This window comes from Cololabis saira, chromosome 8 (genome assembly GCF_033807715.1).
Source record: "Cololabis saira isolate AMF1-May2022 chromosome 8, fColSai1.1, whole genome shotgun sequence".
Lineage (NCBI taxonomy): Eukaryota > Metazoa > Chordata > Actinopteri > Beloniformes > Belonidae > Cololabis > Cololabis saira.
In genome coordinates, this window is record NC_084594.1 from 22,044,353 (window position 1) to 22,185,943 (window position 141,591).

General features: G+C 39.9%; 12 protein-coding genes across 17 annotated transcripts in view; 5 read left to right on the plus strand and 7 right to left on the minus strand.

The window, feature by feature from the left end:
* Nucleotides 1-12,160: 12,160 nt before the first annotated feature.
* On the minus strand, nt 12,161-23,136 carry frs3 (fibroblast growth factor receptor substrate 3). The gene is made up of 6 exons (XM_061728515.1): nt 22,993-23,136; nt 22,787-22,875; nt 21,458-21,644; nt 21,107-21,268; nt 16,172-16,293; nt 12,161-16,097 (listed from the first exon to the last, which is right to left on the minus strand). Exons 2-6 carry the CDS (start codon nt 22,850-22,852, stop codon nt 14,799-14,801), a joined length of 1,836 nt encoding a protein of 611 aa, XP_061584499.1. The 5' UTR covers nt 22,853-22,875; nt 22,993-23,136; the 3' UTR covers nt 12,161-14,798.
* Nucleotides 23,137-34,572: 11,436 nt separating this feature from the next.
* tspo (translocator protein) lies at nt 34,573-38,950 on the plus strand. The gene is made up of 4 exons (XM_061727241.1): nt 34,573-34,751; nt 36,642-36,817; nt 36,890-37,028; nt 38,199-38,950. The coding sequence occupies exons 2-4, from the start codon at nt 36,645-36,647 to the stop codon at nt 38,388-38,390; spliced, it is 504 nt and encodes a 167-aa protein (XP_061583225.1). The 5' UTR covers nt 34,573-34,751; nt 36,642-36,644; the 3' UTR covers nt 38,391-38,950.
* On the minus strand, nt 38,942-40,969 carry LOC133448579 (ubiquinol-cytochrome-c reductase complex assembly factor 2). Its single transcript, XM_061727242.1, has 4 exons — nt 40,789-40,969; nt 39,790-39,864; nt 39,219-39,285; nt 38,942-39,126 (listed from the first exon to the last, which is right to left on the minus strand). Exons 1-4 carry the CDS (start codon nt 40,924-40,926, stop codon nt 39,014-39,016), a joined length of 393 nt encoding a protein of 130 aa, XP_061583226.1. The 5' UTR covers nt 40,927-40,969; the 3' UTR covers nt 38,942-39,013.
* tomm6 (translocase of outer mitochondrial membrane 6 homolog (yeast)) lies at nt 40,586-42,613 on the plus strand. The gene is made up of 3 exons (XM_061727243.1): nt 40,586-41,163; nt 42,148-42,271; nt 42,447-42,613. The coding sequence occupies exons 1-2, from the start codon at nt 41,066-41,068 to the stop codon at nt 42,242-42,244; spliced, it is 195 nt and encodes a 64-aa protein (XP_061583227.1). The 5' UTR covers nt 40,586-41,065; the 3' UTR covers nt 42,245-42,271; nt 42,447-42,613.
* On the minus strand, nt 42,552-52,821 carry sirt4 (sirtuin 4). The gene is made up of 4 exons (XM_061727239.1): nt 52,707-52,821; nt 47,417-47,904; nt 45,161-45,455; nt 42,552-45,085 (listed from the first exon to the last, which is right to left on the minus strand). Exons 2-4 carry the CDS (start codon nt 47,902-47,904, stop codon nt 44,933-44,935), a joined length of 936 nt encoding a protein of 311 aa, XP_061583223.1. The 5' UTR covers nt 52,707-52,821; the 3' UTR covers nt 42,552-44,932.
* c8h1orf74 (chromosome 8 C1orf74 homolog) lies at nt 42,694-43,515 on the plus strand. Its single transcript, XM_061727240.1, has one exon. It carries the CDS (start codon nt 42,704-42,706, stop codon nt 43,469-43,471), a length of 768 nt encoding a protein of 255 aa, XP_061583224.1. The 5' UTR covers nt 42,694-42,703; the 3' UTR covers nt 43,472-43,515.
* Nucleotides 52,822-53,776: 955 nt separating the features above from the next.
* Nucleotides 53,777-61,844, minus strand: sxph (saxiphilin). The gene is made up of 17 exons (XM_061727244.1): nt 61,706-61,844; nt 61,220-61,383; nt 60,663-60,762; nt 60,407-60,583; nt 60,143-60,305; nt 60,002-60,066; nt 58,548-58,705; nt 58,244-58,430; nt 58,012-58,160; nt 57,845-57,935; nt 56,386-56,433; nt 56,109-56,291; nt 55,766-55,913; nt 55,431-55,513; nt 55,136-55,320; nt 54,686-54,872; nt 53,777-54,588 (listed from the first exon to the last, which is right to left on the minus strand). The coding sequence occupies exons 1-17, from the start codon at nt 61,758-61,760 to the stop codon at nt 54,545-54,547; spliced, it is 2,187 nt and encodes a 728-aa protein (XP_061583228.1). The 5' UTR covers nt 61,761-61,844; the 3' UTR covers nt 53,777-54,544.
* Nucleotides 61,845-62,165: 321 nt separating this feature from the next.
* sfi1 (SFI1 centrin binding protein) lies at nt 62,166-72,101 on the minus strand. The gene is made up of 30 exons (XM_061728280.1): nt 71,944-72,101; nt 71,782-71,853; nt 71,534-71,644; nt 70,168-70,262; nt 69,976-70,093; nt 69,783-69,885; nt 69,499-69,655; nt 69,213-69,374; nt 69,025-69,095; nt 68,844-68,936; nt 68,652-68,749; nt 67,636-67,702; nt 67,241-67,371; nt 67,084-67,165; nt 66,820-66,998; nt 66,665-66,740; nt 66,251-66,346; nt 66,094-66,161; nt 65,873-65,975; nt 65,686-65,779; nt 65,365-65,513; nt 65,196-65,270; nt 64,884-64,958; nt 64,598-64,774; nt 64,311-64,516; nt 63,759-63,987; nt 63,575-63,671; nt 63,322-63,460; nt 63,135-63,237; nt 62,166-62,300 (listed from the first exon to the last, which is right to left on the minus strand). Exons 1-30 carry the CDS (start codon nt 72,099-72,101, stop codon nt 62,166-62,168), a joined length of 3,519 nt encoding a protein of 1,172 aa, XP_061584264.1.
* A 1,632-nt stretch (nt 72,102-73,733) lies between these two features.
* On the plus strand, nt 73,734-89,396 carry eif4enif1 (eukaryotic translation initiation factor 4E nuclear import factor 1). Of its 4 annotated transcripts, none has more exons than XM_061727245.1 (19): nt 73,734-74,225; nt 75,061-75,187; nt 75,273-75,346; nt 75,820-75,947; nt 76,209-76,483; nt 78,704-78,902; nt 79,028-79,191; nt 79,779-79,917; nt 80,172-80,348; nt 84,217-84,488; nt 85,113-85,178; nt 85,715-85,895; nt 86,094-86,173; nt 86,914-87,050; nt 87,171-87,246; nt 87,339-87,459; nt 87,547-87,861; nt 87,986-88,144; nt 88,274-89,396. In XM_061727245.1, exons 1-19 carry the CDS (start codon nt 74,188-74,190, stop codon nt 88,459-88,461), a joined length of 2,916 nt encoding a protein of 971 aa, XP_061583229.1. In that variant the 5' UTR covers nt 73,734-74,187; the 3' UTR covers nt 88,462-89,396. The 4 variants fall into 4 exon arrangements, with proteins under 4 accessions (XP_061583229.1, XP_061583230.1, XP_061583231.1 ...); XM_061727246.1 differs by having other exon boundaries at nt 85,116-85,178; XM_061727247.1 differs by having other exon boundaries at nt 84,217-84,443.
* Nucleotides 89,397-92,949: 3,553 nt separating this feature from the next.
* patz1 (POZ/BTB and AT hook containing zinc finger 1) lies at nt 92,950-109,136 on the plus strand. 3 transcript variants are annotated; one of them, XM_061727251.1, is made up of 6 exons: nt 92,950-94,296; nt 98,385-98,448; nt 99,141-99,312; nt 102,874-103,032; nt 105,514-105,726; nt 106,144-109,136. In XM_061727251.1, exons 1-6 carry the CDS (start codon nt 93,080-93,082, stop codon nt 106,620-106,622), a joined length of 2,304 nt encoding a protein of 767 aa, XP_061583235.1. In that variant the 5' UTR covers nt 92,950-93,079; the 3' UTR covers nt 106,623-109,136. The 3 variants fall into 3 exon arrangements, with proteins under 3 accessions (XP_061583235.1, XP_061583233.1, XP_061583234.1); XM_061727249.1 differs by lacking the exon at nt 105,514-105,726; XM_061727250.1 differs by lacking the exons at nt 102,874-103,032; nt 105,514-105,726.
* A 2,657-nt stretch (nt 109,137-111,793) lies between these two features.
* Nucleotides 111,794-119,323, minus strand: LOC133449373 (solute carrier family 2, facilitated glucose transporter member 11-like). The gene is made up of 12 exons (XM_061728517.1): nt 119,295-119,323; nt 117,661-117,759; nt 117,085-117,245; nt 115,456-115,580; nt 114,588-114,717; nt 113,452-113,600; nt 112,992-113,179; nt 112,773-112,883; nt 112,462-112,563; nt 112,306-112,381; nt 112,078-112,205; nt 111,794-111,982 (listed from the first exon to the last, which is right to left on the minus strand). Exons 1-12 carry the CDS (start codon nt 119,313-119,315, stop codon nt 111,794-111,796), a joined length of 1,479 nt encoding a protein of 492 aa, XP_061584501.1. The 5' UTR covers nt 119,316-119,323.
* Nucleotides 119,324-131,201: 11,878 nt separating this feature from the next.
* Nucleotides 131,202-141,591, minus strand: part of LOC133449372 (solute carrier family 2, facilitated glucose transporter member 11-like) — a 12,222-nt gene continuing 1,832 nt past the window's right edge. Inside the window, exons 5-12 of the mRNA XM_061728516.1 lie at nt 141,354-141,483; nt 141,093-141,241; nt 140,108-140,295; nt 139,154-139,264; nt 136,080-136,181; nt 135,608-135,683; nt 134,184-134,311; nt 131,202-133,005 (exon numbers count right to left, since the gene is read on the minus strand). Coding sequence (XP_061584500.1) covers nt 132,787-133,005; nt 134,184-134,311; nt 135,608-135,683; nt 136,080-136,181; nt 139,154-139,264; nt 140,108-140,295; nt 141,093-141,241; nt 141,354-141,483 — 1,103 coding nt within the window. The 3' untranslated portion in view covers nt 131,202-132,786. The remainder of the gene's footprint in view (nt 133,006-134,183; nt 134,312-135,607; nt 135,684-136,079; nt 136,182-139,153; nt 139,265-140,107; nt 140,296-141,092; nt 141,242-141,353; nt 141,484-141,591) is intronic.

Below are 141,591 nucleotides of genomic sequence, written 5' to 3' on the forward strand. Positions count from 1 at the left end.
ACAGGTGGATTGAAGCCCTACTCATGTGTCTAATTAGAAAAGCTAATACAACAATCCTCGAGGATTTTGGCTGTATAAGGGTTGTTACATACATATTTAAAAAAAATCATTGTATTTATTACGCACTTAATGGGGGACTTATTTTTTATCTCTTTTTTCTCTCGTATTTTATCTATGCTATGGTTTACAGCATCTAAGTCCAGCAGTATTTGTGATTGCCCAATGTATGTTGCTTTATATTGATTGTTTGGTTTGTTTCTGTACTGTCCTGTTGCATATGTTATCTGTACACACACTGATGCTGACGCTTTTACACAAATGAAGTTCCTAACGGATAAATAAAGTTATTTATTATATTTATTATTATTATTACATAGCAGTACAAAAATAGCTACCAGCAGTGGACATATACAACATCTTTCAGTTACTTAACCTTGCAATAACTAACAAAACTGGCTACAGTATAAAAAAAAAGTGCTAAAACAATCCGATTGTGTCCAATCAGCCTTATAAGCTTTCACAATTTCACCAAGATAGAATTAATTAATTTTTTTCTAAAATAAATCATAGGTAATACAATTAATGACTGTGGCATTCCTTCTTCTTTTTTTCTCAGATACATATGGGGATCAACAAAAATGATCCCTTATCCGACCCCTTGGTTGAGAACTTCTGACTTACAGTAAAGCAGTGAACTCAGATGATACAAAATATGCCTGGCCTCTATTATAATAAACAGAATAGAAAACCTTGAATGTCAAAACCAACATCAGGTTATTTTACCAGCATGTGACTTTCTTACATGAGGATTCAGAGATTCATGAAGCAACATCAGTCAATGTCTTTTGGGTCCTTATTGCTTACAGACTTGCCTGAAGGACTCCCAGGCAATGTGTTACTATGAAGGAGCATCTCTCCACCCTGGATATTGAGGTCTTGGCTGAGCTTCCATCCATGCTATCTACTCAGAGAGTTCCCCAGTGTTCCCTGATGTAATCAGTTCAGTTGTTGCCAAGCTACAAAAAAATAAACAACAATTGCATTCATATTGATCTTTGGACATTTTAACCACACCTCTGTTTCTGCTACACTTATGACTTGTTAAAGGGGACCTATTATGAAAAACACGTTTTTTCTTGTTTTAACATATATAAAGTGGTCTCCCCTCACCCTGCCAGCACAGAAAAGATGATATCCCATGAAAATCTGCAAGGTCTGCTCTCCCCCGCCCGACTGAATCCCCCAGTGTCATGTGGTTTCTACGGGCCGTTTCGATTTGTGCATTTTCTTTACGTAATCAAAATGCAAACCACGCCCTCGGTCTCCTCCGCTGCTGAAACCACGCCCACAACCAGCTCAGCCGGCTGGGGCGTCCGCCATTCTTCAGCAGCGGTGGCTGTTTTCCACCGGTTTGAACAGCGAGGGACAGAGGTTTTGCATCGACATTTACCCTCATAAAAGGATCAGTTCCCACAGCACGGACCCGGCAACTGCACACGAGTCAGCGGTAAGTTCCTTTTTTTTTGTAATGTTATTTGTATGATCTTTGCATGGGCTAAGTATTTAGCGGACCGGACCGTCGAGGAGCCCCGAGTTCGGAGCTCCGAGCCCGGAGATCCGAACCCGGAGATACGAACCCGGGGGCTCCGGGGGGCCAGCTCCGGGCTCGGGGGAGCCAGCGGCTCAGTACCGTAATACATTTTTCTTCTGTGGTTTCAGATCTTTCAAGCACCTGGAGCTGTTCACATTCAGAAGACGCGCGGTCCCTCCTTGAGCCAGCAATAGTGCATACATTTTATTTATATATTTTAACAATAAAGTTGCCATTTGTGAAAATTCAGTGTTGTGATTTCTTTACAATTAACATGATTCATTTGTCTTGTAACATAAGAAGTGAAATGATGAGGAATTGGAGTAAATAACCGTGGTGTACCTGTTTAGAATTAAATTCAATCTTCCTGTGTGAATTAGTGTGAAGACGAGGTGACTAAAGGCTGATTTATGGTTCCGCATTACAACAAGGCAGAGCCTACGGCGTAGGGTACGTGTCGATTTAACGCAGAACCGTGGACACGCTTTGCTACGCAGCCGGCTCTTCTCCCCAGAGCGAGGTTTTGTTCCCTCCCCTGCTACACGTCATTCAAGCAGCCAATCAGCGCAGAGCCTCATTATCATACCCCCCCTTCCCTTAGAATGGAGCACAGAAAAAGGGGTTAGAAGCGGTAAAACTATAGACACGGCCCACAGGCTGAATTTCTGATTTATGTAGAAAAAACAAGCTTTAGATTGTTTTTAAGACATTCAAGGCCTGTTTAAAATATACATTAAATAATAATTTATGTCCCCTTTAAAAGTTGACAAATTATTTTTTATTTTATGTTATTTTCCTTTATTCTCTTTTCCTCAACAATTTATACTGCAACAATTACATTTCCTTTTGTTTAGATTTTTTTGTTTTATAAAAAGCAAAGGAACATCCTCATCATGATCATTCAAATTTATTATCCAAAAAAGTCCTTGTAAAGGTCATTAACTTCCGTCTCCATCATAAACATGCTTTGTTACAAAATTTGCAAATAAACCCCCAGAGCCACAATGAAAAATCTTATAAAGATGCTGGCTGAGAATAGTGAGAGAGTATCATATCCAGGATAAAAGCCATCATACACCAACATAAGATAAAAGAGCTCAAAGTGAAAAGAAAACCAACATGCATTTTGGGATGAAGATTATATCTTTTTTAATGCATCCCCTGTAGTCTGATGAGACCAAGTCTTAACTGGTTATTGTTAGGTTTAGCTGACAAAGGATTTCAAGCCTCAGCACACAGTTCAGCTAGGGAGCACGGGGATGGCTGCATCCTGTTGTGGCACTGTTTGGGTTCACAAAATAGATAACATGCATACATCAGATTCACTGATGTGTAGTCCTTTCAGCATCTTTGTGTTGTATTTCAAAACTTTACATAACATTTCGACAATTCCTTTTCAACTCAATATTTCTTTGCAGTTTAAGGAGTCTGGTCAAGTTCTGTAATGTCACATCAGTAAGGGGTCCTCCCTTCATTCATTAACATCTGCTTATCCTTTTTTTCTTATCTTGTGATGTGTACATCTGTTGAGTGTAGAGATCTCTAAGATGTTATTAAAAACTGAGGAGTAGGCAATCCCAGGGTATGTAAGACAGCATTCCCCACGCCCTGGACACCCCAACCCCTCGGACCTAAGTGAATGTGTGGGTGAGTCATGTAGAGGAGCAGGAGGAGGAGAAGAGCACGAAGCCGGGAGGCAGGGCCCGCGATCCTGGCCCTGATAGGCACCCACGTTCTTCGCAGGCTACTCCAGGACGGGGGGGCCCCGGTCCACCAAGCCCGGGCAGGGCCACGCCGCACCCCCAGGAGCGGGCCCCCGCCGCTGTCAGAGCCCCCAGTGTGGAGCGGGACATGGCACAAACAGTCTTCCATTCAGACCCATGACAAAGAACATAAACCTGAGAATGAGTTAGATTAAGATTAAGTTAGATTAAGTAATTCCGTTACCTTAATGGGAAGTTGCAGATCCAGTTGGTTGAGTTCATATTTTTTACTTATTATGGACTTAAGTTGTTGGTATTCTAAAAATGTGTTACTGCTGTTACCGAGTGTCAAAATGTACAAAAGTTCCACTTATGATTATATGTTCTAAATACTTTATTCCTTGGTCTCTCCACTGAGTGAAGTTTACCGTCTTTTTATTATTTTTCATAATGTCTGGGTTTTCCAGATGGGTTTGCGATCACATGGAAAAAGTAAGATTTTGGTTATTTTAAGGAAGAAAAAAAAACAAAAAACCTCTCCTTATCCAAGGTCAGGTCGCAGGGCGGCAACCAGACCTCCTCCCCCCCAAACTGCTGCCTCCAGCTCTTCTGGGGAATTCTGCGGTGCGCCGAGGCCAGCCAAGACAAATAAGCCAAAGAATAAGGAATAACTGACAGAAGTTCTAAACTTGTTGACAGCTGCTGCCAGCTCATTAATTACTTGAAATCATGGCAGCCTCTGGTTTTAAAAAATGGTACCAACCCAAGGCATGGATGGGGGCTGGCTGCAAATGTGAGTTCATTTCCGTTGAAGTGAAAATAGCTAGTGTTTGATAATAGATGTAAGATGGGTGTGTTCCAACCAACTGCCAGACTCGTTAATTTTGGCATTTGTCCATTTTTGTATTAACTGGGTGTTAGGCAGAACCAGTTCCTGGCAAGTGGTGATAACAAGAGAACCACTCTTCAAAAATCTATAGGTGATGTCACAAAAAGGTTTATCCAGTTCTCGTTACACAGTCTGCAGTATGTGCCTGGGACTTTCACCCATAAGCACATGCAGGATATAATTCCTGAAGTGGGGGCGTAAATGCTGCACAATATTTACATTTGACTAATTATTGCGGCGGCTAATGCATAAATCAGTCAAACACATTCTCTCGTCCTCAACACCTATGTATGAAATCTTGAAACAAACCCTTTCATACAACTCCCCTCATAAGGAACTGTGCCAGTGCTTGTTGCACAGTGAGTCAGCTGAAATGTTAGATGGGGAAACAAAGGGTGGAAACCTGAAAATCCAGATGATTCAATTTCAACTTTTATAACAGTCAAACAAGAAATGTTACTATGAGCCTTATGAGCCAACGGACACGCATTAAGCAACTAGGAGCATTTGAAGAATAGAGTAGACTTCTGTTAATATGTTTTACATGTTGCAACAGACTGATACATCCTGTGGTCTTTACCAAGTCAAGTAAATAACTTCAGCTGAGCAATTTCACATGATATATTACACCATGTCATTATATATCAGGGAGAAAAAGCAAAATCATGCTTGTACAACCATGTAAAACCAGCAGACAACCTGAAGTAATAATTTACCGTGTGACATTATCAATCTCTCACATCACTGAGGAAGAATGTTGGGCCACTCTTCCATCAATTCATTAAACCTTAAAAATATTTGTTAATACATTGCTCTAGGTCCTGACACAGCTTTTTAATCTGGTTGAGGTTTGGAACACTTCTATTCAATTTTATTTTTTCAACCAGTCTTTAGTATATTTGCTGGTGTAGGATCATTGCTGTGTTGTCTGACCCAATTTTGGCAATGCTCAGACAGGAAACCTCATATTTGATACAAAGTAGTTTGGTATAAAGAGTTCATTATCAAATCATTTACTGCCAAGTGTCCAGGTATCCAAGCCTGGCAACCCATCTGAACAAGCCTTTTGCAGTGTTTTTCTAATTGTGCTGTGATTAACTTTACAATTAACTTGTTATATAAGTCCTATATTCTAGGATGCAGCTTTTTAGTTTTTAGCCTGACAGTGGGACGAACAAGCTGAAACGTCCACTCCCGGGAAGATTGGTACATGTCTCCAATATGTTCCAATTGTCACTACTGTTTTTCCTCTTAATCACTTTGTAAACACGCACCTGAATGCTCCAGACTAACCAACTGCTTTAATAGGTAGTACGGCCAAACCTGCTAACAATCAATTAGTCAATTGGCCACCTTAAATCTGTCTTGAATCCTAGTGTGCTTAAGTTTTTACATGCTGGTTCTGCATTTCGACTCAGTTTTTCTAAAAATAAATAAGAACATAGTGTTATATTTAATCTTAACCTGGAATTGGGTGTACTTTTTTTTCATTCTGCATCTGCATTTATGCTGCACTTTTCATACTATAATTCAGTTAGGCTACCATGAAACAAAACTGAAAGGAAAGCTATTGTTTAAAGCAAATATTTACACTAAGCTTTAAATCTCTTCAGCTAAAAAAGATCATGCTCTTTGTAAATCTGATTATTAAAACAAATAAGCAATAACACGGTGGCTAGCGGTTAGCACTATTGCCTGCCAGCAAGAAGGCTCCCGGTTCAACTGCCAGGCCCAGTGGGAGTCTCCCTGTGCTTGCATGGGTTTTCTCTGAGTACTCTGGCTTCCTCACACAATCCAAAAACATGTAAATGTAAATTGCCTGTGAGTGTGAGCTTGTACGGTTGTTTATTTATGTGTGTGGCCCTGTGATAGACCGTCGACCTGTCCATGATCTACCCCTGCCTTTTTCCTGTAATAATAGGCTCCAGCAGACCCCTGTCACCTTGCACAGGATTAAGCGGGTATAGAAAATGGATAGATCAACACACATGCAGACACTACATGTATGCACAAGAGAACAAACTCAGCATGAATAAAGTTTTTTTTTTCTCAACTGTCTGCATATATATTAGTGGTTAGTACCATGATTTCGTGAAAACCTTTACCCATGACATATTTTTGCATTTTAATCTTGCAGCAGATGTAAGTTTTCCTAAAGGGCATATATATATATATATATATATATATATATATATATATATATATATATATATATATATATATATATATATATATATATATATATATATATATAAAATATATATATAAATATACACACACATACATACAGTGGGGCCAAAAAGTATTTAGTCAGCCACCAATTGTGCAAATTCTCCCACTTAAAAAGATGAGAAAGGCCTGTAATTTTCATCATAGATACATTTCAACTATGGGAGACAGAATGGGGGGAAAGAATCCAAGAAATCATATTGTAGGATTTTTACTGAATTAATTGGTAAATTCCTGGGTATACGTATTTTTATTTTTTTTCAAAAAGTTTTTTTTTTTTGTTTTTTTTTCGTTTTTTCCCTTATAAATATCAACAGTCACGTTCCATTACAGACCTAAATGTGTACTAGTCTGTGCATATCAATAAATATATGTGCAATGATGCGCGTGTCTGTTGTTCAATACAACTGCGTCAGACCAAGCGCAGACACAAGCTGCTCTGATCCAGACGGGTGGAGTTGGAACAAACTGTCACACAATGTCGAGAGAACGAGACAGATTTAGGAAATTTCCATCAGGGGATGAAAAAAGAAAAAAACTAAAGAAAATGGAAGAGTTTAATGCCTCTCTGAAAGGCTCTTTTGATCAATTTGTTACAAAAATCACCGATCCAACCGGGTCTCAAGCAGCCGTGGGGCCCCGCGTCGAGGCAAGAGATGATGATGAGGCAGGGGAAGGTATCCAGTATTTTGCTAATTGGAGAGTTAAAGTTGCGCATATAGACACCCGATCCGACCCGAAAAACCCAAAAATTTTGCAAGGGCCCCCCCCGGCCATTTTGCACAGGGCCTCGCAAATCTCCCAGACGGCTCTGAGTACATGTCATGAATGGGGGCCATATGTCGTGAGAATTTGAGTGAAAAGTGAAAACCTCCTTCCATCAGCAAGGGCGTTGAAGATGAAACGTGGCTGGGTCTTTCAGCATGACAATGATCCCAAACACACCACCCGGGCAACGAAGGAGTGGCTTCATAATGTCTCCAGATCTCAACCCCATAGAAAGTTTTTGGAGGCAGTTGAAATTCCGTGTTGCCCAGCGACAGCCCCAAAACATCACTGCTCTAGAGGAGATCTGCATGGAGGGATGGGCCAAAATACCAGCAACAGTGTGTGAAAACCTTGTGAAGACTTACAGAAAAGGTTTGACCTCTGTCATTGACAACAAAGGGCATGTAACAAAGTATTGAGATTAACTTTTGTTATTGGCCAGATACTTATTTTCGGCTATAATTTGCAAATACATTCGTTAAAAACAATGTGATTTTCTGGATTTTTTATTCATTTTGTCTCTCATAGTTGAGATATACCTGTGATGAAAATTACAGGCCTCTATTATCTTGTTAAGTGGGAGAACTTGCACACTGGTGTCTGATTAAATACATTTTTGCCCCACTGTATGGGGGGGTTCTAGTGTCACAAATTAGTAGCATTCTTAAAGTTACATAAAAACAAGGCATGGACCTAAATTCTGGTAGATGTTGTAATATGATGCTGTTATGTTTCCTCTGAGGCTGACCCATACACATGTGAATTAAACCTCATTCACCAAAAGTAGAGCTGGTTTTATGAGAATGCACTAAAAAAAAGGGCAGATGTGCACACGTGAGCAACAAGTATTGCCTTGGCAGCAGACTGAGAAAATATCCTGTGGATGTCTGTCAATATATTGCCACACCTTGATTACTCACACAAGTAGAGGTATTTGGACAGTTTCAGACCAGTTATGATCTGAAACAGATATAGGAGCTATATATATATATATATATATATATATATATATATATATATATATATATATATATATATATATATATATATATATATATATATATATATATATATATATATACACACACACACACACTTAAATAACAAGAATATGTTGCAAATGCTGTAAAGTTAAAAACTTTTAAACGACACAAGATGCACATAATCCTGGAGGAGACTTTGCTTGCTCAAACATATTTCATTACTTTGGTGCTTGACTTGAAGAAAAAAAATGACAGTTTGGTTGACAGGATATTTTCATAGCTTCATTTTAATATTAGAATTACATTTAATTTTACATTTTGGACAAATTCACACTCTATACTTGATAAAATCCAGAGTAAAATTCACCAAATGCCAGGCTCACTGTGTTTTTAAGATGAAGCAGAGTTCAGATAACACACAACGCATCTCTGTTTGGAATGACTTCAGAATGAAAAGGACCCAAATGTGTATTTATATCGGTGTGTTTTCCTTCTTAGAGTCCAAGAAATCAAGTAAATCAGCTTTATAATATTCATGTCTAACAGCATGATAAAAACATCACTGACTGCATTTAAGCCATGAATGAACACAGAAAATACAACAAATATCTGAATAAACTTTTTTCAACGAAGACAAAAACGTAAGTATTTTTTCCGCTTTCTGCAAAAATATCGAACATGGTTAAATCTTCAGCTGTGCGTTCCGAGTCTACAACAGCAGTGAGTCACTTGAGCTTCACTTGATGAGTCAGGACCTGCAGCTCCTCTTATGTACCAAATTATATCATGGTCAGGCATTTTTGGCACTCATTCCATTCAAAAAGTCACATAATCGTCACAAACTTTTATTCCTGATCATGTGTAAATACATAAATCTGTCACAAAAATGTATAACTCAGACCCGTACATGTCCATCACTCTCTGGCGGCAATTACAGCCTTTATCAGGCAAAAAGAAATCAGATTTTTTTTTTTAAATAAAAAAAAAGAAGAAAGAAACTACACAGTTCTAACATGAGATATTACAGTTTTATAATTTCAGTATTCAACAGAGATTTATCTCACAGCATGGACAGAAAGTTGAGGTTTTACAATATGTAATTTAAATTACAATGTTCGGTTGGAGACACTTCTTTTTAGAAACTACTGATGGGATGTGATGAGAAAAAAAAAATCAACTGCTGGCCCCATCTTTCTGTTCTCACTGAGATCTCATAATCTGACATGCATGTGTATTTCCTGGCTTTAATTGACACATCAATTAGTTATGAATCAGACTAGTGCACAAGACAAGAAAACAAGGAAAGGGGGGAAAAAAAAGGAAAAATAGAACGAAACAACATTTGAAGAGTTTTCCTTCCACATTCATCATGAGAAAAAGTGTCAGCTGATGAGAAATCATATGACCACGGAGGTCAGCATGAGCACTTGACATTTTAACGTCAAGCACACTGAAGTACTCATAATCTACATACAGTATCAGTCATGATTCACACCTTTCGGAGTTTGGCTTTTTGACTGCTGAATGCCTCTTTAGGACCATGTTCTGCCTAATAAGTTCTTTTTAAGCTTTGATATGAATAATTTACACATTTTAGAAATACTTACTTGCCTTCTCATCAGGAGTTAGATCAGTGCAACAGCTCCACTCTCAGGTCTTTACAATAAATCTAAAACTACAACTCTCAGATTGTACATGAGGAAATAGAGACCAAATCGGGTGGAAACCGCTGGTGTTGGCTTTGTACAAGGCAAGTTAACATGGACCACCACCAAAGCTCAGTAACTTGAATTTTACATTAAAATGAAGAGAAATGTGTGTTATTTTATACACGCTTTCAGTGCAGTACCACTTACTCAGAGGTATGTGTTGAATGTCACACAATTCAAGTCCACTGCCCCACACCAGCCCAGTCATTAACACTGATAAATATATATACATATGTATATACACATATGTATATATACTTTCTGTTAAATTGTCATAAATCTAAGAATAGAATCAGCTAAAATACTACTACTTGAGTAGGTCTTGAAATAACACTGTCATTTCTTTGCTGACTGGCATTGTTCATCTCCTGCACGTTTAATTGATCCAGTTGGATCTCAACAACTGTAAGTGAAACAAATCGGTTTTATCAAAGAATCTGAACTGGATGGTGATGAGTAAGCCCTACACACAAACACTAGTTCACACAAGCAGGCCCGTGAGCGTTGCCAGTGTGTGTACACGGGCAGATAGGCATGTCTTTATCAGTGAGCTTAGAAGCGGGCTTTTTTTTTTTTTTCTCTCTCTCTCATTCATATATACCGTATATATATATATATATATATATATATATATATATATATATATATATATATATATATATATATATATATATATATATATATATATATATTTATTATACACACACACACACACACACACACACACATCATTTAATAATATTATTAGTATTATTATCATTGGGGAAATGCAACAGAAGCTGTTTCCACTGACTTTAGGTGTACACACTTGCATTTTTTCTTTTTCCAAGTGTAGAACCAAGACCCCCTGCAGGCTGGAACACATTGCCATTGACCGTGGGGAAAACTGTGAAACTAAATCACGCGCATATAACTTATGCTGCAAAAATAAAGAAAGAATGGTTCACTGATCCCAACATTTTGAATTTGATTTCACAAGAATTCAAAAATAGATTCTCTTTATATTATCATTTTTACATTTTGCAGTTCCTGAAAAGTGTATAACAGAAAAAGGTGTTAGTGCCTGAGCTCTGTGCAAAGCTGAGCTCATAGGACACAGACAGGAGAGTGGCATTGGTCTTCTAACTCTCAACGAGATAAGTATTTATTCCAAAGGGTTAAACCTTCCTTCAGCAGACATTTTAAAACACGCTATGGTGTAAAGCAGAAATTGGCACGTTTTCAAATTACAACACAACTTCAAGTGCAGTTTGAAGCGTAAAACCCATGAAAGCCACTTTCAGCCTTTCAAAACTTAAACAGGCACTGATTTTGTTTTTAAAACAACAGGCTGCCTTCATAAACAGCAGTGAAAATGCTTCTCTAGCTTGAATATGCAAGGCACAGTGAGAATTTTTTTCTAAAATGGACAAGATACACAGCCACGTTTGAACGGGAAATCACAGAGCAAGCCCTTGTTTTGTTTTTATCCCCCCTTTTTGTCCAACAACCGCTTCAGTAAATTCAGTTTGATAGAAGTTGATGAAAGGTGTCGTTATTTGGGCTTGTGGCTACTTGCCCTGCAGATTACGTCAGCAGAACTAATCATACTCATAATCGCCGCTTAACAAGCTCATCAAAACCTGTGTGAGAAATAAGCCTGGAGCATAAACACAGAAGGTAATGAAAAACCAAACGCTTGAGACGGCATCAACGCCAATCCAGTCAATGAGTACTGATGGGAGATCTGCACGTCATTTGAACTCAGGTGGAAGAAGATAACGTAACCACTAAGGACCCAAATGACCATTAAAACAAAAAACAAATAATACTGTATCTATTCTGATTTGAAGGAGTAACTGGAAATGATGCCATAACTACTGGTTTGGGTAGTTTGAGATCATCAACGTTTCATAAAGAATTTTCTTTTTTAAATGACCATAAAACAGTATGCAACAGTACTCGGAGATATTACATGAAGTACTTGCTGATTCCTGTATGATATATTACCACTGAAAGGTGAAATACAACAAAGTCTAACGTAAGCAACAGCAATGGTCACTTACTGTATGGCACTGTTAATGCAAGTTAACTGACCAAGAAAAAGGCTTTTTTTTTTGCTTTTTTTTGTCATAGTTAATTTTGCTCCATGAGGGGTGAAATATAAAAACACTGTATCTGAAATAATAACAGCGTTCAATTGCAGAGGAATGGGTGATTAAATATTTCAAAGCCCAGAGCTCTATAGACTACCATTTAAATTTCACACTTCAAATAATGGTCTTAGATCAACAAAACAATAATTATTGCAAAAATGTAAACATCCCTCCAAATGTTAGCTGCAGTTGGTATTTTTTTTTTTTCTTTAATTGTATGTCCTTCAAACTAATTATATAGATATCATCATTTTGGTTACTGGAGGCTTCTGTGGTGAGGATGTTTTATATATAAAACACACTTACTGGGTCACCTTATTAGACTTTATCAGGTAAACCTGGTATTCCTAATGTGGTGGGAGTGTATGGATATACATGTTATTATAAAAATGGCTGTGAACATGCTTGGCAGAGTGCCAAGTATTGACAAGTCCACAACCATTTATGGCCAAAGATGGGATTGGAAACCATGCTAATGTAACTTCATTGGGACCCATACGTGAGCGCTGCTTTAAAATGAATACATAAATACAAAAGTACAATATTCTATCCATAAAGTGGAGCAAATGAAATCCGGGGATTAAATGAAATAATAATATTCATGAAATAAAATTTGAAATCTTTACTCATTCTCTAATACTTCAAATCGTGTTACAGAAACTGCAAAGTTGAGAATTTTCATTTGCACCACATGAACTTTGACTTTAAGGACTTAATGGATATAAACACCACATAGGTGCCCAGTTAAAGGCTTCCCTGTGTATAAATGTTGACAGTCAGAACTTAGACACCTAATAGACCAAGATTCATGTAAGCAATCAATAAAAAGATTAGAAAGATGATGATGGCACCAGTGGGCCTGTGCTTTCAGGACAGGACAGCTCCTACCAGCCAGCAAGTTTAACAGAAAAAAAAAAACCTCAGTGGGGGGAAATGTTGACCAAATGAAACCTAATCAGAAATGGTACATGACTTTTCTGCCAGTCAGAAATAAAGACATACAAACACAACAATACTACTATTAACAATATGGTAAAAGATCTGACATCACATTGTTTTTCATTTTGACAAGTACTTGTAGCTTACATGGGCTACTGTTAGTATGTACATGTAGCAGCATAAAACCACCCGAAAAGTGATTATCAGTCTACATGATTACCATTCTCACACATTCCTCCAAAATGGCTCTCAATGTGGATGAGGTGGAATGTGCAGTTTTTATTATTTTAAGTTTGTATTACTCATAAAAAGCTGGATTTTTTCTTTCATTTTTACTTTTTATTTCCTGCCAGAGTTTGTCCACCCTCCTCTGTTCTCACATTATGCTTCTCTGTCCAATGGATTTCCAGAAATCCTGATGGCATGTTTGATTTTAATATTTGTACAGCTAGAAATTAAGTTTTGGCACTTAATATAAATACAGTCTTTTTTTTTTTTCTTCTTCTTTCCTTAAAACGTACTTAAGCACAGTAATAGCAGTAATACACCAGTGTCCAGTGATAATTTGAGGTGAAACTTTGGTCTCCTTGTTACCGACTGGACTACAAAAACGCTGGTCATCAAATGGCGCAAAACAGAACAATTTCTTAAAATAAAATTAAAAAAAAAAAATGCACACACATACACAAAAAAAGAATAAATAAACATGAAATAAATAAATAAATATTTAAGACAGTTGTTTAACAGCCTCAAACAGAATCCTCACTGCATAACTTTAAGACATCCTTGATTACCTTTCAAAATAAACTATTCACACCTGATAATTGTCGAATTACAGATTCAGCACATTTCACTGCAAGATTATAGCTTAAAGCTATTAATCGAAGTTATTGACATCTCCTACGAGGACATTTCAATAAACCCCCATCTACACTGCTGTCTAAGAGTGTCTTAGATGACTTATTTGGCCCCTGTTTTTTTGTTTTTGTCTGTTCTCCCCAGTAAAAGGACACACATTGTGGCTCCGGTAGTATAGGAGCAGTGATGAAGAGCATTTCAGTGGCCCAGTGTCAAAAAAGTGCAATGTGAAATTGTAAACCCCCGCCCCACCTGCAGGTCTGGGATGATACACAGGAGGTTTGATAAAAGATGATATGCTACTTTATCAGTGTCTGCAAGTTGACAGGACAGAGCCAAAGCTCAATTTAATCTGTGTGCTACTTTTACTATGATTCAGTTTAGTATAATTCTCCAAATATCTCAATCTAGTCTATTCATTAAATCCCAGTTTTTATCTTTGATTGGATGAAACAATTCCAAAAATATGATTTGATACAATTCCATAGGATTGTGTGCAAAATGCTATATAGGCATACAGTAACAAACAATGGTCTCTTCTACTAGCCACAACATTAGACTTAAGTGCTTATGATGAGGTATGAACATTGGCCAGTATCTGGGAGGAACCATTAACTTTCCTTCACGCCTATCAACTCTTCTTCTGTAATAGCATTGTGTCGATCATAGCATTTAAGTTGAAGAAAAAAAAACATGAATGTCATGTGAGTTAATTGTATGAGCAATAATATTTTGCGCATATATGAGACTTAATGTAATAAGGAGAACTTTGTACCGAATATCTGATAAATAAAAACAAAAATAACATGGAAAAATTCTCAACAGAGATTTCTCATTTCCTCTTATAAGCTTTCCATAAGTTTCTAATTAGTTACCTGTACTATGTAAGTCAGCCCGACAGTTGGATGGATGGATGACAGTGAAGGGTCCAGTGTGCTAAGATGAGGATAAGCCTTCATCTGTCTTCATCGTTCCTCTTCAGTTTGAACTCCATTTACAGAGGCAGGTCTGTGCTGTTGTGGCGAGTCTTTCTGGAAGTCCCATCATCCCTGGGCAGCGCTTTCTGCAGGTTGGACATGGCAGCGGTCTTCTTTAGGTCGATGACTGCGTAGCATTCGCTGCGCCGGGGTGCCTGTGGACCACATTTTTTGGGTGGTAGGCGCTGGTGCTGTGGCTGGGCACCCCCACTGCTGAGGGCTTGGCAGGGAGGTTCTCCCTCCAAGTCCACCTGGATGTAATTCAGCTGCCGCGATGGAGGCATGTGGCTGTGCTCGCAGCCTCCGACCCCTGAACGCGATCGTCTACGGAAATCAAAGTTAAATATTCGTGCCCCTTGGTCTGGCTGACATGGCCGTGGATGCGGGGGGCAGGCGTGTCGAAGCCGGGATGGCTGGACCTGCTCTGTGTTTACATAGTTCTGAAGGGCATCTCTGTGGATGCCCCGGCTGTCCTGGTGGTACCCGTTGGGTGTCCCCGGGCCTTCTGAGAACTCGTACTCGTCAAAGTCTTCCTCCTCCTCTTCATATTCCTCCTCATCCTGATCCTCGTCATCCTCTTCCTGCTCATCATCCCGCTGCAAAGCGCTGTATTCCCACACCGGTGGCAGAGAGGGCAGGTTCTCGTAGTTGAGAAGAGCTGTCCGGCGATACCCTCCGCCCATACCCCTCTCACAGGCGTAGCCCTGCAGAGGTAGAGACGATGGGCCGTGGGCATGTGGGTGCAGGAGGGAGTGCGAGTGACTGTCCCCGGTGCTGCTGCTGCTGCTCGAACCCACGGACTGTGACACGCTGCTGGGACTCAGTCGCTGCTTGCGGCCGTTCCGCAGGCCATTGATGTTTTCGTAGGTCAGCTCGCCACTCTGGCAACCGTCCGGGTGCTCGTGGCCAGGGTGCCGGTGTGTGTGGTGATGGAAATGGTGATAGGAGTGAGAGTTGCACAAGTGTATGGCAGGCTCATCTCCCTCCGTCTCTGAGCCCGTGGCACCCTCTGCTGGCTGAAGGTTGTGAGGATTGTGCCCATGCCTCTCCCTCTCCAGCAGATGGCGTTGCGCTGGAGTGGGGCCCAGCATAAATTTGGCCTCCTGTGAGGACGGCTGTAAGAATACCTGAGGATCTTTATGCTCCTCGAGGGGACAGCACCGCAGGTTGGACTGCGGATTCCCTTGGCCCCCAACAGGCATGGCTCCCCGTGCCGTTTCGGGGAAACTACTGGGCCGCACCTCGGGCAGAGAGTGCACGCAATGACGCATGGAGAGATCCCCCTCCATACTCACAGTATTCACATAAGTGTGGGTCTGTTAGGAAAAAACGAGAATGGTTGAAGTTGTGCACAGCTCATCAGCTAAAAAGAATGTGTGCAGGTTCTCACCTGATCTTCCAAACCCATGAGGCTGTGTCCGTGATTATCTGGGAGGGGGGGTTGGGAGGCATCACCTCGGATTGGATAACCAGGGTATCCATTTGGAAACGACTGAACGGGAAATGCTGGAGCTGCAAAAATAATGATATATAATCAAAGAGAGGTCAGGTGGAGGTCAATGTGCCATAATTCATAGAAAAGATTGACAAACAAACTTTTAAAGCCCCTTTAATAACCGTTAATATTGCTTTCTCAATCACCTAAAACCCCCCACAACTAAAAACTTATAGTAATATCCTTTTTCATTGGGTCACTCAACAAGTAAAGGTCTTAAATTGAGGTAAAGACAACGAACAATAATATTTGTCATATTACACTAATTGACTTATTGAATTAAATCATTGGGAAAAATTAAGAATTGAATTTAAAGGCTAAGTAGCAGTCAGGTGCTGGTAAATAAAAAAACAATTGATAAATGAAAGTCTAGTGTGATTATTAATTAATGTGACCACAATTTAAAGTTATTTTTTTATGTATATCGTGGATGATCAAGAATAAGTGGATGCAATGGATATAAACTAAATAACAGGATTAAATTCACAAAGTTATTACGATAGTCTGCACTTGTACCTCTTTATGTCCAATTTTGATTGTATGTCTCTATCATCTTTGCAAAGTGAAACATATTTGATATCTGCATTTACACTGCTAAATAGCTGGGGAAACGTACGAGGCACTACTTTCAATTAGATCATAGGTGAAAAATAGAACATGCAGTATCTGATGCTGTTTTCATTGGCACGCTTCCTCGCCGTTCAACAGTCGGTTCAGTGAAAGTTAATGTTAAAGACACAACAGAAGACATTACCCAAGACGTTGCATTAAGTCTGGAGGGGATTAGGCATATAAAGACATGAAAGGAGAAGGCCTGCGTTTACATCACCATTCAACATCGCATTTTCAAGCATCACGATCTTTCCACTGAAGAGAGCAGATGCAAATGCACATAGCAGATTCACAAATAACTTATTTAAACATTTAAAATGAGGCCTGCAACCAATGAAAAAAAACTTTTTATATAGGAGGGAAATAAAAGTACAAATACACAACTGGGTCAGTTAAACCCTGCAGTCAAGTGAACACGCTTAGTTTAGGTGTTTTACACTATTTAAAGGCAAAGAATATGTTACAAAATTAAACAGAAAAATATCACTAAATTAAAGTAAAAAAACAGGTAAACACACACACACACACACACACACACACACACACACACACACACACACACACACACACACACACACACACACACAAATATATATCTATCTCTATCTCAGTACAGACCAAAAGTTTGGACACATCTACTCTAGCCAAACAAATGGGGAAGTGGTTCAGAGTTCTCAGCAATTCAAATCATATTTGATACATGAATTTCTGAGAACTCTGAAGCAAATACAATACATTCAGCATTGTCAGCCTAATGATTAAATGCAGAAATGTGATAATTGTATCAAAAAGAATAAGACACACAAGACACACACACACATGTGCACAAACTAAAGCAACATCATCTAAGATAGAAATCAGCAAATTAATCAACCAACCAATCCAAAACAGGGGGCAGAGCTTCCATTTGTCAGCCTGGAGTGAGGGTCTGGCATCTCTGAGATTATTTTTCACCACTTGGGGGCAATGCAAACCCCACACAAGTTGAAATGCTGAACTTGTCCCAAAAAAAAAAAAAAAATGTTTACACAACACAATGACTGTTACACAGCAACTTTTCTTCTGGAGTAAGTCATGTGCCTCAAAACCCAATGAATCCATATCTAATCTGCTTTCTTTCAGGTGTGTTTATGTCTGCACTCTTATAACTAAAATAGCTTGAACTAAACTAAGACTTTTTTAATCCCAAAAGGGAAATTACAGCAGGCCTACATGTATATATTACTAAGAGGAAAAATAAGCAAATACCCGGTTGATAAGTAGTTTGAAAAGTAGCAGAAAGAACTGAAATCTCCAGATCACTCTTGAGCACTGCATTTATAGATAAATTGATACACTGTATATACACCTACCAGAACAACACAGGTGAGCATTCTTTCAGTCCAAATTTTGAAATGAAACTCATGTCTGGCATTTGAATAACCAGGAGACGGATGCATTCCTTCTCAGTGACATAACTAAGAGCACATAATTTACTGTTAACACGCACTTCTGTTTTACTCTTACCGCCCTGCTGGCAGTCTTTGCCTAGGCAGTCTGGAAACTGATGCATATTACCAAAACTAAACCTGTGGTTTACTTTGAGGCTTGGTTTTTGCAAAGACAAATAATAATGGCTATGTTTTATTTCAATCTACAACGGTAAACCTACCAACTGGATAAAAACAACCAGTACACCACCATGATCTCTTACAGCACAGGTGCAAGTGTCCCCTCTCATCACACTGCAATGAGTCAAAAGCCTCCAGATTCTAATTGTATCCATCTGTGACCTACAAGACTTGAGCTTACATACATGTCAGGCAGCATGCAAATTCTGGAGATGGTGGCCCTTCAAAGTTTGGGGTAGAAAATGTGCACAGAAACAGATGAGATACTGTCGATCTATTATCCATCATACCGAGCAATTTCAATACAAATTACTGTCTCAAAGACTCCACATCCTTATATGAGGAGTGAAAGGCTTGGTCTTTCTCTGGTTCAGTTAAGTGCATGCACTGGTGCAACACAGCTGTGAAAGAATTCTATAATGGTTTTGTACCAGACAGATGTTCTGTCCATATTCTAGCTCACTGGGGACTTCAAGTCCTGTCCTCGAGGTCATCTGTCCTGCATGTTTTAGATGCTTCTAACACTCCGGACTGAAAGGAATCGATCATCACCACCATCTGCTTGTCACCAGGATCTGCACCAGTTTGGTAATGACTAGGAATGGGCGATATTTTACCGTTCACGATATACCGTCAAGAAATTCCCCACGGTAAGAAATTGCCATCTCGCGGTAAAAACGATAAAGAAAGGAAGGAAGATGAAAGAAAGAAAGAAATGAGCCAGAAAGAAAGAAAGACAGAAAGAAATGAGCGAGAAAGAAAGAAAGAAAGAAATGAGCGAGAAAGAAAGAAATGAGCGAGAAAGAAAGAAAGACAGAAAGAAATGAGCGAGAAAGAAAGAAAGAAAGACAGAAAGAAATGAGCGAGAAAGAAAGAAAGAAAGAAAGAAATGAGCCAGAAAGAAAGAAAGAAAGAAAGAAAGAAAGAAAGAAATGAGCCAGAAAGAACGAAAGACAGAAAGAAATGAGCGAGAAAGAAAGAAAGAAAGAAAGAAAGACAGAAATGAGCGAGAAAGAAAGAAAGACAGAAAGAAATGAGCGAGCAAGAAAGAAAGAAAGAAAGACAGAAAGAAATGAGCGAGAAAGAAAGAAAGAAAGAAAGACATGAGCCAGAAAGAAAGAAAGAAAGAAATGAGCCAGAAAGAAAGAAAGAAAGAAAGAAAGAAATGAGCGAGAAAGAAAGAAAGACAGAAAGAAATGAGCGAGAAAGAAAGAAAGACAGAAAGAAAGAAAGAAAGAAAGAAAGAAAGAAAGAAAGAAAGAAAGAAAGAAAGAAAGAAATGAGCGAGAAAGAAAGAAAGACAGAAAGAAATGAGCGAGAAAGAAAGAAAGAAAGAAAGAAAGAAAGAAAGAAAGAAAGAAAGAAAGAAAGAAAGAAAGAAAGAAAGAAAGAAAGAAAGAAATGAGCCAGAAAGAAAGAAAGAAAGAAAGAAATGAGCCAGAAAGAAAGAAAGACAGAAAGAAATGAGCGAGAAAGAAAGAAAGAAAGAAAGAAAGAAAGAAAGAAAGAAAGAAAGAAAGAAAGAAATGAGCCAGAAAGAAAGAAAGAAAGAAAGAAAGAAAGAAAGAAAGAAAGAAAGAAAGAAAGAAAGAAAGAAAGAAAGAAAGAAATGAGCCAGAAAGAAAGAAAGACAGAAAGAAATGAGCGAGAAAGAAAGAAAGAAAGAAAGAAAGAAAGAAAGAAAGAAAGAAAGAAAGAAAGAAAGAAAGAAAGAAAGAAAGAAAGAAAGAAAGAAAGAAAGAAAGAAAGAAAGAAAGAAAGAAAGAAAGAAAGAAAGAAAGAAAGAAATTATGATGAGATAGGTTTATAGTTACAAAGGTGGAGTTGAATTAGTATTTTTTTTTTATCGTCATTTTTATTGTTATCGGGATAAATGCCAGAAATTATTGTGATACATTTTTTAGTCCATACCGCCCATCCCTAGTAATGACCAATCATTTGAATCAGGTATGTTAGAGCTGAGAAACAGATCAAAGATTGGACTTGTAGACTCCTGTTCCAGCTAGTCGAGATCCACGGGGAAATCACAGTTTATATGCAATAGTCTTTAGCTTCTCTAAACAATCTGCCATTTCATGGGGGGCATCTACAGTACACTGTCTTATATGGTTGTATGAGATTTAAATCATTTCAGCTTACACCTGTTTCAGCTGATTGTAGTCTGCAGACAGACCGCCTCTCCAGATCTCCACCCAGCATGCTGTTTTTCATGCTTATATTGATCCTTCTAGACTAATTAAATGTTTAACATGAGCTAGGTATCAGCAGGTATCACCTATATGCCCATCCTCTTTGTATTGACATGATTGTAAGTTGTACAGCTTGGGATATTTCTCAACCTCATCCATCATTCTACGCAGACAAGACGTATCAACAGGAAAGGATACGAAGAGACAACAACTCTGGGAGCAGAGCAACTGCTTAGAGGGTATGAGAGCTAGGATGATGTAGAAACTGTGAGAAAATAGGAAAAGTTGCGAGGCTGGAAATAGGACAGTGTGTTTTGGCCACAGAAGTAGTACGAGTCAGGCTTGTTTAACCACCGCTCTCAGCCTGTGATTAAACCTAATCATCTGCTTGTGTGTAAGTATGTGTGTGAGAGACTCACTGCTGGGAGTCTGTGGTGTGCGAGACATGTCCATCTCTGGTGTGTGGCCGCTGCGACTCATCATCATTGACTCCTCCACCACGTTGATGCTGTTACATTGCATCAGCTCCTGGAGCAAGTTGAAGATCTCTTCTGCCCGGGAACACTTGAACGCAAAGATTCCTAATCAAAAGAGCAAAACTGTAAAATGTCAATAACATTATAAATTTGTGTAGGAAGAAAAAAAATACCCTGGATCTCATCTCACATTGCTGAACTATATCCCTAACCTAACTGATCATGAAAGAAAAATCCTTTTATGACCTGATAGACATGCAAGAGAATCCCAGCATGAAAGGAAATGCTGCCTACCCTGCCCCGTCTGACAGCGGCGGCCACTCTCAAAAGAAAACAGGTTGGAATCGTAGCCGTAGCGACGCAGGCAGAGATACGGCCACCGGATGGCGTCTCTCTTCCGCGTGTGAAGGATGAGCTCAGTCTGGGTGAGCTCCATGATCCCAGACCCAAGTTCATTGCCCTCATCATCCACATTGATGACCTACACGAGGGAAAAAGAGAAAAATGACCTAAACAGAAAAGAGTCCACCTGGAGATAACTGGAATACAGACTAAAACACGTGAACCCAAGTTTCAACACATTAAATGTTGAAACCAGATTTTTTTTTTGGCTTTTTATTTAAATCATAGGCTGGTTTCTCATTCGTGGTGGACAGTATTTCAGCTTTTCATCAGTTTGTGGCTTCCTTTGTCAAAATGTTTACATCATTGGGCATTACATGTAACAAGGACAGCTCTGGACTGCAGACAGGACAGTTTGACTCCCAGGCCCTTACTACAGAGCCATGGTGATGCTTTACATGCAAAGACAATGTGTTGTCTTGCTGGAATAAGCAAAGCCTTTGCAGAAGTAGAGACTACATAAATTGCAACAAATGAAGCTCCAAAATCTGTACATAATCTACTAAACAAATGGAACCTTTGCAAATGTGCAAGTTACTTACTCGTGACAAACGCTGTAATGCACCCTGTTAACATCATGGAAGGAGAGGCTGGAGGATCCAGCAAGGGTGATTTCCAAAATGTTTTCCACTTTGCCTCAGACAACCTTAAATGAGCTCTGGGTGAGCAGACATGCTGGCGGTGTTCTGTATTTGTATATTTTTTCTTCTTTTTTGTTTTTCCATTGCATGGTAACCTTCATTGGCATTTATTGATGCAATAAATTACTGTGTTCGCCAACAATGATTCTCAGAAGTGTTCGTGAACTGTTGCAGTGATTTTCATTATAGTCATACCTGTTTTTAATTACTTGATGACAATTGCCATCCAATAGCGATTTGGAATTTGTTTATTTCATACAAAATGATTCTCTGAATCTTTTAATGATATGAGGCAGATGATACAGACTTTTCCATCCTTGGTGCAAAACCCAGACTTTGCTTCTTTTGGACCCAGTCACATTACTGAGCTGTTGAAAAGTAACCTGGCTATTTATACAACTTTTCCAGTCACCATTATTTATTCTTTTATTTTGTTTTACATTTCTATGGCTTCAAATTGAAAATTAACATCTATATTGAAGGAAATATTTAAGTTTCAATTTGTTGTTTTTAAAGAAAATATAGGGATTTTAGGTCTTGGTTTTGTTTTTTGAAAAATTAAGGAAAAAATATTCCAAACCTTAAATTTGGTGAGATGGTTGTCTCGGATGGGGTCTCTGTACAGACAGCTCCAGCAGCTCCCCATAGCTTCAGCAGGACAGCTGAAACCTACATGACGGGTCATGACAAAAATCGCTCCTTTACAGCTACACTTAGGCAAGCACTTTACACAGACCAAACTACAGGTAACGTGCACTACCAAACATTCACAATCAAACTTCTTACTCAGTCCAGGCCATTAGTGTAAAGGGGTTTCCTTCTCAATCCCAGGATCTTCTGCTGGGCAGCTGCATCCGGTAGGTTTGAGGGACTGACATCTTCAAGAGAAGATTAATGTTCTGCCCCCTGAAACCCCAGATAACAACAAACTATAAATGTTTAAACCAGATATGAATCATACAAATGATCAAATCATCAATAAAATAAATACCCCTTCCATACATTTCCTCCTATATACACATAAAAATAAGGGAAAAACAATAAGACAAAAATATTTTAATACAGTACCACAAAAAAGGTATCGTTTAGAATAATAAAGATTTTGATTATTAAAAGACAAGGTTTTGAAGACTCTTGGCTGCTTAAGTTGCACCCTGGTTGAATTGACTATTAGTAAATTAATAATAATGTAATAATCTTAATTAGGTGATGAAGACCATCAAAAGTAACAGCATAAATAACCCATAGGACCATAGGATTTAGTCACAATCTGGTTTATCTGTTATTTGTATCATATATTACGACTTTTTGTCCACTGTTAAAAGCTGTTATTTATGTTTAGTGTGTAGAAACAACTAATTCAACTGGGATATAGATCTTGAATGCGGTTTAAAAAAAATCTGAATCACTAACAAGGCTACTTAATACTGGAAGATGCCCCACAATCAGTACTCGAGTTGAGGGGGGATGAGAGGGGATGGCATCCCCCCTGAAATAAAAACGGCCAAAATCATCCCCCCTTTCCATCCCTTATGTCATTTCATCAATGAATGTGGTTTTACTGCTATTTCAACATTTAGAGTCATCACCAGAAAAATAACTTATTTGACAATTTTCACCTGTTTCAAGTAAATTTTTACTTGAAATAAGTAGGAAAAATCGGACAAGATTTATCTTCTAATTACAAGCAATAAAATCTTGTTCCACATGCAGATTTTTCTACTTATTTTAAGTAAAAATCTACTTGAAACAGGTGAAAATTAATGTTTTTTCCAGTGATGAGTCTTGTTTTAAGTGTAATGAGATTTTTTTACTAAAATGAGACATTTTAACTAGAAATAAGACAAATATTCTTGTTAAGATTTTGAGTTTTTGCAGTGATCCATTTTACTTATCCTGTGAAGGACAGAGTCATATTGATAAGTTCAGAAAAGTGTTTTTTATTGTTGTGTTTGGATGTATTTGATGTAAGCCCAGTGGATATTTAAAGCTTACAGAAGGCTGCATTTAACTGCTGTCATTCCTGCAGTATTTCTGCAGGTGTTTTGGTCACTGCTATTATTTGTAATATATTATATTATTTGTAATCAGCACAAATTATCTGTCCCCATATGATCAAATCCACCATCCCCCCTGATTTTTTTTTACAACTCAAGTACTGCCCACAATTAAAAGAATGTGGTACAAATCTGCAGAAGAAAGTAATCTGATATATAGACCCAATGCAACACATTATTACAGGGAAGATTATTCTGACTGAATTAAGTACAGTGAATCCTCCAGCTGTTCGTCTTCAGACCAAGAGTGGAAACAGTCGTATTAAAACACTGATCACTGCAGAGGCAACAATCCGCTGCTTTCCTGCGTTCACATGTGCATCGGTGTGATATCAGCGCGTGATTTCTGCCAGTCACACACAGTCAAACACTTTTCACGTCAACAGCACCGCAGTTTGGGCGCTCTAACCTGGGCCTCCACATCTGACTGGAGACACCGGGCTGAGCACACACACACATCCACACAGCTGTCCTGGATCACTACCACCGGGGCTACACAGCTAACGCTACAACACATTTATTATCACACCAGTCAATGACTGAATGGGATTTCCCTCTTAACAGCTGAAAAACCACAGCACCCCCCACCCCTTCCTCATATTTTTTTCTTGCTTAAATAAGCCGACCAGAAAGCGCACAGATTTGAGCTCAGCCATGCAACCACGAAACCAGCACACTGACACCAAACGCACCACGACACGGTTCAATGAGCGTCTGCTCTCGCTGCCGAGAGGCTACAGAAGCGAGAGTGAACGGGCAAGTGGAGAATGATAGCCATGGTTTTTGCTACTCACATTTCTGGCACGGATTAAAAAAAAAAAAAGAAAAAAAAAAAAAAAAAAAGGGAAGGAAAAAAATATATATATTAGCCCTAGAGCGAAGGAGCATTGAGACTGCGGCTGGTTATCGTTGGCGGCTCTGGCTGCTGCTGCTGCTGCTGCTGCTGCTGCTGACGGTAGCGGGATGTGGCACTTGCACGGCAGAGACGCGAATAAATGATGCAGTGAGAGCGTTAAAAAATTGTTATTTTTTCCCCTCCTATTACGCCCCCCCTACTGCAGCACGGGCCTCTCTGCCTGTATGACATTTTCCAGGCAGCTGGGGTGAGAGTTCACAGCCAGACAACGAGGCTGAGAGGAGCGACAAGAAGGTAAGAAACGCTGGAGGACCGGAGAGGAAAGGAAAGGTGTGTCTGCCTGCTGGACGGCGAGGAGGAGGAGGAGCGCAGCAGAAAACACTCACACTGGAATTGGACTTTCTGCGCTTATCTTTACTCAGGAGGCTGTCATTTCCCCACTTTCAAAAAAGTTGTATACAGTTTGATTATGAACTTAAATGATTGGGATTTGAATTAAAATCTCATCATAATTGCTGAGAAGACTTTTTTTATAGATATATTTATTGAGGGCAATAAGAAAAAAAAAAGATTTACAATAACAATATAGAAATATCAATGAGCTCATTGCAAAACATAAATGACCAATTCTAACTCTAATAATTACTTCTGGCATTATCATGATATATTGTTTCATATATTCAGTTCATATATTCAATATCAAGTTATGAAATCTCTTGGGATGTTAAACTATAGTATTATATTGTTATATATAATAGTATGGTGATATAATTTGGTTATATGTTATAATATTTTATACAAATTATGTTATATTAGGATATTACTATATTTATTATGCTATATTTATATGATATCATGCTACACCACTCTATATGATAATTACTTATTTGTTAACTTTCGAATCAATATTCTCAATTTATGTACCTATTTCATCACCTTATTTACACTCAAACACGGCACGCACACACACACACACACACGCACACACACATACTGATGCTGTCTTTTGTCATCGTTTGCACTGTATGTTAATAAATGAAATAAAAAAAAACAAACAATAGAAATATCAATATTTTCCCCTTTTTTAACTATTCTTCTTATTATTTCATTTATTTATTTTATTCTAATGATTATTATTTTACATTTCATATTATTTCATGTTCATATCATTTTATGGTAGATTTCATTTAAATCCAGTGGGAGGATGATGCTGGACCTCTGCGCCCTGCCTGTAGTGGAGGCCACTCCTGTTGACCGGTGGGGCGGCTGGGTTGGCGTCCTCTTCCCGATGCAGATGGCTCTATAAGGTGGTGTTTCCTCTCTGGCCCCTTTCTGGCATCCTTTTTTTTTCAACTCTACATTTTAAAGGGGACCTATTATGGCAACTAATACCTATTTTAAACAGGCATTGAATGTCTTAAAAACAAGCTTTTGATTGTTTTTGCTAAATAAATTAGAAATTCAGCCTCTGAGCCATGTCTTTATCTTCCCATTCTCTAACCTCATTATCTATTTATTCTGAGTGGGCGGGGCTATGATAATGAGGCACTGTGCTGATTGGCTGCCTGAATGACGAGATACACCGCTACAAAAACATGGCGGAAGCTCCGGCCGACGGAGTTAGTTGTGGGCGTGGTTTCGAATATTGGAGGCCAACCTATGTAAATCGCATTTTCGTTACATAACGATGGGAGCAGAATCTGAACGGCTCGTAGAAGCCACATCACACTGGATGGCTCATCCGGGCGGCTGTACAGACACTGCAGAATTTGGTTGCTTTTCTCCTTTTCTGAGTTGGCAGGCTGAGGGGAGACCACTTTATATATGTTAAAGCAAGAAAAAACGTGTTTTTCATAATAGGTCCCCTTTAAATATTATGATGTGTCTGTTGTGTGTAAAAATGATGGCATTTAGCTAAATTAAATAATTTAGATAATCTTGACTGACCCGAAACAGGAGATGTTTAGTCTGATTTAACTTCAAACAGTGAGACAAAAAATGTTGTGTCTTGTTACACAGTGTATGTAAACTTCTGGTTTCAACTGTATCTGGTTCCTTGGCCAGACTGTATTTTCTTTGTTTGTTTTTTTGTCTTTAAATAAATCTGCACTCTATTTTGATTAACATTTAACTGAATCAGAGTGTAATTCGACTGTACTGAAGTTGATTTCTATGTAAAGTGCATCAAGATGACTTTTGTTACAAATCAGTGCTATACAAATAAAGTGGAATTAAAGTGGAATTTAGATCTTAGATCTCTTGGCCCTCATCAACTCAGTTAGTCAGCCCACCCAGGTTTTCTGACTGGATATGTGCATACTAATGTAAAAAGTATCCGCTAACCAATTACTATAATGGATTTGGAGCTACACATGTCTAAGAATGGACAAACTGATCTTTCACCAACACAAGAATTGAATATGGTGATATTGTCTCGCCGTTCATAGGCTAGCATTTCAAGACCATCAGAAAGCACATGCCAAGTCACTCAAGGATGCACGGTCCCGTTCCTATTCAAATATCTTCAATAGCAGTCCTGGAAATTCCAAACAGCTTTTTTCTACAATAAATCATGTCATCAAACGTCAGTCTCAAACACACTCAGAAAACTCAGAGGAGCAGTGCAACAAACGTCTTACCTTCAAGGCCAAGATTGACACTATTCACTCTCATCAGTCCAGTTATTCATCTTCGGTTCCACTGTCATCTTGCTCACAGTCTACAGCCCTCCACCCCCTCCACCAGTTATCTGAGGTCTCACAGAGTGAAACAGAAGCCATTATCAGGAAAATGAAACCATCAACCTGCCTCCTGGACCCCCTGCCCAAAACAATGATTAAATCAAACCTCTCTGCCATAAGTTCTCTCATCACTACAATAATAAACCTCTCCCTACAGTCTGGCCATGTTCCATCCATCCGCACTCAAAGTAGCTGTCATCAAACCACTTCTAAAAAATGCCTCCCTTGATCCGTAAATCCTAGCCAACTACAGGTCAATATGCAACCTCCCTTTTGTTTTGAAGGTACTGGAAAAGGTTGTGGCTGGTCAGCTTCAGGATCAGCTTCATTTACATGGCATATATGAAAAGTTTCAATCAGGTTTCCGCTCTTCACACAGCACTGAAAAAGCTCTGATTCGTATCACTAATGACTTCCTCATGGCAGCTGATGCCAGCACTCGCTTCGTATCCTCCTCAACCTTACAGATGCTTTTGATACCGATGACCAAGCCATTCTCCTCAAACGCCTCCGTAATGAAATTGAACTTTCAAACACTGTTCTGGACAGAACATCCTACCTCTTTGGGAGGACACACTTTGTCACCATAGGAAATGCAAGTTCTCAAACACTCCCCGCCACCTGTGGTGTCCCTCAAGGGTCTGTCCTTGGCCCTCTGCTGTTCATCATATACATGCTCCTCCTTTTTTCACCACAAGAACATTGCCAGACTCCATTCCACCCTCACTGCATCGGATGCCGAGAAGCTCATCCACGCCTTTGTCTCCTTCAGGCTGGATTGCTATAATGCCCTCTTTGACGGCATTGCAAGGAAAACCATAAGCAAACTTCAACTCACCCAAAATAATGCTGCACGGATTCTGGTCAGGGCAAAAAGGCATGGACTCATCACCCAAATACTGTGCATGTTACACTGGCTTCCCATCTCTTCAAGAATAACTTACAAGTTTGCAGTCATCACATACATTACCTAACAGAACTCCTCAGTCAAGAAACGTCAACTTGATCCACGTGCTCTTCACACCAGAACCTCCTTCACCCCCCCAAACCAAGCGCTGCACCATGGGAGATCCCGGCATTCTGTGCTGCTGCGTCTCTGGAATTCCCTTCCCACCTACTTCCCCTCAGACAGTGGCCTCTTTTAAAGAGCACTTAAACACTTTTCTTTTTAAAGAGGCTTTTAAGCTTTCTTAAATTCCCAGGGTCCCTTTAAAGATTTCTTTTTATGATTTTAAGTGTGTATATTGTGCATTATCTCCTTTTACTTTTATTTTCTGTGGCACATTTGTTTAAATGAAAAGTGCATTACAAATAAAATGTATTACGGTATTATTAATTATTATTATTGTTAATAAATTACCATCATCATCATCATCATTAGTATTATTATTATTAGTAGTAGTAGTAGTAGTAGTAGTAGTAGTAGTAGTAGTAGTATAGCCTTAATATAGTTTCACTGGTTGCATATACAGCCAGTAGTCATGCAGGTCATACATATCTTAATTACTTCTCAAGTCAGGTGTACCCCAGATTGAGCAAACCATTGAACCTCAAGAATGAAAAATGTCTTAGACTCTGCCAAACTCTTAACAAACCATTCCAGTTGTAATAAAACTTTTTTTTATTTTTTTTATTTACCAATGATGAAACCAGAACCAGAGTGACAGGAAATAAAAGGCATGGAGAAAGCTTGAAATGGCTATTGACAGAAATCATAAGACATCTACCTATATTTTAATCCCAACCCCGAAAAATTTGTGATTTGCAAAGCTCGAAAACCCGTGTCTTATTCACAACAGACCATAAAAAAACATTACAAACACTGAAATAAATAAATAAAATAAATGTAAAAAAAAAAAAAAAAAAAAATTCAAGTGACCATACATTCCAAGTATTAAACTGCGTGGCCTAGGAAGGGTCAAGAAAAAAATATAGGTAATTTAGAATTTGATGACCGCAACACAACCCAAAATAAGAAAGTATCCCCTCTTCTTTTATTAACAATCCAAACAGGTCTGGGAATTGAGGCAATCAGTTGCCGGTGTTGTAGGAGATTAATGTTATTGTTCTCGAGGACCTGAATCGGAGACTGTTTTATCGTAAAATTTGACCCACAGAACAGTCTACAACCTTGAAGTAGTCTTTCTTTTACCACCTTTGAAGTTGTTGAGAAAACGATATTAAAGTTATTCTTTGGACCTCCTTACATTTGTCATTACTTTTCAGTGACACTTTTTTAAGTCACATAGGAAATCATTTTCATACATGTCATACATTTGCTGTGCCATTGTTTCTATAAATATATGCTATGTCCTAAGTTTTGCAGCCATACAGAGTTGCATTAATTTTTCACAGGAGAATTAAATGACTGTGTGAAGTCTTCACCAGCACATCCCGAATATTCTACTCTGTGGTGGCTGGTCCATGTGTGAAAGTGATATTTCAAGCATCCTGAACCACACTCTCAAAATTTGAGCCTAATGAATGCTGCCATTGTCAAAAAATATATATTGATGGAAAGGCCTGTCATTCAGTATATTCAGGTAGTCAGCTTACCTATTTTTTAGAGGGCTCTTAACATTGCTGAACCAAGACCTGACTATGATCTGAAGCCTCAGATCATGATACAGGACCAACAGACTTCCGTGGTGGGTGCTAGGCACAATGCTGAGAAATAAAGCACTACTGTAGATGAAGTGTATATATGTAATGAGAGAAGTATGAGTATGTTTCTGTGTTTAAAAAAAACAAACAAAAAACACTAACATTATAGAAGTGCAGGCCATTATGGGAGCTCCTCTGTTGACATTCTTCCATTCAGTTTCACCAAAATTTAAAGTTGTTTTTTTTTCCTGCAAAGTGATAGTTTCCCAATATCCTTCCAGGTTTTAATCACCAGCAGACTAATAATTTGACCCAATCTGAACTGATCAGAAACATCTTTTTCATGACCACTATGAGTCTTCTAACATGAGTGTTAGAAGACTCCTATTTGCATTATTTTAGAGTTTCATGACAGACGAGACACATCAATTTGAGTACTTTATTAACAGGGGGGCTTTTTACCTATTTGCTAAATTAAATTAAGGTGGTGTAATTCATTTTTTGTATCATCCACCCTCCATACCCCTCCTCTTCTGCTCCATCACGATTTATACCACAAAACCTAAAGATAATTATAAGGCATACGTTTGCCATTTTACACAGACACACTGACTTGAGTTGAAAAAAAAAATACAAACAATATATTTGATGATGAGCATTGTCCATTACATTATTCCAAAATTTCCCAGAGGTACTCAGGTTGAGATTTTCTAGTCAAAACTGTACAGTGATCCATTCTAAAGCAGAGCAATGTGTGTTGTCATAATGAGTTTATGACTATATGTCATATACTCATATATGGGATTTTAAAGGAGATTAATATTCATCAAATAGGGATATAAAGATCCCTTACATTTGATCTTACTTCAAGTTTGTTATTGGTGACCAGTGGTTATTACAAAAAAGTTACAATGTTAATAAAGGTTCTCTAATATTCTCCAATTATCTTCTAGAGTTAAAATGTTGAAATTTCAAGTATTTTATTGACTGCTCTTTTAAGAGTTAATACAGCCTTATTTAAAGTATTTGCATCCTTATTATATAATACTACATATGTAATAAATGCCACCCAGTGGACTGTATCTAGTCCAAGTGTTTTGTTAATGTTGTTGTTTTGTTATTTTTTCTCACAAAGTTAAGAGTTTGTTTTACGTTTAGAAATTAAAAAGACATATTCGCCCATCTTTTAGAGTGAGACAAGAAACAGTTCTGTAAATTAATAAACCATTTACACCAGAGTGCTGGAATTTGTCTTGAGCATTTGTTAAATCTTTGTTTTCATCAATCGTGATGCCTACGAGAATAAAATCTGACAGAACTTCTGTAATGTTTTACTTTTGGACTTCTGCGGTGTGATGACATTATTTAGCTGCCAGGCAGTTTTTTTAAAGGAACAACATAATTACGTTCTTTAATGTTTGGCTTTTGGTCTTCAGCCTTATTGGGTGACAGGATATGGCAAGCCGTTTTAATATTTAACAGCTAGACTGGATATGTGTTGCAGATATCGGCAATTCAATTCTTCCTAGTCAAAAAGAGCATTTCAGATATCTACAATTACATTTTTCCTATCCACAATTGTCATTTCAGATATCTACAACGTCATTCTGCCCAGGAGAAATGACGTCACTTTTGTACGGAGCCCCTAAAGGGATGAGTTTTAAGCGTGCGCGTGAAACCTTTACGCATGCGCGTAAAACCTTTAAGTGAGCACGTAAAGTTGTTTAAGTGAGCACGTAAAACGTTTATGCACTCACTAAAAAGTTTCACGCGCTCTCGCAAAACTTAGAAGTGAGCGCCTAAAAGTTATTCTACGTGAGTGCGTAAAAACGAGTAAATGGGAGTTTTGCTGGAACAGGAGACTAATCCAGTTGCTCCTGCTCTGTTTATGAATGGAAATGACATTACAGGATTTAGCTGAGCTATATTTTAACCGAGGACTTCATTATAAGGACATTACTACTTTGCTTGCAAGTAAACAACTTTACGTGCTCACTTAAAGGTTTTACGCACGCACGTAAAGGTTTCACGTGCGCGCGTACAACTCATTACATAAAAAAAAAAAAACCTGTGTCCCTTTAGGGGCTCCGTACTTTTGCCATTCATGTGTAAGGGGTTTCTAATTACAGATATCTACAATTCAGGTGCAGATACCCGCAATGTGAATTACAGATATCTGCAACTCAATTATGACTAGCTGTAATTCCAGTTTAATTCACATACTGGGGGTCCGTGGCAGACCCCCAGTAGCGGACAACCTGCGCCGCAGAATCGCACTTTGGCTTTCTTTTTTTAGCCTTTTTAGCAGGGCGAGCCATTACATTCGACGTGACTGCCCGACCGCGAGCCGGCGGTGAAGCCGGGAGCGGCGGGGGCCCTCCGATGTCAGGCCCCGGTTGTCAGTCGGCCTGGAGGAGCGGGGGGGGGTTACACTGGGACACTCTAAGCCGAGGACGACCCGTGGGAAGCGGACACGGGGGCTGGAGGCAGGCTGGAAGCAGAGTGCGCATTTGGGACAGAAGGGGGCGTGGGCGGGACTTAAAATGAAGGCATCTGATTGGTTCTTCCCCCCTGCCAATCCTCTGGTCCTCTGACCAATCCGTGCCATTCGGAGCACAAAAAACAGATTGGTCAGAGTTTTTACAGGATTAAAGCTGTCAGAGAGGTCGGATATTTTTCTTTCCTTTATCTGAACACATTATTCACTGGCTACTCTCAGGATGGAAGGACCATTTCACCCAGTATAACAATAAATGTTTTTGAATACGATCACAGACTATACCTTTAAATGTTAAAACGGCTTGCCATAGGCAGGACATTTATGTACCTATCAACAGTTTATATAATCTGCCTATTACCACCTGAAAAACATTGCTAGAATGAAGGGGTTTCCATCTGAACAAGACATGGAAAAACTTATTCATGCATTCATTTTCAGTAGGTTGGATTATTGCAATGGCATCTTTACAGGCCTGAACAAGAAATCAATCAGGCAGCTGCAGCTGATCCAGAACGCTGCCAGAGTCCTTACAAACACCAGGAAACTGGACCACATTACACTGGTCATGAAATTACTACACCGGCTTCCAGTGAGTCAAAGGATAGAGTTTAAAATCTTACTGCTGGTCTACAAAGCACTGAATGGTCTTGGAGCAAAATACATGCTTGATTTGTTAGTTCCCTATGAAGCTCCCAGACCCCTGAGGTTCATCTGGATCTGGTTTGTTGTGTGTCCCAAGAACCAGAACCAAGCAAGGTGAGGCAGCGTTCAGTTATTCTGCTCCTCACCGGTGGAACAAACTTTCTGTAGACCTGAGGTCTGCTCCAACTATCAGCTCCTTTAGATTTGCAAGCCAAACTGCTTTCATAAATACAATTGGCTGAAGGACTTTTTGGATTTATTTTCAATGGAAAAGGCAACCTCAAACCTTAAAGACAATGAAAATGGCCAATTTGGCCCATGGACTGTCATTAGAGAACACGTGAGAATAACGGAACAATAACATGACCTGTTGTGTTGGTCACATTCTTTTTATTTTATTTTACTTATTTTTCTTTTAGAGCTGGACCTGAACTGACGCTAGAGGCACCATCATCTCTAAAGTTTATCTGTACCAGCCCCCCCACCCCCATGCACAAAAGAGAAAAAAGGGAGGCCAGCACAAGAAACTACAGGAACGGTGGACAAAAACGATAGCTATGAGATATTTATAATAAATAAAAATGGAAATGGAGAAGAGAGGAAGGGAAGGGAGGGGTCATTGTAATGTTTCTTTTTTTGGTATGTGAAATGTGGTGTTTTTAACCTCTTTTTTTTGTCTTCATTTTGAAAAATAAAAATTATAAATAATAAAAAAAAAAAATACTTACCTGCTGTACTGTACTGCCCTTACTTTTTAACTTAACTATTTTACCTATTTTTTTTAACCATTTCATTTGTTATTTACTGTGTCTTTCTGCTTTTAATGTTGATGTAAAGCACTTTGAATTACCTTGTGTTGAATTGTGCTATACAAATAAACTTGCCTTGCCATAATCCTCTCGACCAATCGTTGGCGAACACGTCATGACGTTATGACGTCATGACGTTAGCCCGGGAGTGTCCTGTGTTTTTATTCCGTCCACGGGAGTGTCAGAGGACTGAGGCGTCCGATAAGACTGCCCAACCCATCCAGACGCTTATATCACAATATAGCAGCATGCCACAAGACCTGTCTGTTTAGCTTTGTGTTACATTAAGGGTCTTGTTTTGTACGTGCTGCCTGAGGCGCTGACGGCTGAGCCTGTGTAAGTAGATCAACTCCGATCCATGACCCACCCGAGTCATATTAAAGGTGACTTATAAACCTCAATTATGGTTCCGCGTTAAATCGACGCAGAGCCTACGCCGTAGGTACGGCGTAGGCTCTGCGTTGGTGTAACGCGGAACCATAAATCAACCTTTATAGTAGTGTCACGTCTGTTGAACTTTCAACCTTCACCTCACCTTTTGTTATAGGACGAACCTCCTTCAACTGAAGACAGAAAACACAAATATACATCAGCATGTTGTGTTAAAAACGGTAGCCTATATTGTGTGAAGTTTGAGCAAAATTTCACCAAAACATCCACTTTCGTTTTAGTGATTCTACTGGTTTGAGTTGTTATTTTTGTTAATAATATTATTTATCAATATTATTGTTGTTGTTAGCATTATTAATGTTATTAATGTCACGCATCCTCAAGGTATTTGAGTTCTTTTTAGGTTAGCATGAAAATTATCTTAAAGCAACAGTGTCCTTTTGCCATTTTAGTTATACATTTACAAGCAGCAGTTGTGACAAAGACGGGTGTAAAACTTCCCAGTTTATACTGGGCTGTTAAGGCAGATCTTCTATTACCGTGGTCTTCGAGTACTTGTATAGTATCACGGTGTGCTGAAGCAGCAGAGCAACTAAAACATGCAGAGATGGACCAGGGTTCAGGACCACTGCTCTATTAAAATAATGGGGTTCACTCACATGAACCCACAGCAAGTTATCAGCAGTAAACTGCTTAAAGCTCGTTGTTTTTTAGATCAGTCCCCCCAGTTTCTGAAAAAGTAATTTGCTGTATTTTCTATGAGTGATAGTGGTTTTGATCGGCTTGCACATTTCATTTGAAGTAATTGATTTTCCAATTAATCTGGAGGATTAGTTCTCAGTAGTGGTTGACTGACCGGTGTACCAGTCAGGAGTGAATCTAGCTGAGCAAAAGTGGACAGCAACAGAATATTATGATGAATACATATTATGATGAATACTCATCAAGGTTTTTTTTTTGTTTTGTTTTCAATTTAATTTGTTATGCTCTGTTGTAGTTTAAGATTCAAAAGGGAACAAAACGTTGCTTTATACCACATATTTCCCAAAGGCTGCAGTCCTCTCTTAATAGTTGGCGTTGGGCATTAACTGACCCAAACTGTCAACTGCTGATGGAGACCAAGATTAGGTTCGGCAGCCAGGTTTGAAAGTATGTGTTGATTAATCCCCATTCAAAAATAATATTTTGTTATTAAACACAATATAAATATGTTCCAGTGTAGTACTTGGGACAGTATGTTGACAGAAATGTATTGAATCACAAGAAAAATACTGTGTTTATATCGAAAGCATCTTTATTTTTATTTTTTTACCTCACCAAGTCCATTTTTGGTTTGGGGGATTAACCATAACAGCATTCTGCACACAGGATCTTTTCTGGAGGATTTTCATGATGGGAAACAAAAGTGACACATTTTCTGAGTCTGTGACCCTCTGATAAAACTTTTCAAAACCTTCCTTGAAACATCTTTGCCTGTAGAAAACTGAAACTATTTGTAAGCTTCTGCAACGTGAGTCGGGACACTGGTGTTATCTGACAGTTTTCAGAATAAAATACTTTACCCCTGCCTGGAAAAAAAACCTTTTAGATTCAGAATGTTTTTTTTTTTTTATTACCTATGGAAAAAAAGCATCACCCTGCAGAAAACCTTACCTTCCCTTTCCCAAAAGTGGAGAAAGTCCTTGTGTATGTGTGCCTGGACAGGTACAATCAGATAAGAAGGTTTTAGTTGAAAACTGGATACATAATCATTTAAATCAGGAGTCATCTGATAATTACTAATACCCAGCCTTTGCAGAGAATAAACTGTTGTAACATGAACTGCTCTTATCACAGACCATGTGGCTGCCTATGATTGGAATGACGGCCCTCCCACACTTAGGAGGGCTCTACGGCGGTTACGTCACACGGAAAGAGGTGAAGACCTGGTATACAACTATTAAGAAGCCCTCATGGCGTCCACCAAACGCTGCTTTCCCTGTTGTGTGGACGTGTTTGTACACAGGCATGGGGTAAGTGTTACTCTGACCGAGTCCTACCAACTCTGAAGCAGAAACCTTATTTTTTTTAATTCTGTCCCACAGTTATGGGTCTTACCTGGTTTGGAAAGAGCTTGGGGGTTTCAATAAGGATGCAATGGTTCCGTTGGGTCTTTATGGGCTACAGCTTGCTCTGAACTGGGCTTGGACTCCTATTTTCTTTGGTGCACACAAGCTGAAATGGGTAAGTTAAACACATAAATGCAACTGTTTAGAACCCAATTCTAAAAACCTGAGATGCTGTGGAAGATGTTAAGAAAACAGGGCACAATGCAATCATTTAAATTAGCCAATTAGCCCATGTTTTATTCACAGGAGAGGATTTAAAACTTAAAAGTTTGGAAGGGAGTCATTATATCTGATATACCATTACATCACATGAAAGACAGAGCCTCATATAGAACAACCACACGTGCTTACACTTGTGTGGGCAATTACGAATCACTAGTTAGCCTAAAATGCACATTTCTGGACTATGAGAGTACAACTTGCAATTATTTAGATTAATTAGCAAGGAGGACAGTGACATAATTGGGTATAAAAAGAGCATATTAGCAAGGTAGAATCTCTCAGATGAGCATAGGCAGAGGTTTACTGCTCTGTGCAAAAAAATAAAATTGCAAAACCATTTCAGAGGCTATAGTCCTTGTGCAGGTGTCCCATGGTTGACTCCAGGCCATTGGCCCTTTGCTTAATGTTCGGACCTTCTATCTGCACTCATTTCCTGTCAGGGCAGGTTCAATAAGCAACACTAGAGCCACAAAATCCTAATAAAATTAGAAATAAATTAAATATCAAGAATCTGGATAAGTCTCTGTGTTATTGGGACAAGGCTGAAATCACTCGAGGATGTCTGTGATCTTCAGGCCATCAGGGGGCAGTGCATTAAAACAGGCTTGATTCTGAAATGGAAATCACTTGATGGACTCAATAACCTGGAAATCACTGTCTACAGTTGGCCGTGTCATCCACACACAAATACAGGTTAAATCTCTGTCATACAGAGAAGAAGCCATGTAACCATGATCCAAAAATGCCTCCGTACAGCCTGGGCTAAACCTCATATGAAATGGACATAGGAGAAAGCACCGTGTGGCTGGTTATCACCGCTCACATCAAAAGCCTTTCCTGCACATCTGGCAGGGAAATGTCATTGTTGATAGGTACATACAGGTTTATGTTCCCATCCAGGCAGCTTCTTTTTTTTCATTTTCGGTGTAAATTAAATATGGGTTTGAGATTTGCAGATCACTGCATTATTTCATGTGCCAGCTTTATTTGAACTGGGGTTGTATTTAAATTTGACTGGTCAGAAGTCTACATCATCTCTTAAAATGCTCTCTGTCAATTTCAGGCTCTCATGGAGATCGTGCTTCTCACTGGGACTGTTGGAGCCACCATGGCGTCATGGTATTCCATCAGCACTACAGCCACTCTGCTCTTGGCGCCCTACCTTTCCTGGTTGTGCCTCGCCACATCTCTAAACTACTGCATATGGAGAGACAACCCTGAGGAGGAAGAGGGGGAAGAGGGGAAAGAGGAGTAGAGGACACGCTTCTGTGAAGAAATAACTCCGCTTCAGATTCATTGCATTAATTTCTTGCTTACAAATGCCAGTTCAGTTCCAGTTAAGTTTTTTGACCCAGCTGATACTCAAGTGTTCATATGTCCACCTTCCAGGGACCTGTCAGGGCTGCAGTTTCACCGCAGGAATCTTTTAGAACTTTTTGTTTTTGAGGTCCTTTCTTCGACCACTCCTTCACTATGTCTTTTTAGATGACCTGAAGCTGTTGGGGTGGCACTGACATCAAATTTAGCCTTTTAGCTTCCTGTAGGTCTGTACCATAACCAAGTCAGCGATGGACTGATGGGCTGATGGGCTGAGGAAAGTCCCCCTATTTTACCATGGACCCTAGTTCTTCTTTAAAAAAAGGTTTCTACGGTTGAAAAACAGCCCAGTGACTAAGTTCCAAATAGTTTTGCTTGAAATGTGCCTTTTTAAGTTAATTTCTGTTTTGATTTGACCGTTCTTGTTTTTGTAAAGCTACTATTAAAACTTGCAGCTAATATTAAATTAATAAAAATGACATCAATCCATAAAGATAACCATAAGCTTTATTTCTATACACAAAACAAAAGAAAGAAAAAAGAAAAGATGAAAAAAATAAGTTATTTTTCTGAAGTCTTCTCTGGAGCATCTTCTGGCGGCTTTGACGAAAATTTCTCCATCAGAGTCTTCCATAAGCCCTTTTTTTCATCATCCATGCTCTGTTGCATACTTCCTTTAGATAAAAATAAAAATTGTGTAAACCTTTATTTCAAAAGATCTCCTTTTAGTTAGTGAAGACTGAAGAAGATATTTGTGAGGCTGTACCTGACAAGAGCAGCCTACACTCTTCCACTGTGACTCCGGTAAAGCTGGTGTCTCTCACACGAGGAAACTGAACAAAACAAAGACATTTTCTCTCAATATTTTAACTTCTCTTCACGTTTCCAATAGCTTTTGCACAGGGATACTACTGTTGAGTCAATATATGCAATCATTAACGCATGATACATGAAGAAATTAATTTTTATGACAAATTTACAATCTTTATTCTAGGTTTTCCACACTTTGGACAAACACTGGTAACCAAGGTACACAAGCTATCCAGAAGGAGAACCGGCCATCTGCTGATGTCGGTCTCATCGAATGTTTGTGCTCTGTATTGTTCAAATTTGAAGGTGAACGATCTTTAAACATTAACCTGGTGTGCTTTACTAGCAGAATATGGTTGCTTTACATTTAACATGTTTTATTATCATCTGAGAAGACATGAACAGAACTGAGTTTATAACCGCAGATGGGATTTCTGTTTTCCATACAATCCAAAAATCAGTCGGACTAGCATATTGGTCACAAAGCACAAAAATAATAGACCCCAATCAGAAAAGCACCCACTTACTCGTTGTCTGTATATATTTCCATTGATGCGAGCCAAACTTTCGTACATCTGGTCACATTTTTCAGGATCTGCAATCTAGAAAAGGAAACGCATGCAGTTGTTAAAACCAATTAAATCTCTACATGATGGGTGTCAATTCTACCACATCTTCATCGCTCATTTGATTGAAAGTTTAGGACACATACGAAAATTAGTCAATCATTATATAAGATAGATATCTCCTTTTGAATAAATAATAACTCCACTAAATGAGATTGAAGCACCTTCATATTTGGTCTTGTTCAAAGACACATATGTGTATGTATGTGTGTGTATGTATATATATATATATATATATATATATATATATATATATATATACACACACACACACACACACACACACACACACACACACACACACACACACACACACACATGCATACATACATATATATATATATATACACACACACACACACACACACACACACACACACACACACACACACATGCATACATACATATATATATATATATACACACACACACACACACACACATACATATATACACATACATATATATATATATATATATATATATATATATATATATATATATATATATATATATATAGATAGATATAGATAGATATAGATATAGACACACACACACATATATATATTTTGTTTAAACAACAAAACTTTGTCAGACATGATCAAAGGTATAAATGTGCATTTATATCCAACTCCTGGACTGTTATTGGTTAAAGTGGCATCTTTGCAGGGGATGATTATCTGCTGCCTGGATCATTTAAGTTATATTATTGGGAAACAGAGGTTGATATAAACGAGACTTGCTCTCCGGTAGTATTGGCCTCCCCAGCGTAGCTTTCTTTACAAATAAATGAATAAAATCAGTGAGCAACACAAGGTCGAGAGTAGTTAGCCCTGCCACCCCGTCATCTCCCGGAGCAGCTGCAGCCTTGTGGCCGCCGGGAGACTCCTGCGTCCCTACCTGCGTGTTTTCACCCTCCCGGAACCCAGAGGCGACTCTTTGCCGGAGAAACGTCCCCAGATCTCGCCCTTTCTTGGTCTCGTCTCGGGGCCATTCCTCACACAACTTCAGGAACCGACGATACCTGGTCGCAGACATCTTTGGTCATGTAATTCAGATTTAGCAAACGCGAAGGACGTTTGGCGTTTTGTCCCTATCGCGCACCGTACTTGTGTAACATTGAAAGTCTTCCCCCTCCTCGCCGCCGCTTTGACTTACACCGCCGCATGTTAGCAAGATGAGTGGAGCAAACGTGAAAAAGGGCTCCTCCGCGGGAATGGTGGAGTGGATCAGCTCCGCCTGTCGCTTTGCTACGGACAGAAACGACTTTAGGAGGTGAGATGTTAAGGAAATTGGATTTTCTGCGCGGTCGTTAACAGTAAATCTGACGCCGTTGACTGGATTTGTCCTTGTGCTGTTCGCCATCACTCAGGTGATAAAGGTGTAAATACAGAGCTAAAAAGCCCCATAACAAACAGAGAATCTGGTAATTTTTTACAGAACCAGAACCGTTTCTATTGTGTATATATACTTAAGAGCTAAAGGTATATATTTATCACCAGCTCATTTGAGGGAAAAAAACCCATTTTAAGATACTGTATTGACATCACTTGAGACATTTCTCTAAAATGTCTTGCCAATTAAAGTAAATAAAAGTATAAACAATTTTGTAAAAGTATATCACAGAATAGAAACACGTATTAACAAACCTGCTATTTTTCTCAAATTTAATTTATTACGCGAAAGTCAATTTTGTGCTAGAGTATGTATTTGTATTAGATTAACAACAAAAGCACAAACTAGGAAAACCCTGTCACTTTATTTTCTAGTGGTTTAAGTTTAAAAATAGGTCTTCCAGTGAGCAATTCAGATTTGTAGGGGAGCATGACATCAGGAAACATTTATTCTGCCTCCCCATCATTCAATTCAATTCAGTTTATTTGAGAAGGGCCATAGTACAATAATATACATTTAGAATTAAAAATGCAAATGCACCCAATTTTAGCTACAGAGCTAGTTTCCATTGGCAGTCCCCCGGCTAAAAATATAAAAGAAAGACAAGTTAAACAACAAGTTAAAACAAATACAAATAAAACGTGCAAAAAGTTTCTGTTCTTGTTATTTTGCTTCTATTTAAGATAGAAGGAACAGGAGAACAACCTGACACATCAATCTTCATAATCATCACACTTCACATCCATGTACAGTTGCTAAACCTCTGTGGGTAGTACAAAAGCTCTGACCCCACAGAGGGCCCAGCTGTCCACCTTTTATGTTTTTTCTTGAAATAACACAGTTCTCTCGCTCTTTTTTTTGTAGGAACCTTCTTGTCAACTTGGGCTTGTTTGCTGCTGGTGTTTGGGTTGCAAGAAATCTCTCTGATTTTGACCTGATGTCTCCTCAGCCAGTGACATAACGCGGCCACATCAAAACCGGGATGATGGTGAGATCATCTTCATTGCTGGAGCCATTTAGAGGTTTAAATGTAACAGCAAAAAACAGACCTTAATTTTCATTGAGGCAAATTTTTGCTTAAAAATGAATCACAATGACTGTGTAATAAGTATTTGTTCTGATGTGATTTATTGGTGACAGTTGTGATGTTTCTGCTCCTTTAGGGATCTTGGACCAACAAAGAAGAAACAAGGGACGAGGATACTCCATGACGTTTTTATCACTGCTCATAGTTTAAAAACAAATTGTCTCCTTGACGTGAATCTTTATTTCTTTTTTTTTTCCATTTGTGTGAATGACCTGAAAATCAATAATTAAATTTAGATAATGTCTTGGAATCCCATATTTATTTTGTTAAAGCTCACCTTCAAAGGACTTTCCATGTGACTAATTTAATCCTGTAACCTAATCGTATTTAACCATGTCCGCTCAGGAGCTCTTTGTTGCTTCAGCTCGTAAGTGTCTGTGTGCAGGTAGAAAATCGCTCTCTGCTCTGCAGAGTCTGGACCTTGCTGCTCAAATCTCGGCCGTCGATCTGGGGTTGAAACCCGCTCTCCTGTACGACAGTAACGGTGCCTGCGCGGTACAAGTGCAGGAGTATTTGAACTCCCTGCAGTCCCTCGGACTCGTATCTGAATCACTTCTCACATTGGATTTAAATGGAAACAGTCTAGTTATTAATGCGGGTGCCGTCAGATCAAATCTAAAGCAGGTGCTTGGTGATGACAGTGTGGCTGTGATCGACGTCTGCCACTCGCTGGAGAAGCCCATAATCATCGATATACAAAGAAGAGAAGTGAAGAGCATGATACAAGATTTACAGAGTCTTCTGCAACTCGATAGTGCTGACAAACCTGTTTGCCTTGGGGAGAAATGCGAGGAGTGGAACCTTTGCACGGTGTTCGGTCTTTTACTTGGTTACCCTGTCACCTACTGGTTTGATCAGACTGAAAGCTTTGAAAACTGTCTGTCCATGACTCCCCTGCTGGTGATTGCAGCTTCAGCTACGTGTGCAGGCCACATATGTCATCTGTATTCCTTCAGCGTCCCAGCTGGTCTGCAGGAGGAGGCGAACTGCAAGCTGGAGAACTGGAAGCTTCGTTTACAAAAGAGATTTGAGCAGCAAAACGTCCTGAAGGATCTCTGCATTAGTCAGTCCACAGTCACTCTGCCTGCAGTCTGTTTGTGATGCTAGGAAAGGCTTGTGATTGAAATAAAATGGTCCAGAATATGTGGGCGGATTCATCTTATTACACGACATCAGAGTACCCACTCGCCTCATTATGTAGGCCGATATAATTTTTACAATGGAATATGGATCAATATTGGACGTCTGCGATTACTTGCATGTATGTTTTTCCTCTGTACTTGATTATTCTTAAGGATGGCGTTACACTGTTGTGGAAACATTTCAGTCACCCTCCTCACTTAAAGTTAAAATATAAACATGGTTCCAATGATCAAACGTCTGGATGAGAGAGGGTGCAGAACACGACAGGAACACCTTTAACAGCTGCGCACACGTGATCAGCTGTTTTGTGTGACTGAGTTATTGGTAAACTATATCTGGTATTATCGGCTCAAGATGAAAATAGGTTTTTAGCTTGTCAATCGTGATAAACACTTTGATATCCGCAATCATGAACCGAAAAATGTAATCTTTTAGAAATCGGGTCATCTTTTCCTCAACTGTTCATGGATTCGCCAAACGTAAGAGGATTTTGAATGATTGATGCTCAAAAACTTTCACCATCATTTTTACTTTATATAGAGACACAGAATTTCACTTCAAATGTGTAAATCTTGCCAATATATCAACTAAAACAATATCTCCTGAGAATAAATTGATGAAACAATCTTTTAATTGTCCAAAAAAACCCACCTGAATACATAATTTGTGCAATTTCCAGCACTGGAAGTACTGGAGACTTATCAGTCTTTCATGTTCCCCTTTTAATTTGATCCAAGTATTTTATGATTGCTTTTAAACCCAGTGTACACATTCACAATGTTTCAAAAGATTACTTCTGCAAAGCAGCTTTCTGACCTGCAACTATCTTGTACAGTTTAAACTTTTTTCTTAACTTAAAAGCAGTATCACGATGCGACTGAACAGTCTGGGAAGATGAAACCTTTCATCCTCAACGTCTTCGGATTTTAGCTCCACAAAGCTCAACGACAACAACCCTACCTTTGTTTGTCCTTCCAGATAAGTAAATATTTGCTGTCCAGAGTAGATGGATACAAACTTTTATCTTAATTTTTTAATGAAAGATAACCATCAGTTACGCAGTGAGTGTTGTATTTAGTCCTGCACTGATAACAGGAGCGAGTACGTCCGGAGCGCTGCTGGTTCTCACTCCTTTCACCTCAGCATCAAGACCGCTGCTCCACTGAGTCTGAGGTAGTTTTGGCAGTAGAGCGCAGATTATCTAAAACAAGGGTTTCCAATTCCGGTCCTCGGGACTCCCTGCATGTTTTAGATGTTGCCTTGCATCAACACACCCGATTCAAATGAATGGTCCTCATTAGCTTGTCATCAAGGTCTGTATATCTCTGTTGATGACAACTCCTTGTATCACGGTGTGCTGAAGCAGGGCAGCATCTAAAACATGCAGGGCAGCCCTGATCTCACACACCGTCCACAACGTCAGAGAGGCTGAATGAGAGACAGCACTTCCCCACAGCGGCCGATCACTTTCAGCTCAGCCAGGTGGTCTGCTCTGGTGGTCCCAATGTTCAGTATGGCGATGGGCATCTTCCTGTCTCTCGCTGCCAGTAAAAACCTGTACCCGGAGTACACCTGGGGAAAAAAAAAAAAAATAACAAAAGTGCAGAGAAACAGTCTTAATCGAGTATAATTAACATGTTTACCTACCTGTAACGACGACCCAGCAACCAGCACGGCATCTGACTCTGCCAGTCTTTCGTGCACAAACTGTACAGTCGCTTTGTTGACATTGTCTCCAAAAAACGTGACCTCTGGTTTCAGTACGCCACCACAGTTCTCGCAGGATGGGACTCTGAAATGTAGCACCTGCTCGTCCTCTAGAAAGACGTCGCCGTCTGGAGCCACAGCTCCTGCCTGAGCCTCCCATTTGGGGTTAAGTGTCACAAAGCGCCTCTGCAGATCCTCCCGTGCCGTGATGGCACCACAGTCCAGGCACATCACCCTGAGAACACAGATAAGTCGCTCTTAAAGTATTAATACTTTAAGAGCTATTCTTAAAAGTCAACTTGCGCTGTTTAAACAGACCATTCCTTGAGACTAGGACAAGTGTAATGCATTTGTGTCGATGATATATTCGACCAATCAGATGGAACTTTTGCTGCCAGCGGTGGAGATTTAGATACTAATTTATATGTGTGAGTGCAAGGACCAGTTTATTTATTTATTTTTCATACAACCGCGTTGCTTGAGTAGAAGTGATACCTATCTGGACAAGCAACACTAGCCAGCTGCACAAAAAGGCCCAGAGCAGGATGTACTTCCTGAGGAGGCTGAGATCGTTCAACATCTGCAAGAAGCTCCTGGGGATGTTTTATCAATGTGTGGTCGCCAGCGTCCTGTCCTACGCTGTGGTGCGCTGGGGAGGGAGCACTTCAAAGGCTGACCTATCCAGGTTGGAGAAGCTGATCAGGTGCGCCGGCTCCGTGGTTGGCACGAAGCTGGATCCTCTGGAGACAGTGGCAGAGAGGAGAACAGTGCACAAACTCCTGGCTATCCTGGACAACGCCAGCCACCCTCTGCACACTGTCATCAGCAGCCGGAGAAGCCGGTTCAGTGAGAGGCTGCTCCTCCCCAAGTGCAGGAGCAACAGACTGACGAACTCCTTCGTCTCCAGTGCCATCAAACTGTTCAAATCCTCACTGGGGGGAAGGACGGCCAAGAAGAACTGAAGAACAGAGGGACTGTGGGGGGTCAGTCAGTGTACAATAACTGTACAATAACCAGGACACTGCAATAACTTTGTGAAATATTACACAACGCTTTTCTATCCATATAATTATTTTTTATGGCACTGCACTTTTTGCACTTTTTATTTTTATTCTTGTTTTTACCTTTTATTTTTATCTTTATTTGCAATATATTTATCTTTTTAGCTTTATATGGGTGTTTGGCTTTTGGGGTGTTTGATTTGTAAATGACAGTGCTGTGTGTGTGAGATGGAGAACATCCCAAAGGGAATAATAAAGTCGTCTGAATCTGAATATCTTTCAGTGTATACATAAGCTACTAACTTTCAGGAGACAATATTAACTGCAGAGCAGGGAAACTTTGGCACTGAAATGTTGCTTAATTTAGACTCCAATAGGCCCCTGGGAAATAGTATACTTATACTATTACACTATACTTATATTATACTTATACTATAACTATACAAGAGTAACTCATTATCAACACGAAGGTCTGCAAGAACATCAGGCTATTCAAACGCTGCTATAAGCAGATTCTCATACTGAACTACCAACATTTGATGTTATAATGACCATGATTTTTTATTTTATTTTTTTCATTGTCTTTTTTTCTTCTGTGCATGATGCTTTTCTTTCTTTTTTAGCTACTTTTATTATGGTGATTGTTTTTGTTTTTTTCATTGACTTTTTCTTCTCTACTGTGCTTGATGCCTTTCGTTTTAGCTACTTTTATTATTGACTCACTTGTATATACTGTATATATGTATTATTGTTATTATTATTATTATTATTGTTGTTATTGCTATTATTATTATTCTTTTATATATCGGATATTCTTATATTGCAAGGAGGGGCCGGACTAGATAAGCATTTGCTTCTTCCTGTCCCTTCTTGAACAAAACTGGTTGTGCTTTATTATTGTTGTTGATGTATGGTGTGTTTTTTTGTTATTGTTTTGTTCAAGATGAATAAAGATCAAATCAAATCAAATCAAAAATTATGTGGGAGTGATGTCTAGGTCACAGTTAGTTTTTTTTGCACTTTACCAGACATTGTTTGTATTGCTTTTATGTTTTTATACTGTGCTTTTCATATTTATTTATTCCTCTTATTTTTGCTTCCTTTGCACTTTGGTGGGAACATCCCAACCAATCTCGTTGTAACCTGAGCACAATGACAATAAAGTCTATCATCTCCCTCCCAGGTGTTGTGTCACCTGTGTGTGCAGCCGTGCAGCTCCGTCATCCTCCTGCTGCCAGCCTTGGAGTGCAGCGCGTCCACGTTCTGCGTGAGCAGCCAGTGCAGATCTCCTCTCTCCTCCCAGCTCCGCAGCGCCCTGTGCGCCCGGTTCGGCTGGTGCCCAGAAAACTGCTGCCAGCCGACAAAGTTCCTGGCCCAGTACCGCTGGCGGGACTTTCCGCTGCGGACGAACTCTGCGTGCTGCATGGGCCGCCTGTCGGTGCGGGCGTACAAGCCGACCCCCTCCGAGCGGTAGTCGGGGATCCCCGACTCCGTGGACAGACCCGCCCCGGTCACCACGAACAGGCGCCGCGACCGGGACAGGAAGTCCTGCAGCAGCTCCACGGACCGGACATCAGCGCTGCTGCAGGGGGGCACGAAACCCAGCTGTCCCGCCGGGGCCGAGGAGGAGGCTCTCCTTAGGGGCGAGGATCGAGGTGTGACGACCCGCCATGGAAGTCTCATCTGCGGCAGAGCAAACAGAGACCACCAGTGTTCACATAGGCAGAGGTGGACAGAGTACTCGACCCCAGTACTTGAGTAAGAGTACAAATACTACTGGTCAAAATTTACTCCGTTACAAGTAAAAGTAGCTCAGTCAAAATATTACTCGAGTAAGAGTAGAAAAGTAGGATACTTGCTTTTAAAGGTACTTAAGTATCCAAAAGTAAATGCTTTTAAATTTACTTTAGGTAAAAGTAAGAGTAAGAGTAAGAGTAAATTTCTTATTTTCCACATCAGTAAATTACTATATTTTTTCTAAATTTTTAACTCTTGTTTCTGAGAATTAACTCTTTGAAACCAGCTGCACTGATGTGCTGCTTTTAGAACCACAATGTTATATAAAACCTGCAGAAACACCAAAAACAAATCAAATGAATGGGATCATAAGAGGACAGCAGATGATGCAGAGTTTATTAACAATCATGAACTGAAACCAAATGAACCTGCACCATCCAACTAAGTCTGGATCCCCCTCAAAGACCACTGCTTTACAAAAAACTACATCTCTGCTTTCAATAACTCAATGTTGAAGTCACTTAACTTTACAGGAAGGACATGTACCAGTACAATATAGCAATATAGAACATAAGAAACTGTCTCCCAATGTCTGTCTTGTCAGTCTCTGTGTCTGTCTCCCAATATCCGTCTAAAAATAGGATTTTAGGGAAGAAGAAAAAAGAGCAGACCTGAAAGTAACGAGTACTTTTCAGCCTTCCTAGAAATGTACTCGAGTAAAAGTAAAAATATTTGTCTTGGAAATGTATTCAAGTAAGAGTAATAAGTACCAAAGAAATCTAATACTCAAGTAAAGTACCAATCCTCTGGATATGTACTTAAGTACAGTACTCAAGTAAATTTACTCCGTTACTGTCCACCACTGGGTATAGGATCGCCCCTCTAGTTGGTAGAGACCAGGGGTGGAAAGTAACAAATTACATTTACTCACGTTACTGTAATTGAGTACTTTTTATGAGTAATTTGTAATTTTCTAAGTAGTTTTTGAAATATGTAATTTTTACTTTTACTCGAGTACATTTTGACCCAAGTATTTTACTTCGCTACATTTGAACCCCCTCACGTTACTGAGTACAAAATTTATGGTGAAAAAATTAAATGCGGGCAGAAACCAGCCACAAAAACCCTTGGCCAAACTTGCGTTCAAACACACAAAAGGCAACATTATAATGCAGTGTAAAATGTGCCTGCCCGGCAGAACGGAGCTTTCCGCATTCAAGACATCAACATCTAAAAAAATGTACTCGAACAAGTGTGGATGTGTACTTTAATATGCCTCGAAGTTGATTAAAACAACTTGCTGGATTTGATTCGTGACTCATCCTTTTTTTGCATTAAATAACTGAAAGTAACTTTTACTCAAATTACATTTTACATGAAGTAGTTTTGTACTTTTACTCAAGTAAATTTTTAGATGAGTACTTTTCTAAAGTATGTAAGCAAAGTAAAGATACTTTTACTCAATTACAATTTTTCAGTACTTTTTCCACCTCTGGTAGAGACACACTGAAGATTTTGGCAAGGGCACTCATTCAACCTCACTTTGATTATGGAGTTCATGTCTGGTACCGTGACGCCACTAAAGCCGCGTTTATACTTGCAGTTCAGAACGCGTACGCGAGACGCAGGATACGCGTGACGTCACGTCTCGCGTATCCTGCGTATCCTGCGTACATTTGACGCGTCGACGTGCACGTTCTCAAAAAGACACTGAACGCGTACGCGACCTGCAGTTCTCGCTCTGTCTGCTAGTATCGCTGTTCCCGGTCTGATCCCGGCTGGCACGATTATGCTGCTCTCCCCTGGAGAAAGTTCCCCGTGCATATATTTATGCAATATTTAACTTCCCCCCAGGGTTTCCGTTGTCCGGTAAAATATGCCGAAGTCCGGTATTTTATAATCTCTCCGGTCAAAATACTCACTGGTGCTGCGGGACTAGAGTCCCCGGGAGTACCGCGGATGGCGAGCCCCGGCCGCCGAGCCCCGGCGACCGAGCCCCGGCGACCGAGCCCCGGCGACCGACCCCCGGCGGAGGTACGCGCCGAGCCTCGGTGCCTCCCGGAGCCGGGAGGAAGCGGAGCCGGGAGCCAGGAGTCAATTGACGGGACTTATTTTATTTTAAATACTCTGTTTTTCAATAAAAATACTATTGAATGACTTGGAATCATATTAGGAACAATACATTTTTTGACCATGTTAATCTTTCTTATATATTGACATCTACTTCTCCATATGAACCTAAAATTAACTGGATTTATTGTTTCGTCATTCTTGTTGAGATGGGTGAGGAGAATGCTGGATAAATTAGTCTGGAAAGACTATCCACTTTTGATAATAAGCAATAATAATAAGATAAGATAAAATAGTCCTTTATTATTACTCCCTCAACGGGGAAACTCACGTAGCAGAAGTACACACACACACACACAGGGAAGGGGGTAAAACAGTAATATAAATAAGTAATACACATTAAAAAAAGAGTAATAATAATAATAATAATGTTATGGTTTTCTTTAGCTTCCTTCTAGGCACCCAGAGCTTTACAGAGATCATTATTCATTCACACACATTCTCCCCGGTGTTAGCTCCGTTTGTAGCCGCAGCTCAGCTGCCCTGCAGACTGACGGGAGCGTGGCTGCCATATCGCGCCAAACGGCCCCTCCGACCACCACAAACATTCATACACACTCATACACATTCACACGATGTTATAATCTCCTACATCATCCAATATTGTCCTGTAAAAGTGTTCGTTTTTCTAATCTGCTACCGCTGCTGCTGCTACTACTTCTGCTACTTAATATAAGTAGCTTTTCCAACTGTTGCTCTGCTTACTGCCCCCTATCGGTCACCATCGGTATGACAGGCTCTACTCGGGTGTTACGCGACGTACGCAGTGGAGCATGAACAGACACAAAGCAGGCTACGCAGGCTACGCAGGTTACGTGCGTAGAGTAAGGCTCTGAAAACCAAGCTCCAGACAGCTCAAAACAAACTGATAAGGCTTCTGCTCAATCTTCCATCTCGGGCTCACCTAACAACAAACCATATGCTCAGCGTGGCTCCTGGTAGCCGACAGAGTACAGTTTCTTGCATTGATTTTGGTGTACAAGATACATTACTCCTCCAAAATACCCTTGTACTTGTCTAAATACTTTCAAAATGTAAAAGATGTTCACCACCATAACACTAGAGGCAGCTCCACAAATCACTTTCAGCCCAGGGTTAACTCCAAGAAAGGTTCAAATTCGTTTGCATCCTATTCTACCAACATGTGGAATTCCTTACCGACAGCCATAAAAGAGAGCAAATCCCTATGTCCAAGTCTGCCCTAAAAAGCCACCTACAGGAGGCTGCTACTCGTAACTGGGAATAATCAAAGCCTCTACTGCACATCCCGCTGTTCCTTCTGATTATTGCTTCTTGTTTTTGTTTTGTTTTCTGCTTTTGTTTTGTATTACTTAGCTTATTCTATTTGTCTCATCACCTTTTTAGTCTCTCTCGGTGCAAAATAACAGTAAATTCCCCCCTTTTCTTTTTCTTTTTTTACAATCTTCCCTACAAAGTACTGCTTCTTACCTGTATGTCATTCAATGTTATATGAGTTAAAAAAGGTCTCCAATGTAAACAAGTGTAATGCTTTCTTGGAATAATGCCTTGTAGTTGACTTTGTATCAGCGAATCTGTACTGTCATGAAACTGTACCTGATCCTATGCAATTCTTCTAATAAATTCTTCAATCAATCAATCAGGTGTTCTGCCAATCCTTGCTACCTGCCGAGAAATGCTACTTTGTGGTTCTGCGCATGCGCACACTCGATTTTCAAAGTTTGATTGCCACGCCAATCATTTCTTGCACCATGTAAAATTGATACTATGGGATGTTGAGTATTTGATCCTTCAAAATACACTACCCATGACATGAATTGCATTACACTTTGTGAACATTATACGATAAAGAGGAAAAAAACAACAATTCTATTGCTTTATTTGATATTAATTCAGTCATTGGCCTTTATTTAGCCAGGCAGGTCATTAAGAACACGTTCTTATTTACAATGACGGCCTGGTAAGAGACAAGGACCACTTGGGGGAAAAGGAATTAGTTTAGGGAGTAAAACACAGTAAAATTGTAGCTCTGCAAAGGTAGAAAACCATTAGGGAGCATTTTTTGGCAAAGCAGCAGAAATCGGCAGAACACCGGTGTTCTGCCATTCCATGCTCCCTGCCAGAAAATGCTACTTTGTGGTTCTGCGCATGCGCACACTCGATTTTCAAAGTTTGATTGCCACGCAAATCATTTCTTGCACCATGTAGAATTGATAATATGGGATGTTGGAGTATTTGATCCTTCAAAATACACGACCCATGACATGAATTGCATTACACTTCTTGAACATTATACGATAAAGAGGAAAAAAACAACAATTCTATCGCTTTATTTGATATTCATATAGCCATTGGCCTTTATTTAGGTCATTAAGAACACGTTCTTATCTACAATGACGGCCTGGCAAGCGACAAGGACCACTTGGGGGAAAGGGAAGTGGTTTAGGGAGTAAAACACAGTGAAATTGTAGCTCTGCAAAGGTAGAAAACCATTAAGTAGCATTTTTTGGCAAAGCAGCAGAAATCGTCAGAACACCGGGTCAACAGCTGCGGACCAGCAGACACTCGTCCATTTCCAGTTTCTATGAAAGCCTGTGGACTTCATAGACGGCCTTACTTCAGTACTGGAGTTACTGTACCTTATTGTCCAGGGACGTGAAGTTTCAGCAGCACTACTAACTTCTGTCGGTCGGGAGCTACGAAGAGAGGTTGAATAACATAAACAGCGGATATAAGATCAGAACCATTTTCACAGACAGCAACAGGAAATACATGTTTTAATGTAACACTAAATAGGGCCGCAATGTAATCTGGGATATGTAGTCGCCCCATTTTTGCGTCGTTGACAAATCTCAAATTATCATTAATGTTGTCATATTACTTTTCACAACACAGTAATATATACTATTAAATAAAACGTTCACATAAGGCAGTTATACCACAGTGTAAAGTGCTGTTGTAAGAAAAGAAAATACCTAAGTGAAATGTAAAGGCTTCGTGCTCAAGTCCATCAAGTGTAATTGTAATTTTGTCAGCCATAGACATTTACATCGCAAAAGATTTTCTCTTGTTAATGTTCTTACATCAAAGAAGAAAATAATAGATGCCTGGCCAGGCCACTCACTGATGTCACTTAATGCTATAGCCTTAGTTTAGTTGCAATGGAGCTCATTGAAGTCCACTTTACAGTTGCATCTAACTTTTTTTTATGATTTAATCTGTTCACTTCTGTTTTAATTTGTATTTATTTTATTAACCCACTGATCATTTGGTTTGTAAAAATTCAGAAAAAAAGCGCTTTACAGTTGCTCTTAATAATTGCCAGTTTTGTCATAAATTAATTGGTAATTTTAGGCATCTTCTAGTAATTGTTTAATATTTTAACATAAGAAAACACATTTTAAGTAATTCACATATTTCTGTACATAAATCTTCATTACTTGAGAAATCAGTAGGGAGACTTGGGCCACTTGGCAAACTTATAATTGTGATATTTGTATCCATATGTAGTAGCCATATGTTAAAACTGGCTAATCAAGTGAAAGACTGAGATCTCAGCTTCAAAAACAAACAGTTCATGTCTCCAAATAGTTCCTATTTTGCAAAAAAATCTATTAAAATGTTTTTGTGCATTGGAGTGAACCTGCTGGGGCAGGTTGTATTTAAAATTCTGTAGTTACACAAAGAACAGTCAAGTGCAAATTCCTGAAACATTTTATTTGGATTACAACCAACATAATTAAAAATGAATTAATTCCGTGTCATTGTGCTTTTGAGTGGCATAAACCACCAGAAGCTATTCTCGCAATACCAACTAATCATACTCAACTATTTGAACTCCTTTAACAGTTTGTAAGATTTAGAAAAATATGCCTGTGTTCCCTCTCCATTACTTCAACACCATTTGTTTTCCATCTCCCCTTATTTATGACACTTCTAGAAATATATGAAGTGGGAAGAGCCTTTTTTCTTTCTATCTTTGACACTGAAAAATGTAAGTTATACTCACCAAAAGGGTCTATAAAGTCTATAAAAAAACCTGATCTAGAAGGAATATGGGAACATGACTGAACAACTTGCACACATTGCATATAATGCACAAGTTTCAGTGTCAAACATTTGAAAAAGCATACATTCAACTACAGGATCGAGGGCCTCTGTTTCAAGGTTAATTAAAATAGATCAGCAGTAGTGTAATATGTTAGTATCCTCATTTCTTACAGAGATTTGTATCTCTGAAACACAATTTTATGGTGCAACACATTACTTTGCCACATGGAGACGTCATGATGTTTCAAAAGTGAAAGCAGAAGCAAGGACTTCAGATCAGGACTTCAGTCCTGATTGTGATCATACCATTGAGTGTTTCAAGTCCTCAGCGATGGACAGAACAAATATTTGGATGAAAAATGGAATGATTGAGAAACGCAGGAAAAAGGTTGGTGCTGGGTTTTTTTTTGTTTTTTTTCCCCCTTCATTAGAATATGCTGCAGACATCCTGGTTACAAAACTCCAAGATATCTGTAGTGAGGAAAATAGACATACATGTTACAGTTATTGGGAGACAGCTAAGTTTGAATTCTGGCATGCACGTTCATGTGTTTGTTCATGGGCCTACCTGAGCGCGTACAGTTGAAGACTGTTTCCAAGTGAGTGTAAAACTCCTCTCCGAGGATGGAGCGGTAGTCCATGTGACTTGTTTGGGCAAAGCACTGTGTGGCATCTTTAAACAGCAGATCGCTTTCTCCATATTGATGAGATTCAAAGAGCTTGAACTCTGTGTTTGCATTGTTTGCCAAAGCTTCCTATGGCATTAAAAGAAATTAAAGTCTTCAGAAATGAAAGAAAACTTATAATATTTTTCATTAAATGTCCAAAAGTATCAAACACTTTCAACAACAATGACTAGAGACCTTCAGATCCACTGCTATGTGTTCAAGCTTTATAAAAGTTTGATTTGTTCTTTTTGGCTCACTGTGAACACAATAGTTTCTGGCATTTCAAGGCAATGAGTTTTTCTCTCTGTGGGATTAAAGAATATATAGATTTTGTTTTAAAAACAACTAACCTGTGACTTCATGAGGAAGTCATACACTCTTGCAGTGAGCACCGGCCGGGTCATGATGGTATTCGGTGGGACAGCTCCCAAATTACAACTTTTCCACTCCGATAAGGCAGCACGCCGTCCGTCGCCGCACAACAGCTCAAAATCAGACGATGCCCAACCTGTTGCCCAGCCGGTGGAATTCAAACCTGAAGTGCGACAAGATGATGAGAGCATACTGTAACGTAAACATTTCAGGACATATGTTGGTTAACTTCATTTTCTACTGTGTATATGTAGATTTTCTTAAATATCTTACTAAGGATGTTTTCGTTGAGGTTGTGGTGCTCAAGGAAGGCCACATCACCGTAACTCTTCCCAGTTGGATCCCCAACAAGACACCTTGATGTGGATTAAATGTGGAAGATTAAATAGGCAGTTTGGCAAAATAAATAATTGTTTTCTTTAAACAGTGCTTGGTTTATCAACATGGCAAATCAACCTGTTCGGCCATGTCTAAATACAGATTTTCAGAGGTATTGAGTTCTTTGGGGCTGACTGAAAATACCTCCTAAAAACAAGGGGGAAATAAACCCATGAATATACTCAACCTGGATTTATTTGAAACTGAGCTGAATTAGAAAATATCCACACCTCAAGGCGCCCATGTTTCCATAGTAACGCTCGTTGTGGTTGTCGGTGCAGCGTTTGGTTGCAGCCTCTCCCGTGCCTCCCAGACACACTTTGCACAAATCCCCTTGAGAGCCAGGAAGACAGCCTTTCCAAAACACCTCGTTGTACACTAAGAAAACACAAAGTGGTCAAATGCAGCTCATTGGAGGCTTAATGCAACATTGTACTGAGCTTCAAAGGACAAGCAGCCAAGGAAAGCAAACGTTTGAAAACAGAGATATGATATTAATGAATCAAATGTGAATGATTATCTGTGAAAAAGTTAAATAAAGCTGGACTTCATGTGAAGTTTTGGGCACAGTACCTTTGTTTGGATCACAGGGGGAGCTGCTGTTGCGGTCCAGGCTTAATCTGTGTCTGTATGGCAGCAACCAGCCGGCTGGGCTGTACATGTGGCCGTGACAGGAGCGACGGCCTTCCAGGTTCCCTATGAATACGCTTCTGCTGGAGTGCTTTGCTACTGCAACACCCACCACTGAGGGTAAGACTGAAGTGACAAAACAGGTGGTTTCCATGTAAACACAGAAGCAGCAACAGAAGGGTGTAAGTTCAGCACTTGGACATGTTTGTTTTTACCTTACCGTCTGTTTCTGAGTGTGCCAACCCTTCAGCATGAACACAGTTTTTCCCTGAAAGAAGCCACAACACCACAGCAGACACTAATCAATATATTTGAATGAATGAAGAGCACCCCAGCAGCTAAATTAGTGATGAATCTGACAGTAATAGTTGAGCAAAGTTAATTAAACCTCTAAAGATGATAGAAATCCTATTAAAACGCCTACAGAGACAATGAGACCTCAGTCTGATCAGGTGGTTAGATCCCGCTGACAGTGAATTATGTTCGGCTGGTAATTGGACTCAAATTATTTTGATGAACATGCTTAATGCATAGATAGCTAACTTTGTTACTGTGAGACCAATAACCGCTAAATGGAAAAATCCAATCAATATCACTGATTCAGAAAAAAAGGATTTTTTCAAGAAAAGGTACCAAAGATTCACATTTCACATTCCCTCTTAGAATGCATGGATTTTTTTTTGCCATTTAGTTAATTGTAGTGGCAATCCAGTCATAGCCCAGTTGTCGTTTTCAGTTCAGTAGAATAGCATCTATAAAATACAGATTTGTCAAAAGGAAGCTTAGCTAAGGAAATCAACGGATCACGCCGAATCTTCAGTTTGATTCAGCTGATGCATTAGGCTGCACAAATAAAAACCGAAGGACAAGGAATACCTGCTACAGGAAAGAGAGGTCGACTCGGGGTCACGCAAGCCTACTTCTGAAAACCCAAGAAGCCACAAGATAAACCTGCAGTCTGATTGAGTCGTTATAACCTGGAACAATGAGGTCTTTAAGATATGACAGAGTTTGGTCCTTAACTGAGTAAAACAGGAGGCCAATGAAGAAAAGTTAAAATTTAAGAAACTATAACATCTACCGTTTCTCATCACAATAATTACTGCAGTATTTTCAGATAGGATTGAAAGTTCTTTGCGTATCTTTGCCATAGTTCAATAACAAAGAATGACAATAGTTGGGGTGCTGCAGAGCTCAACTGACTGATCTGGTGCTGCATGTACAGAGGCTGGCCTGGATTCAAGTCTGCTTGTGGCCGTGTGCTTCGTGTCATTTCCCCATTTCTCTCTGTCTGGTACTCTGAGAATGGAACTTCCAAAGGCTGATATTTGGATATCTATGTTTTTGTAAGGTGAAACTGAAATGCAGCAAAATACATAGCTACAACACTCTTCAGAAAAAGGTAAAATACAAAATGCACTAAAGGTACCAGACGGAATGACAAGTTACAAAAAAAGTCATGTAATTGAAAACAGCCACATTTTCACTGTGCTTTGTCCAGTATATTCAAGTAGTTTTGTCTTTTAAAAAAAGAAGAAAAAACAAAAATCAACAGATTTACATAACAATGCTATATTAATAAAAGTTGGTCTCAGTAAATTAAATCTGCCTAAAATTTGTAAAAGAAATCCTGTGACATTCATTTTGGCTGCATGTCTGTGCATTTTTATCGACTTTACCATAATACTCTGTCACCACGGGGACGAGACCACATTTTCCTGCAATGTATGAGTGACTTGCATCCAGCGAGAGCGCGTCCACCTCATCCCTCTGTGGTAAAAGACATATGTCACTGCAGCGGTGATAGGCGTGATAAAACTCAGACTACGTAATGAAAATGACTTACCTTAATTTTCTCAATACAGTCTCGCATCGACACCCCTTTGACACACACCAGAGGGTCTGACTTTATGCTGAGGGCCCACTGCTCACACTTCTTCTGCTCAGCATGGCTTATGCAGCACCATCGTACGACACTGTCCTCCAGGGAGCTTCCTGCAAACACAAATGTTGCAGAGCTGCCTTAAAAGTCACATCATACCCGTTTTTGAAAAACAAAAGTTCAAGAGCATAAGCACCTTCATGACCAAGACCTTTGAGGAGCGCCACATAATCGAGCCCCAGAACCTGGCTGACGTCCATGTCATCTGGCAGAACAGCTAGTTTAGCTGTCCCATCTTTAAAGAGGAGGTCGCTCTCTCCAAAAACGGATGAGTCGAAGAGTTGGAAGCGTCGCCTCTCTCTTCCTTGTCGACCAAACAACAACTGAAAAATCCATAAAAAAAAAGAAAAGTCTACAGATGTCCCAGTGGCACAGCTCCGACTATTAATCACTAAGTGTGTCATATCTGATGGCAAAAGTGGGAAAGATAAATCATTTACCTGCGCAGTCATAAGAAACTTGCGAGCAACCTTGCGAAAATTGTGTCTGGTGACCATGCCCCCTCCTGGACCACGACCCAGATTACAGCTCCTGTACTTGCTGAGAGGAGCTTGTGTGCCATCAGCGCACAGTAACCTGAAATTGCCTCGCTCACTTCCTGGCAGACGAGACGGAAAACACATGCAGAAGGAGAAAATGTGTTTCTCTACTAGATAGTATAAATCTCATGGTTGTTGTTCAACTCAAAACTCATCTGATTCTAAGCTTCATGTCTTTTAAGATAAGATAAGATAAGATAAACCTTTAATAGTCCCACAGAGGGGAAATTTGCAGTTTACAGCAGCAAAGGGGATAGTGCAAAAACAAGAGGCATCAATAGAAAAGTAATAACACAGTAATAATAATAACACACTATAAACACTATAAACAGTAAACTGGTATACAATAATAATAATAAGAAAGATAAATAATAAGAAATACTAGTATATAAAAAGATAACAGACGGATATTCACATAATTGCACGTTGCAGTGAGTGAAAGATATTGCACATTATTTCCCTTATGTACATTTATTGTCCGATTGTATGTGGTCTACTGTGAGCAGTGCTGGTTGTGTAGTCTCACAGCTGCAGGGAGGAAAGACCTTCTGTAGCGTTCCTTCACACACCTAGGGTGAAGGAGCCTGTCGCTGAAGGAGCTCTCCAGCGCTCTGAAGGTGTCCTTCATGGGGTGGGAGTCCTTCTCCATCATGGATGACAGCTTAGCCATCATCCTCCTCTCTCCCACCACCTGCACTGTGTCCAGAGAGCAGCCCACGACAGAGCCGGCCCTTTTGATTGTTTTGTCCAGCCTCCTTCTGTCTGCAGCTGTGATGTTGCTGCCCCAGCAGACCACTCCGTAAAAAATGGCTGATGCCACCACAGTGTCGTATGTTTGTTTGGAGTTTTCAGGAGTTTTCAGGAGTTTCTCCTGCACACCAAAAGCCCTCAGTCTCCTGAGCAGATAGAGTCTGCTCTGGCCTTTTTTGTGGAGTGCAGAGGAATTAGTAATCCAGTCCAGTTTATTGTTGAGGTGAACACCCAGGTACTTATAAGATGTCACCATAAGTAATAATGTCATTTTAAAAGGTTATTATACAGTAGAGGCCCGGAACCTGTGAACACCACCACAGAACTTATAAAAATACTACAATATCATTGAACTGTACACATACCTTTGGAAAAAAAATTCAAAAAATACAATTTGCATATACGTTCGTTTATTTTTCAGCCAAGAACATGGCATTAGAGGAAGGTTTGGGAAATATGAGGGGTTATTAACAGAAAAGATCTTGATGCTATATATTGATATTTGTCTTAAAAAAAAAGGTATTTCTAATAAATCTAGTAAGGGTTGCAATTGCATTAGAATTTTTTAAAAAGTAAGTTAGTAACAATTAAACTGTACTGCTTACCTTCTATACTTTCCAGAGCTAAATGGTCCACAAATGCAACATCACCTGTCCCGCTCCGAAGACATCTGTGATGGACCAAAACAATAATACGTATGTATTGCGTGATATTCTGTTTGCCACCTATTGTTGTTAAAGGCTGACCTGAGGGCTCCCTGGTTGTTGTAGAAGGGCTCGCTGTGAGACGTCTCGCAGTGGTAATTATTCTGCTGAATGTAAGACTTCTGGCCTTGGCACAGAGTGCACAGAGAAGGTGCCAAGGCAGCAGCTCCAGGGACACAACTGGCGCTGTAAAAGGCACTGACATCTGCCCGAGAGGAGAAAACAAGGCAAGGGACTGAAATATCTGGCTGGAAATGAGACATGACACAGGGCAGAGGTATGCTGTGAGCTGACTGGAGTAAGTACCGTGACTTAAGGGGTGCTCTTTAGACCAGCTCAGGTAGTTCCTAGACAGCAAGAAGCCTAGAGGAAGGCTCCATCCAGCCGTCCACCGAACCCCGCTGTGACAGCTCCTGAGGCCCCGCAGGGATCGGATATCCAAGCTGCTGTTTGTCACAACAGCTACGGACAGAACACAGCCTCCTGCAGAGAAACACACACTGACCTCACATCTGATGGGAACTGGTGAGGTGTCTGATGAAGGAATATGATGCAAACCTACCGTCACTGTAAATCTCTTTAGCAATGGCAACAAGGTCAAACTGCTTCACTGCAGAGTAAACTTCTCCTGCATCTAAAGTCACTATATCAGCACGGTTAGCCTTAAAAAACAAAAGAATTTGAGACAATTATCTACCATAGATTTAATGAAATATGCAATTCCTTCATCCTCTTAAAACGGAAAAGATATCTGTTTTAACTGATTATATGTGAGCTTACAGCAAAGCATTTTCACATCAGTTCATATGTAGAAAAAGGGATCCATAACTCATTTCACTGATCCACTATAGTCTTTGAAAGGAAATCTTTAGGACATTAATATCCTGGTTTGTACATTTAGTCAATCCCTTCTCTCCTAGATGTCATTAGAAAGACCATATGTGAGGTCAAGTAGTGCCTAAACAACTAGTTGACTTCTGTTGACTGCTACATACCGCAAAGAAGTATTCAATTTCCTTTCTGCAATTATTTTTTTGGACTCCTCTTAGAAAAGACTTCATAGGCACACAATACTTCAGGTCACTACTTCCAAAAGCAGCCCTCGGGACCACAGCTCACCTTGATTCTGTTCATGCAGTCGGTTGTGCTGGACGCCCGTATGCATGAGAGTCTGGCAAAAGCTGCCACGGCCGCTGGTGGCAGAACCGCCACCAGAGCTTTAGCCAGCTCTGCACACTTCCTATGCTCAGGAGAGGACACGGTGCACCATCGTATCTTCTTGGCTGCCATGTAGGGAACAGTTTGATTGGCCTGATTCAAGGACAGCTGGCCATTTGCATAATTTACATATGGGTCTATTGGTTTCATAGATACTTTTGCTTTATGAGGACGCAGATTATAGTACATTTTTATACATTTGTGAACAAAATAAATACCTGAGGGTCAACTGAACTGAAAAGATACAATATTTTTGTATTGTTAAAAAACTTTTAATAATGTTATAAAACAAAAAAGCCCCAAAAGGTGAAAGCATGAACAGTTGAAAAAGTTTTCAAATAAAAATAGACAAAAATAAATTCAATAAAAATCAGCAACACCACTTACCCTCGAGGCAGCGAACAAAGATGACAAAGAGTAAAATAGGATAAAGTCCTCGCATTGTGACCTGCTGTGGACCAGAGCCTGCAAACAATATGTCCTATGCAGTCAGCAGAGAGCAGCAGACGACTGTCCTTTGTCCGCGTCTGAAATCTTTGATTCTACAAAGCTTCAGAGGCTCTGGTACAAACGAGGAAGCAGAAAACCTATTGCGCAAGGGCAGCTCCTCTGAAAAACACTAAAGTCCTTCTCTGCACACATGGAAAATATTATGCACCATCTGTGACAAGGATTACCCCAATCCAATATTTCAAAAAATAGTGTAAATGTTGAGGTGAAGGTAGCTTTAATGTTTTTTGATATTTAGACATTTTGAAGAAGGGCACCAGGTCAAGAGATCAGCTTGTGTGCGTGTTCTGACTTCTGTTGTTTCCTGTTATGTTGCAGGCACATAGTTCTTGGTTTCTTATGTTTTCACAAGAGAATAAATTCCTGAGGTGTGCAGAACCGACTGTAGATGTTGGATTCTGTCTACATGCAGCTGCATGGTTGGTTTCCTTTTTTCCAGCTCAGTGGAAAGCCTTTGGATGCGCTCTTCCAGCTGTCAACATCAAAAATGACAAAGTTTTATGAATATCAGCAGTAACGTACAGCGTCTGTCAGCATATGAAACACCCCCTCATCTCAGATCAGCTAACCTTTTAATGTGCAATATTTATAATAAAATCATTAATTAAAAAAATAAGATTTCTTTTCACACAAAACTACTTCAAAAAGGAGTGAAAACTAATAAATAAAAAAACAAAGACAAATTTAGAATGCAGAGGTCCTGCAGGAGCAATCCTGACTTCCACATGTGAAGCTAATTAAGACATTTAGGAAAATGAAGCTCCTGTCAGTGAGAATGCACAGTGACGTCATAATTATGATCAAAGCACAGGTTTTTCCAGACATCATTCCCCAAAAAACTACAACCCCATCTTAAAAAAAAAAACAAACTTGGCACACCATGTTGAATTTTAGACCAATAAAATTTTTAAAAAGAATTGAAATGGAATAGGGACATTATTTATGGCTTTGTTGCATCATATTAACCGTTTGGAAACTTAGGAGACAAAAGCACCAAATTTGGAGGAATGAAGGTAACGTCCTCAAAGACTTGTGGGATTCCTGACGAAACCATATCTTAAGTGTTTTGTTGGTTTTGAGAGGATAATGGTTTTATTTCTCTCTTCAAACATTTGAACAACTCAGTGCTGAAATATAGAAATAGTGAACTGTATTGTTTCACCTCATCAGCTTTGCAATATAATTGTAGATTATGTGAAGTTCAATAATACTCGAGAATTGCATCATCTTTGAGTGACCCGATGTAAAGAGTAACAACTCTGCCCTCGTGGAGTTATGTTCTTTGAAATATTAGTGTTGCCGTTACCTTCTTCAGATCTTCACAGATAGTCTTTTTCTCCATTTGTTCATCCTCATCTCTACTCATCTGCAACCAACTCTGATATACCTCTCTTAGCTTTCGCCACATCCTGTATGGACACACATCATCAAACATCAATCACTACGTATTCTTGCATGTACAATACTATAAAGAAGTATTCTTTTTTTTTTACCGAAGTTGCTTTCTGCTCTGTTGAAAGCTCTTCATGTCCAGATGAATGCTGAGAAGCTCTCTTGTCAGAGTTGGATCCGTTGATGCATCTTCTGCATGAGGATCCTCGGCTCTCATGCTGGATGTTTTCAGGTTTGTCTCTTGAAAAAGCATCAGAACAATTAGGTATCTTTAAAAAAAAAATTAAAAATCCAACCCTGACGGTTGCGTTTGTTATAGACAATAAAAAACGGGGGGAAATGCAGGTGTCACACCTGGATGAGCTGATGGATGCTGCCTAAATGACATAGAAGACTGCTGAAAACCCATAAATGGAGCTTCTCCAGGATCTGGGTTGCTGGATCTCCCCAACTTGAAGGAAAAAGGACATTTAAGACCAAATTCATGTATCAGAGAGATTAATATTTGCTGGTAAGAACAAGAATTAATAAGAATTACTTTATTCTGACTCCTTGGGATCGTGAAAGCTGATGGAGGCAGAAGGTCTTGGCCCTGGGCTTTGAATGAAGAATCCACAGTGGACACGTGAGGCTCAGAAGGAAACACAGGCTGTTTAGAAAAATGTAGGCAGGATGGCACTGCAGGGTGCTCTGTGTGTGACGGATAGCTGAACTCCAAAGGATTTAAAGTTGCTTCAGTGCTTGTGACACCAGACTTCTTTTGAGTGCTACGAAAAAAGAGGGGAAAAGGCATTTGAAAGAGCATTCTTTTTGAATGAAAGAGGAAATCATTTGAATTCACTGGGGTATATTAAAGTTAAATTTAAAACTCTTAAATGTAGGGGCGGGACTTTGTTGTGATGGCCCTTACAGACGGAGAAAGCCAAAAGAAGTTGCTTTACTCTAAGTTTTTAGTGAGAGTGCTGCCAAAAAAAAAGAGTTCCCCTGTGGTGACATGGCTGATGTTGAAGCCTTCAGATAGGAAGCCTGAAAAACTCTAGTTGCTCTTGCACAAAGTTTCAGATTGTGTCAGCCTGAAGTACACACTCACTGCTTGCTAAGAGCTCCATCTTCAGCCTCCTGCTCCACTGAGTCAGATGACGAAAAGCTGTTCGACAGAGGTGGCGTTAAACAGAAGGTCACGCTCCTTTTTGGTGCTTGCACTAGAACCTTTTGCCCTTGTCGAGGTCTACCCAGGGTTCGCTGCTTCCATCGCATGGCACAACGTTTGACGACTTTCTGCAGAGACTGTGACCTCTGTAAGACAGCAACAAGCTCATTAGAATTACAGTAAAAGTATGATATCTAAAATCCCAAGAAGCACTTATAGCAACCCACTTGCGGTTGGCTGAACTCCATTAGGTTTGTAGTGAGATCACTCATATGAGCTGCATACGTGAGGATGGATGTCACGCCCTCCCTCAACAGTTGGTCTCTGTAAACCTGTGCAGCTCTGGCTGCTTGCTCTCGCTTGCTGTGCTGCTCTGTTACACACATCCTCCATCTGAACAACACCTGCAGCAGGTTCACAAAGAACATTTAAGAAATGCTCAATTCTGTACACATTGTTTGTGTAACGCATCCATTTTTAAATAGAGAAACAATATGTGGGGGAAGGAGTTACCTTGGCCTGAAGTGTGAGGGACCAGTGCCAGAGAGCTTGCTCTGTCTGCTTAGTCTCCCTCTGTCTGTGCTGCAGCTGTGAGCAGGAAGAAAACCAAAGAGACGGCCAGTTTAAGTGCACTAAATCAAACCACGTATAGTTCTGTGAAACGTTCTGGGAATTTCAGATCCTAATTTACTTAACTTATCACTCCCACATACATACAACCAGAGTGATACAGAAGTATCTTTAGCTTTAAAAGAAACATCTGATTACAACCTGAATCTGATGGCAACTGAAGCAACTTTGAAAGAAAAAAAATAATCAACAAACCTTAACTTTCCATTGTTCAAAGTACTTCTGGTACATCTTTAATTTGAGCAACAAAATGCCTTGTCTTTTCATCACCTGTGAAATAATTAAATGTTTAATAAATCATGTTAAGAGTATGAAATCAAGCTAGTGATTTGACACTACAGTTATGGGACAGTGATGTTAAAACCTTGTTTTTCTGGTGCTGGTAGAGATACTTGCTACATGTTTTCACAGTTTCAGAGCCGGAATAGTGGTGCTGGCTTGCTTTTTCCATCCTTTCTCTACGAGCCTTCCTGGTTCGGCTCCTCCACTGTCTGAAACACTGCAGCAGTCGCGCTAGCAGAAAAAAATTACACTTACATGATTTTACCAGCAAAATAAGTATCTGTGAAATCCATGACGATTACCACGAAGACTCAATACAAAAAAAAAAGGAAACAAAATATTCCAAAAAGACGTGGCTATTTGGAAAACAAAGATTGAGGCTACGGCTCATGTTGACGGCTACCTTGATGAATTGACCGAGCTCTTCTGAGTGCTTCCCCCTGCTGTTGGCGCTGTGACACTGCACGCGTTGTTGTTTTTCTCCAGCCAAGAAACACCTTGCAAGGTTTAGTGCAAAGAAACCAATCACTACAGGCAATTAAAAATTAAATACCATCCTACTTTTGAAGAAGAATGCACACGATTAAAACCTTAAGTTGTAGAAAATGCTGAAAGTGGTTCTGTGCTTGTTGCTCTGCAATCTGAACCTTAGCCCTCAGTGCTGCTTTCTCCTTCCAAACAGTCAGAACCTTCCTGAAAATATATAACTGAAAGTGATCATTCTGACATACACCTGTATTTTGTTAAGAAAAAGTGAAAATCTGATGCAGAAAGAGACACTACTATTTGTACCGGTATGTGTGTTTCTTACCTGAGAGTTTCCCGTCTGAAAAAGTCCTTTGCATGGTCATAATCCTGAGTCATCTGCAAATGATGTTTCTGTAAATATAACAATCCACAGATTAATGACAAAAGTTATCTTTATCACTCCGATTAGGCAACATCTCCTGAAACTGATGACTAGTCACCTTCCAGTCCACAAAGGAGTTTTTGAGAATTTTAACTTCATGGTAGCGCTGAACCTCCGTCAGTCTGCTTTTTTTCTCTCTCCGTCTCTGAACAAACTGATCACGCACACCAGAGTGATTAATACATACACCTACAACAACACTGTATCTGATTTGTGGTGGTATGCACATAACAATTTTATTGATTTCCTCGAAAAAAGGAAGAAAAAACTTGAACAATGACTGTGGTAAACAAATCAACAAGAGCAGAAACATTTGTTAAATCTGACACCTCAAAGCTTCTCATTTTAAGACCGTTTCCAACAGCTTGGCGTTTCCTTTCTCTTACTCTTAAGAGAACAACCACAAATGCCTGACAGTGTACAGTATTGATTTTGCATGCCAATGAAGAAGACAAAAACTGAAACAAAGCACCTTTTTCCATTTTTCAAAAGCCAGTCTCATGCAGCGCAGGTCACTGTGATGACAGGCCTGCAGCTCTCTGTTCCTTCTGATTTAAAAAAAAAAAAAAGACATTACATCACAGCTCAGAAGTATCGACAACCTCAGCAGGGCTCACTTTGCCTCACCTGTCTCGTATCTCAGTGCTGTTGTCCTTCCACTGCATCATCGTCTTTTGGAGGAGTCTGTGAACGTACAAATGGTGTGATGCTTCCCATTTCTCTGCTTCTTCGATCTGCTGCTGTGTGCGTTGCTTCCATCGCGTCCAAGCTTTCAGCACATGACACTGCTCCTCGTGGAGAATTGCCTGTAAACCCAATGTTTTGTGTTTGGTGTACAACAAAAGGTTTTAATCAACAATATACTGCTGTTTGCATCTGCAGTTGTCATACCATCCGCTCAGAGAGCATCTCCTGTTTGCGTTTCTCGGAAAATTCCCGCCAAGTGTAAAACACCCAGGTCCACTGACGCCTCCTGAAAATACAGTGAAACACCTGACATGTGACATGACATATAGGTTTAAAAGTGAGGAGAAAGGTGGGAACTTACCGATTATAAACTTCAGCCTTGTGTTTTCTTTCATCATACAGCCTTCTCTGCACAGTAAACTCGACCCAGGAATTAAAACATAGAGGCAATTTACGCCCCTTAAACCAAACGTCTGCATGATGATTGAGTTCCTGCACAAAAACATGAATTTTATTTCAAATTTACTACTTCTTTCACACTCACTTTGACATTACATCTTTATTCTTGCCCCATTTAAAGATCCTTCATTATTCCGTCCATTCATTCTCATGAACACACTATTTAAATGACTGACGTTATGTTGTTATTTACATTTTACCAAGGATCCAAACTCATTTTGAAACAGAAGTGCAAGCAGCATGAAGGTGTAACATACTGTGATAAGCTCTCATTGTCCATTAAATAGCAGAAAATACCTGCATGTGTTTGTGTTCACCAAGTTTCTCTCTCCAGTGGTGAAAAAAGCTCCTCAGCAGAAAACTTCTACAATGACAAACACAACACCTGTCAACTAAGGGATCGATATTCTATCAGGAGTGGAGCCAGGGTTCAGGACTTTTTCCAACGTATTGTGTCGGAGTGAATCTCCACTGATCTGTTGTGAAATTTTTTTTTTTTTTTTAAACAAATAATAGCCAGAATTGTAAGCCTGATTTTCTGTGGAGGCAAAAATATTAACAACACAAGGATTGTTTACCGTTTCTTTCCTCAATTTTCAGCAGGGCACCTGCTATGCTGTGTAGGTTTTGCTACTTTTTCAGACATCTGTGATTCTTTAGTTCCACACTAGTATGTTTTCAATTTAAAATGTGAAACTTTTGATACAGTTTCGCCTGGTAACAATACTTCTCTGCTAAATGCTGCTGAAAACAGAATAATTTTGACCTCCTGCAGACACCGTTTCACTTTGTAACTGTAACTGTTGTGATATAATGTAGATAAACAAAACAGAAACAATCAGGGAATGATTACATAGTTGCACTGATTTGATATCCTTCCCCAAGTACAGCACTTCTTGTAAGAACTTCTTGGTCACAATGATAAGCAAGTTGTAAAAAATAAGTAAATTAAAATGAAAGAAAAATCTTGACAGTTGAAAACACTTAAAAATAAAACTGGACCTTGTTCTGTTAGACTGAATTTTAATTTGTTGAGATGTCAGATGTGAATAAAAAAATATTTAATTCATTAATTTAACTTAAGACAAAAAGTAAACACTGTGAGGTGCAGCTTTGGGCTCCAAATAAATGTGAATAAAATAATTTCATAGTTATAAAAATGAATGTGATGACACAGAAAGCTAAGGATATACCATTGTGAGATTAGAATAGTCTTCAGTGGCATGTCCCCCTCCTTTTTCTCTTAAGATACCTGCATTCACTTGATGGCTAGCGCTAAGAATATTATATATTACAAATGTTAACAAAAATACCTGTAGCTCTTCAGTGCCATTTCTGTCAGTGGTTGAGAACTCTCATTTTCAGTTTCCTCCAACTGGTCCTGCCATAGTTTCCAGTACTTTCTTATCATCTACAAAAATACAAACCATCATCAGACTCTGTCACCTGTCCCCTGAATGTAACAGAAACTGCGGTTTGTGAAACATCTTGTGCTCATCAGTTACTGTTTGTTGACAATGCTGGACAGCCATGTTGTTGTTCAGTCCGTCTGCTCTGTTCCACTCGTCGTTGCAAGACAACCCGTCCAATCCAGCACGCTGCCAAACAAACACACATTGCTCAATGAGTCATCTTACACTCTGCTTATTTGCACTTGCTTTGTTTTTTTGTTTTTTTTGTTTTTACCTGTAAGCAATGGGGGAAATGTTGACTTGCTAAATGATTTCTTTCAGTCTCTTCTTTGTACAGGTTTACATCTGGCAAAGAATTTAAGAAATAAACTGCTGTAGACAAATGAAAGAAAAACCCACCCTTCTTCAGTAGACTACATTTGAATTTGAAGACATGTTGGTTTTATGTATGGATTAGGATACAAGCTCTCAAGTGCATCAAGGCTCTGTGCTGAGTGCTGTGAATGTCCAAATGGCTTGCAGCTTGCAAACAGGTCTCTTCACTCTGTTTGTGCTCCACCGCGTTACACCATTCGCTCCAATACTTCCTCACCAGGTACAGATAACAAGAACGCTGAGCCAATGCTTAAAGAAATACACACACACGCACACAAAAACGTCAATAGAGGACTGTAAAATACTCAAATTCCTACATTTTGTGAAAAAAACATGTACATTTGAAAGAAGAAAACTGCAAAACCATAAAGACCTTTAGATTTTTTCTTGGCCTTGCGGCAGGATGCATAACATATCCACTGATGGAGAGTTCTTCTTTTCAATTTTAGGATGAAATGATGAGTAGATTTAGATTCTTTCTCCTTCTGGTAACAAGCCGCTTTGTGCATCGCTTTCCCCCGAAACCAAGCCTTTATAAAATTAATATGAAAAAAAAAGAAGAAATATATCAAACATAACCAGAAAAAGATGCTCTGTAGATGAGCAATTGTTGCACAGAATGTTAACAACATTCAACTTAGCCAATCATGTATTTACTTTTCTCTGCAAGCTTAGTGTCCTCTGATTCAGAGCCTGGTTCTCCAATATGTAAACGTCTTGTTGCTGCTGAAGATTAGTCCGCCACAAACTCCAAACTGAGCTGCAAAATACAAATGTTAAAACCAACCAGCCAAGAACATAAAAAGAATGATTGTTCCGTATTTCATCAGAAAATCCAAATAAATCTCACTGCATAGTGGAGATCCTCTTCTGCTCCAGAACAGTTTCAACCATTCTGTTCTGAATTCTCCTTATCTCTACGAAAGATTTCCATCTATTCCAAACCAGATGCATCAGTCGCCTCCCAGCTGATTACAAAAAGAAAACTGTTAACAACAGACCTGAGGATTGATGACGCTCTTATTGTTTATTTTAATCATACCTAATGATTGTGCATTCTCCATTTTAGTCTTCTTCTCCTTCTTTAAAGATATAAACTGTCTCCAACTACCAAATGCCCAAATGTAGAGGTAATACCTGAAAAATAAACATAATTATCATCAACAAAAACACACAAACATCCTCAACACACTTTGCCAAACTGGAAAGGAACTATTATTTCTTATTACAAAAAAAACCAATACACATAACAAACCATTCAGGAGGACAGTACAAAGTGAGCAAGTCAGATAAGTATAAGTTCAAATGTACGTGTTTCGTGATAGAACTGTGGCTGCTGCATTTTGAAAGATTAAAAGTTGTCCTTCTGATTAGATCATCCTGAGAATAGTGTTACAGTAGCCTGCTCTGCTTGACAGGAGTGTGTGCTAGTTTTGCAGAGAGACACTGTGAGATATGAATTTTGTGACCTTGGAGATGTTCTTGTAGTGGTAGAAACTAATTCTACTGACATTAATGCAGTGATTATCAAAGCTGAGGTTGGTGTCCCTAATAATTACAATGTTTCTCACCATGTTTCAGTCTAGTAGAAGACAGACCATCACATGAAAAAGCAAACATACAACTGTGTATCAGCAGCATAGACTGTCATGAAATATTATGTGCTTTATAATACTACCAAATGCAAGTTTAGGGAGATGAAAGATCAATGGAGCCTTGTGGAATCTCAGGGAGAATATGACTTAAAACACAAGAGGAAATATGCAAAGCTCTATCTCTTAAATATGTTTAAAACCAGTTAGGAACCTGGCCTATCCAACCAAAGAGAATCTTTAAGTCTTTGGATTAAAACATTATGATCAACAGTGTCAAAGTTAGTTCACAGTGAACTCTAAGAAAACTAAATGTGACATTTTCCTACAGTCACTGTTGAGCTTGAGGTTATTCATTACTTTGTTTCAGTGCTGCTATTGGATTTGAAACCAGACTTATAAATATCATAAATATGGTTACAAGAAAGAGTCATACAGTTGTTTATACATGTTTCTATTGTTCTACTGAGAGAAGACAGGAGGGATATTGGGGTGTAGTTATTGATTACAGAAGGATCAAAGTTTGTTTTCCTCAGTAAAAGAGTGATTACAGTACATTACAGAGAGATACAGTACCTATGATATTTACTAAGAGGTTTAGAAAACTGAAGAAATATTTGAAGTCTGGTAGGGATGGGATCAAGTGAAGAAGTAGGGGGCTTTCAGCAATGAATAATGTCTTCTAGAGCCAACAGGTAAGAATCTAGACAATGTGTTTGTGGCCTTGATTTGACATGGAGGTACAGGGGAAGTTGAGGGGTAAATGTTACACACAAGCACGATATTCACAGACAAGCACAATGTCTTTATCGTGACCTGTAGTGGCACTCTGCACGTAGTGTAAGAATCCACTCCCTCCTGGTAGTCCACCACTCGTCCTTCCATCCTTGAAAGGTTCGTCTCAGTATTCGATTATTGCAGTAAGAGCTGTAGCGCACATAACGGTTTACATTAGGAAATAACTCAGCCAAAATAATAGAAGTGACTGACTATGATCATGGCTTAAAAAAGGAGGTTTTACTCATTTATCATGCTACCAACTCTACTCTGCAAGCATATCATACCTGGCTTCATTAGCAAGTATTTGACCAAAAGTGTGCCTCATCCATATCTTTAGAAACTTTCTTGCCAAGTGCCTGTACATAGTGTTAAACAAATACAAAATTACTGAGTTACAACTGAGTACAGTAGTCACATGAAATTGGGTACACGAAACATCTCAGCACCTTATTCTTAGCTCCTTGAGTCTTCCACCTTTGTTCCAAGTGTATCCAACTCTATAAGGAATCTTTCTGGTAGGAACTTTCCGTACCTGTTTTGTTTCACCAGATCTAACTGGATGTGGTTTCGTTAGATTTGATTTTCTTGCGAAATTGTTTTGCATTATTAATTGTAACGCAATTCCTAGACTACAGACATGGCTTTAGGAATACACGGCTCAAACTGAGACATTGTATAATCTAACGTTCTGAATAAATACATAAATCAATCAATCAGCAATGCGTTGAATCCAGACGAAGTACCGCGCGTTTGTTTTTCCTCGTCACGTGATCACTCATCTGTTGTAGTTGTCACGGCAACAGACTTCACCAGTCAAGCTTCAAGTTTGGATTGGAGGAGTTGTAACGTTCAACAATGTAACACTTTTAAATATTAATTTCAAGCTGGTTCCAGTGTTGTTCTTAAAAAAAAAAAAAAACAATAACAATAACAACGAAAAAACATACAATTTTAAAAAGTGAATGCTAGTTTATGGTTTATAAATTCATACCGTTTACCGGTAAGGATTAGGGGTCCTCACAGTTGGAGGGACTCACTGCATTACACCTTGATCGCCCGGGAGGGCGGGGTCTTTACTTTCTGACAACACCGCCTTGACCATAGACATATAAACGTAGACGCCGCATCGAGTGTTCTTGCCCGCTGCTAATACATCCATGGCTGCGATACGCAAACGTCGCCGCCATATTGGATGTGGCAAGACTGCACTGTAAACTAATACAAGTAAATTGACTTATTTTCATAAAGCCTTTCTACAAAGAAATTTACGTTTTACGTCTCATTTATTCATTCACACATTCACTAATATACTTAGGGAAACAGTTAGGCACCAAATATAATATATTTAATTTTCTCAGATGGCAAAAATAAGAACTTTATTGATCCCACATAGGACTAACAATAAATATATCACCCTCACAAAAATAAGAAAAATAGAGAAACATATTTTCTCATCAACGAAACACATTTTTCAAATAACAAAATAACATATTTGAACCTTTTTAAAGATTTTTTTCGTTTTTTTTATTGTCTGAAAAATGGTTCAAATATGTTAAATTAAAATTAGTTTTGTTGATGAGAAAATATGTTTCTCTATTTTTCTTATTTTTGTGAGGGGGGATATATATTGTTTTTCGGCACTACCTTGTTCTCTATAGCTGATATGACATGAATTACTCCTATGTGGGATCAACAAAGTTCTTATTTTTGCCACCTGAGAAAATTAAATATATTATATTTGGTGCCTAACTGTTTCCCAAGTATATTAGTGCATGTGTGAATGAATAAATGAGACGTAAAACGTAAATGTCTTTGTAGAAAGGCGCTTTATGAAAATAAGTCAATTTACTTGTATTAGTTTACAGCGCAGTCTTGCCACATCCAATATGGCGACGACGTTGACGTACGGCTCAGCGCCCGATGCGGCGTCTACGTATATATGTCTATGGCCTTGACGGCACTATGGAGAAAAAAAACCTAGCAAACCCCGAGGAAATTATTAGGTGCCCCAAATAATGCCTGTAATGTCTTTTGAATTTGATATAAATAATATCTACACAAGGCAAGTTTGTTTCACACCACAAATTACATAGCTATATATATTACTAACAAACGGATATTTATGAATGAATATGTATTTATTGAAATATATTGTCACTTAAACACAGTAGACAAAGGCCAATTCAAATTTTTGAATGGCGCGTTGGGCACTATATAATCTCTCCCAGGACCTGCTTAAAGCGGTGATCGTAGGAAAATTGCTGCTACGACTTAGAAAAAATAGAAAGAGGAGACAATAATTTGAGATAACAGTTTCCGTGTGACTTAATTTGTTATCTGGACTTGTGTTATTGTGTTAAGTTTCCCCATTACAGTGTGTCTTAACTGAAACCATTACAACAACTCAACCGGCTTGCAGTTTGGTACTCGCGGGGAGGGATTTATCCCCGGTCCCCTGCTAGTTAGTGAGCTAGCGAGAGGAGCTAGGCTAGCGAGCTAACTAGCGTGAGCTGCAGCTGCTCTGCTCTGAGCAGCTGGTATTCCTGCATCATTTAAACTGACTACGTGAGTAACTGGTGTATATTTTATAGGTTTGAGTGGTTTACCCGTTGGTGCAGTGTTTATATTACTATTCTAGTGCAGAAATACCTGAGAGACGCTACCTCTTTCAGCTAAACCTCCACCAATCTATGTGCTTATTGTTAGCGGATTTGTTTTCGACTTCAAGGTAAAAGGACTCTTAAGAAACATTGTTTAATATTTCATTATGTCTGTCTAATACTTATTTTATTCAGTCTGTTGCACTTTATGTTAAAGCATTTTAAAATATGTCACATTAGGGTCAGTTTTATGTTCCCTTGTTACTCTTTCTGGATTTCTAATGCTGCATTATTCGTCAATCTCAATTCACTCAGCTGTTGTAGTCTTTTCTATTAATAACGTCATGCCATGATATACTACATTTGTTTAATTGTTTATTATTACTCTTGTTAATGTACATTACTACCTGCCTTGGGAACACCTGAATGTGTTTTCACTAATTGTGACGTCTGACTTTTCAAAAAAAACAAAAAAAAAACGTTGTTTAGGAAACATTTTATACAAGCTGTTTTATTACTGTTTTGCTTTTAATTGTTTCTCTCTAAGACACCACCGTCAATTGGTTAATTGCCGGCAACACTTTGTAATTCATGAAATTAACAAGTCTCATCACGTGCCACAGGCCGTAGGTTGTTTTCAATTAACTCGCTAATTGGTTTGCAGCATTGTCAATGCTGTCCCCGTGAGTCTTTTTTTTTGTTTTTTTTATGAGTCTATTGCTTGCATTTTTTAGTCCTTTTTGGGTGTAATTTTCTGTCTTGCTTAATTGTCCGTGTTTGTGTTACTAAACTGTTTTTTTCTAAACTTGTTACTTGAGCACGTTTTCAGATCCCCCGGCAGCTGAGTCCCCCACTCAGCTTTCATACATTAGTCCAGCGTTGTTAAGGCTATAAGCTGAATGTTGTAAGGGGTGTTCTAAATGTGGTGTAAGTTTAACTTAAGTGCAGCTTTCCTTTCAACAGGAAATACATTTTTTGTCAGCAATCAGTCATGGAGAAAGATGCTCCTGAACAACAGAAGGATGGCGATGCAGCTGTTGGTCACCCCAAGCAACAGCTATTGGCTACAGCTCCATACAGATACACCAAGGTGATGAGAAACATTATCTATCTCCCTCTCTCTCTCAGGTCATACAACATTTCTTAACTCATCAGTAACTCTCCTTCCTATACAGGAAGAGCTTCTGGAGATCAAAGAATTGCCCATTTCCAATGAAAGACCTGAATGTCTCTCAGATAAATATGACAGGTAAGAACATGTATCCAGATATTTCAAAGGTGCATTGCATAAGTAAACAAATGCAATAAGAGTTTTTCATGTAGGGGGTAAAATACTACTACTATGACAGGACAATGTTTGAACCAGTTTGCTTGCATACCACTATTGCTTTTCTTCAGGGAGTCACTTTGATGTACCTATCTTTTTTTTTTTTTTTTTAGATATTTGGTGGCTGCTGTGTTTTATTTGAATTAATGTTTACAGTGTTGATTGCTCTTTTGAGTATTATATCCTAACATCACCAACAGCCAGCTTTGATGTAGAGTTTGGAGAGCTTTTTCCAACAATGCTAGTTGCAATATGAAAATATATGCCAGATTGACCATTTTTCCAACATTGCCAAATTATACACCTCTAGGTTGTACTTTTCTAATGCACATACATATGAAATATTACTTGAATGTAATATATTTCTTGTCATCTTTTGATGTTATTAAATTCAGTGATGGTGTGTGGGACCCCGAAAAGTGGCATGCCTCATTGTACCCCTCATCAGATCGAGGCTCTCCAGTGGAAAGCTTTAAAAAGGACTACATGGATGATAGAGTTCCTTTAAAACGAAGAATCCCAGGTAAATGACTAATCACAAGAGTGCTGTACAATCTGTATTTTAAATCTTGTGCTAAAGTTATATGCAGGATGTCTTATTGCTGTGCAAAAAAGGTGGAGCTATTACCTAAAAGGAACTTATATTTTTGCTCACAATCATTGAAGATGGAACAAGACTTTTTCTTTTAGAAAAATGAAATCAACTTAGCTTCAACAAGACAAGAGTAATGTGATTTTTATGCAACAGCATCTTTAACCAAGCCCATATTCTGAATGTATTCAGATCCCCGTGAGCGGTTAAAGGAGGACGACTATGAGGTTGTACTGAGTCCACAGCGACGAAGTTTTGGAGGTGGATGTCAAGGCAATGCTCTGCCTCCATCTCACATTCGTCGTCCCATCAGCCCCCTGGAAAATAAGGAAAATGAGACTCTCCGACTAGGAAGGGCTGGAAAAATTGGGAGTGGACGTATTATTGCTGCTCGTGCTTTTGAGAGAGAAGCCCGTTCAGAGAAGGAGCGGGAACGTGAGAGAGACTTTAAGGATAAAAGATTCAGGGTTGGTGTTCTTTGAGCTTATTCAGCCTGTATTGCGTATCCTGTAGTGGTATGCTGTAGAAGTGTTGTGTTTTTTGTTTTGTTTTTTAAACCTTGGTTGGTTCTGATGCCCACACTTATTTATAAATAAATGTATAATTTTTAGATTTTAAATAGCCTTAAACTACTAGTCTTTTTTTTTTTTTTTTAATATACAAATAAAAATTGCCTGAATCTTTAGCTAGTATAAAATATGATCAGTCTCTAAATCCTTTGAAGAGGATTGTTTTCTGACCTGGGAAACTGTACTGAAAACCTAGATGTTCAGTTAGGTAGCAAAATCTAAAATTTTCTGACTGACAGCCTGGTCATCAAGGGCAATGAGTTCTAGAGTTTTCTGTATTTGCTATGGGTTTCTGTGGGGAATTCATCATTACTGTTGCCATTGAGATGCAAATACTTGATGGGTCACACTATCCAGCAACTTAAGCCACTGCTTCTCCATCTGGTGACAGTTGTAAAGCAGTACTTTTACTTCCTGTGCTGGGTTTTAGAGGAACAGAGGATTCTGCTAATGAACAACTACATGCTATTGGCTGACTTAGGCCACCTTACAAAGGTAGCCTTTTTGTTAACACAACCTCAATTGAATAGTAGAAAAATAACATCTGCAGTGGCAAATGTTTCTCAAGCCCCTTTCACACAGAGATTCCGCAATATTGGTGTAAAGAAGTCCTGCCAATACGCCGCCTTTGTTGGTTCACACAGAACCATACAACGCCGGCATAACGCCGCTCCCGTCTGTAAATTCACACAGCATGCCGGCGTTCCGCAATCAGAGGCGTGACGACAGCGTCAGCGTCTAGTGGCATGCCGGCATGCCGGCTGTGTCATTCACACAGACCCCGTTTCGGCTCTGTGACTACCTCCGCTGCCGGCTTATTGGTGGGGCCACTTGGCCCCCCCATTCCGCCTCCGTGACTTTCACACAGAACAGCGAGGCGGCTTAAAGGCGCAACGTTCCCGCCTCGAACTGGCTGTGTGAAAGGGGCTTCAGATTGATAGTTGGAGTCAAATTGGGGCCCCGTTTACACATAGCCGGGTATTTACAAAAATGGATATTTCCCTCTACGTTTTGAAAAATTCCATCGTTTACACAAGATCGTTTTCAAAACCTCTTCGTTTACACAAATCCGCATAAATAAGCTGTTAACCTCATGCCAGCCAATCAGAATCCTGGAAAAAACATCAACAAATGACACGTGTCTTCCAGTTAAGGCTGAGACCTCGTCCACACATAGCCGGGTATTTTTAAAACCGACTATTTCCCCCCCCTCCGTTTATAAAATAATTTGTATCCACATTACATCGTTTAAAAAAAAAACAAAAAAAAAACCCTTCCACACATAACCGAAGATCTGCGTTTTCGACCACATTGATAAGCATTCCAAACCTGTAGATCATCTGCGGCTCCCGGGGAAGCTGCGCCTCCGCGGTGCAGCTTCCCCGGCAGGCGCGTCGCAGTTAACGAACCCGAGTCCCCCCCGTGTCCCGCCACGGAGCTGCCGCGTTATCGACGCAGCCCTACACCGTAGGGTGCGCGTCGCCGCGTACCCTACGCCGTAGGCTCTGCTTAGATTTAACGCGGGACCATAATTCAGGCTTTACTTCCAAGACGGAATGACAGTCTTTCGTTTGGAGTGACAGAGAAGTGGAGTTACTTTTAAGTGACTTTAGAATATAAAACGGGTAAAATACAAGAAAATATTGACAGTGACCAAACTAATTGTAAACACAGGTCGCACACATGACGCTGGTGACGTTTCTGTTGCATAATGTGACGTTCTGAAGCCTAAATCTCCGTTTTCCTCTGTTTAGACGCAAACGTGAAAACTGAGTTTTTGAAAATCTCCACTTTGGCCGGAGTTTTCAGAAATGATCGTTTTTGGTGACTTGGCGCTCCGTTTTCGTGTAAACGCATGAAAACGCCTCCGGTTTTGCTCCGTGTAAACGGGGCCCGAGTCAGGCCCCCCCCCCCCCCCCCCCCCTTTTTTTTTTTTTTTTTTTTGTAAATATATCCAGTATCTTAGAACAGAACTCTAATTCAAATGACGCCTTGCTTGTTTTAAGTGTTTAACATCAGTTTTCCTTTAGTATTGGTTTAATTTGAATGTTAACATGCTACAGAACCTACGTTTAACATCTTATTAGCGGTGACACTGTTTAATGAATTGATTTGCAGAGAGATTTCACTGACAAACGAGTGTTTAGTGAGAGGAGAAGAAACGACTCGTATGCAGAAGAGGAACCAGAGTGGTTTTCAGCTGGTCCCACTAGCCAGTCTGAGACAATTGAGCTGACTGGATTTGATGACAAAATCCTGGAAGATGATAGACGCAGAAACAAGCGATCAAGGAAGCGCACAGAATCTGTGAAAGAAGGTATGGGTTGTATGTATCTTTTTAGATGCAGCAAAATTCTGCGTTGCAGTATGCCATTGGGATGGTATGCTTTTATGACAAATTATGTATAAAGTTTGTAAAAGCATGTTGTCCTGTGTTCTCAGCTGTGGAATGTAATGGTGGATTAGCTGAGGAGCAAGATGTTGGTTTGCAGTCTACAGCAGACCAGGAAGTTCCCCACCCTGATGTTTTACCAGAGCAGGCAACTGGAGACTTTGACTTCAATGAATTTTTCAACCTAGAGAAAACTATGCCTGGACTGGCTTCTGTAAGTACTGGTGGGCACATGGTGATTTATTTTATTTGTGACTATCACAGACTGGGTCTCAATAATGTGTTGTACCACCTCCTTCATGTTGTGGTGGTTTCAATTGCCTTATGCAACCTGCACATACAGACTTCAAATGTTTTTATTAAACTTTTGATTTTTTTAAATTTAAGTGTACACATACTTTATGCCAGCACAACATTGCCATCGTTGCACTGGCTTCATCTCATTTGCATTGATTGCATGTCACATGGGTATTCTGTTCTGTGGGCTCTTGCATGGAGTAAGGGGAAGGTTTAAGAGGTGTCAAATATCCAAATGTATGCCCATCATATCTTGTTTGGAGCCTGACAGTATTTGGAGAGCTTAGTAAGTTAGGCTTCTGTGAACCTGGCTTGTAGTAATGAATCAAATCAATGCCAAACCGTTGTGCATTCGGTAACACAGCTTGCACATTTTGTGCTTTAAGTGATGGAAAGCACTCTAAAAGTAAGTGTCACCTTTTGCTATTGCAGCTGTTCTGCAGATTATTTTTTTAACTTTATTTTATTTTTGTTTTTTTACTCACGGGCTACCGTTTCTTACAGATGATAGAGGATGTCTTGGGAGAGGGCCCTGTATCAGCAAGCCGTTTCAGTCAGTGGTTCTCCAGTAACATGAGCCCATCAGGCAGTCAGTCGAGCAGTTTGAGATCCACTCCTCATGAGGAGCTGGAAAAACTTGCAGGTAAGCCATTTAGATTTTGTAAGTTGTTTTTATATTTATTTTTTTTTCCTAAAGTATAGTAATCAATCTAATTGATGGTGCATATGAATGAGTACGTTACAAGACAGAAATGTTTAAATAAGTTTCATATAAATTCCCAAAGTTTGTGATCGACCATCAGAATATTGAGGATTACGTTAAATGGAGACTCATTGTCCTAAATCTCAAATCATATAAATGCATTGAATTTAAACTTCAACTGTTTTTCTTTTAAGTGTTTGAGCCACGCTCGACATCACCCAATCTAGGCCCAGCCTCATACTTCACACCTATTCAGTCATCTGAGTGCAAAGAAAAAGTGGACATCTTGGAGCTGCTGCACAAGGCCAAAATAGACCTGAAGCCCCTTCTGTCCACACTGTCGGTCAACAAAGCTCGGCTACGGGAAAGCAGTGAGTGCTACATCAGCAATATATTTCCAGTTACATTGGGTGTCCCTTACTCATGATGCACTTGTCACAACTCTACATAACACATTTTCTAAGATTCTCTGTGACTCACCTAACAAAACACCACTGTATTGTGTTGGGTCTAAACATTGCCTTTTGAAAGGTTCAGTTAGACTTTGATTTACAGTCCTGACTCTTCTGTAATTGACCTATTGTCAAGGACCACTTTTGTCAAGGAGCATTCAAATGGGACTTAAATATGCCATGGAACAGCAAAAGCGAGTTCTCTTATAAATTTTGATTTGTAAAGATCCAAAAAGGCAAGAAATGGATTTATGCCATGAAGCGCTCAACCATGACAGCTGACACATGAGAATCCAGCTGTACAGTTGCAGTGGGCTCCAAGCACAACACCGTCCTTTCTGACCACTATCTATTGGCCCTTTTGCACTAGTACCACCTCAGCTCGGTTCTACCCGTTTTGCGCTTTTGCATTAGGGCTGAGACGGGTAGAGCCGCTCCAAGCCGATACATTTTTCTGTAACCATTCGAGCGAGGTTCTAATGCGGGCTGAGCCGGGACTATTTCTGAGGTCACCACCCTCCTCGCCAGTGATTGGTCGGGGGCGGGGCCGTCAAACGTTTGAATCAGGAAGCGGGAGTCAGCGCAAGGCGACTCGCGGCGATTTTATTATACAGCACAAACGTCTGTTTGGTGATCCAACTCTGAGGTGCAGATCATTTCAGATCATTTCAGAACATCAGATCAGTTCATAAACCTGGAGGCTGTCGAGAAAATTAAAAAAGGGATGTAGACGGGCTGTTTTTTTTCTCAGCCGCTCGCGGCTCCAGCTGATTTCTCATCTGCGCCGACACAAACAAAGGTGCTGCGCAATCGAGTACGTCACAGCCGCTTCACCCCACCCCCCCCCACTTCTCCCCTGGCTGTGGAAAAACACACGGGTGGAGCCGCGCCGGGCTGAAGCGAGACTAGTGGAAAAGTGCCATAAGTCTTCTGATGAGGGTCTTTGTGAATGACTCGAGGTGCTGCGTTTTACATTTTTCATTTACACAGTGAAAAATCTTAACATTTTGATTCTAATTAACATGCTGATTCCCTTAGCCTACAATGACTGTGTTGTTGTGCCTTTTTTTTTTTTTTTTTTTTAATTTAGCACCTTTTTGTTAATTAAATGAAGTGCCTCTTACCTTTTCAGTTATGATCAAAGGGCTGAAAGATTCCAAATATGAATGTTGATCATAATCCACGGCTTAACGTCCGTTTATACCCCTCCAGGCTTTTGTACTTTTTGATGATCCCCGTAGTTGGACGAAGGGTAGATGTCAGGATATTGGAGGTCTGGCAGCTCCGGTGCAATTTCGATGCTATTAAAAGTACTCGTGGAGCATTCTACTTGTGTTTTTCCACACTGGCTGTTTTTCAGAGCTTTGCCGTACTCAAGACTTACCAAATTGTGTGGACCCATCAGATCTGGTTAAAATTTTAATGGTGCGTCAAAGGGCCATGAAAAAATGGCTCGATTAGCGCCACCTTAAACTTAAAGAGGACCTATTATGAAAAACACGTTTTCTCTTGCTTTAACATATAAAGTGGTCTCTCCTCAGCCTGCCAACTCAGAAGGAGGAAAGAAACCAAATTCTGCAGTATCTGTACAGCTGCCCAGATGAGCCATCCAGTGTGATGTGGCTTCTACGAGCCATTCAGATTCTGCTCCAGTCATTGCGTAACAATCAGCACAGTGCCTCATTATCATAGCCTCCCCGCCCACTCAGAATCCCGCATAGATAATGAGGTTAGAGAATGGGATGCTAAAGACATGGCTCAGAGGCTGCATTTCTAATTAGCAAAAAAAATTAAGCTTGTTTTTAAGACATTCAAGGCCTGTTTAAAATAAGTATTAGATGCCATAAAAGGTCCCCTTTTAAAAAATAAAATAAGCCCCTCCTATGAGTTCTGCCTACATGCACGGAAAAGTCTCTTTTTTTTTGGAGATTTGCAGACTTTGTATTCAAATGAACTCACACCCAGAGAATTCATTGGATCAACTTCATATTTGTGTTTCATCTAATGGCTTTGAGTTTTCATCCAGGGACTCTCCTGTGATGTGGCAAAATTTGACGTTCGTCATAAAAATTCAACTCGCTCTTAAGCTTGAGTTATGGTTCTGCGTCAAAACGTCGCCGTGCCTACGGCGTGTTCCGCGTCGACGTGTACCATACGCCGTCACTGACGTGCACCTCCCGAAAATTGTAACTACGCGACGCAGACGGAGAGGGCTGTGATTGGTTTGCTTGGAAGCAACGCATTTCCGGTTTGAAGCAGTCGGGAACTTTCAGCGCTCTTTTCTTCGTGTATGGTGTTTTTTTTTTTTTTTTTTTTTTTTTTTTTTTTGTGCATTTTGGTGTTTTGCACAATAGTTGTCATTATCTCTTTGATTCACTGTGACCGGAAAAAGCTGGATAAACCATTCAGGAAAAGATCACGAATTAGCAGTCCCGGGGGGTACTGCACCGCGGCGAAATGGCGTGACGGAGAAGTCCGAAGGGTTCACGACGGCGCTACGGCGTGTGCTCTGCGTTGGTTTGACGCAGAACCATAATTCAGGCTTTACTCAGTCCTGCAGAGTCCCAGAGGTCTCAAATGCCCTGTATATGAGTCCAGCTATGAACAGATCCAGAATGGTTTTCGTGGCACTTCCTAGTGGCAACAAGAAGTTACTTGCTGTTCTGACATGATGATGGTTAGAGATGTCAAATCCATGTTTAAGAAGTTGATGAGGCAAATCACGACATAAAAATTTAGTTTTCATCAGAGACTATACGCTTTGCCATGAGTGGGAAAAGTTGTTCCAACTTGCCCATTTGCTGTCCAATCTGAACCAAAATTCATACATTTGATGCTTCCGTGCTGAACAAGTGGATATCTTGGGTGAACTCCATAGCGCCACCTTTTTGCGCAAGGGAAAGGGTTTTTGCCACATTATGTCCTGTAATTACACCATGTAGACACCCGTTTTGGTCAACTTTGCTCCAACTATATAGCTGGCACTGTCACGTCAACCATGATTTTGACTCAGAGCTGCAGTGGAGTAGTCTAGAAATCTAGATGTACTCTTAGCAAATACTTTTGAGTCATAAGTACATATGTAGATTTTCTGTTGATGAAGGCAGAGCGGTGATGTAATCTGGAGGTGTAGATATCTGCACCTGAAGATTAAACAGCCATTTAAATAGGCTTTGGTATTGAGGCTTTAAGATTCAGACTTGAAAAAATTAAGCAGAATATGGCACTTAAATCATTTCTTTGCAAGGTAACTGCCAAACCTACAGGGGGCAGTGTAACGAGAAGCATATTGTCATGCTAGCCAATCGGAATCCTGGGAAAGAAACGTCAAACGACACGTGTCACTTCGAAGATGGAACGAGTGTCTTTCGTTTGGAGTGACAGAAGTGGAGTTACTTTTAGGTGTGACTTTAGAGTATAAGACGGGTAAAATACAAGAAAATATTGACGGTGGCCAAACGAATTGTAAACACAGGTCGCACACATGACGCTGGTGACGTTTCTGTCGCATAATGTGATGTTCTGAAGCCTAAATGTCCGTTTCTCTCTGTTTAGAAGCAAACGTGAGCACAGGGTTTTGGCAAATCTCCACCTTGGCCGCAGTTTTCAGAACTGCTTCGTTTTGAAAACACCACCGTTTTTGCTACGTGTAAACGGGTCCTTATGTGACTTAACCATCACACTTTTATGGGGTGCCTCATTGAGCTAAAAAAGAATCCTTGTGTGCTGCTCTTAGCTTATCACTTTGATTATTACAGTGTGGTTTCTATTTATGCTTTTCTTCTAGCTAATTGTGGGGCGGTGCTCTCTTTGGAAGAAGTGGAGGGTGGGATGAAAGGAATGAAACTTGGTCCAGAACCATATGTGCGGAAGGTGTCTCCTCCACAGAGAGGAAACAGTACCCCCTTTATGGCTGAGCATTTGGAGGAGGCTTTGACTGGTGGCTCTAGTAGCAGACCACACTCGCGAGACACAGACATGTCAGCTTTTAACAAACTGGTCAACAGCATGAAGGCAAGTGGAACTCTGCCAACTCACCCCAAACCCAACACAAAAAATGTAAGTACTTTTGTGACTCTTTTCTGTTGCCCCAGATGTCCACTGGATACACACTTTGCATGCTGCTGTGGAAAGGGTAAAATCTGGCCCTGTGATGCTACATCCAATCTTTTAAACTAGAGCCAGACAACGTTTTTGTTTTTGTCGACATGAAATGTGATGGGCATAAATTTGTCTTTAAGGTTTTGGTTATTTCTGAAAAGCTGCTTAACGTTTGAAAACGGTCCTTTGTGCAAGTCTGTGCCAAAAAAACGCATCTACTTTAGAAACTTGAGTTGAGAACCACAATAATGGTCGTTGGATGAAGGATCATTGGGAAACTTGCATTAATATAAATTCATTAGCAACTTGCATGAGGGACAATGACTTGAACTCATATGTTTATATACCCATCTCAGTAAGCTTGCTGTGTTGCAGTTTGGGAGGTTTTGAGCTGGATTGTAGTTCTGACAATGCCAAAATTCATATAAATTACATGTATAACATATAAATTTTATGCATTAAAATGGATGAGAAGTTAGCCTCCTGACTATACAATACAGGGATGCCTACTGTGGTGATTTTAACAGTTTAAGTTAATTTTTATCACATTGTCTTTGTCCCCCTTCCTCTCTTCATATAAAGCAGAAACCTCCAGACCAAGGTGTGGTAACATTGTCTGATACTCGGCAGCAGAAAAACATATTCCAGGTGTGTATGATGACTGTTTTCTCTCACATGCTCTTAAATGTTGAGGATCACCTAGATTTCTTCAAAGATCATTCTGTTCTCATGTGTTCCCCCACCCCCCCCGAACAATTTGAAGCACTTGCTGGTTTAGAGCTAGTCCCACTTTGGACTACATGGTCACATCAATGCAACTCCCTTTTTTGGGGGGGGGGCAAAGATTCAAAGTTGAGCACTTTGCCTGAACTTTATATCTAATTATTGCATTAGTTCAAGTTAAATTGTTTCTGTGTGTTTTTTTGAAACTCTTAACTGAATTCAAACTAGACCAAACTTCTCACTGTTGGACTAACTTGGATAATGCTGTGAGGTTGAGCCAATTCCTGTATGTAAACATGGATGAAGCTGAAGTGCCCAGGATGTACGAAACATAGAGGCCAAAGTCTCTCCAAATCACTGTTGCATGTCATAGCAAAGTGTGACTCATATTGCCAAATAACTATCTATTTTTCACTGCAAACAAGGAGATTTTTTTTTTTCCCCCCCCCCTCCCTCTGTAGGATCTTCTGGGAGGCTGTAGTGATTCCTCAGCACACATAAGCAGTCTGTTGGCCCCTTCTGAAGCTCCAGTAACTGGTTCCCATTTACATGGCTTACTACATAAGGGCCCTTCACCGCCTCTCTTCCCACAGAGGGCAAGCTCCCCTGAGTATTTCAGGAACAGGTTGCCACCATCAGCAGGTGAGCTAAATGAAGAGAGATGCACACCTTGCCATGAATGTTGTATGTATACTCTTTATTTTAGAATATTTAAACAAATTATTGTACAGTTGGTCTCCCAGGAATCTTGGAAGTTAAAAGTTGATCCATGATATTTCTATTGTAGTTTGTATTGAGATAATGGACTTGTTTGGATCATATTTCTCCCTGTGACTCCAGGGTTTCCTATTGGTCCTCCGTCCATGCTGCCAGAACAGTTTTCTGAGGTACACAGGTCTATCAGCCCTGCACAGCAACAGGTAATGTATCAAGTTGCTCTGTTAGTAGTCTAATAAGCATAACAAAAAATAATTATGTTGTCATTAAACTTAAAAAAAAAAAAAAAAAAAGGTGCAACCTGTCTAGGTGTCACAGCTCGTGTCCCTGTCAAACTGGAGTACCTTGAATAAGGCAACTCAAACAAAACCTTAAAGGAAGGCCTTTTAGTTTGAAAAGTCTTATTTTAAAATATCTTGCACAACTAACATTTCTGTAAAGTCAGACTGGCACCATATACTATAGAAAGCCTGTTTCTGCCACGGGGGGGTTAATTGGTGCAAGATATTATTATGAGACAAATGGGCTATTCCCCTATGTCCAGGTCATTCAAGATGGTCTGTTATTGAGAAGTACTTTAGATAACTTTACAAAAGCACCTCCTTTGGCTTAGGTGCAACAAAACATTGTAAAGTTCTCCAAGTCTTGTGGCTTATTTAAATGTTGGGCTCCTGATGTAAAAGTTGAACAATTTCAGTTTTAAAAAACATATTTAAAGTACTTCTCAATAATGGAATCCATCTTGAATGACCTGGACATGGGGCATAGCCTATTTGTCTCCATGAGACAGTATCTCGCACTAACTAATCCTTTTTAGGGTTTTTGTTTTTTTTTTATTCCCTACATGGCGGAAACGCACTTCCACAAAATAACAAGCTACTTAAGTGTGTGTCATGTAGGAGGGTATCTTGAGATTTATTTTTTGTTGTTGTTGTCCCCCCAGATGAATGTGCTGTCTGTACCTGTAACTCAGGCTGACCTAGAAGTTTTGGCTTTCCAGCAGGACCTCGCTTTACATGCCCACCACTCTTTTCAGTCGAACTACAACAAGCTGCCACAGGACAGGGCTTTTCGAAATAGGTCTGTATTTTGTGTGTATGGATTCCACCATCTTTGTATATGTGGTTGTCCATTGAATCCATCTCCTGACTTTCAAATATGAGAAGATTTGGTAGGCATCTACTTGTTTGTGTTCAACAGACCACAGCGTGTCAATCGTTCCCCTGGACCCCAGCCTGGTGGGAGAAACTCCCCTGGAAATACTGTTACCAGCATGGTGAGCAAAAACTTTACTGCCCTTTCCCCCTTCTCTTCCCATAATGTTTCTACCTTGTAGACTTGCTTTTGACTAATATTCTCCAATGCCAGTTGTCTCCATCATTTACACCCACATCTGTGATACGCAAAATGTATGCAACGAAAGAGAAGAGCAAAGATGAACCAAGTCATTCTGAGACGAAGGACGAGGCAGCAGCACACTCACAAGACGGTAAAGTATTTTAATCAGTCTACATGAATAACTTCAGTGCCAGTGCAACATGACTGCAATGCTGAAATGTGGCTTCTTTCATTACAGGCAACGGCTCTCCAAATCTATTCCATGAAGAGATGGATGGAAATCTTACCCAGTCAGGAGGAATAAAGGCCAACTCACACACTTTGCAAAGCAAGGATCAAGAGCGTCTCAGGCCTGGGTCCACTGGACACCATGCAGCCCCCATGGTACCACCAGGATCATCTTCATCTTTTCCTCGTCCTGTCTACCCAGTCCCACTGATACCTCATGTACCCATGATGCGTGCACCTCCTCAACTCCATCCCAGTGTGGTTCAGCGAATGCTGGCACAAGGGATCCAGCCTCAACAAATTGGGCCTGCTCTTGTGCAAGCAGGTTAGATCTCATTTTTGCCGTGTGTGTGTGAGAGAATGGGCATGCTTGACTGTTACTGTTGAGCTTTCCAAGTAGATAAACGTGGACCTTGATTATATATTATGTTTTAAATATTACCCACAAGGTATATTTCCACCACATGTGGACCTTGCACAACTTCAAGGCTTGCCTCCTACCCTGCTTGGACAGCCCCTCTACCCTATAAGTGCAACAGGGCATCCACTTCTACCTCCCAGAGCCAATACTCAGATGCAGTTGGCAGTTATGCAGCAGCAAAGACCAAGTAAGTGACTGTTACTATACATTGTGTGTGTGTGTGTGTGTGTGTGACATCTAATCTGTATGTAGAATAAGTATTTCAGAATCCAGAGTCGGCTTATGCATCAACTTCCCCTCTGCTCCTCCCCTGCAGTACACCCTGGCATCCAAGGCACTCAGTCACAGAACCAGGGCTCCCACCGGATAAACGGCTCCCAGCGACATAGGGGTAGCCCCCCTCTAGGACTCTCCAAGTGGTTTGGATCAGATGTGCTGGAGCAGCCACTGCCTTCCATGCCAGCCAAAGTCATCAGTGTAGATGAATTGGAGTTTCGGCCATAAGACAATATTAGCTGTGCTCTAAAGTGAGATTATTATTTCCTTTCCTCCCCTTCCTTCTGCTCAGCTCCATCTCCATCTCCCGTTTGCCATGAAAATGTGAACTATAATTTGAAAGACTAAAGATCGTGGACAGGATATTGTACCCATGCCATGCTTTTTCATCCATCTTTAGTCACTGCTTTCAAAGAGGCAAGGGTTGTTTATTTTTTTATTTTTTTTTTGTATTAGATGTACAGATGATAAAATAATATTCTGTGTAAATAGCCTTTTTTCTTTTCCTCCCCCTCCTTTCCTGGGAAGGGGAATCTGAGTTGCAGCTCAAGTAAAATGACACAAGATCACCAAGAGCTGGGAGCATATGTTGAGTCCACCGTAACACCCAATGTAGGGGAAAAATGGCCAGTGTTGGTGGTATTGATGTGAATAATATAATTTCCAGTCTTTTTTTTTTTTTTTTTTTTTTCTCCTCTCCTTTTTAAGGAGGCAAAGCATAATGGGGCAAGCCTGGGGGTGCAGCAAGATGGTTGTGCCTTTTTTGTGGTTGGGTTTTTTTTTTTGGGTGCCCCCCTCCCCCCCAATTGTATCATCTCAATGTATCACTAAGGGGGGCAGAATTGCTCACATTCAGTTTTGAGGGTGGTTGGGGTTGTTTGTGTGCTATTAAGTTATAAAAAGCACAGATTAAATAAAAAATCTTGAGTAAAATGCTTGGGTTTTTAAATTATTTTGTATTCAGCACCTGTTAGCGAGCTCTTATTGGAGATGGCTTTGAAGGCTCTTTTTAATCTAAAACGTACTGCACAAAAAAATGGATCGGAAAAGTATTTGAAAATCTTTCCCAATGTACATTTCATAACTTCCAAAACTGTTGGTAATCAGATTTATAGCCCTGAAACTTAAATTACTTGATGTACTGTGAAATGAGTGTGAGAGACGGTCTATGTATATAAATTTAACTTGGCAACTTTTTTCCTTCAATGATTTAAACTATCAGTAACAATATATTTTAGGTAGAGGTGTGATGTGGGCCAGACCTATCTACATTAAGACCACTTAACCTAAATCCTGTGTGTGCGTGTAGCGTAACTAGATACCAGGTTATAATTTAATGAGTACTTGACTTTGAAACCATCTTCAGTGACATTTCTTGACCCTGGTATTATAGTCTTAAGCGTTAATATGCTTCCAATTAAGCAGTGAGGAAATTCTAGCTGAATAGATTGGAGTACATTAAATTTATGTTGAACCCAACGTTCAGTATTGAACTGTGTTGGCCAATCAGCTGTGGCATGGAATGGGTTAACTTTTGATACTCTATTTCTATCTATTCAATAGGAAAAATTACTACGGTAATTCAGTCTTTACACTCGAATTGTGAAAAGCTTTTTTTTTTTTTTTTTTGTTTTTTGTTTTATTAGATGGTAATGTATTGACCCAAATATACAGATGAAGTTCCCCGATGGTGGAACGACCTACCAAACTCTGTCCGAGCCGCAGGGTCTGTACCTACTTTTAAGAGCAAGCTAAAGACTCAGCTCTTTAAGGAGCACTTCTGCATCTAGTAAGCTGCACGCACTTTTAGACATAGCTTTCATATATATATTCTAGCACTGGCGTGACAGCACCTGTGTCCAACTGGACTCAGCAGTCTGACCAGCATTTCTCCAGCTGTAGCCTCCTATGTGATTTTGTGCTTGTGTTCTCTCAAATGTAAGTCGCTTTGGATAAAAGCGTCTGATAAATGACAGTAGTTTAGCTGGTACCGTAGTAACCAACTAGTCTTCCTGGGGTCCACAAAGAACAAAAATATAAAACGGTCAATCACATCATCCACAATCACATCATACATTTACAAATACAATTTTATAAAATATCTGTTAAAACACTTAAGACAAACATTTAATTTTTATGAACCTAAAATTAATTTGCACTAAACACAAAACTGAACCATTCGACATACAGCCAAGTCAACATAATCTAAAATAAGATTTAAGTTTCTTTTTAAATACTTGTTTACTTTCTGTACAACAGAGATAGTGAGGCAGATTATTCTACATGGTTATTGCTCTATAAGATCGTGATAAGGCATTTGTTCTTGGGTGAGGTACCTCCAGCTGACCTTTGCTGGTCATGGTCATGCACAGTACTTCTAAAAACAATACGTTTAAAAAGTCAGGTGTTTTACTGATCAAGACTGACTTAAACATTACAGTTGTGTTTAAAGCTAACCTGTTTAATACTGTCAACCATGAGAGAGAATCATGCATGCGGTTAATATTTGATCGGGTAGTAGTAGTAATAATATAAACCTAAACACCAAAATGCAACAGTCAAATTGTTTATACAAATTATGATTGAGTTTATATGTACTTTTTTTTTATTATAACAACTTGCCATTTAGTAGTTGGATTTCTTTTGAAAGGGAACCAGATGGTATGTAAATCAGCTTATACATTGTTGTTTTTGCACGCGTTTTGAATGAGTGAGGGGGGTGGGGGGGGTTAAACCTTTTTTTTTTTTTTAAACAAGCTTTATTGAGTAGTTCTCATATTACAAAAAACATAAACAGACATAGGATACAAAACAGTCATTAATACATAAAAGTACAACACAGGAGCCAGGGGGATTTTTAAACAAACACATCAAATAGAGAGCATAAATTAACAGTTTTGACAGCTTTTTTGTTATTTGAGTCAGAGATGGAACTCAAGTATTGTTTGGTTTCATTCTCAAAAATTAAAAAAAGGGGTTTTGAATGACGGAATTTGGATTTATGAATATGAAACTTTGCAAGAATAATTATTAAATTGATTACAAAAGATTCTTTAGATTTGTTTCTTGCATTACTGATGAAACCAAACAATACATTTTTCCAATACAGAGTGAAGTCAGAGTCAATTTTATCTATAATAAATCGGGATACATCTTTCCAGAATTGGGGGGGGGGTTAAACCTGAATTATGGTTCTGCGTTAAATCTACGCAGTAGGGTTACGGCGTAGGGGGCGCGGCGACGTACACCGGCTCTGCGTCGGTGTAACGCAGGACCATAAATCAGCCTTTATTGGGGGAGGGGCTTTGACAGGCAGGAAGAGAAACCTGCGCCTTAACATCCAGGTCCTCCCGACACAAAGACCCCCGCCCGCGGGGGCTTGTTTTACTCATAAGTGACGGCAATTACAGCCACGGCACAATAACACAAAATGTGTATTTTCCAGTCAAATTGAGAAACATTTTAACAACAGAGCGACCCCCCACCCCCCCCTCCAATGCCGCGTTCCATTTGTCCTCGGAAGTGGGGATTTCCCAGTTCCCAGTCGGAATTTTCAACTGGAACGCCCCTCGAAGTGGGATTTCGCACTGGGAAAGTGGGAGAAGCTTCACCACCCCCGAGTTCACATTCCAAGATGGCTGCCCCGGCTGTAAACAGTAGAAGAGAGCTCTGTAAAAATTCGTAGCACTTCATTCTAGTTTTGGTCACACTAAATCAGTCGTATACAAGTATTGTTCGGCATATATATGCTGCTATAGTGTAATTTACATTTTTCATGTGGTATATGCAGTACTTGAGTTGTAAAAAAAAATCAGGGGGGATGGTGGATTTTATCATATGGGGACAGATAATTTGTGCTGATTACAAATAATAAAATATATTACAAATAATAGCACTGACCAAAACACCTGCAGAAATACTGCAGGAATGACATAGCAGCAGTTAAATGCAGCCTTCTGTAAGCTTTAAATATCCACTGGGCTTACATCAAAACACAACAATAAAAAACAGTTTTCTGAACTTATCAAGGTGCCTCTGTCCTTCACAGGATAAGTAAAATGGATCTCTGCAAAAACTCAAAATCTTAACAAGAATATTTGTCTTATTTCTAGTTAAAATGTCTCATTTTAGTAAAAAAAATCTCATTAGACTTAAAACAAGACTGATCACTAGAAAAAACAACAATTTTAACTTGTTTCAAGTAGATTTTCACTTAAAATAAGTAGAAAAATCTGCCAGTGGAACAAGATTTTTTTGCTTGTAATGAGAAGATAAATCTTGTCCCACTGGCAGATTTTCCTACTTATTTCAAGGGAAAATTTACTTGAAACAGATGAAAATTGTCAAATAAGTTATTTTTCTGCTGTTATTTTTCTGGTGATGACTCTAAATGTTGAAGTAGCAGTAAAACCACATTCATTGATGAAATGACATAAGTGATGGAAAGGGGGGATGGCAGTTTTACAGGGGGGATGATTTTGACCATTTTTATTTCAGGGGGGATGCCATCCCCCCTCAACTCGAGTACTGGGTATATGCGAACTACAAACTTGTTTACCTACTTTGCAACTGGAACGCTGATAACTCGGCTGTGACGTCATTCCCATTTCCGAGTTCCGACTTGCATCAGAGGTAAATGGAACGCAGCACAAGAAAGCGGGGGTCAAAGTTCACAGGAAGCTGGGGGGCTGCCATTTTTTTCCCCTGCTACTGCTAATGTCTAAAACGACGGGAGGGGCGGCTGGTTTTGGGCTCCAAGCAAGTCGTCACGAATGCTCTCGTTTCCCCCCCCTCCCTCCGCAGTCGTCTTCGTCGCTATTAACAACTCTTATTTGATGAATTCGGCATGGAGAAAGTAGCAGAGCCGTCTTGGACCTCGTCGTACACCTACCAGGTGAGCAAGCACAGCGCGGAGATGCTGCACAGCCTCGACGCGCAGAGGAAAGATGGAGGCAGGTTCTGCGACGTGATCCTGCGCGTCGGCGAGGAGAGCTTCCCCGCGCACAGAGCCGTGCTGGCGGCGTGCAGCCAGTACTTCGAGTCGGTGTTCGGTGGCGGCGGCGGTGGCGGGGCCAGGGAGGAGCTGGAGATGCACACCATCAGCCCCAAAGTTTTCAAAGACATCCTGGACTTCGCCTACACCTCCAGGATCGTGGTGCGGCTGGAGAGCTTCCCGGAGTTGATGACGGCGGCGAAGTTTCTACTGATGCGATCCGTGATCGAGATCTGCCAGGAGGTGATCAAGCAGAGCAACGTGCAGATCCTGGTGCCGACCGCGTCCTCCCGGGGGGGGGACGCCAGCCTGCTCCGGGCCCCGGGGGGGGAGCCGGCACAGCAGGGGCTCCTCAACGGGACGGGGGTGTTGTTAAACTGTCAAAACTTGACACAGATGCATGTGGGGGAGGACGGCACCGCAGCTGCAGCCGCCGTGCTGCTGGACGCCGGGGAGCCCGTAGACGGGCTCTCCTCCGCCGCCTCCCCGGTAGGGGACTCGCTCCCCGCCGACGCCGGCTCCCCGGGCTCCAAGCGCGGGAGGGGGAGGCCGAAGAAAGCAGAGGCCAACCACTTCAATCACATCAACCAGAACCAGAATCAGAATAACAGTGAGTTGTTCCCCTGCGGGACCTGCGGGAAGGCTTTCACCGAGGCGTCGCGGCTGAAGAACCACGAAGCGCAGCACGGAGCCTCCATCAGCAGTAGCAGTCTGGCCGACAGCCTGGCCGCTAACGGCGGCCAACTGGCGCTGCTGGCGCAGCCCGGGCTGCTGCTGGAGAACGGGGCGGTGCAGTTACCCGGGGGCGGGCAGCTGTCGCTGCTGGACCACAGCCGCAAACGGGAGAGGACCAGGCGGCACGTCGGCTGCGACATCTGCGGGAAGGTGTTCCGCGACGTGTACCACCTGAACCGGCACAAGCTCTCCCACTCCGGGGAGAAGCCGTACGCCTGTCCCGTGTGCGGGCTGCGCTTCAAGCGCAAGGACAGGATGTCGTACCATGTGCGCTCCCACGACGGTTCTGTGGGCAAACCGTATGTGTGCCAAAGCTGTGGCAAAGGGTTTTCAAGGTGAGTTGAACTTTAAAGCCCTGAATTATGGTTCTGCGTTAAATCGACGCAGAGCCTACGGCGTAGGTTACGCGGCGACGCGCACGCTTACGCCGTAGGCTCTGCGTTGGTGTAACGCGGAACCATAAATCAGCCAGTCTCTTTGCATTGTATTTTGGAAATGTAGAGCAATAGTGTTGTTACTGGGAGAAAGACCTTGGCACTGACGTTTTAATCAATCAATCAATCAATCAATCAATCAATCAATCAACTTTATTGTCACATCATATTACTGGTAGTAACATGGGTAAAAAACTTGTTTGTGCAGGCTCATCATCATTTGCAGTTAAAAGATAGACATACAAACAAAGTGCATAGTGCATGAATAAAAGCATAAAAACAGTATGTGGAATAAGAGGATAGAAAAACAGATAAACAGTCTTGGGCTTCTATATATGATATAAAAAATCTTCAGTTCAGTCTTTCACAAGAACTAAGTCTTGTTCAGTAATCTGTTTGCTGACAGATAAAAACTGTTCAGAAATCTCAACAATAGGCAAGACAAAGTTTATTTGTATTGCGCAATTGTTACCCAGAGTTTATTACAAATAATTTAAAAACACAAATACAGATAACAATCAATCAATTGGTTTGTAAAAAAACACACGATAAAACCCCGAGACCTCCTCAGATTTCCTAGATACAAAGATATTCTTATAAAAATAATACATCAGGTATTGGTACATAAACATAATTTAATAAGAAGAGACATAATTTAAAGGAGCTGTATGTAAGAGCAATAATAAAACGAATCATAAAATGACCCCGATATGTCAACAGACATTTAAAAATCATGTTGATTTCAAATACTTATGTCACTGACAACAGCACTCAAGCCAGGATATTCCAGTTTAAAAAGAGGAGTTGCAGCCCTCAACTGATGTTGATATTGTCATGTTTTGTTTTGGCCTGAAGCTCCACCCTCCACCTATCTCCCAATCACCAAGTCAGTATTGTTTCTGAAGCTCCACCCTCCACCTATCTCCCAATCACGAAGTCAGTAATGTTTCGGCATCCGGGTTGCCAGCTCGGCTCTAATTATCGCAGCCATGGCAGCCTACGTTCCTGCTGCATTCTGCAGCCTACCTGGCAACCTCTGGTCGGGGGGAGGAGGGGGAGGGTTCACGCCGCTCAACAATATTTTGAAAGTGACTGCAGTACCAGTTTTGGCCATTTCTTACAGACGGCTCCTTTAAAGCCGTGAATTATGGTTCTGCGTTAAATCGACGCAGAGCCTACGGCGTAGGGTACGCGGCGACGCGCTCCATACGTTGTGCGTCGCCGCGTACGCTACGCCGTAGGCTCTGCGTTTGTGTAACGCGGAACCATACATCAGCCTTAAGTCTCTTTGCATTGTATTTTGGAAATGTAGAGCAGTGGTCCTCAACCTTTTTTCAGTGATGTACCCCCTGTGAAATATTTTTTTAGCCAAGTACCCCCTAACCAGTGCAAAGCACTTTTGGTTGTAAAAAAAAAAAGACCTAAAACAGAGCACTGTGCCATCAGTAACTGATTTATTAAACATAAAAATATTGCTGCTACGCTTCAACCACGACTTCATCGTTGGTCCAAGTGATTGACAGGTGAAGCCAGGTGGCATTTGACAGGTTAGGTGGAACCATCCTGGTGTGGGGGATACTCTGGGGTTTTAGGATAATAAGTTGAATAGCCTACTCCTGAAGATAAAATTCATTTTATGAATTTAGACTTGTATTTTCCTCAATTATTTATGAAATAATTATTTTTAAAAGATTTTTGCATGGATGCTACTTTTTTAATATATGTATTTTAAAATCTCACGTACCCCCTGGAGTGCCTTCACATACCCCCAGGGGTACGCTTACCCCCATTTGAGAACCACTGATGTAGAGCAATAGTGTTGTTACTGGGAGAAAGAACTTGGCACTGACTTTTTAATCTCAACAATAGGCAAGACAACGTTTATTTGTATAGCACAATTGTTACTCAGAGTTTATTACAAATAATTTAAAAACACAAATACAGATAACAATCAATTGGTTTGTAAAATGGGACTCCCCAGACTAAGTGTAGCTTATGAATAGGGGCCCAGTCACACAGCAAAACAACTATAAATTACACATATATATAATAACCTTATAACCTAAAAAAAAAACAACACACACAATAAAACCCTGAGACCTCCTCAGATTTTTTTGATTTTTTTGATTTATAATTTTTATTTTTCAAAATGAAGACGGGGACAATAAATAATAATAAAAAAAAAGGTTAACAACACCACATTTCACATAATCAAAAAAAAAGAAACATTACAATAACACAAAAAAAAAGACAAGGGGGTGGGGGGAAGGCTCCTCAGATTTCCTAGATACAAGATATTCTTATAAAAATAATACATCAGGTATTAGTACATAAACATAATTTAATAAGAAGAGACATAATTTAATAACAATTTTGGTTTTAGTCTCTTTTTGAACATTGAGAGAGATCCAAACTCTTTTATAGCACTATCAATCTCATTCCAAATTTTTGGACCTTTGCAGGTTAAACTGAAACTTGTACATTTCAGTTTCCTTTTCTTTCCCTTTAAAAGTTGTTTTCCCCTTGTGGTGTGTTCATGGGTGGGAGCATAAATGGAGATGAGATGACAGAGTCTGTCATTGAGTCTAAACACTACATTATACATTACACAGGCATTGTGGAAAATGTTACACTCAGTAAGTTTCGGAAGCTTATATCCATAAAAAAGAGGATCAGAGGGAGCATTACATTTGCTCCATGATATAACTCGGATCACTTTCTTTTGTAAGATCTGTAATTTGTCAACATAACTTGAACATGTTGAACTTGAATTCAACACAAGGTAATTAAAAATGCTTTACATCAACATTAAAGAGGTAAAATAATAAGAAGCACAAGTTATTAAAAAGTAAGGGCAGTAGAGTCCAGCAGGTCAGTATTTAATTTAAGATTAGGCTTCAGTAAACAGTAATGTTTTTAAACCTGATTTAAAGGAGCTGACAGTTGGAGCAGACCTCAGGTCTACAGGAAGTTTGTTCCACCGGTGAGGAGCAGAATAACTGAACGCTGCCTCACCTTGCTTGGTTCTGGTTCTTGAACACAACAAACCAGATCCAGATGAACCTCAGGGGTCTGGGAGCTTCATAGGGACTAACAGATCAACAATACTTGCTAATCAACTTTTGTCACCTATGTAATTTGCTGTCAACCACTCACCCAGTTGCTGTAACTGGCCCCTTTTCTAACTCTCTATCTCCACCTACTGGTGTGGATGCGTTAAAAAAAGGTCACCCGATAAATAATGTCGTGTGTATAATAATTAAATCATTGTGTCCTGTGGTGTCCTTGTAAGGATGTTACAGTCAATAAATAAATAGCATTGTTTACAATTTTTGTTGCAGCAATTCACATGATAACCCCCCCCCTTCAGAAAACAACCAAAAAAAACTTTAATATACTTTAAGGTGGATGCTTTATTCTAACCATCCATATGCAGTGCATGCCACCTTACATCCCTAATGTAATATTTGTGTCTTTTCTCCATTAATAAATAAAAAAAAGTCTGCTTTGGAAAACACCCTTTTTGATTTATTTTGCAAGCACCTAAAATGTCCTCTTTTGAACCATTACTTTCTAGACGTAGTGATTCTTACATTTATATTCTGCGTTTTTTAACTTTTCTTTCACAATTTGCTGGATCATTTCAGCAGCTTCAGCCATCAAATAAACATTATTTGTGCTCAAAATGTTAAAATGATCATTTCATCCCTTTTCCCTAGTTGTTTGTTTTTTGGTGATTGGATGGTTCTTTTCAGTTACAAATATTGTTTAACCTACACAATTCTGTTGACTTTATTTTGCACTCACGGTGTAGTGCATGAATAATAAAGAACACAGTGATAAATTATTAGCTGCAGGGCAACCTTTCAGAAGATTGGTCAGGACATGTTCACATTGTTCACAATGGTGTTTTGTTTATGGAAATAACAAAAGAACATGCAGTTATTGCCTGATCAGCACTGTTTAACATTACTTTTTTTTCTGACCAGACCAGATCACTTGAATGGACACATCAAACAAGTACACACCACAGAGAGACCCCACAAGTGCCAGGTAACCTTTTAGCTTCTCTTAACACTGTCAAATGAAATCCACAATGGCCATAAAAAAAAATCTGTTCTGCCGTAAAAATGGTATTACTGTTAAATGAGACATGCAGTTTAAAAAAAAAGGGGGGGGGGGGGGGTGGTGGGATGTCATGACTGACACTGCTGAGAACCTTCTCAATCGCGTTGCCTTTAGGAAATGTAGGAACTGTGGAAGTGGGGACAAACACTTTATTTACACAACTTTCACTCAGTTGACATTAAAAACTTTACGGACTTTACACAAGTTACATTTAGCAAGATGCTTAAATTGTACCAATCGCAATATGAAGCTATAATATTTGCCAGGTCTTGCCGTTCAACAAATACGGTCAATACAAACGTCCCACATCTGATGTACAGCAAATGCAGCTGATGTGTTGAGATAAACATAGGGAAGCTGAGAAATTCTGCTTGCATCTGGGGTCGGTGATTTCACAATACGGTACTTAACTGCATATTTTCAGACAGCAGTGACGTTGGATAAACAATACAAGATTGTGATTTGTCTGAGTGTATGATATGTGACTTTCAACACCCAAATTTATGCTCTCAAGCAAAGAAAAAAGTACGTTTGTCATTTGTCCCCTTAAAAACAACCAAAGATGGTTTTAAACTGTAATATGTAAAATAATATTTGTTGTTATTTCTCCATCACAGATTTGCAATGCCTCTTTTGCTACAAGAGATCGTCTCCGGTCTCACCTTGCATGCCATGAGGACAAAATCCCCTGCAAAGTTTGTGGCAAGTTCCTGAGAGCTGCATACATGACTGATCATCTAAAGAAGCACAGTGAAGGAACTCACAACTACTGTGGCATTTGCAATAAAGGTGAAGCGTCTTATACAGTCACAAACCCCTCTAAATCACTTCTGGCCCATATCCTGATTCAGAGGCTGCTGAATTGTGGATGTGAAGGGAGTTGAAATGAGTTGAGATGACACTTAAAACTCTGTTGGCTTTTGTTTTGATTTTTTTCCCCATCGGCTCTGTGCTTCTTGACTAAGTAGCATGGATCTTGATTTGTGGTTAGAATACCACTGTTAAAATGTATTGTTTTGTAAAAATCACATCACAAAGTATATGAGTCTCAAATATGACCTGTCCAAAACTATTATTATTGTAACCAAGAAGGACTGTCAAGGTTTTTTAACTTGTGCTGACTTATGCAATGTGTCAGTCACTCAAATATTTTTCAGTGGTTGTTAAAGAAATATATCTAAGTTGTCTCCAACTCCACCTTGCCAATTAAGTTGTATGACGGAAATGCAAATTTAGGCATGAGAGGCTACTACAAAGTGACATCACATTGTGCTGCAGCAAAAGTGTTTTGCTAGTTGCAATCAAAGGTTGTACAGATCTGCTGTACATATTTTTGTCATTAATGCCAGGGAATGTTTAGTTTTTTAGATTGGCACTGATACCGATCCAAAATTTCATGAATGCCGTGCTTATGCTGAAAACCAGGCTTTACCTTGTCATGCAACTCGTGGTTCTAGATCTGACAAATTCGTTACTTTGCAGCTTTGGAACATTGGAGAATGCTCACAAGATGAGTCCTATTGTCTGTTTCAGCGTTGTGCAGGCAATCATTTCAAAAACCTTTTTTTTAGTTTTTTTTTTTTTTTTTTTAATAGATATTTTTCTTTTAACATTTTTTTGCATATTTATATTTTGAAATAATTATATAAATATTGATGGGATGTTGGTTTCATGGTGACAATAGAGGGAACTAAAGGGACTGAAAAGCAATGCAACTGTTGTTGGGACAGATAGTTATCCTGTTACACGTGGTTCAGATGGTCTCATGGCTTGTAACTCAGATGAAACGTGGAGAAAAAGTCCCTGTTTATACCTGGTTTGAAATCATCTGCTGAAATAGCACTCCTATATAGCTCAGCTTGTATCATGCCATTCACCTATCATAGTTCGCTGGCAGTGTTAATGTGTTCTGGAGGGGTGACTCTTAGGGATGCACGATTTTAAAACTTTAAACCAACAACCAATAATAACTGGCTTCTGCGTGGCCAATATCAGTTTATATTTTTAAATAAGCATATATACTTTGCACCGAAGAGGATAAAAACATTAGAAATCCAGTGATCGAAACATTTATATTTTATTAGCTCTGTCCAAACTATAGGAGCAAAAGACAGTCCAGCCTCTCTCTATGGACATTAGGAATGGGTGATATTTTACCGTTCACGATAAACCGTCAAAAAAATTCCCCACGGTAAGAATTTGTCATCTCGCGGTAAAAACGATAAATTCCCCATTGATGACGTTTTTGTGTAAAGCTAATTTATGGTTCAGCGTTAAATCCACGCACAACATACGTGAAAGAAAGAAATGAGCCTGAAAGAAAGAAAGAAAGAAAGAAAGAAAGAAATGAGCCTGAAAGAAAGAAAGAAATGAGCCTGAAAGAAAGAAAGAAATGAGCCTGAAAGAAAAAGAAAGAAATGAGCCTGAAAGAAAAAGAAAGAAGAAAAGATAGATAGATTCCGGTTGATGAGTTTTTTGTGTAACAAACATGGCGGATGTAATAGATTTATAGTTAAACAGATGAAGTTGAATTGGTATTTTTTGTATCCTTATCGGGATAAATGCCAGAAATTATCATGATAAATGATTTAGTCCATACCGCCCATCCCTAATGGACATATACCTTTTGTGTGAGAAATACACTTGGGTTGTTTTATATCAAACAAAGTCAAGTGGTTGAAACAAAAGTCTACTGTCGTTGCACAAAGTGAATTTGTGGAGATCTAGTATATTCAACTTTACAAATCTTAAACTTGGGGCCTGTAGTAAAAAAAAAACCCACACATTTAAAGATGGTCATGATCCAAACATTTTACATATGAATTGAGTAAATCAATATCTCAAATCATTTGAATAAAACAAGAAGTGCGTTGAATGAAGAACGGTTTAACAGAATTATGAGTGGTTTATGTGGAAATAACAACATTCATATTAGTGATATTTATTATCATTGAACGCTATGAATTTTATTGTTCATTGTCGTTTATGGCTTTAGCATTTTGCTTTTTCTAGACTCCATGTTATTGTTTGTAGCCTTAGGGCTTTTTTTACTTTACAGCTTTGCTGAAATTACAGCTTTTCAGGGGCCAGACTGGCATGTTGGCTTTAGTGTTGTGCTGTTAGAGCTCATTTCTGGTCATGCAGACAGGGCAATACTCGGGTCCTGCCAGTACATCATGGCAGATGACGTAATGAGCAGGACACGTTATGGTTTTTTAAAGAAAGGTGCTACCCAACATCGATCAGTTTCATTAATTTTCATGAATTTATAAGAGTTGTTTATCTGCCTTAAAATATGTAATTGTGTTCCTATATCAACCAGTAATTCCTCAGTCCGATAGGTATCATACACCCCAACGAGGCGTGGTTTTTGATTGAGGAAGAATGATGGTGTGCGTTTTGGTTGTATACTTTAGAAATTTATCTTATTCTTGTACATATTCCAAGAATCATGGACTCAACCTTTTAAATCCGTTTTGATCGTGTGCTGGAAACTCCTTTGCTGAGTCAGTGGACTTTGGATTACGTCCTACACACCTGATTTTTATTAAATAATTCACTAATACCTTTTCTCAGACAGCTTTATCAGACACAATCATTTGAAGCCAGAGCAGTTTTAAATACTACTTTGTTTTTGTGCATCCATACAACAAGAACAGCAGCAGTTGTAGTTTGTTGCCCGTATGTATGCCATCTGTTTCGTTTATTCTTTTCTTTATCATAAGCTTCAGCCTTAAGGGACATACACACAAATGCTGCACCAGGAATATTGTTGTATTTACAAACAACAAAAATCTGTAAATTGTTGTGAAAAACAACAGGACAACATTCCAAGGGGAAATGGTCTGACAATGAGGCCCAGGGTTTGGTTTAATATCTGACAGAGGGATTACAACATTACTTGACTTAGCTGCTGACAGCTGGCTCTTTTAAGTCCCCTTTACCTTCATCAAACACTTAAAATTGTTTGTGTTCGATGTGTTTGAGTCAAAGCTCAACTCTTGCATTTGGATGAGGTTTTACTATATGACAACTATTTTCACTATCAGACCTTTTACGTCTCAAAGTAAACCCAATATAACTGTTTTAACTTGATATATGGGTGCTTTTTATAAGGGACATTCAAAGATCTGCATCAAGAATATGTTAGTGTTGCTCTTCACTGGAGAGATGGGGGTTTACAAATGTTAATTAAACCATTCAGTTGAAGATATCTAAAGATGTTCCAGTCCATCCAGTGATGGAATCTGTGCAACGTCAAATAGCCTGTGTTTCTTTCAGGAAACTCATCTAAATGACAAGGCGTTGTGTGTGAAGCAACTGCATTCTTCTTTGTTCTTCTGGTCCCAGGTTTCTCCACTGCATCCTACCTTAAGGTGCATATAAAGACACACCATGGCTCTCTTCTGCCCCCCTCCGTCACAATGCACACTTTCCCTGAACCAAGGGGGGAACTGCAGATGCATAACGGCACCCCTTACTACATGGGACGCCAGTGCTCAGTGGAAGGCAAGCAGTCGTCTGCCCCATCCCAGACTTTCATGTTTGTGGCTGTCATCTGCTCTGCTGCTGTTTTGGAGAAACATGCTTCCACATATTTTAACATAAGCATACATCAGATCCTGCTTCCATGCTTTTTGCTTAAACATTACTGTTGCAACTTCATTAGCAGAGTTCCATAGTTTTTTGGTATGTGTGACAAGATATTTTATCGTTACTATTATTTTGATAAACTCCAGATTAACCCGTTTAAGATCCATTTAGATTTTGCTTTAAAACAAGTTTAAAAACGTAAAGATTATTTAAAAACAGTGAAAAATCTTTGTGTTAAATTATAGGAATTAAAGAAAGAAGTTTAAAGCTCCTGGCTTTATTTTAAATTTACTTTGCCCATTGGTTCATCAATTTAAAAACAAATCATGGTTCATGTTTTGAAAATCATGTCAAGCATCAAGTTTGAATAAAAAGAAGCACTGAAAGATTTCTGCAGATCTGAAAGAGATATACTGCTCATTCATACATCCAGTATCCAGTTTTAAGGAGTTTAGTGGCTTGATTTGAAAGGTGTTACGTTTCCTGAAGTCAATTGTCACATAGAGTTGGAAACATGAAGGACACATAATCATGTTTTCTCTCATTCCGAAGGTCAGGGTGGCATAAATCAGTGGCAACAGTTGTTAAAAGCAGAGAATGACACATAAAGATCTAAAATCAAATAAACTAAAGGTGCCCGGCAATTTGAGTAAACGAATTGGCAGTGTTTTTAAAAAGAAAAAAAGTTAATGACTTTCAATAAAATACATTACTTTACAAAATTGAGGTATCAGTGCTTTATCATTTCTTCTTCTAATCCACTTTTACTGACCACGAGTTGCCCGAAAACGTGTTGGTCAGCATGACATGAACATGCAAAGATATGTCCAGGTGAAACTTAACTGCTAAGCAGTGCTTCTAAACTAAACTAAGTAAACGCGCACAACAAAAAAACAATAATTCAATTTGAAAATATATTGATCTATGGAGATGAAGAAACACTGCTTCAAACCATATTTCTTCTGACCAACTTGCTGACAGTCTATCTGAGCATCATGCAGCAGGTGTAAATGCAAAGCTTATGTTTGAATTTTAAAATCACATGTCATGTTTCTATTACACACTGGTCCGTCTGCTTAAGTCCATGAGCCACCACTGGTAAAAATGGCTACCGAAAGATATACCTCTGGCGGACAGGAAAAAAGTGCAGATCAATCAACAATCAACTAATTCACTCGCATATTAATAATTTAGGTTATACAAGATGTTCAGCCTTTTTTTTTTTTTCTTTTTTTTTATAAATTTATCTAATTTGTGCGTGTGTGCGAGGATGTCAAATTTGGCGTGCTGAGTCACTTTGGCCTGTATGTGTGTCTGTTCAGCATGGCTCTGGCCGACTGGTTAACAGTGTTTGTTTATGCTTGGCTGTTTCGTCAGCTGATGTTTAACCACATACAGCACTGCATGATTGTGCTCCATTTGCCCTGGATTCATTGAAACTTTTGCAGTGGTTCCATTTAGCATGGAGACAGTACACTGAGAGCTGTGGGTCATAACCTCAGTTGGTGAAATTACATGGAAGAAAATGCTCACTTGATGTGCCCTGGCACGTGACTGCATCTGCATCTGTCAACAGAGACATGAAGTGCAGCAAGATGGCATATTTTTACCTTTTGAATTTGTTGGCAATATGCAGATAACTTTTCCTAAAAGCCCTCCCATTTTTTCCCAAAAGCCCCCTCCCCCCTTTTTTTTTTTCCAGTAATTGACTGGCTGCATAGTAAGCATCAAAGGAAAAGCCTTTAAAATGACACACGATAAACTCAACTGCCTGGTAACCAGAGACCAAATTATTATTAATTCAAAGTGCTTTACTTCAACATTAAAAGCAGCAAGACACAATTAAACAGTAAATAACAAATACAAATTTAATAAAATTATAAGAAAAGAGGTAAAATAATAAAAAACCTGATTTGTAAAATCAGTTACAACAACTGGAATCAATATATTTTTAAGTTATAAAACTATAACTTAATTTTAAATTAAAAGCAATGTCACAAACAAAAAAATTAATATATAGGTTCTCCAATTTGGTCTGTGGTTACCAGGCAGTTGAGTTTATCATGTGACATTTTATTGGCTTTTCCTGACTTAAAAAAAGCTTTCCAAAATTGGGGGTGTTATTAGTGAACCATAATAGTTGGTGTTGGTGATTCATTCTGTTCTCTCCTGTCCAGAATAGGGAAAAAATCTCATTAAGTCCTCACTGACAGCTTTGATGAATAGACCTGGTCAGTGTAGGGTCATTTGTACGACTGCATCCATCTAGTGTACTGTTTTTACAAACCACATTATCAATACTGGTGATGAAATGAAGGTAACTGTTCCACTGTGGTTTCCGCTGGCCTGTTATGTCTGTCTCCTCCTCCTTACTTTCTCCCTGGCTGGGTGTTGTAGACCTGTGCACCAGTCGACAGCTGCTTCTCACCTCGTCTGAGGCAGAGGGTCGCTTTCATGGGCTGTCCAGACACCCAGTTCCTCCCCAGCCTGGCCACTCAGCCCTCTGCTTGCAGCCTGAGCTGCTCATGGGGAAGCCCGGTGGGGCTCCATATTTCTGGGAGTGTCGCTCAGGCGGGACGCCTGGCTTCCCTGCCCATGGGCCTGTCACAGGTCAGTATTGTCCAGCAGAAGGGTTGGTGGGAGCATGGCTCACTGGTTGGATGAGCACGGCAGAAATCTCAGTGAACACTGGGCAAATGGACTGAAACTACATTATTCTGGAAAGAAATGGTGTGGACACAGTTTTCAAGGAGCCATCTCTTTATAAACTGGATTAAGCCCTTAAGTTGATGCCTTTAAATGATTTGACACAGGTTGTTGTAGTTGTGCTTGATGCTTTCTAACTTGAAACCTGAAGTTTTTTATTTTGTTGCATTTAGCAGATACTAGTCAACTTTATGGTTTACATTTGTACTTGGAAAAATCCAATGTATACCCTTTTCTAATTCATGTCCCGCTTGTTTCCAATTTCTGCTTTTTCTTTCCCTTTTTACCTCTCCCTTTCTATCCATGCTTTATTCACCTCAGACGGGCAAGAAAATGCTGGGAAATGTCCTCACCTGGAGTCGGAGGAGTCAGATACTTCGTTCAGGGAATTGTCCAATGGTGAGGAGCTTAAGTCTCCACAGAAATCTGACGGACCTGATCTGGACGTGCCCTCTTTAGCCTGTAATGGAGCTCTCGCGGCGGCATTGGCATCTCCAGAAGGCTCTAAAGAAAAGATGGACCCTGAGAAGAAGTTTACCTGCGGGATCTGTGGTCAGGCTTTCCGCACTAAGTCCTACCTCAACAAACACCAACACAGAGTTCACAAAGCGCAGAGGGCCCACGGGGTCTCAGGCTCTGGCTTAAGTGAGATGCCTCCCTCCCTGACTTCTCCCTTCTCCCCTCAACAAAACATGTCTCTCCTTGAGTCATTTGGCTTTCAGATAGTCCAGTCTGCATTTGCCTCTTCACTTGTAGACACTGAGGCGGGTCAGAGTGGGATCGACTTCGGAGGGAAGTGACATTTCTTCAGAGGCTTTACGAGTTGCTCAGCCCCTTGGTCTTTGTTCAAAGCTGAACTGCCCACAGATGATGCTCTGTATTTGGAAATAACCTTGCCTCAAGACTACTTTTTTCTGTTTGTCATGTTGCTTAATGTGTATCTAATATTTTTGTCAAAGACTGCCATATAATTTCTACTTTTTCTACTTTTTCAAAATGTAAAAGGGGCGTTCCTTGTTGAAACATTATTTGTAGAGAAGTGACATGAAGGAATTTCTTCTAAAATTGATATGTTTAAGTTCTGTTACTTGCATCTCTTTCTCCAACATTTGTGCTATTGAGCAATCTCAGCTGCAAAAATGTTGATTGACATGAGAACATATTTACTGCATTGTTAGAATGAGTTAATTATTGTTTTGCCCACTTCAACAGCTTTGGTCAAGTTGGCAAATTTGTCTTTGACCATTACAGTTACCCTTCTGTTTATTTGTAAGTAGATGTCTTTACCTCAGAGCACCAGGAGGGCTAAATTCTGTATTTATATCATTTCTTTGCTTCTTTAAAAGATGCTTTTTTTTGCCCCCCTTACGCGCAGGGTTTTTGATATGATTCTGTTTCAGCAGGAAGTTGAATCTGCTAATCATCATGGAGAAATCAGTCTCAACACGCTCTTAGCACATTCTGACATATTTGTTTGCAGCTTTTCTGTGTGTATTGAAATATGTCCAAGACATTGACAATAAATGGCTTTAGGTAGTGTGAGAATTAAGGAGCACCTTTTTAAAGAGCCCTCTTGTCATTTTTAAAATTTTAATATTAGTGAGATGAATTAAAAAAGAAACGATGAGAAAAATATAATTTAAAGAAAATCAAAATGCAAGAGGAAGCCATTGATCATATTGAACTGTGCAAAAAATATCATTCTGAAAATTATGATTATTATGATACGTTTTCTGTCTAGAATCTGTTTTGAAATGTGCCCAGAGCCTGTTGGGGTGAGTTTGTTTCCCTGTTATAAGGACAATGAGTTCCTCTCATCACTCTGTTTTGTAACAGCTCATCTGTTCTCTCTTACCTCCCCCTGTCTCTGACCCAGAAATCACACTCAGAGCTGCATTATGAAGGATGTCTTAATTACCAAAATGATTGTGAGGTGGGGGGCTTTCTAGAGGAGCTCTGAATGGGATCCCACAGGTGTATATTATGCTGAAGTGCTTTTCACAGCTTTTGCATACTAAAGTGTTGCTGCGTATGTCTGATTTCCCGACGAATCCTAACATGCTTAGGCTAAAAGATAAAGGACTGACAATATAACAAGAAATGGCACAAGAAACCTAATAGACAACGGTTTAAAATCCTATCTGAAAACAGTTCTTATTAAGGAAAATACCTGTCTCCTCCGCGCTCTAATCATTCTTTACTTGTTGCCTCTGCACATTTCTCCATTTGGAGGTGAAGAGAGGAAACAAGGATGTACAAACTGAGAAATGAGAAGTACAGATTGTTTCCAAAATAATTTTTTTTTTCCTCTTTTTTTTTTTGTTCTCGCCTAAGTGCGGTGCTTGAAACAGGGACCAAGGTCACATATGTTTTCGGTATATATTTTGAGAAACAAGAATATATTTTATTAACTTATTAATGCCCTCCGTTTTGTATAGTTCTTTAATTGTAAAACAAATTTCATGTCATTTACATTTTTTATTTTTCCTCCGGCCACTTTAAATTATGTTACTAGGGATTTGAATGTGTGTTCACCACAGACGGCTAAAGGGTTTGGGGAATGTTTTACACCATGATCCACAAGTCTCTTGAATGACAAAACAGAAGTAAGAAAGTGAGCTGATTCTTTGCCGTCATCACCAGGACCTTTTGCTCTTTCTCTTCCCTCTCCTCAGATTTGTTTGTGATGTGTGCTGTTGGCTTATGTTGCTCTTGTTTGCAGAAGTGGTCGCTCTGGTAAGGTGCAAAGTATTTGTTTAGGTGTTATCTGCAAATAAGTTTATTCCAACACATTCCTGTGATGAAACGAGCATCAAATATTTTATTTAAATTCGTACAAGAAGCGCCTCTCACTTCCACATTTCTCACTTAAATTGTCATCTTCTTGGAAAAACAAAAAGCCTGATCCAAGATTCTTATGATTTTCCTTGTTGCATAAACCAACAATATATGGAACTTTCCGAGAAAAAATGTTCCCAAGGACGTTTTTGTCTATTTAATTTTATTTAAAGCTGCAACCAAACATATTAGTTAGTAAAAGAAGCTGCCCTTTATTTTTTCATGTTTGAAAATGTTATCAGTGTTATTGTCTTTTACTTTTTTTAGTGTCTTTAATTTTTCTGAAAGCCCAAAACCTTTACTGTATACTGCGTCAAATCAGGAAATTCCTCAGTGACACTGGATTCGGAAAGTGTTTCAGTTTTTATTTGTTTTATTTTCATTTCTTTATTATTATCAAAATAGGTTGCAGCTCTAATTAAGCTTCATTCAAAGTGGTCAATCCGGATACTTTTCATAGTTTTGAGCCCCCCCCCCCCCCCCCCCCGGCCAAAAATTACCAAAAAAAAAAAACAATATTGAATTTAAAATAATTAAAATGTTTGAACAAATATAAGTGTAATGTCTGTGAGAGGAGGGCTTTACTGACATTTTTGTACACTGTACTGCAGCGCTCCGGTGTGTAATTATTTGGTGTTATGCACCCATTGTAAAGTTCAGTTGATTTATTCCTCACAAATTGTTTTGTTTTGTAAAACATGTATCATGATACAAATCAGGCTCAATCCACGGGTGGAGTTGTGTGTGTGTGTGTACGTGGGTAGTTTGAGGGGGAAAGGGTGGTGTGTGTGTGTATGTGTGTTTCTTTCTTTCTTTCTATCTGTTTGATTATTTGTGAGTAATTCAGCCTCTTAAATTCAGTACATTCCTGTATTATTTATGGTTATGTTGTGATTGCAACAAGTGTATATAATTTACATATACACACTTTCTATAAATGCATAAATATATAAAAATATATATGAACCAACCAATATGATCAGTGTTTGTCAGTGGTGGTCCTGTACATATATAAATTTTTTCTCGTTTGTCGTGTGGAGGGAATTTAAGTTATGGCCATGTGAAGTGTAAAGTGCATGTTCTGGAATGCAAACTGAGCTGGGGACTGAATGTCGATCACTGGTTGGTGGCAGTAATCGTTACACTGTTCACTGTACTATCACTCTGCTGTGGTAGCACTCACACTGCCAGCTGCTCGACTCGTCTTTGACCAAGTTTATTCCTTTTTATTTTATTTTATTGATCCACTCTGCACTAGTATTTACTCCAAAAAAGGTTATGAGGGTTTTGTTATAGTTACTGTTTGAAGACACATGAAAGCAAAAAAAGAAAAAAAAAAAGCCATTGTTTTGATTTTCACTTGGAAGTATGATGTATTTCATTCATGTTGGTACTTAAATGTTAAAAATGATTTCATTGGTTATTTAGGCCTAAACATTTTGCTTTCTGCTTTTGGTCTGTTGCAAAGTGCCTTCCAAATACTGATTGTGCACAGCAGTGGATTAAAAAAGGTCATCTTTTTTAAACGGTAAGAATTGTACGGAGTGACTTGCATTGACACTTTTGTATAAAAGCGCAAACTGTACAATATGTTAACTTGGTATTTTATCATTGTACTCAACAAGATTGCTCTTAAAACATGCGAGTTACATGTTTTGTTATGATGTCTTTGGAAATATTTCAATATAAGCTTACTTTTCTATAGATATTTGTTTTTGTACTCTGTTATTGAGTCTCTTCTCTCTTCTTGGTGCAGAGACGAGCGTCAAATAAATTGCAGCTGAAACTCCTAATTTGTGTCTTGCAGTTATTAATGATGAAAGAATAGTGTTTGTTAGTTTACTTGTTTATGCCGTATGGTAAAGGTTAACCCATCATATCTGTGGGTGCAATTTTATATTTATGCCAGCAGAAGAAATCAGAGTTAATTATTTAGTTATTAGCGGGATCCAATCTAAAAACGCCTTATTGTTCTGCCAGAGGTTTCTTCCTCTCAAAGGGGAGATTTTCCTTTCCACAGTCGCCTGGTGCTTGCAGAATGCGGTTGTTGTATCGAAGAAACGTTTGATGCAATCTGTTGGTTTCCTTAGCAAATGAATAAAAAATTTTATTTTATTTGCTTTGTATTAATGGGGCTAATTTGGAATGAGGTGAACTGTATTGTAGAAGTGCCTTTAGATGACATTTGTTGTGATTTGGCGCTATATAAACAAAGTTGGATTGAATAATATGCATCTCTAGATGCAGTACAAACTTCAACAAATTAGTGTGTTTTACTATAATGATACACAAAAATCCAGTCAACTAATTTCTAATGAGAAAACTTTCCTTCATTTAATTTTTAGGCAGAACTTCACATTATTTAGACAAGATCAAAAATATTTGTTCAACGTGTTTGTATTTCAAATTTAAAAGCCAAAAACCTTTTATCGTATTCTCAAATACATTCATATAATACTAGACAGGTTAATCATCTTCATCTTCCTTTTTATAAAACTAAACACGGCCAGTATTCCCTCCGTTATCGTGGTGTACAGATATGGAACTCCATATCTTACATTATCAAAAGCTCTGTTTCTCTAGAGAGTTTTAAAAGAAATGTATCATCTCATTTAATTCACATTTAAAAAATGTTTTCTTTGTTGATTTTTTTTTTGTTGTTTATTTTTTGTGTGTTGATGATCTGTAACTACTGTATGTAGCCTAACCTTTTTTTTTTGTTTATAGTTTTCGTCTTGTGTTTTTTTGTTTTTGTTTTTTGTAATTACTGTTTTACTTCCTAAATTGAGGGGAAGTCCGCTGCATAAGCCTGTTGGCTTTTTGGCCTCTCCTGTCACATTTGTTTTACTATTTTGATTGTAAGTGTTACTTTTATTGTGTGAAAACTAATAAAATTAAAATAAAAAAGCAAAAACAAAAGCCCCAAAGCAAATAACCACAGAGAGTCTTCATCTGTGATTACAAAAATTGTTACCTTTAATGCAATTTATTTACAATTTTCACATTGCCAGTGTCCGCTCCAAATTATTTCATAAACTTCTAAAAAATAAATACATCTATGTAGACTGACACAAAAGTAATGTAAATCTCTGTTTGTTAAAAAAACACACAAAAAAAAAAAATTAAAAAAAAATTAAAATTTGGTTGCAACACTGGTGTTTTCAGCATCGTCCCCCCTGTCCTTGTAGTTTAGTTTGTTGAAATCCTTCATGATCTCTACCATAGTTTTCCCTTTGGTTTCTGGGACAAAATACAACAGAAAAAATGCACTGAAAATACTGTAAACCACAAAAATGAGGAAGCAGAACTGCCCGAGTCCCTCCTGTGAAGAAACGCATAACAGATACAGACTTAGATAAATAAATACAGATATGAAGGTAGAGACATACTACACTGGCTGTTCTGTGGATATCTCACCACTATGTAGCCAAACAGCATCCCAACTAGGAACATGCCAACCCAGTTAATGGTCCCACTGATCACGTATGCAGACGGACGCCAGGCTTGTAGGAAGAGGTCAGCAGGGAGAGCCATAGACACTCCAGCTAGAAGATTTAAACATTCAAAAGTTATGGACACATTCAACTTTTTTTTTAGCTCAAAACTGGAATGGAAGATCTGCACATTAAACAAAGAGCAACTCACAAGGCCCAAGTCCATAAATACAAATGACACAGAATATCAAGCCAATGTTCACATATGGAATCATTGGGCTCATCTCCTGTGGAAAGACAGAAGTGTTAGGACTTATTCTCTACATGACGGCAGAGCACAAAATGTGCGGCGTTTCTCTGAGTTCACCTTGACGGACAGCGTGACAGTAAGTACAACCATAGTGAACCCCATCAGTAGATAACCATACCCCATCAGCTTCTTCCTACCAGCACGATCTATCAAGAAGGACTGAGAAACAACAAGGAAACAAAGAATGAGGACGATTTAACATTAATATTATTACAGCAGAATCTCAAAGAACAATAATAAATGTCAATAAACCTAACTCTGTCATAATTATTTATTGGCCATAATTCACATACAGTACATTTCAGACTCCTCCGGGGACGAGCGCATTAGATCCGGTCCAATTCATGCAGGTTTTTACAGATACTTACACACAGTGTTACTGTGATGAGTTCTGTTGCTCCAATACCAATAGCCAAGTAATGCATCTGACCCTCAGGGATTCCAGACTCTCGGAAGATGTCAAAGGCATAAAAGTACAGCTAAAGGAGAGGGGGACAAACATAATTCCACCAAACGAAGACAAACTGGAACTACAACAAGAAATGTTTCAATTCCTTCACGAAGGAAAAAGCAGAAAAAGCACGTACAGCGTTGATGCCGCAGAACTGAACACCAGCGCAGGGGATGGCGAGAGTCAGCAGCTGCCATCTCACACAGCGAGATGTCAGCACATCCTTCACCGTCTTGGCCTTCTCCCCCTGTGCGCCCTCTCTTTCTTTCTGCATGTCGTCCATCTCCTGCTTCAAGTCGTCCTCCTGCCACAGCCACTGCAAGGCTGTTAACATAAACACACACATGCATGCTTTACGTGAATTTGCCAATCTATATAGAAATACACTCACATCCTTTTTATTGCAAATACATTCTTGAATTGACTGAATTCACACTTTTTCATTTGATATAAACTGATCCCAACTTGCTGAGATGTGCGTAACACCCAGTTGCTGATGAGAGTAAAGTGAGTTAAAGGAATTTGAATTTGCAATTTTATTTTTGACCTAAGTATATTTATAGGAATCAGATACTTGGTCAGTTGTGCCCACCCACCTTTTCTGCTGCCTTCAGTATCTCCTTTATCAATGTAAAGGTATCGAGGTGACTCAGGGAAGAACAGCAGCATCACAAACTGCAGGAGTGCTGGAAGACCACTAACAGCCAAGAGATATGGCCACATTTCTTCAGTTCCCATTATCTCTCTGAACACACAACATAGAAGAAAGGCAAGTTAGAGAGGAATCTAACCAGTGGAGAGGCTAAAGAGGAGGCAGATGAGACTGAGTATGTATATGAATGATTAGCAGTAAGACCATTTAGGTTATGAAATACACTTTCTACAATGTGTTGTCATTTAAACTGGAAGTGGGGAAATAGCTTTGATGATGACTGAAAACCTGGATTTGTATTTGTTTTACTGTGCCCAGAAGTGCATTCTAGATTTATTTTCTGGAATTTACTGGACTTTGTTTTCTGCTGAAAATTATATATTTGAGTGTCTGAAAAAACAATGACCTAAAAAAAAAATTAAAAAATCTAAAATAACACAGTCCTGTCATTTTGTCTGCTAATATCTCATTCAGACAGCTGTATATATGCCAATATATTGCCAACTATTGTTACATCACAGAACAAGGTAAAAACCTCACTCTTTTTAAACACAACTTCAAATCATGCTGCATTCATACTGAAGTACAAGGTACGTTTAACAGCAAATTCATTCACATAATTTATCAATAAATAAATAAATCCGTAGTATTCTACCAATGCTTTTTTCAGTGTTTTATCTCCATATATGATGACTTTGTTGTTGGAATTTTTGTGATTTTTTTCTTTTCTCATTTAGAGCTTGTAAATTCAGATTTCTTATTTGTTCCTGAATACACCAGCATTGCGATGTCGGATACCATCGCTCTGAAAACAAATAGGTATACAACTAAACTCTGTTCATATAAGAAACAGCTCTTAATGTTATCCCAAAAACTACAGCACCAATTGAATGCACAAAGCCGTACACTAAATCCAAAAGAGACACCCTGCAAAAGAGAAGAGCGGAGTCAAGGGGCTTACCCCACCCGCCACTCCACCCATGTAGTCTTTTAACCATAACACATTGCAGTTTTTCCTTAAGACTTCTGGAAACTTTGTGAACATGTAAAAAGGAGAACAATATCTTCATGAGTTCTTACTTGATGCCAATGATCTGGCCAACGACCTTCCCAAAACCAACAAAGATTGAGCAGGAAAGGGTCATGAAACCTCTGAGCTTCTTTGGTGAACTTTCCCCAATATACATCAGGTGAACACTCAAGCCCAGACCTATGGAGAGGTACAAGATAAGAAGAGCATGGGGTGGAAAAATTGACCAAAGTGCAACACAAACAGGCACTTAACATCTTTATAATTGTATATCTTGCTTTTAAAAATTGCTATGATGTGTGCATGTCCAGGGCCAAAACTACTGTTGGCAGTCAAGAGAGCTATATAGCTTATTGACTCAATAATGAGGTTAAAATGCTTTTGCAAATTTGAGTTTAGATATGGAATTGTTTTTTTTTTTACATTGGTTGTGTTTCTGCTTGTATAGTGTCAACAATATCATTAAGAAATGAGTTTATCCTCTATTCCTCACAACAAATGGTTAGATGGGTTTATTTCAGCAGTTGTATGTCTAATGTACATGTGTAACTGGGGAAAAACGTTTTCAAACAAAGAGAAATTGGCATACACATGAATCTTTATAGATGCATTTAATATCTGTGCAGTGAACATTATAATAATGTTCACTGATTAATCGCAAGAGATTAACTGTTATTACACAGGATCAGTTTGCATTTTGAGACAAAATGAGGGCACTACAGAGACTTCCAGTTTACTTTCAGTGTTCAAAGGGCTGTGATCCCCTTTGAATATTAAAAAAGAAAGAATAGAAGAAAAAAAAACAACCTGTCCATTTTTCTTTTCTTACTATTTCTGCTTATATATTTGACTTTCTGCCCCTGTTGCACAAGCACTTCTAAGACGACACAAAAACACACAGAAACCTCTTTAACATACCAACATTATATCCGTAGAGAAATCTTCCCAGCAAGATCATCTCAAAAGACTTGGCCATGCGACTGAAAAGCATCAACAAGGCAGCAATCATTGCCACAATGTCGTTAATCAGGAGAGCCTTTTTTCTGAAAAAAAGAGAGGGTTTAATTACATGACATTCAACAGAGCTTGCTTTCAGTTCCTTACAAAAGTCTGTAATTGGTTTCTTTGGGTGTTTGTAATTCAACTTTGACCCATGCATTTATCCATTTTCTATGCCCACTTCACTTCAGTCATATTCAGAATTGCCAGGGGGGTTGGAGCCTGTCCCTGCAGTCATCTGAGGCAGGGCATACCTTGGACAGGTCACTTCTTTACAAGGCCACAGATATACATGCGTTTGGGGGAGGAAGCTGTAGCACTCAGTGGAAACCAATACAGGCACAGGAGGAACATGCAAACTCCAAACAGAAACGCCCCAACGGATATTCACATTGGATGCCTTCCAGTTGTGAGGTAACTGTTTAACTCTCAGAAACACAGCAAATTCATTCACTAAAAGCTGAATGATTCTGGTGAAATTGCAATAATGTTTGGCAGCCCTAACAGAACAGACCCGACTTTGCTATAGCGGGTTTTTTTTAAATATCTATCTATCTATCTATCTATCTATCTATCTATCTATCTATCTATCTATCTATCTATCTATCTATCTATCTATCTATCTATCTATATATATATATATATATATATATATATATATATATATATATATATATATATATATATATATACACAATATATAATTACATGTCTGATTGTTCTTAAAACCAAAAATGTACAATATACAATGAGTTTACCTAAATTTATTTAAAAAAAAAGGTTATTGAGTTGTTTCATTTAATTGGTTATTCATTTAGACAGAGCCGTCTGGGAGATTTGCGAGGCCCTGTGTGAAATGGCCGGGGGGGGCGGAATTTTTGTTTTTTTTTCGGGTCGGATCTATATGCGCAATTTTAACTCTCCAATTAGCAAAATACTGGATACCTTCCCCTGCCTCATCATCATCTCTTGCCTCGACGCGGGGCCCCACGGCTGCTTGAGACCCGGTCGGATCGGTGATTTTTTAACAAATTTATCAAACGAGCCTTTCAGAGAGGCATTAAACTCTTCCATTTTCTTTAGTTTTTTTTCTTTTTTCATCCCCTGATGGAAATTTCCTGAATTTGTCTCGTTCTCTCGACATTATGTGACAGTTTGTTCCAACTCCACCCGTCTGGATCAGAGCAGCTTGTGTCTGCGCTTGATCTGATCAGTTGTATTGAACAACAGACACGCGCATCATTGCACATATATTTATTGATATGCACAGACTAGTACTAGTACACACTAGTACACAGGTCTGTAATGGAACGTGACTGTTGATATTTATAAGGGAAAAAAGGAAAAAAAAAAAGGAAAACATTTTTTTTTTTTTTTTTCAAAAACGGCCAATAGCGCGAGGCTCCTTGGGGCGCGAGGCCCCGTGCGTTCGCACGGTTCGCACACCCCTTGCGGCGGCCCTGCATTTAGATATTAGTTAATTTGACTTAGTTTGCCTATAATTAAGAAAAGTTGTAACATGCTTGTGTATGTGTGTCACTGCCTCACCGGCCATAAGTAACAGGAAGACTGCCGCTGTGGATAGCTCCTGCCCAGGCTCCCAAACTTAGCACAGCCACGATGAAAGACCAGATGAGCTGATTGGCGTACTCCTCCACCGGCGTGCCGTACCTCAGCATCCATGTGTAGTTCACAAAACTCTGGACATGCTGTATAAAATGTCGAAGAGGTAATTGGACATCTGAAGATGCCAAACTTGATGTCTAAGCAGGTCAAAGTCTTCTGAAAGTGAACTTTATAAGTCACAGTTCATCACTTATTTGTATCACATAGTTGTTTGCCAACTTTTCACAGATTCAGAGTCTCACTGTGAGCTCTACTGTGCCGGATATTGAATTATTTTACTGTTGCAACCACTATGAGATATGATTAAACACATATGAAGAGCTTTCCTTATTGTGGATGATTCGGTACTGCCCTTGTGTAAGAAAGATATTGTGTAACAGAAATAATGCAATTCTAGTCTAAATATACACACGAGTAATTAAACACAACTACATTAAGACAATATTCAGCATGACAGGTTTCATGGATATTTTGCTTTTACACAACAGATCTGATTACCTCTGCAGGAGAAGCAACGACAGAAACTTGGATCCCATACTGAAAGGATCCTCCGATTCCCAGTACCAGTGACAACAGGTAAAGCCTCCAGTACTGCAGCTGACAAATGATGATAACATGGGAAACAAATGTTTTAGACTTTTTTGTCATTCAGAATTACACTTACAGTGCAGAAAAGAACAAGAGTATGTTGCATTAGTTTAGAACAATGAAAAACAAAACGAAAAAAAAAACGAGCAAGCATTTTTACATTGGATGGGATGGTGCAAGGGATGTAAATGTTAACTTTATATAAGAACCTAGATAAATATTTCATGATTATAAATTACATCAAATATATCAATGTGTATGTCATAGTTTTAGGCTTTGTCTTGTGTTTCCTTCGGCCGTGCTGATCTGTACTGTTCTCTCCACCATAGTTCTTGCCATGTTTTTTTGGTATTTGTCAAGTTTAGGCTCTTGTCTGTTCCTACTGTACATACCCGAACCCTGACAGTGTATTAACCTACTGGGAGTTAAGGAGGGAGTTCCCTCATTAACATGTCAATTGTCTTCATGCATTTTTTTCCCTGAGCTAGATATAATTACAGACACAAAAGCTTTAACTTAACTGTCCTATAATTATCTGAAATCCCTTTTACTTGTAGAAATACACACATAAAAGCAAAATAATGGAAAATAATTTACACTGTTGCACAAAATATAAACTTGTCTGTTTAAATGCATGTCCTTTTGCAAACTTAGGACTTTTGATATTCTGGCTACATGCATTGTGGTGGAATCACGTACTTGTGAAATTTTAAATTTTGGAGGACTTCCCAGAACAGAATTCAAGTCAGGAGGCAGGGAAGTGCATTCAGAACTGAAGTTTTGTTTCAATGTGTCAGCTTTGGATCATTTAAACCGTTACTTGTAACCCATAATGCCAAATGGGTGACAGAAATACTAATAAGCAAAATAATAATAATGATGTTAAAAAATCTTTTCATTTTTTCATTTTATAATTTCATATCTAAGGCTTTTTAATGGAGAGACTGGATTCACAAAGAGCTCCTGTCATCAGTGTTTTGGTTTTCTTATTACTTGTATTTGGTATTGAGGGTTAAACTAGACAAATACATACAGAAAGACACAGTTGTTCTTATTTATACATTGTAGCTGCTTCTGCTGCAGAACATTCTGACCTTGTGGTTGTATCAAACATGTTTTAGACAAACGTTTTCAAACAAACACAAAATTCAGCCCTTACAATCACTGTTACAGCGAGGAACAAAAAGTAATGGTGTGTTTTGAGATAAAAATTAATTTAATTTACATTACAAACTTAACTATCACAACTGCTTAAAAAATTATAGTATTTTCAAATGAGTAAATAAAAGGTTAAATATAAGATATCCAGAATTACTGGGAGTAGATGGTATTTCTTTTTTTATTATTATGATTACATTTTTTTTAATTTATGCTCAACAAATAATGTTATTAAATCTGAATTCTTCAAGATTTCAGTTCTGAACTTGTAACCGTCACAGTGTTGAAGAAAACATTTAGATTTGACTAACATGAAGATACATTTTCTTGAGGAGAAACCCACCTACAATCTACACGAGTGCTCTAAAGTGATAAGGCTGTCTTACCGTCTTTGATGCAGGCTCCATACTTCGGACTGACTCCATGGATGCTGACTGCAGAAGGAGCACAGGTCCAGCTTATTTCAAGGATGCCACGTGAAGTTACACATCAACTGACATCAGTTGTCCATTCATGCTATTAGAGCAAGGTCGTCATGTTTTGACGTGAGCGTTAGGGTTGAACACACTCGACTCTAGAATAAACCGGGTCTGTCTGGTTCCTGTGGTTGATACAAAAGTCACATTTCCTGCCAATACCTCCTATGTTGGTTAAATATTTCATCTAAGAGGCATGAGGCTTAAAAAGAACACATATATACATTGAAATTAAAAATTACATGTGACGAAAGGAGAAAATGGAGAAATAGGAGAGAGTTTAATCAGTAGCTCCATGCTGGTTTGTCACGTTTTAACGCACTTGTTTAGACCTGTTCATACAGACAAAAGATTTACATCTGCACAAATAAATGTATGCATCTGCAGATCAAAAAAAAAAGGTTGGACATGATGGAATTTTCAAATGAAGGAAAGAGCTAATTGTGATTTTTATGTTCACTTTGACTTTTATTTGATTGTAGAAATTATTAATTCAATATATTTCATATTTGGTAACAATAGTTTGACTTAATTCTTTAACATACATTCTATTCTTGTATTTCAGGCTTTGTTTTGTGGTTATGGTATAAATCTTTTTCTTTGTTATTGTTTTAGCTTTGATTATTGGGCTGGCAGAGAGGTCTCAGAAATTCATGTATCAAATATGATATGTTAAGTGCAGACATTCTGTTTATACTTGCATTGATGTGTACGTCCACCAGGTTTCCTGAGGCTGATCCTCTGAGAAGAATTACAGCTTTGGTTATAACTAAGGCTTTACTGAAGTTTTTTTTTAATTCAGTGTTTGGGATACCAAAGATTATCCAGACAGACCAAGGGAATAACTTTAAATACTCAGTGTTTGCTCTGGTATGGGGAAAATTGGTGTTCAGCACGTCACCTCTAGTCCATATCACCCAGAATGTCGGGGCGCATTAGAAAGATTTCATCAGACATTGAAGTCTATGATGCATAAACACTGTTAAAAAGGAGAATTGGGGTCTCCAGGAAATATCTGGTTTAGAGCGGCAAGGTATGGATGTGTGTCCAAGTTAAAGGACACGGATACGGATTTCCAGGTCAAATGAATTTAATTAACTGTGGTCTGTGACAATACAAAGAAGAGAAAAACGTATTAATATACCGAAACCAGAATACAAAGTAAATAACATAACATACATGTTTCATTAATCAAATATTACAGCAAATTACCAATTAATATTAACATATCACCTCCAAAGAGGTTTATAAACTATAGAAATGAACATAGTGGCATAACTAATATATTGAACAGCAATTTAACTGTAGCTTCAACAAAGTGTGAACGGATAAACATGCTGATGCTCAGTTCACTTTATAATGTAATTTAAGCTCACCTTTAGGCATCTACTCACAGTAAAAACTCAAAAACACAGGCGGATGGTTAAAACGGACGAAGAAAACAGCACCATCTATCGGCAGCCACATGAAGGAAAAGTAAACTACCTTGGTTCAACGGCGTCGGAACGTAACGGTTGTGGTGCATTCAGGGACCGTTGGTAAAGTCTTGGGAGTCCAGTAACATAGGACAATTAAATATACACATAGAAAAAATGAATAATATAAAATACTATGAACTAGTAAACATAAGCAGTGTGGGCTTTCTAAAAACTGTCATGCTTCAGAGATTGGGATGAAAGTCTCCCATTCCTCATATTTGCTGCTCGGGAAGCGGTACAGGAGTCTCTGGGTTTTAGACCAGCAGAGTTGGTCTTTAGACGTGTTGTTAGAGGACCGTTAAAAGTCCTCAAAGAGACATTAGTTAACTCTGAGAAGCGGGTTAGATGTTTCCCTGAGTACGTAGCAAAACTACCAGAGCGTCTCCAAAAAAGCTTTCTCCCTAGCCCAAGAAGCTGTAACTACTTCTCAGGAAAAGATGAAGCAACATTATGATAAGAAGGGAGTTGCCTGGTAATTTCAACCAGGTGATCAGGTCTTGCTCCTCTTGCCCATACTTTGTTCTGCAATGACCTCTGGTCCATATATTGTCAACCAACAAATTAGCGAGACCAACTATGTTATCCATACCCCTGATTGAAGAAAGAAAACTAGAGTGTCATGTGAATGTGATAAAACGTTGTTGTCCAAGGGAATGCAATGATGTGACATCTGCTGCTTCTCCTCTGGTGCAATTGGTAACAGTAGTTACTGAGGAGGCTGAGGATGTGTTGGGTTTGTGTGCACTTCCACCCCATGTAGCTCGGCTCAAAAATACTGAGATCCTGTCAAATCTATCCCAGCATTTGTTCCATCTTCCTGCTGGTCATAGAGAAGACATTCAGATGCTTCTCTCTGCCTTCCCGGAACTATTTAGTGACGTTCCGTCACAGACTACTGTTGTGTCCCATGGCATCTCTTTCACTAAAGGTCAGCCGATCAAGCGGCGTGCATATCGTGTCAACCCAACAAAGCGAGAGATTATGAAACAGGAGGCAGAATATGAAAATGAAGCCAGATGGCAGTCCACGGTTTTGCACTGATTTCCGGAAAGTGAATGCTGTGACCTTACCAGATGCATATCGATTACCAATGATGGAGGATTGCATTGATCACATCGGCCCTGAAACCTATATCACCAAGTTTGATATGTTGAAAGATTATTGGCAGGTTCCATTAAACGAAAAGGCTTCAGATCTCAGCCTTTGTGAAACCTGACCATTTCCTGCAGTACATGGTGATGCCATTTGGGTGTATAATGCCCCTGCAATTTTCCAAAAGCTCATAAACAAAGTTTATGAGAAATTTGTTGATGTTTCAAACTGTAGAGCTTGTTTGGACGATATTGTTGTGAACTCTGATATTTGGACCAACCATTTGGACACTCTGTAAGAGGTGTTTGCTCGTTTGTCCTCTGGGTCCTTGACCCTGAAGCTTGAGTTATGGTTCTGCGTCAAAACGACGCCGTGCCTACGGCGTGTGGTAGGCGTCGACGCGTACCACACGCTGTCACTGATGCCGTCACTGACGCCGTCACTGACGCCGTCACTGACGCCGTCACTGATGCCGTCACTGACGCCGTCACTGACGCCGTCACTGACGCCGTCACTGGCGCCGTCACTGACGCGCACATCCCGAAAATTGTAACTACGCGTCGAGGCGACGCAGACCACACGCAGACCGAGAGGGCTGTGATTGGTTTGCTTGGAAGCAACGCATTTCCGGTTTCAGGTTTGAAGCAGTCGTGAACTTTCAGCGGTCTTTTCTTCGTGTATGTGTGATTTTTTTTGTTTTGGTTTTTTGCACAATAGTTGTCCTTATCTCTTTGATTCACGGTGACCGGAAAAAGTTGGATAAACCATTCCGGAAAAGATTGCCATTTAACTGTCACAGGGGGTACTGCACCGCGACGAAATGGAGTGACGGAGAAGTCCGAAGGGTTCACGACGGCGTGTGCTCTGAGTTGGTTTGACGCAGAACCATAATTCAGGCTTTAACCTTACCAAGCGCAAGCTTGGTGAGGGCACTATTCTCTACCTTGGTCCGCAGGTGGGTGGTCAACATGTGTGTCGTACTGATGCCAAAGTCTCAGCTATAGCTGAATTTCCTGTTCCTACAGGTAGAAAAGAACTGAAACGGTTTCTTGGAATGGTTTGGTTTTATCGCCATTTTTGTAAGAACTTTTCTTCAGTGGCCTCCCCTTTGTCGGCTTTAACTAGCCCATTGAAGCCATTTGTGTGGACCAATGAATGCCAACAGTTTTTATGCTTGCTTTGTTCTCCTGTTCCATTGGTCCAAGTATTTTGGTCAAATTCATTTTTCACCAGAGGAACTTCTCAACCATTGAGAAAGAGGCACTCGCCTTAGTGCTTGCTTTACAACACTTTGAGGTCTATGTGGGATTGAATGTGTCCCCGCTTGAGTCTTCACAGATCATAACCCTCTGGTGTTCCTGTTTTGTGAGAAATCTCAATTAGGTTCTAGGAGTGGTCGGCTGTATCAAAATGAATCAGGCACACACTCGCTTTTGCTACAAGATATGAAGACATTTATTAGCAAAAAAGCAAGCATTTACATAGAAGACAACACACAAAACTACCCGTTTGCTAGGATAAAGGGCCAAGTCACCCCCCGCAGACAGCAGTACACACAGAATTACTCGTTTGCTAGGATAACGGGTCAGGTCACCCCCCGCAAATGGCAGAGCAATTACTGTCAGGGTTTGACACTTCCCCCAGTTTGACTTTCAGTTTCTGTCTTGCCCCGCCTGTGTCCCATCTGCCCTGATTGTGTCTGCACTTGTGTCTCGTTATCCCCTCAGTATATCTTGTCTTGTCATTCCTTGGTTCCGGGTCGGTCCGTACTGGTTCTTCCTCCATGTCTCCTCGTTGTTTTTTCCTGTTCCTGGTTTTTGTTTATCCTGCTCTGCAGCGCCTTGTGTTTTGCCTTTTTGTGGATTAAACCCTTTTTGTTGAGAACTCCTGCCTCCGGCCTCCCTCTCTCTCCTGCACTTGGGTCCTAGAAAACCACAACCGTAACAGAACGGACCGACCAACATGGACCCAGCGGGAGAGTATATTACTCTTTTTGAGTTAATCCGCCGAGAGGCAGAGAAAAATGGGGACCCCTTTCTGGGAACCTGCCAGGCTCGAGCCGGGCCCGGGGGTTCTCAGCCCCAGGGGAAGCGACGGCGTCAGCACCAGCCCCAGCCTGTTCCGGTGGGGGGCCTGGACGCACCTCTTCCTGTTCCCGAGGTGGTCCTGGACGCATCCCAGCCTGTTCCCCCCTTCTGGGGAACACGCCTGGCTCGAGGCAGGCCCGGGGGTTCTCAGCCCCAGGGGAAGCGACGGCGTCAGCGCCAGCCCCAGCCTGTTCCTGCTCCAGCGGTGGTCCTGGACGCATCGCCCCCTGTTCCTGCTCCAGCGGTGGTCCTGGACGCATCGCCCCCTGTTCCTGCTCCAGCGGTGGTCCTGGACGCATCGCCCCCTGTTCCTGCTCCAGCGGTGGTCCTGGACGCATCACCCCCTGTTCCTGCTCCAGCGGTGGTCCTGGATGCATCGCCCCCTGTTCCTGCTCCGGCGGTGGTCCTGGACGCATCGCCCCCTGTTCCTGCTCCGGCGATGGTCCTGGACGCCTCAGCTCCTGCTCGAGTTCCTCCTCCGGTGATGGTTCCGGACCCCCCCCAGCCAGCTCTGAGGACCTGTGTCCCCCCTCAGCCAGCTCCGAGGACCCGTGTCCCCCCTCAGCCAGCTCCGAGGACCCGTGTCCCCCCTCAGCCAGCTCCGAAGACCTGTGCCCCCCCCCAGCCAGCTCCGAGGACCCGTGTCCCCCCTCAGCCAGCTCAGAGGACCCGTGTCCCCCCACAGCCGGCTCCGAGGACCCGTGTTCCCCCCCAGCCCGTCCTGGATGTGGACTCTGGGGACAACTGGGATCTGTCCCTTGAGGGGGGGCCAGCGCCTCGGACCCGGGTACCCCCGCAGCCAGCGCCACGGACCCGGGTCCCCACTCGGGCAGCTCCGAGGATCCTCTGCCCCCCGACGCCGGCTCCCCGCATCCTGTCTGCTCCTGTTCCGGCTCCCCACATCCTGTCTGCTCCCCGCATCCTGTCTGCTCCTGTCCCGGCTCCCCGCATCCTGTCTGCTCCTGTCCCGGCTCCCAACATCCTGTCTGCTCCTGTTCCGGCTCCCCGGATCCTGTCTGCTCCTGTTCCGGCTCCCTGCATCCTGTCTGCTCCTGTTCCGGCTCCCCGCATCCTGTCTGCTCCTGTTCCGGCTCCCCGCATTCTGTCTGCTCCTGTTCCGGCTCCCCGCATCCTGTCTGCTCCTGTTCCGGCTCCCCGCATCCTGTCTGCTCCTGTTCCGGCTCCCCGCATCCTGTCTGCTCCTGTTCCGGCTCCCCGCATCCTGTCTGCCCCTGTTCCGGCTCCCCTATCCTGTCTGCTCCTGTTCCGGCTCCCCGCATCCTGTCTTCTCCTGTTCCGGCTCCCCGCATCCTGTCTGCCCCTGTTCCGGCTCCCCGCATCCTGTCTGCTCCTGTCCCGGCTCCCCGCATCCTGTCTGCTCCTGTCCCGGCTCCCCGCATCCTGTCTGCTCCTGTTCCAGAGCCCCGTCCTGTTCCAGAGCCCCATCCAGTCCCCGAGCCCCGCCAAGTCTCCGAGCCCAGCCAAGTCCCCGGGCCCAGCCAAGAGTCCCCGTCACGCCCCCCGGCAAGACCCACGCCAAGACCCAGGCCTAGGCCTCGGGGACGCCCCCCCGAGCTTTCTCGCCGGTCTGCCCAGTCCCGAGGACGGCCCCCGGAACTTTGCCCGTGTGTGGCCTGGGCCCTCCTCCAGGCCCCCTCCGCCCGCCCTGGGTGACTGTTGGGACATCTGGGATCTGTCCCTTGAGGGGGGGGGGTACTGTCAGGGTTTGACACTTCCCCCAGTTTGACTTTCAGTTTCTGTCTTGCCCCGCCTGTGTCCCATCTGCCCTGATTGTGTCTGCACCTGTGTCTCGTTATCCCCTCAGTATATCTTGTCTTGTCATTCCTTGGTTCCCTGTCGGTCCGTACTAGTTCTTCCTCCATGTCTCCTCGTTGTTTTTCCTGTTCCTGGTTTTTGTATTTATCCTGCTCTGCAGCGCTTTGCTTTTGCCCTTTTGGATTAAAACCCTTTATTTTTTGAGAACTCCTGCCTCCAGCCTCCCTCTCTCTCCGGCACTTGAGTCCTAGAAAACCAATCTCTAACAATCACTCGTTTGCTAGGATAACTCTGTGTCAGATTACCCCCCGCAAATGACAGAGCAACATACAATCACATGGGGGCTAGGCCTTGATAAACTCTCACCTTAACACAGAGGACTGGGAGAGCCGATTCAGTCCAGGCAAAGAGCAGCCATCAACCCGCTGGGCGTCCTTGCACTTCGACCCACAGCAGACTCTCACTGGACTTCCGGTTTTACCCCGTCTTTATACCTTTCTCGCGGAAGGGGTTGCCCCTTCAACCCCCGCCTGCCAGTTCTCACGCTAAGGCCTGGCCCACACGCTCGGTTCACATGGTACTGAGCTTCCCGTGTGAACAAGCAGTTACAATAATACTGAACAGCAGGTGCAGACTGTGTTTTGGGAATTCAGGACATCTTCAGGACACAAAACATATTTTTTCTCCCTTCAGTTCCTTAGGAAGATTTTTAATCATAACCAGCTGAGATGGGCTTTGTTTGTGGAGCGTTACCACTTGGAGATCCTTTTACAAGAATAGTTCTGAGAATGTTATTGCGGATGCCCTGTCACGTTCTGTGTATTATGGAGGTTTTTTGTGTCCAAACGGGGTTTGGACTTGTAACGGTGGGGGTGTTACGTGTAGACATTCTGCACTTCTCCTCAGGTGTCTATTGTTTATAAGCTTATTAAGGAGTGGCTCAGCTCTGGATTGCCACTGGCTGTCCTTTGATTGCCTGGATGAGTTGCAACTGGGAGCCCCACTTCAAAAGCAACTCACATGGGAGGTTGCCATTGTGGGTCACTCAAACGTGTCTCTTTACTATTCGCTGGTCGTACCTGTCCTATTTCACTTTGTTGGATGCTGTTATGAGTGATTTTTGGCCTTAGAATATACTATGCTTAGCACACTAGGTGTAGCAGTTGGTGCCACCCACTGTATCTGTTTTTGCAAATCTCTTTTTAGATCAGTTAGGTCTTTTGTTATTCGATTTTACCATTTGTAGTTAGTGTAAAGTTAAGCTTGGTTTTGTTCATTTCCTTTCTTTGGCACAACCATTTGTTCCTTCCTACCCCACAGCTAGAAGCAGCTGATATCCTCTTCGCCAAACCAGTCAATAAATATAATCTTAATATCATCAGAATCAGAATCAGAAAAAGCTTTATTGCCAGGTCAGACATAAATCAGACGAGAGAACTTGACTCCGGTTTACACCGCATCATGTCGTCTTCATTCCATAGTTGTTGGTATGTTGCACCGTGTCGGGTGTTGTCACAGATGCATCTGTCAGTATACGGTCAGAGTGCAACCCTATAATGACCCTATCCACTGGAGGTGGTTCAGGACTGCACGCAGGTCAGTCCAGTCCAGTAATCTCTTCTTTATCAGACATGCTTTAAATGAGGTGTGGTGTTTGTGGCTGCTTTTTTTTTTTAAATCTGTAGTGTGGTGGTTGACAGTAATTTCTTGTCCACATGATCATATCAGCTCCTGGTAAATGAATGACGGTTCTTGATGAAGCTTTGAGGGACATTACAGGTGTCCATCTTACTGCTTGCACTTTTTACCTTTTGCATAGTAAAATTCCTTGAATTCTTTCATAATAAAACTGTTGGTGGGGAGACATGCAGCTTTTTCTTCGGGAACATTGTTTTTAATTTCAGTGGTTTTCTCAAAGAAATGCAATATAACCAATTGTCACACCATGGTGGGGTTGTCTTGTCTTGGGTCTTTTTTGTCTTGTCATTTCCTGTTTTATTTTGAAAGAAGTAACTCTCCTCTCGTTTCAGGTCACTTGCCCTTCCTCATGTGTCACCGGTCTGATTGCCCTCCCTGATTCCTGATTGTGTTCATCTGCTCCTCATTACCCTCATGTGTTCAAATAGTCTGCGTCTCCCCGGTCTTGTGCCAGTGTGTTCGTCTTGGTTCATGTGCGTTCACCCCAGCCGTCTTCACAGTTTTTGGATCACAGTCATTGCCATAGTTCTTATCGTTTTCCTCCAAGTGATTTTTTGTTGTAAATGTTATATCTTAGTTGAATTTTTTAGTTAATGTTTGCATAGCCTTTTGTTTCCTCAATTCCTTCCATATGTGGAGTGATTTTGATTTTTGGTATTGATTAACCCTGCTTCTTTGTGAAGAAGCACGTTATAGATAATATTTCATAGCCTGCTTTTTTCTCTGCCTTGGGATTAACCGGAATTACTATTAAAGACTCTGATACCCTGCATCTGCGTCCTGTGTATAGCCTGGTCGTGACACCAATGATGTATGGCATTTGTTTGCTAAAGTGTTGAGGACTGAACGATCATATCCAACAGAAATATATGGAGCTAGAACAGTCTCATAATTCACAAATGCACACACCGAGCCACAAATGCACAGGACAAGATTCACAAATGCACAGACCGATTCACAAATGCACAGAAAAATTCACACGTGCATAGGACAAGATACACTAATGTATTTTTGATGCACACACCAATATAACCTGATTTACAAACGTTTTTTTGTCCGTGAGCTGCGCTGGATTACGTGTGACTTTTGAGACTCCCCTGACGTGACTCGATGCACAAATACGTTTTTTTTTAACACGGAAGGATCTGCAACCAATCAGATGTCTTCCTTTGTTTCAGCCAATCATAAGAGCGCACCCCACGTGGGGGACGCAGAGCAGTGGATAAAACACGACTTACTCGTAAACCAATCAGATTAAAGGGGCGGATGCACCTGCTGTTTGAATGGCGTTAGCGCCGTTCGCTTAGAAAAGTGATTAATATTTCGAGTTGGTGGAGTAAAGATAAATAAACAGCAACAGGACATAAAAGATAAATAAACAGGGGATGGAGAGGAGATCACTGTTCTGCTTTTCATGTGATCCCGGTAAAGAAAACAGCGCGATCGGAGGTGGTTTGTCGGGCTGTTCAACCAGAGCCGTTGGGAGAGCTATTAGTCCTGCCGATGCAGCAACTGATGATGAGAAACAGCAGAGATATTTCTGTATTTGAACTAGGGGTGTCTTTCAGGAGAACGAGCCTGTTGACGCTAATGACGGGGGCGAATATTGCTGCAGGTCGCGTTCTGGCTTTGGCCACGAGTGGCACTGGTCCCGGTCAGATACCAGCTGACCACAGTGACCAGACGTGGAGGTCAGAAACAAGCAGCTGTTATCCTCACATTTATGATGTGACATTGCCACCACAAAGAGACAAATATGTGTCAAAACAGCGGTAGCAGATCAACACATTCCCGGTGCAGATAGAGTCGTGCTCGTGGGAAGATGTAGCGGTGATGGTTCTGGTGGGGGTTTAGTCCACCGATCATCAAACATCTGAGCTGGATACAGAGGTTCTTCGGTTATCAGTCGACTGATACCGACTTTACTCCAGATATTTCGGTAAATAGAGCTCGGCAACCAAGGTGCATTCTGGGACGCGGCAGCCATGCTGAATGCTGAATGCCTCGTGCGTGTAAACAAACTGCAGTGTAGTAGCAGTGTGGTAGCACGAACGCAAAAAAAATGTTAAAATGTCAGAAAAGAAGTGGTATTTACCGGGATACCTTAAACAAGGAAGCCAGGGACCGGTATTTGGAGAAAATTGTTATAATTAATAGTTTGGATCCATACGAAATCCCTGCCAAAGAGTGGAGCTCCGACGTGGATTTACTGCCAACGTTCTGCACGACCGACGTCTTCGCCTACCTTGTTTGCGGTGTGAGCGCCTGCACTTCAGAGCAGTTCCGTTGCTATAAGTCGTTGAAGTCTCATGTGCAGTTTACTAATGGATGGGTGCAGGAGCTTGAGATCATAAAGCCGGCAGTGGGAACACGTTTATCCGGTCAAAGGTAAGCTGCGCTCCATTCTAGCAACTGTTAGTGCTTTGTTTGTAGCAGCATGCACACGTCTGCTTGTAACTAGGTGTTACAAAAGTGTAGTTAAGCTATATAAACTAATATTCAGACGTTATACTTTACTGTCATATACATAAATGTCATTTATAGGTCATGTATATACACAGTCCTGCTAGTGAGTGGCCACTACAATGTTTGGTTTCCTGCATAGAATGATAAACAATGAAGTGCTGTCCTTCTCTGTCGTTTTCAATGTAAAGTTAAAGGGAAAGTTCGTTTTTTTACAACCTGGACCTTATTTCTGGCATTTATGGTCGTATACTCACCCAGGCAAGTTTGGTGTCATTTGGAGTCCTTCGGAAGATATTAGGGGGTTTTTTGCGAGCCGCTTCTCCATATAACGGTAGTGAATGGGGCACAGCGGGACACAGTCGATGCAGCGTCTAAATAACTGATGATTGCCGCGAAACTCTTCATTTCTTTTATGAATCACTAGATCTGCTTCCAGGACCTGTTGTCTACATCCGGGGCTGTGTGTGTAACAAATAAATCAGTTTGTAAACAAGACCTCTGAACTCATGACGTCATCTCTGTGCGCGTATCCCACACACAGCTCTGTGTACAGCTGGAGTTCTCTACTGTTAGTTTACTGTTAGTTATTTGAAACATGTCTGAATATTTGTCAAATTCTGAGGTTGTGGACGACGACTTTGAATATGATGGACGTCCTTACCGTTTTGAGCCAGAGTATACGGCTGAAGAGCTCACTGAACGGAGGACAGACTGCGCGCAGAGAGATGACGTCATGAGTTTATTGAACGTCTCTGCCGAACCTCTGCGCCTCGGGTGACGTCACCCTAGGCGCAGATTTTAATCGGCTCAAAAAAAATCACGTGACACTGGGGGATTCTGTAAGGCGGGGGTCACAGACCTTGCAGAAATTCATGGTATTTTATCTCCCCTGTGCTGGCAGGGTGAGGGGAGACCACTTTATATATGTTAAAACAAGAAAAAACGTGTTTTTCATAATATTTAAACACAACATTATCAAAAATAAATGTTACTAATCCGGTCTTTTTAAATAATTTTAATCAAATGTAATAGAAAAGGTTTCCTGGCTGTTTTTCATGTCAAACACTACGATGAAAGAAAAAAATGACAGAATAAAACATAACCTCAATGTTCATCTCATTTTATGAACGTTCAGACAATTAAGTCATGTTTTAATTGTTGTGATTTATCAGAGAACCATAGATGATTAATTGGACACAATTTGTTTTGAAATATGCTTTATTTGCTCATTAAACAAAAAGGAATAACATGAATATTCATTAAAAACAATTGCACACATTTAACTTTAAACAGGAGATGATTTCAGTCTTCATTAAAAGCAGTAATGCCCAGTATTGTGCTACTTGTAGTGATGGATAAAGATCGCACAGTGGAGGATGAATTTAGATCAACATTAAAAAAATATGCCTATAAAACTAAACCTGAAATTATTCAATATCTAGATGTATAAATATATCAATCATCCATATAAAGTGCAGAAAGTGTTGATTTTCATTATCCAGATAAGTAGATTTCTACTTAATGATTTGAGTCTGTGAGATAAGTGCACACCTTCATTTTGATAAAACCGATTTAAACAAATGTGGCTTTATTAAAAAGAAAATCTATTGATGAATGTTTTTTTTTTTACACTTAAAAAACTGTGTATTAATGGAAAATTTACAGTACTTCCATATTTTATAATTAAAGCCATACCCCTACATTTTGCACGTTCAAGTTAGGGACAGGCTGAAAGGGAGGGGATAATATAAAAAACTACACGTTCCTCCAAATGGAGATTTTTTAGGATCACACTTCAAACCGAGGGATACACAGAAAACAGTGAGTCCAGGGCAACATGGCTGCACGATCAAGCAAAGAAACAACATTATAAAATTATGAAAATCATAGTTTGATGTTATATTCAGTCTTATGCGATGATATTTAAGGACTTCCTTTAACATAAAAAAAACGTAGAAGTTTGCTAATACGAGCATTACATAAAAACAAAGTCCAAAGGGCGTCCCATTTCTTAGGAGAACACTTTCACCCCTGCCCCTTGGCCCTTTGTGTTAAAGGGTATTGGTAAGGGTGCGCTCGAGAGAAAAAGGGTAGGTAGAGGACTGAGGAGTAAGAAATAGGATTAGGCCTGACTCATGTTTTCTCTTCTTTTCTTCAGATTTTTTTCTATAGTCGCATTTATTCATTTCATAGATATATCAGTTTATTTATGCATGAATTCATTTACCTAATGAAGTGGCGTTCCCTGTGTTGAACTGCTTTTCACTTATAGAGTATACATTCATTGATCCTAATGCTTTTATTACTACATTAAAAACCCACAGATGATTGAAAAGTTTGTTAAGCTGTATACATCTTTGTCTGACATCTCAAAGACGAGTTTTCCTAAGACAGGACTTAACCAATAAAATGTGTTTGGTTTTTCAGAATTGAAAGTTTATAGTTTATAGAGGAAACACTCAAAAAATAAATGTGCTCTTTCGTTTCAACAAAGGTGTCGGAAGTGCATATCAGGTCAGCTGTGTACCTTTACATAAAAACACCATTGTCCATGTACATGATCATATCTTTTTAGCCACAGAGTTTTAAGTAAGGCAGTTTTAATAACTTGACACAGAGCAGCAAAAGATAATGTGAAAAAGAAAAAAAATACACTCCAGATAAAGGAGTTACAGTAAATCTACATCTCTTTAATATGAAAGTTTCTGTGAGGCTGCGTGACTCCTGCCATCTTAAGCAGATCAGGTCAGAATCACAGATTAGTAAAGCTCATGTGGATAGATTGTTTCAGCAGAAAAAGGCTTCCTACAAGGCTGTGGAATGACACACTTCACCCAGCTGGTACTGAGCTTGAGTCTGTGACTGCAAACCCTTGTCCTGGCCTTTGAAGTTGAGCTTGTTGAATTCATCTGTGATGACTGACAGAGACTTCCCCTTGGTCTCAGGCAGGAACAGACCAATGAACAGCGCAGCCACCAGGCAGACAGCTCCGAAAGGAACAAAGCAGAACTGACTCAACCCACTCTGTGGAGAAAAGGCAGCAAAATGCTTAGACATTGTGTTCGGTACAATGTGTTGCTATAAAGTCAGTGGAGTGCTTCATTAAAATCTTGTTTTATTTTTATTTTTATCCTTCTTCGGGATATCTGCTCCTTCTTTGAATTTTTTTTGTCACTTGCCGTTTTGTTTGGTGTGAGCACCAGAAGCAATTGTTTGCAGATAGAAAAAGATAATGGATTTGTCTTAAAATTCCTTCTCTGACAACCCTTCACATGCCTGACAAACTGTCACAGTGGGATGAAATGGTTGAGAGCCTGAGCTTGTGTGTATGTGGCTTGCAGGAAAGTGGCAAAAGTTTAATCTGATTACACAGCAGCACTGTCACTTTCCCACATAATCAAGATTTCTGAATTCACATCACTGATGTAAATGTGTTCAACTTTTCTGTCTGCAAGTCAACAGCCACCAGCTTCACACGAATGTCCTTATTTAAAATTTTAAGTCTCAAAGATTTTTATTTCAATAAATCCTGTTAATTCTGGCTGGTCAGTTGAAGTAATGCTGCAGCTCTTTCAATGCAGCGTTCATGTCGTATTGTTTAAAAAAATCAGCCCTCCTTAAGGTGTCACTGTTCCCTTCTGGAAATTCCCAAATTCCCACCTTAGGTGTATATAAACAGTATATATTTTCAGAGTAACAAATGTTGGTTTATGTTCCTGTAAAGATGCCTTATTTAAGTCAGTGCTCACAAACAGATCAATTGCTGTGGCTGAAGCTCCCTATTTAAAGCCTCAAGCTGAGTTTTCTCTCAACACAAAGCTCTCAGCAAAGTAACCAACTCCTGTCACCATGCCCTGCTGTTTGAAGACTGCTGTTGTGGATAGCCAAAAAATGTAACCACAGGTGTTCAGAAAATTATGTTCAGAAAATATAATTATTGCCTGTAATTAAAATCCACATTTATCATTGTTCAGGTCACTTTGCTCTTTTTCTTTATTCACACTATGCAAAGATAGCTGGGACCCAATACACCGATTGAAACCCCACCACTTAAGGGGTTGCTTCTATGTCCCTTATTATTCATACAGCTATTTATTATTGGAAATATTAAAACCAGAGATTTTATGATGCCTATGTGTACTGACTACATCTGTATAGGATGGATGCACAGACAGATGCTGATGTAGAAGATGCAGACTGACCACTAGAAATGGGAAGATCATTCCAATGATGAACAGATTGATCCACATCATGGACCCCGCAATCATGTAGGCTGCTGGCCGAGCAGTCTGATTGAAGAGCTCCGTGGGAAGAACACCGGTTACTCCAGCTGAAGGAAAGGTAACATTTCATGGTGTCTTTTATTACTCCAGCATATGACAGTATGGTCTCACTTCGCCTTTGTAGTGAAGATAGATAAAGAAAAGAAAGTTATCATGGTCTACTTAGCTATGAAATGTTGCTCTTCGTCTACAATGAGCACTGACTGTGGAGTTCTTATATTAACTTTGTGTTTAATTCAATTTCAATTCAATTTATTTGTAAAGCGTCAAATCATAACAAAGGTCAAATCATAACAAAGGTCATCTCATAACGCTTCACAACACGAAAAACAAAGATAGAAGTGATCAGATATAACACATCATAAAATAATGTATAAAAACATAAGCATCAGAAAAAGATCAGCATCAGTGATAAAAGTGATCAGATATCACACATTATAAAATAAAACACAAGCATCAGAAAACATCAGCATCGGAGAAACAGAAGAACAGCAAAACATCCCAAAAACAAAGTAACATCAGGCTAGCTGACTCTAAACATAAGATTGTTCATAGAGGAAAGTTTTAAGCCTACTCTTAAAGACAGAGAGTGTGTCCGCCTTTTGGACCAAGACTGGAAGATTATTCCAGAGGTTAGGGGCTTGAAATTTGAAGGCTCTGCCTCCAATTCTGCTCTTGGAGACTGTAGGAATCACAAGCAGTCCTGTATTCTGTGAATGCAGAGATCTATCAGGATAGTAGGGAACTATGAGTTCTTTGAGGTAGGATGGAGCCTGACCATTCAGGACTTTATAGGTGAGGAGGAGGACTTTAAACTCTTTTACAGGGAGCCAGTGTAAGGAGGCTAATATTGGGGTGATATGGTCTCTTTTCCCAGTTCTTGTTAGTACACGAGTGGCGGCATTCTGAACCAGCTGGAGAGGCTTTCGCGTTTTGCTAGTACAGCCTGATAACAAGGAGTTACAATAATCCAACCTTGAGGTGACGAATGCATGTACTATTTTTTCAGCATCTTTCTGTGACAGGATGTGTCTGATTTTGGAAATATTACGTAGATGAGTCATATTTGAGTCATATTTAGCATTCATTTTTTATTTTATTTTTTACAGTTGCTTTTTAAGACTTTAATAATAACAATAACAGCTGTGGAAATGTTGATATAAGCTACTAAAATGTGAAAAAAATGAATCACACAGATTTTACGCCATGTGTCTTTTCATCCATATATTATTTTAAGCAAATTTACCCCATTCAAGGTGATGGGAGGCCAGAGCCTTGAAACATGGGGCTTTTTTATCCTCTTTAGCTGATGAGTTCTAATTAAAAAGAAATGCTCAACTGACCTGGTCCCATGCCAAAGCTGAGAATGTAGGTAAAGATGCAGCCCATGCTGATGTATGGCATCCAGGATGTATAGTGCTGTTTGTATACAAAGAGGAAAGAAAAGAAGGAAATGTAAAGGAGAGGACATCAGATCTAAGAGTCTGACATATTAATATCCCGATTGATTAAACAGTCTTACTTACTAACTTTAAAAACCCACACATTTTAAGAGAGAAGTCTTCACCAACCCACATCCTCTGATCTCAATGCTTTTTCAGCTAGAACGGATACAAAGTAGAACCAGAATGCAGCCTGACGATGCCTCCTAGTGGTCTGACTGTGATGAAATATGCAGAAAAATCTTACCTACTATCTTTATTCTTCATAGCTACACTAACAAAGTAAATAAATGAAAGAATCTACATTTGCACACTTTACAATTTATGATCATACTGATCTCAGTGATCTGTTGAGAGTCGACTGGATGATTACCTCAAATGACAGAGCGAGTGTGAAGACAATGGCCCAGACAGTCATGAGGATGAAGCCTCCCATTAGCATGAACCGTCGACCTTTGCGCTCGATCAGAAGATTCTAAGAGATCAAAATGCTTATCAGACACAAATTATGATTTAGATTTACGTTTCAGGTGAATGCAATTTAAATGTGATGTGTAAGAAACAAATGTGTTTCACTGATTATTATTAAATGTTCATTTATATGTATACAAAAATTAAACATTTACAAGTTGACTATTTTATTTTGGAGGTTCACTAGAATTGCATTACGTGCTGTGACAATAACTGATGAATGAAATCATATAATACACCGAAACCATACAACCACAAAACAACTGCAATCTGAAAATAATAAAAAAAAATCCCTTTCTCTAACCCCAACAGTGCAATAAACACAGAACTAAATAACCATACGCTCCCCTGGTCTCAAAGTGTCCCATAACAGTGCACGTGTTTGTTTTTGCATCCAGTAAGGCATTAAGGAAGCAGATTTCTCCGAGGTAAGTCCTAAGGCAGGGGCAAGATGTTCAGCTCTTAATACTGCCATCTTTCACTTGAGATCATGAACAGAGAGTTTGCAGGATGTGAGAGGTACTTAAAAGTGTCTAATCCTGTCTCAGAAAAAAAAGTAAGCTTACAACCAATTAATTTTTAATATGAGCACGACTGTTGAAACAGTTTTCCACTGTTCAGAAAACGAGCACAGTGTCTATCCCTCTGTTCTTCTCCATAAGATTTATACATTTCAAACTAACTTCAATGGACGTAGTGACACGAGCAACACAATGTGGATTAATTTTGTTAATTTTGCTAACATTAAATGGTGGAGGCTCGACGCAGAGAGAAATAAAACTCTTGGTTTCACTAAGAGTTGCAGTTCATAGGAGAGCATAAGAGTGTCTGGTTGCTAGGTGGATTTATTTTGTGCAGGGCCACAGGGTTTGAGTTGAGGATTACCTACAACATTGGCCACATTTTTCAGTGTCAGGTTGGCAGGAGATGCAGTACTAAACTGCACAAAAAGCCTCCAGCTTCTCATAGTGGAGAACATGAAACATTTTCTTACTTCTGGAACCTAATTCTAGAAGTGTGATAACACATTTTTCTGTAACTTGACAAAATATATAGTATTTAATTATTTTTGTATTTATCATGTTTATTTCTGCTTTACTCAGACTTCAGACAAGGACTCCATGAAATAGACAATTGTGTGTGTTGAAAATATTGCTAAACACATCAGACAGAAGATAAAGCAGGAAATCAGTGGAACTATCATGCATACACAAAATGAAGGAAAGTGTCCAAGAGAAGAAGATGCATACTGCAGGAGTGGGTGGTAATGTGGGTAGATCTTGAGGGAGGGAGATTATGAGAACAGTCCCAGCAAGGGGTTAAAGCATAGCCCTTTTTAGCAGATGCCATCTTTGTTGAAAATAGTAAAATGCCTGTTAAATTTGGTGTAAAGAGGTCTGTAATGCCATATTTTACAATATTAATCCAAGTGTCCAGTGTTGTCAACTAGTGGCACAATATCAAACAGGAGCTAAACAGCAGACAAACTGAGATTGATACTGCAAAAATGACATGGAGATCTTACTACGTCTAAATTAGTAATCAGGTTGATTAACACAGAAACTATTGCATCACCAACACCCCCATGAAAATATAGCTTTTTTAGAGAATTGAGGAAATTTGGGTGTAAATTAATACAGGAATTGAGTTCTGCAGACGGGTATGTCTTGTGGACACTGCGCCCATTTTCTCAACTACAGCCAAATTTTAAGTGTCACAGGTGAGTTCTTTTTCTTGAGAATGCCCCTTGAAAGTATATCTATAAATACATATAGTAAGCCATCATAAAAACATTTGTGCTAACTAGAGATCCACACCAAAGTTCACCCTTCCTGTGACTCATATGCTCACAGTTTTCTTTAAAAACATTTGTTCATAAGTTTGTTAGATATGGTCTGGTCCTGTCTGTGGAAAAAGAAAGTAAAACACAAAGTGTAAGATTTATCTCTCAACTTCCATATCTGTAAAGGAGAAAACACATTTGGGACTTTAAACAGGCTGTTTGGTTTGCACCTCTTTTCATCTTCCACCTGGTACAGAGTGGCTACGGCATGCAATGTATGGGGACAGGATGATGTTCACAACCAGCTTACCATTTTTGGATGAATTTCCTTTAAGCGCCTATCTTTTTAACTTTTATGAGTCCATTTGATTCATTCACATATAGCTTCTCTCACTTGCCTGTTGAAATGTCTGCATTTGAGTCCCCTTTTGAATTTTTAAGTGTAGATTGACCGTAAAGTGGACAAACAGGTGTCACTCTTTTATGAGTATTTCAATCTGCTTGTCTCGAATGCAAGTCAGTTTAGAGGTAAACAGTAACCTTATTTCAGCACCCCCCAGAGCCTACTTTCCTAGTAAAAAAATACTAGTGATTTAGCATCATGATCTGACTACAGCTGCATGTGAGTCCAGGATCCTCTCGGACTCTAATACTTTTGTTAATTTTCCTGGATGTATCTTTATATTTATAGGACAGACACAGTAGTGATAATATATGAATCACTCCATATTTGGGCGTGTGACCACCACAACATCCCAGCTGAAAAAAATAAATTCTCCTTTAGCTTTAACCCAAAATCTAACCACATCCTTGTATTGGTGGGTTGTGTCTGCTTTGAAACTAAATCCATTGCACCAATGCCAACAGAAGGTTGTGAAAATGCAGTCATTTAGATGTAAGAAGCATGGCGATGAGCAGTTGTCTACTCAGGTGCAGAAGAAGGGGATTCAACAAGGTTTGAAATAGCTCCCTTCAATCCAGAATTACTGTTGCAAATATGACATGTTAGTTAGTGTTAGTTTAAAGAAGTTAGTTTAAAGAAGTAGAAACATTTTGAGGAGCTGTAAAACCCACTGTTTGCACTGGACCTGGAACTATTTTCAGCCCTTTGTCTCCTGCATTAAAGCTTTAAGAAGAATTTAATTTTGGCCCCAGCTGGTTATATAACACAAGCTTTGATGAGCAATACTCACACACAAGATACAGGCTGTGAATTCGCATGACCCAGTGCCAATTGTGATATACTGGATTGTATCATCAGATATTCCAGCCTCTTTGAAGACATACGCTGCATAGAAGTAAATCTGCAAGAAAAAGAGAAGATGTGAAAATACTGCATAGAATAATTGCCTGTTACTGTTGTTTGACAGCTTATAAGCCGATTATGCAAGTATTTCTACATCGAGTAACTGTGTTAATACAAAGTCCCCTCTAAAACTCCCAAGCATGCAATTAAAAGCCTCAAAACACAAGAACATAAACTAGCTTTTGCTGCTGACAAACTGTCATGTAATACTAAAAAAAGTGTTAATCTTATATACAGTACAAATATGTGAAAGAAAAAAAATATCAAAAACTTATATAGTAACTGAAAGCAGAAAAAGAGGCTGTTTTCCACATAGTCACTGAACATTTTAGCTAGGACCAATAATTAATTGCCAGAATATAATATTCATGAGCCCTGCAGGACCGTAGCATAGTGTAAGGAAACCCAGGCATGACACTAACCGCTGATGGATCATCTCATATATCCAGTCAATCTCCCAACTTAGTAAAGGGAAACTGTGGCCAGAAGAGCATCTGATACTGTTCCTGCACCCCAGGATCAATTACACCGATCCTTATCGAACCCCATCACAACATTTTTCCACCAACTTCATCCTTGGTGACTGAACCTCATCCTTGGTAAACTAAATACTTCGCAGATCATGACTCTAATTATTTTTTTTTATCTATATGCGTATGTGTGTGTGTATATAATATATATATATATATATATATACATATATACAAAAATGTATGTTTATATTTAATTTTTTAACCCTGTATTTCTATTCCACTGTATGCTGTTGTGATACTGGAATTTCTTATATAAAGTATATCTTTATCTTTAATATTCAGTCAGGGATCCTGCCAGTTCCTCTTACCGAATCATTACCACAGAGCTGCATGGCGCTGCTGACAACAATGATACAGATGAGCTGCCAGCGCACGGACCGATCAGCAAAAAGCTCCCACGGCCGTCTCGGCCTCTTGCCTTTGCTCTCGGCCTGCTCCTGCAGGATCTCATCTAGCTCGCTATTCTGGACTTCACAGCCCCGCAGACGTCTCAGAGCTGAACAGGAGAAATCCACATGGCAAATATCTGATATATTAGCTCTTTTAATTTTTTTTTTTTAAGGTATCATGCAGTTCCATGAGCAACAATGACAGCGTGGAAAGGCAAAGCAATAACACCTTTTTACTGAAGGACAAAAGGCAAAACAATGTAATATACCTCATTACAGAAATACAAAGTAGTTATCAGGAAAATATTCTCAGGAAATGTATGTAAAAGCACTCTTTTTGCAAATAATTTTGCTATATTATTCGACTATTAAGATTTCAGAACAAAGTAAAACATTTATTGGAAAGAAACAAAATTTTACTGTCATCTTTCGTGTGCAATCCCTCCCTCCTCCCTGCTGAAATACACTGATTGGTCAGGTAATTACTTATAAGGGCTGAGTGTAAAACAATTACTCCATAATTGTTGGAGGTTTGCCAATCCAGCCACTCTTACATGATGTAATTTTGTTTCATAGTGATGTCATGAAGTCTATGAAGAAAAGCATGGATAAAAAGTGAGATACCCGTTGCATTTTAGGAGCTCTGCTTTACCTGGGAGCATCTGTCTGTTTGGTAAGGTCTCTTATTTGCATTGATTACTATCTGTAAGTTTTTGTCGATTATCTCCATCCTAACAGGAAATGTCACACGGTCAATACTGAGGCTCTTGTTTAATGGGAAGAAAAAACATTGAAACTTGACCTCTCTTTAATCAGAACATTCATTTTCATTAGATTGTACTGAAACTAAAGCTTAACACTTAAGGGTAGGAAAATAGAAAGGAAATACTCACTAAATACATACCATTGATACAAGCTTCCTTGTCTCCCTTGTCGATGAGCAGGTATCTAGGACTCTCTGGGAACCAGGGCAGGGTCAGAAGCTGAATGAGGCCAGGGATGGCATTACTGGCAAGAAGGTACTGCCAAGTCGATTCACTGCCCAAAATTTCTCTTTAAATAAATAATCCAAAGCGTTATTTGAGTTATCATGTCAGCATGTTTAAGCTACAGTTATACTGTTTTTTTTCTCCACCAAATTTGTTTTGGCACATAGTCAGTATACCTGAGACCTACTACCTGCCCTAACACAACACCGAACGCTGTGAACACAGCAGATGACAAGGAGACGGCCCCTCTCAAGTGCTTCGGTGCACTTTCTCCAAAATACATGGGTTGCACATTCATGCTGATCCCTGTAAAACAAATATGAGCTATATGTGAATTAAATGAAGTCTTCATGTCATTATGCTTCATTCATAATGGCTGTCCATCCATCCATTCATCCATCCATCCATCCATCC

Excerpts from the sequence above, each read along its gene's own strand:
- eif4enif1 (XM_061727245.1), top strand. The coding sequence starts at position 74,188 with ATGTGCTTATTGTTAGCGGATTTGTTTTCGACTTCAAG. Across the intron at positions 76,484-78,703 it reads TTAAGGATAAAAGATTCAGG|AGAGATTTCACTGACAAACG; the intron begins GTTGGTGTTCTT and ends ATTGATTTGCAG. Across the intron at positions 87,247-87,338 it reads GAAATACTGTTACCAGCATG|TTGTCTCCATCATTTACACC; the intron begins GTGAGCAAAAAC and ends CTCCAATGCCAG.
- sirt4 (XM_061727239.1), bottom strand. The coding sequence starts at position 47,904 with ATGAGACTTCCATGGCGGGTCGTCACACCTCGATCCTCGCCCCTAAGG. Across the intron at positions 45,456-47,416 it reads CTGCACGGCTGCACACACAG|GGTGATGTGCCTGGACTGTG; the intron begins GTGACACAACAC and ends CTGTGTTCTCAG. Across the intron at positions 45,086-45,160 it reads TTGCTGGGTCGTCGTTACAG|GTGTACTCCGGGTACAGGTT; the intron begins GTAGGTAAACAT and ends TTTTTTCCCCAG.
- frs3 (XM_061728515.1), bottom strand. The coding sequence starts at position 22,852 with ATGGGGAGCTGCTGGAGCTGTCTGTACAGAGACCCCATCCGAGACAAC. Across the intron at positions 21,645-22,786 it reads ACCATCTCACCAAATTTAAG|GTCATCAATGTGGATGATGA; the intron begins GTTTGGAATATT and ends TCCCTCGTGTAG. Across the intron at positions 16,098-16,171 it reads TCATGGGTTTGGAAGATCAG|ACCCACACTTATGTGAATAC; the intron begins GTGAGAACCTGC and ends TTTTCCTAACAG.
- c8h1orf74 (XM_061727240.1), top strand. The coding sequence starts at position 42,704 with ATGTCCGCTCAGGAGCTCTTTGTTGCTTCAGCTCGTAAGTGTCTGTGT.
- sxph (XM_061727244.1), bottom strand. The coding sequence starts at position 61,760 with ATGCGAGGACTTTATCCTATTTTACTCTTTGTCATCTTTGTTCGCTGC. Across the intron at positions 56,292-56,385 it reads GGCACACTCAGAAACAGACG|TCTTACCCTCAGTGGTGGGT; the intron begins GTAAGGTAAAAA and ends TTGTCACTTCAG. Across the intron at positions 55,514-55,765 it reads GGAAACATGGGCGCCTTGAG|GTGTCTTGTTGGGGATCCAA; the intron begins GTGTGGATATTT and ends ATCCACATCAAG.
- sfi1 (XM_061728280.1), bottom strand. The coding sequence starts at position 72,101 with ATGCAAAACAATTTCGCAAGAAAATCAAATCTAACGAAACCACATCCA. Across the intron at positions 69,375-69,498 it reads GGCCAAGAAAAAATCTAAAG|CATTGGCTCAGCGTTCTTGT; the intron begins GTCTTTATGGTT and ends TATTTCTTTAAG. Across the intron at positions 64,775-64,883 it reads CCCTCACACTTCAGGCCAAG|GTGTTGTTCAGATGGAGGAT; the intron begins GTAACTCCTTCC and ends AACCTGCTGCAG.
- tspo (XM_061727241.1), top strand. The coding sequence starts at position 36,645 with ATGTGGCTGCCTATGATTGGAATGACGGCCCTCCCACACTTAGGAGGG. Across the intron at positions 36,818-36,889 it reads TGTTTGTACACAGGCATGGG|TTATGGGTCTTACCTGGTTT; the intron begins GTAAGTGTTACT and ends TCTGTCCCACAG. Across the intron at positions 37,029-38,198 it reads GTGCACACAAGCTGAAATGG|GCTCTCATGGAGATCGTGCT; the intron begins GTAAGTTAAACA and ends TGTCAATTTCAG.
- LOC133448579 (XM_061727242.1), bottom strand. The coding sequence starts at position 40,926 with ATGTCTGCGACCAGGTATCGTCGGTTCCTGAAGTTGTGTGAGGAATGG. Across the intron at positions 39,286-39,789 it reads GAAATATATACAGACAACGA|TTTCCTCGTGTGAGAGACAC; the intron begins GTAAGTGGGTGC and ends TGTTTTGTTCAG. Across the intron at positions 39,127-39,218 it reads GTGTAGGCTGCTCTTGTCAG|GAAGTATGCAACAGAGCATG; the intron begins GTACAGCCTCAC and ends TTTTATCTAAAG.
- patz1 (XM_061727251.1), top strand. The coding sequence starts at position 93,080 with ATGGAGAAAGTAGCAGAGCCGTCTTGGACCTCGTCGTACACCTACCAG. Across the intron at positions 94,297-98,384 it reads TGTGGCAAAGGGTTTTCAAG|ACCAGATCACTTGAATGGAC; the intron begins GTGAGTTGAACT and ends TTTTCTGACCAG. Across the intron at positions 98,449-99,140 it reads AGAGACCCCACAAGTGCCAG|ATTTGCAATGCCTCTTTTGC; the intron begins GTAACCTTTTAG and ends TCTCCATCACAG.
- tomm6 (XM_061727243.1), top strand. The coding sequence starts at position 41,066 with ATGAGTGGAGCAAACGTGAAAAAGGGCTCCTCCGCGGGAATGGTGGAG. Across the intron at positions 41,164-42,147 it reads GACAGAAACGACTTTAGGAG|GAACCTTCTTGTCAACTTGG; the intron begins GTGAGATGTTAA and ends TTTTTTTTGTAG.
- LOC133449373 (XM_061728517.1), bottom strand. The coding sequence starts at position 119,315 with ATGGAGCCTGCATCAAAGACG. Across the intron at positions 112,884-112,991 it reads AGTTCTGCGGCATCAACGCT|CTGTACTTTTATGCCTTTGA; the intron begins GTACGTGCTTTT and ends CCTCTCCTTTAG. Across the intron at positions 111,983-112,077 it reads TGCTGTTTGGCTACATAGTG|GAGGGACTCGGGCAGTTCTG; the intron begins GTGAGATATCCA and ends GTTTCTTCACAG.